Raw genomic sequence first — 122,213 nt, 5'->3', positions numbered from 1 at the left:
GCTGACCCCCCAGTAGGGGCCTCAGCCGGGCCTGGACCCTCGAGGGGAGATCACAACCGGGCCCGGGCCCTCGGGGAGGCCTCATCCAGGCCCAGCCCCTCAAGGCGGGGGGACCCCAACTAAGCCCAGCCCCTCAGTGGGGACCACAGCTGGGCCCCCCAACTCCCAGGGGCTCACTCCCACCGGGGACCCCTCACAACCGGGACAACGTCCTGTGCCGCCACCGAGGCCTCAGCACCCCCAGACCTGGAGCTGAGGTGCCCCGGGGATGGCAGCGCGCCGGGCGGGGTGTCACGGGGATGGGGCACAGGCTGGGGACAGAGCGAGCCCTCGGGGTGTCCCCACATACGGACACGCTTTGGGGTGAGCACAGCCAGGCAGCGCCTGGCATGGTACGGGGGTTTGGGAGCTCTGGGAGTTGGCGGAGGTGCCAGGGGACGACGTCCTGGCAGCCATGTGCCGTCCAGGCTCGCTGCTGTGGGCTCTCCTGCAGCGGGAAGGCGATAACGAGCTGAGGAGCCCCGAGATGCCTCCTGTCAAAATCACAGCCCCTTCAGAGAAATCCCTGCCTAGCGCTTCCCTTACAGCATCTTCTGTCTCTCTGTTCCCTCGTTTGCTGTTCCAGGACATTTCCATAGAAACAAGATCCCGGCTCCTTCGCAGTCCCGTTTCCCATAACTACAAACTGCATTAGCGCGAGGGCAGCGGCGCCCGGCCACGCTGCGTGACGGCACGCGGACGCTGGCCACCCAGGCGGCCCCGGCTGGCCCTCGCTGCCGTCGCTTGGGAAGGGACTCACTCCCGGCACAGGGAGCAGGGAAGTTCCCATCCTGTTACGAATTCCCAGCCCCTGCAGCCCCGGGACCGGCTCCTCTGCCGTACCGGGAGCTGGGCTGCATCCCCTGTGTTGGAGCGGCTGCCTTTTGCTCCGGGCTGGCGCTCGGTGGCCCTAAAACCAGCAGGAACCATCCATCCCAATGGCTCCCCTCTGCCACCCGTGCTGGACATTCGCCTGGCAGGATGCGGCTCTGCCAGCAGGACGGGAGGAGCTCTGGACTCAGGATTCATCCGAATTTGGCCCCCTCTGCACTTTACCGCAGGCACAGGGGCCAGGAGAATACCTGTGGCACAACCGTTGCAGAGAAAACCCATTTCCTTGTGTGCTATTTGCTTTTCACTGTTTATTTGCTTGCTAAATGCCCTGTTAACAGAGGTGGTGGCAGCGCAAATGTTACTGAACTGCAGCAACGGGGCCGGCTTGCTTGGAGGCATGTGATTGCTGAGGCAGAGGGATCCCAGAAAGGTTTCGGGGGTCCGCAGGAATCCAGCCTGAGCAGCTCCTGTGCCTCTGCCGGGACGGGTCCCAGCTCCCATCTGCAGTCGCCGAGTGTTGGCTGGTCCCTCGGGATGCCGATCTCAGCCCGGGGAGTCACCGCTGGCCTCAGGGTGGGCCCCCTGCGAGCGGCACAGGAGTTGGCATGCCATTTTGGGGGTCTGGCGCCTGGTTTGTCCATACGGCTGCAGCTCTGCGCCCCACAACCGCTGGCTGCACACCCCCGAGGTGGCACCGTTGCATCTCTTCTGCTCCGCAGCCTGCGCCGGCACGCTGGCCGTGCAGAGCGCTGCAGATGGGTCTCCTTCCCCCAAAAGCGGCATGGGAGGAGAAGGACCGACGGTGCTAAGAGGCAGGAGCCCAGGGTTTTTCCCACCTGACCAGAGACCCGCACAGCGGGCTGGGAGCCGGGCTGCAGCACGCTCCTGCGCTCACAGCCCACGCCGCTCCTGCCGAGCTCTGCTGCTCTGCAACCCCGCCTGTCATTTACTGATGATGGAGGATCCTGCCGTCTTGAACGGGCAATTTAGACGGGCTAATAAACAGTCATAATGAAGGCATCGCGGCCTCATAAAACACCACGTAGGAGCACCATCAGAATCAAATTACCAAGCGCAGAGACGGCCTCCTCGCTCCCCTGGCCCCGAGCTGCGGCGGAGGCAGCGTGGAGCCGTGGCTCTGCGTACACGTAGGTGCTGACACAGGAAAGGTGCCGGGTCCCAAGGAGCACAGCGCAGACTTGTCACACGCGGCACCCTGCGCGGCTCTGGTCTCTGCAGAGCTTCTCCAGCCCTGTCTGACTCAAACCCGCAGCGTCTGCTGGCCAGGCGAGCCGGGGCTGCCTGACGAAGCTGTGAACCTGGCCTCGGACGGCAGGCGGGTTTCTGCTGCCTGTTTCTCCCTTTTGCTGTTGTGAAAATGGTGTTGGAGGCGTTGATCTGCCTCTTGACTGGCGGAAGAATGGGGACAGCAGGAATTGTTCGGTTTAGCACCAGAATCAGGAAAACGGGTCTGTCAAGCCGAGCCAAAACAACTCGTTTAGGGCCTTTCCCAAAAAAACCAAACAAACCCCACTTATTTTACAGGCGAAGATGAGCCCAAGCAACTTTTACTGCACCCAGAACACCCTGGCAGCTCTGCCGTAGCGTTTGTGCTCTGCCGAGCGCTGCCAGGTTCCCCCTGCACCCGTGCTGGCAGGATGTGGGACACGCCAAACGGACCCAGAGACGTTCAGGTGGTTGGTGCTGCCGGCACTTCTGTGGGACCGTGTACCAAAAAAATGCAATGCTGTGGCCATTTGAGGGGGACAAAAAGTGATTTTTCCTGTCTTCTTTCGCCCCAGGAACAACGGTGCTGTACGGGGTGGGAGCTATCACGAATTTGTTGCCTTCCTTTGGGGAGAAATTGGCTGAAACAAGCACAGGGAGAAGCTCTCCGTAAGTCTTGCTGGTTCCTTTTCCTTGGAAAGTTCTGCTTCTCCCTGGATTAAAGATGGGTGGGAGACGATTGGCCCCTGTTTTCTGAAGTCTGGAGAGCTTAAATGAGAGCACGTTGATCTATATTTAATGTGATTAAGTTACATCTCTGAGTATCACGCTAATTAAATTAAACTTCCCACTGCTGCCTCTGCGGCTTAAACAGGATGGTTGTTTTAAGACCAATTCGCTTTTCTGCATTTCATTGCATGGATAAGCAGGTAGGATAAAAGCAATCTGCTAATCAAATAATCGTCCTGTTTAGAAACAACCTCTAACTCGATGGAAATTCAAATTTAAGGCTGATTTGATCTAGATTTAAACTCTGCATTTTAAATCTGAAGTGATTTGTGCTTTGAGTAAAGGAAAAAAAAAAAAAGGAAAAAGCAAAAATAAACCGATGGAGGGAGCACACATAGTACGCCTGGCCGCGGTGCTGCGGGAATTTAGGCAGTGTGACAGCTGATGCGCAGGGACCAGGCAGCCTTTGGCGCGTGAGCTGCAGTAAATGACGGGCAGAGACCCTGTCGTAGCCACCTGCCCGCTGCCCCCTCCTCGTCACGGGCCAGGGTGAGTGCTCGGCTCCAGCACCCCGACTTCAGCTGGGTGTTATTCCATAGCCTCTTGCAAATTTGCAAAATAACATTTTACCCAGAAAACTCGCCCATCTGGTGTATCCCTGGTGAGCACGCCGATGGGCCAGGCTGGAGGAACGCACACAGCTCCTTACACAGGGGCTGCAAAGCTGTGACCAAAATAAACAAAACTCTGGGGAAAACTTATTGCTCCAGCGGGTCGCAGAGCCAGGATCCCGCTGGGAGCTCGGCGCTCACCCCAAAACACCGGGGCTGAGTCTGGGGAGCACAACTCCTTGCAATGACAGCCGTCTCCCAGAGAGACCTCCCGTCTCCAGCAGCCTGGAGAACCTGCAGTGGTTTTTCCAGCTTGTAGCTTCTAAAAAAATATTGAGATTTCAAGGCTCTCGCCTCATTGACTTGACAGCGGCAGCCTTGACCCGACGCTGAGGAAGAGGCAGGCGCTTTAGCGGGCAACGGCACGGGTGGGCGCGCGGGCGCCCCGGGAGAAGGTGGGAGCTGGGGGAGCGGGACGGGAACGCTGGGTGCATTGGCGGCTCGAGCTGGGGGAGCGGGACGGGAACGCTGGGTGCATTGGCGGCTCGTTCACCAGCGCGGACCCTGGGGGATCTCTCAGGGATGGAGGCTGCTGGATCGGCAGCGTCGGCGTCGAACCGACGGGGCGGCACATCGGCTCGGCTGGAGCGGAGCAGCACCAGCGTGCTGGGAAAGCGATACTGGTCGGTGGTACCTCAGTGTAGGGAGATTTCAGATGGCAGCATGCAGGCTGCACGTCCCCGAGTAACAAAACCACCGTGCATCTCTGACTTGGAGCCGCTGCGGGAACAGCTGTAGCCGTGCCGGGCCAGTGCCGTCCTGCACCCAGCTCTGCCCGAGGCGTGAGCACAGAGCCCACCTCAGGCCCCACCGTCTGTAATTTAAAAGATCAACATGGAGAAAACAACAGGCTCTTCAGGAGAGGAAGTGGCTTCATTTTAAAACGATGTCCGTGTTTGGAGAGCTGCTGCTTCACATCCGGGCAGCGGCCTCAGCCTGGCACCCCGCGCTCAGGGATGCTGTGGGGGGACCTGCTCCCCACAGACCCCCGCAGACCACCCCTCAGCCTCCTCCGGTCGGGGCTGGCAGCGGCTCTGAGCCCGTCCGCTGAGCCCTCCTGAGCAGGGAGCGGGACCTGGGCACAGGAGGGTCCCCTCACCCCACACACCCAGCCGTCACATCTAACCTACCCGGAGAAAAGAAGGGTCAGCTACGGAAAAAGAGCTATTATTTTTTTTTTTTAACAGTTGCTATGGCACCAGCTGTCTGTGTTCCGTAATTTATGCCCTTAAAACAGTCCTCAGTCGGGGGGATTAAGCCTTGCTCCCCCCGGCACCCTCCTCAGACAGATGACGCCGGCAGCGGGGATTCCTCACCTTCATCCCTAAGCGAGGGACAACTGCAGCTCCCCGCCAGCCCCCCGCCAGGCCCCGCAGCCCCGGCCCCTGCGTACAGCCCTGCCTTTAACATCCGACGGCTGCGCCCACGCCCGCGTTACGAGGGCTGCAGCTGAAATTCGCGGCTTTGCAAAGTCCCAGGAGTGACACAAATCCCACATAAACCCGCAGGAGATTAATTGTCCCTCACCTGCGTGCTGAGCACCGGCAAAGCCGCGGGGCCACGTGTGTGCGGGGTCACGGAGCGGGGTTCTGCCTGGCCACAGCGGGACCCCCCCAAACCTCCCCTCGCTTCCCACGCGGCGCAGGCACCAGCGCGTGGGATCAGCCTGATACCCTCCACCCAAACCCCTTCGCTGGGACAAAATCCCGCGCAGAGAGCTGCTACCGGTCACTCCTCCAGCTCAGGGCTGGGCACCCCAGTTTGGCTGTCCACCGCTGAGGTCCTCACGCCGGCTCGGGGAACGCGGCGAGGTGGGGGGCAGCCAAATCGCGCGTGTTTTTAGCTGGACGTTTCCAAGGGGTCTGAAGGATTAACAGTGTCCAGAGGTTTCCCGTGCCGGGCAGATGCCGAACGGCTGCGTCACGTTGTCACAGCAACTCGCTAACCGTGGCCCTAAGAACTGCAGCTCCCGTTTCATCTCTGCTGTCCTTTCTTTTAATTACAGATGAGGGTGCCTGCCAAAGCCGGTGCTGGAGCACCCCAGAGCCTTCAGGGCACCCGGTGACCCTGGACGAGGGCTCGCGTGGCACCGGCCCCCGTTTTGTGCCGAGGGCTGGGCTGCAGGGACTCGCCCTGCACGGACGCGTTTGCCTTGCAATGAAATTTGCAGCTAAACTGTCAAACCGAGGAACGCGATGGCTTTCGGTACCCTGCCACCCCCTCCCTGGTCACTGCGAAAGTTATCTTGCTTTCAAGTGGCTTCTCTGCAACATCTCACACCCCTGTGCCGCAGAAAGTCCCAGCAAGCCTGTGAGGACAGCCGGGGCGATGCGGGATGGCTCCACAGAGATGCCCCCAGCCCGCGGGGTCCAGTGGGCTCACGGCGCCGGCCGAGCTCGTGCCCAGCGCCTGCCTCCCGGCTGGGGACCGTTTCCAGGCCCCCTCGCCCTGCAGCTGCGAAAATGAGCGGTCGCCTTCTTCGCTGGGTCTGGTGTCATCAGTGGCAGAGCGGCAATTGCAAAACACGCCGAGGAGAAAGCAAGAACCGCTTATCAGGAGGAAGGAGCGGCACCTCTGTGTGCAGATACGCTTCCCTTTCACCAAGCCCAGCCCCAAAATGCACCCACGGGGTGCAGACCCGGGGAGCAGAGGGGATGGAAAGCCCCACACCTCAGCCCCGTGCTGGGAAAGCTGCTCTGCCCCTCCTGCCTTTGATCAGGGGATGGGTTTCTGCGCCGGCTGCGCTGGGCGCCGTGGGTTTGCAGCGGGAGGTGGGGAAGCGCAGTCAGCCTGACCCTCCCCTCCTCGGATCTGTCATCAGCGACAGCAAAATCCTTCCCCGGCCCCAAGTTACTCAGCCTGAATCCTGCAGGATTTGCCGGGGCGGCAGGATGGCAGAGCAGCTCTGCCTGGTGCCCCCCGCCAGCCCTCCCCGGCAGGGCTCGGCCCCTCGCCCGGGTCCCACCGCCGGCCCCGCGCCCCCGGGGGCACAGACCCACCCCAGGGACAAGTGGAGCAAAAAAATGGATTTCCTGCTCTCGGTCATCGGCTTCGCCGTCGATCTGGGCAACGTCTGGCGGTTCCCTTACATCTGCTACCAAAACGGAGGGGGTAAGGACGCTGCTGGGGTTACTTAGGTCTTCTTTGGGGTGAAAGAAATCTGTTTTTCGTCTTTCTGGTGCTGAAAAACTCACTGTGTCTTTTCGTTCTTTGTCTCTAGCCGCTCCTCTCCGGAGAGGGCGGTTCAGAGAGCGACCCAACTTCTCCTGACAGCTGTCTTTTTGCTGTTTTGTGTCTTTTTTCATTCAACATCCCCTTCCATTCACTCCTTCCCTGTGTTACTCGCTCCTTCCCCAGCACGGTCAGAGATCCGTTAGCAGCCCTGGGATCACAAAGAGAAAACTAGCGCGGTCCAAACTGCCTGAAAGGATTCAGAATCGGCAAATTTGGGGTGGGAGGGTCGTGCACTTTATGATCTCTTGACTTTGTGAAAGCGACCCTTTCTGACAGCTTCTGTTTTAAAACAATCCTGACCAGCATCCCAGTCGCCTGCCACCCATCCCGGCCGTGCAGCCAGCAGTGCCGGACCTCGCGGAGCAGTGCTGGCTCCCCGGGATGCACGGGATGCACAGCCCCGCGCCGCGCCGGGCTCCAGGTGTCCATCCTGCGAGCCGTCACCAGAAAGTTAAGATACAAAAGCCCCATGAAGGGAAAAATCTTGAGTAAATGACGTCTAAATAAATTGCTTTAACTAGAGCAGGGTAGGAAACCCCCTTGCCTGGAAATTAAAAATGGGAATGAAAATTTTGTGCTGTTCCCAAAGCACAGTGGATTTAATTGCCGAAGTTGGTGTTCGGGCAATGTCCTCTACCGCTCCGGAAAACTAGGAGGAGATCGTTAGTACCACACTCAAGGCTAAGATGTGGCTCCCGGGAGCCCGCGCCGCAGCGCAGTTATTTGAGATTTAGTCCCGCTGGACCAGGAGCGAACTTTGGCCGCTCCTCAGCGCCGTGGTTCAGGCAGACGCTTTCCTCGCCCCGCCACGCACGCAGGAGGCGAGGAGATCAAAGAGCCGGTTTGGAAGGATGGCCACGGCCCAGGCGGAGCAGGAGCGCGGATCCGGGCTGGCGCTGGGCTCACCGGCGGCTGGAGACTTTCCGGGAGGAGAAACCCTGGAGGGGCTGAGGGTGGAGAGATGGGGGGCTCTCGGAGAGAGGAGCCGTGGGGGTTAAATTAACTGATCCCAATGGGGCTGTGCTGGCAGAGAGCAGCTCCAGGTCCAAAGCCTCCGTGGGGGACTAGCGCAGCCCTGCACAGATGCACTGCTGTGAATAATGCGGGCTACAGCCCTCACCGCTGTGTCTTGGGGTGAGCGTGCCTATCTAGAGGGACCTTCTCCAAAACTCCTCTGGCCCTGCCAGGTGCTTGCTGCCCCATCCCCTGCACCCCGACGGTTTCTGTTGCTCTTTGTACCGTCCCGCCAAACGATCCCTCCCCGGCGAAGGCTGGGATGCCATCGGGGACGGACACAGCAGCCCGGGATGCTTGGGCACCAAGCGGGGTCCTCACGTCCGTGAGCCCCTTTGAACAGATGGTTTGCAAAGGATCTCTGGAAAGAGGCATCCAAACCCCTCATCCACGCTGCTCCGTGACACATCCCTGCAGCGCTGGGGGAGACCCGGCTCGGCCAACGCGGGGCCGCAGTGGTCACCAGCGCTCTGCTCCTCGCCCCGCAGGAGCCTTTCTCATCCCGTACACGCTGATGGCTGTTTTCGGAGGGGTGCCCCTCTTCTACATGGAGCTGGCCCTGGGGCAGTTCCACAGGACTGGCGCCATCCCCATCTGGAAGCGCATCTGCCCCATCTTTAAAGGTAAGGGATCCCCAGCCCCGGGCCGTGCAGCGTTGGCGAGCGGGGTGGTGCGGGTCCCCGCGGCCGCATCCCGGGGCACAGCGAGGGCTGGACGGATGCGGGCTGCTGAGCCTGCCCCTGCTCCCTCCCCAGGCGTCGGCTTTGCCATTTGCATCATCGGCCTCTACGTCTCCTTCTACTACAACACCATCATCGCCTGGGCCCTCTACTACTTCTACTCCTCCTTCTCGGGCACCCTGCCCTGGGCGAGCTGCGACAACCCCTGGAACACCCCCCACTGCACCAACTACTTCGGGAGGAGCAACGTCACCTGGACCAATGTCTCCAGGTCCCCGGCCGAAGAGTTTTATACGTAAGTGTGCGGACGTGGGCGATGCGTTTGAGCTGGGGCAGGTCCCCGCGGGGGCGGGCGGATCTGCTGCGCGGGGTGCAGGAGCGGGGTGCCTGGGAGCAGGCTCTCACGGGGGGATGCTCTTGGGGGGCTCCTGGTCCCCGTTCTTGGTGCACCGCAGGGAGATGAACGTGGGCAGAGCCAGCAGCACTGCGCTGGTCTGAGCCCCCCTCCGTGCCCGCAGGAGGAAGGTCCTGGAGATCCAGAAGTCCGGGGGTCTGTATGACGTGGGGGGGATCCGCTGGCAGCTGCTCCTCTGCCTCTTCCTCATCTTCACCATCGTCTACTTCAGCCTGTGGAAAGGGGTGAAAACCTCTGGGAAGGTAAGAAAGGGCTCCAGTGCCAGTCCTGGCTGGGCACGGACGTGCCGGAGTCCCGGGCACACTGGGGCTCACAGCATCCCCTCCACAGCCAGGGCTGGGCAGGAGGGACGGAGCAGAGCACATGCCCCGCAGCTGGTGGGGTCTTCCTGGCTGCTTGCACGCGGGATGTTGCCTGCTCCCCACACCCCTACCCCTCGGCCAGCGCCGGCAGCCACCAGCGAGCCGGCCGTGCCCGACACGGGCGCTTTGGGTGCTCTGGGGAGCAGCTCTGCCAGGGGCTGACGGGTGCCTCTCCAGGTGGTATGGGTGACGGCCACGCTGCCCTACGTCGTCCTCCTCATTCTGCTGGTCCGGGGGGCCACCCTGCCCGGCGCCTGGAGAGGGGTCGTCTTCTACCTGCGCCCGGACTGGGGCAAGCTCCTGAGCACGGCGGTGAGTGTGCGGTGGGACACGCTGCCCCGGCTCCGGCCGCCCCCCGCCTGGGGGTGGCAGCGCCCAGACCCCCTCCCCGGGACCCGCACCCACCCCTACCCGGGGGTCTGGCCCCCCTGCTCGCTGCAGGGCGACGGGGCCCTTGTTCCTGCAGAAACAAGATGCCCTGGACAGGCTCTTGGAAATGTAAATCTATAATTGAATCACGCATCTCATTGCCGCCGGGTTGTTTGTGTTCTCGCCCGGCCTGACAATAGCCTTCCTGGGGTAATTACCAGGCAGCCCTGAGAATCCTCATTAAAGGTAATCAGGGCCACACTTCCAGCGCTGAACCTGCCCGGACGGGAGCGGGCATGGGGGTCCCGGGGCTCCCCTCCGCTTTGTCCCCGCTCCAGGCACGGGGAGCACAGACACCGTTGACGTTGGAAATGGGCTCCTTCCGTCCCGCGGCAGCTCCCCTGTTCCCAAAACGTCTCAGGGGGGGATGGGGCAGGCAAGAGGGGAGGTTTGGCAGCGTGTACCAACAAGGACCCCATCCCCAGGCCACGGGGTGGGCACGCTATGAGGTGGGCACGCTGCGGGGCACCTCCCAGACGCGGGGACCCCCTGCCCATTCTCCAGCCTGCCTGTCGCTTCTCCTGCCAGGTTTGGGTTGATGCTGCCGCGCAGATTTTCTTCTCCCTGGGCCCCGGATTCGGTGTCCTCCTTGCTCTGGCCAGTTACAACCATTTCCACAACAACTGCTACCGGTGAGCTCCGGCCACGGGCCACAGCCAGGGGTCCCTCGGGGCATGGGGGCTGTGCCAGGCATCCCCACAGCCCCCGCAGCCCACGGCCACAGGCCGAGCATCTGTCCCCATTTTACTGGTGGTTTTGGTACTCGGGGCTGGGAGAGAGAACTGGTGGGGGTGCAGGCGACCAGGGCACCTGAACTGGGGCGAGAGCTGAACCGGGGAGTGGTTTCTGCCGCGGGACACGTCTCCTTGCTTTCTTCCCTCCAGGGACGCGCTCGTCACCAGCGCGGTGAACTGCCTCACCAGCTTCCTCTCGGGCTTCGTCATCTTCACCGTGCTGGGCTACATGGCCGAGATGAGGGACGTGGAGGTGGAGGACGTGGCGAGAGACAAAGGTTCGCCCCGCTCCAGCGCCACCGCCCCGTCCGGGCCCTGCGGTGCCTGGCTGCCCCGGGGCTCTGTGCGGCTGAGGGGGGCCGGGGTGACGGCCGGCCCTGGGGGCTGCTGGGGCGCAGGGGCTTGAGCCCAGGAGCGGGGGGCAGTGAGGTGTCCAGCTCCTGTCCCTCAAACAGGGCTAGGCACAGCCGCTCTGGCTTCGGGGTGTCACCGTCACGCGTGTTCCCACCGCTGCCCGTGCCCAGGGCTGTGCCAGAGCAGCTGGGAACAGCAAACCAGAGCCGTGTCCCCTCCTAGGGCCCAGCCTCCTTTTTATCACCTACCCCGAAGCCATCGCCAACATGGTGGGATCCACCTTCTTCGCCGTCATATTCTTCCTGATGATGATAACGCTGGGGCTGGACAGCACGGTAGGGAACGCCGCCGAGCGCGGGAGCCCTGCAGCCCGGAGCCACGTTCCCAGCGGGAATTGGGGAAGGCTGTGTCCCACGGGGAACGGCGCGGTGACAAGGGGAGCATGGGGATGGGGGAAGCACCGTGCCGTCACCTCCAGTGGGTCTGAGCTGGCCTCCCCCAAAGCCCATCGGAGGGGACGGTTGCCCAAGGAAGGGGACAGGGAGGGATGTCCCCACTCTACTCACGTGCAGAGTGGGCCATGGGGGAGCAGGTTTTCTCGGGGAGCAGGGCTGTCCCCACATCTCATTTCTCCACCTCCGCAGTTTGGGGGCTTGGAGGCCGTCATCACAGCCGTGATGGACGAGTACCCCCAGGTGCTGGCCGGGCGACGGGAGCTCTTCGTCCTCGGCCTCATCACAGTCTGCTTCCTGGGCTCCCTGAGCACCCTCACCTACGTGAGTACCGGGCACCCCCCGCTCTGTCCTCACCGCACGCCTGCCCAGGTGCGGGACCTTGCCAAAGCCAGCTCCGCGTCCCGGCGGGGCCTGCAGCCGCCCTCCCCTCCCTCTGCTCTCCCAGGGGGGAGCCTACGTGGTGAAGCTGCTGGAGGAATTCGGTGCCGGCTGCTCCATCCTGGCAGTGGTGCTGCTGGAAACCATAGCCGTCTCCTGGTTTTATGGTGAGAAACTGCCTCTGTTGTGAGAAATCTCCTGCGGGCACCGACACGGGGGTTGAACCTGCTGCATCTGAGTACACGGCAGGGGGTCTGGGGTGCTCCTGGCAGGGCCAGGATGGGGCACGGAGAGCGTCGCGCCCGCATCCCTGCACCCACGCCCTCCGCGGGTCTCTCTCGGCAGGGATACAGAGGTTCTCCCACGACGTGAAAGCCATGCTGGGCTTCGCCCCGGGGATGTTCTGGAAGGTGTGCTGGGTCGCCGTCAGCCCCGCCTTGTTAGCGGTGAGTGCCTGGGTCCCGAATTAAAGATGGGGTTGTCAGCCGCGCTCCGAACACCCCTCATCGGCTCTGCTGCTGCGCAGCTCCCCAGCTCCCCTCTCACCCGCGCGGGGCGAACAAGCTGCCGCAGGGTGGACGAGGGTCCTGCCCAGGGCTGCAGCAGCTCGTGCCAGCCCTCCCTGCCAGCTCTGCACGCTGCTGCTCCGACCAGGGGCGAGGACAACCCCTGGGACAGTGGGTTTCACCAGGAAAGGGAGCTGGAAGTGCGCGTTCCAGCTCTGGGGCAAGGCTGGGAGCAGGCAGCGGGGTACTCACGCAGGTGCACGTGCAGCCCTGTTTCATCCTCCCGGCCCGCGGCGTCCCACGCTCGCGCTGGGCGCGGGTGCGTCTCTGGCTGCACTGCGGTGCTGTGCGCCGGGCCGGATCCGTCCCCTTTGAAATGCCAGCTCCCCTGGCACTTCAAAGGCTGCCGGCTGCAGAGGGGTCTAATCTCCACGGATCTGCAGCGGGAGAGGCCTTGGGAGGATTAATTACAGCTCTAAGTGCTTTGCCCGGGTTATTAAAAGAGAAGTATTACAATCAAAGCAGACAGCAAATGACTTCATTTCAGCACGGGGACGTGCAGCCCTCGCAGGCCACCGTCTGCGGGCTTCGTCAGACGAACACCTCCCAGCCCACACCTCGCGAGGGGTGGCGGTCTGGGAAATGTCACTGCCACGTCCAGCCCGGCCTTTCGCGGCTAGGAAGGCAGCGGCGGGACGCAGGTGGCGTTAACCTCTGGGATGAGCCCGGAGCATCCTTCCCTAACGACCTCGTTTCCCCCGTCACAGTTCATAGTCGTCAGCTCCCTCCTGGACCCGCCGCCTCTGACGCTCTTCGACTACCAGTACCCCGCGTGGAGCACCTCCGTGGGGTACCTCATAGGGGCATCGTCCTTCGTCTGCATCCCCTGCTACATGGTGTACAAGCTCGTCTGGACGCCGGGGTCCCTCAAGCAGGTCAGGAGCGGGGCGGATGGTCCCGCAAGAGATCCCATGGGTGATCCCACGGCCCCTGCGTGGGCTGGGGGTGGGCAGGGACCCCCGCTTGGGTCAGTTCGAGACCAGGGCCGGGGAGCTCGGCAGCGGTCGATGCCTCCTCGCATCCTTGTTCATGTGGCAATTCAATCGCGCCTGGAGAGCCGCGTGGAGAAGGGCCCAGGGCAGCGCGGCTCGACGGCCTGATCGTTTTAAGTCATGTTTCTGAAGCTGTGACTTTGGCTGGGCCAGGAGGCAGCGGGGCTACCTCGGCACGGCCCCGGAGGGAAGAGACCATCCCCAGCTGCACCCCTCTGCTCCGCCCATTTTTGGGATGCCTCCTGCCCGCTGCGATGGAAACTCAGTGCTTTTTTCTCTCTCTTACACCCTCCAGCGCCTCGCTGTCTGCGTTCGGCCGGAGAAAAGAGACCCCCAGGCAGAGGCGATGCGCATGTCACCTGTCCTGTAGCCCGGCGGCACGTGGGGACGCAGAGACTGCTTCGCCTTCCCGCTCCTGCCCCGACAAAGCACGGGGGCAGGCAGAAGAGAAGCTGCCGTCACCTTACTCACAGCAACCGGCCCCCCGCGCCTCCGCCAGCGGCTGCACGCACTGGCGGCAGCTCCCCAGCCGCCGGCTCTCGTCGCATCCGAGCATCTCGGCGGAAGCGGCGCTGCCAGAGCCCGTTCTCGCTGCGGGCAGGAAAACCTCTGATCCACAGCAGGGAGAACGTGTCCCCTGGAAGCGAAGGGGCCAAGTTCCTCCAGTTGGAGGTGGAACCCCAACGACTCCCTGTGAAGCCGGAGGCACAGCTGCGAGTGCCGCTGCAGAGGGATCGCCGTCCGACAGCGCAGGCCATCCACACGCCTTGCTGAGAGACGCCCGCGACCTTGCTGTGCAAACCTGCTCGGCGCGAGCAGCGCATGCCTTTAGCCGTGCCGTGAGTGACGTGGAAAATAAAGCCGATACCGATTATTAGGAGATCAGACGAGGGAAGGGAGCCGGAGCTCGCCGTGCCGCATTCACAAAGTGCCGTGGCGCGGCTGAGAGCACGGGGCTGGGCTGGGAGGTGCAGGAGGGGAGCTGCCGCTGTCCTGACACACAAATACCTTGATCCTGCAAAGAGCAAAAGTCCAGTAAGGAAACTGTGTGGCCCCTCGGGTCGCTCCCGGGAGGATGCTGCTGCAGCCAGACCCCCTCAGCCAGCGGGGCAGGTCAGGCCCCACTGCTGCCCCGGCCCGGCTGTGCCCCCGCGGTGCTGCAGCGCTGCTGAGCCGGGGCATCGGCTGCGAGAGGAGCGGCGGCCTCCGCCACTTGAAGAAGAAAAGATCTTAATATATCCCGTTTTAAAACTAAATATTGGGGCCGGAATGAAGCAGCCAGGCACTGGTGTGGACCAGCCACCCGCCGTCTGTCGTGGCTTCCCACCCATGTCACGTCGTTCCGGCTGCAGCCTCACCATTTCTCAGCAGTTACTGGTCCCATTAAACACTTCCCAGCGCCCACGCTCACCTCGGCGGGGGCGAAGCAGCAGCTCCATGACCTGGTCCATGGCAGTGACCTCTCACCGTCCCCTCATCACCCCCTCACCGTCCCCTCACCCTTCCCTCCCGCTGTCCTTCAGGGGGGTGCAGAACGGAACAGGGGAGCACAGCCGAGAGTTGGGGGGCGGGCTGGAGGGGGACACGGGGCTGGGGGCCACACGGGGCTGGGGGCCACACGGGGCTGAGGGGCGGAAACGGGGCTGGAGGAGGGAGAACACACGGGCGCACGCCCCCTCCCGCGGCTCCCCGCACGCTCCCGCCCGGCGCTACCGGTGGGGCGGGTCCTGCCCGGGGCGGGGCAGGAAGAGGAAGGGCGGGGCAGGGCGGGCTGCCGCTCGGTCCGCGGGTCTGGGGGTCGGTCCGAGGGCCGGTCCGTGGGTCCGTGTGTCCGTGGGTCCGAGGGCCAGGCGGGCGATGTCGCTGCGGGCGGCGCGGGGCTGGGCGCTGGCCCTGCTGGCCCCGCTGGAGCGCGGCCGGCCCTACGCCGTGCTGCAGAAGCAGAACCTGGGTAAGGAGCGGCCTCCTGCTCGGCTTTCTTTCTTTCTTTCTTTCTTTCTTTCTTTCTTTCTTTCTTTTTTATTATTTAAAGCGAATTCGGGGAAATGCCTCGCGGGGCGGGCGGCGTTCGCATCCTGACCTGTCGCGCTCCCTCCCGCAGTGCTGCTGGGCAGCATCCTCAGCGCCCTGCTCCTCGCCATCGTCCTCATGGCCGTCTGCGTCTACAAGCCGGTCCGGCGGCGGTAGCGGGGCCGGGGGGTCCCTCCCGCCCGCCCCCGGGATGCCCTGACGAGGGGTGCTCGGCCTTTCGCCCACGCAGCATCGCCTGGTTCCCCACGAGGGTCACAGCTCGGCCCCCGTCCCGTCCCCGTCCACCGCAGACCCGGCTGGCTGAGAGCAGGGTCTGCAGAAGGCACCTTCCTCCCAAAACGCAGCGAGACAGCCAGCCTGATCAGAAGCCACATGCTCCAGAGCGTCCCAGCACACGCATGCGACTGGCCACGATGCCTGCTCCCATCGACGCCGCTGAACCATCCGGGGCTGGCATGAGAACGCAGCCAGACTACGGACATCGCTGAGCAGGCCCCCGCGCGCGATCACACCGCATCTGGTTTTGCTTTCTGATTAACTCGGTTCTTGGCTTGAATGCCGAGTCTGGAGGGTTTGGAGCGTGGCCTTCAGAAACGGTCCGAAGGCAAAAGCTGAGCACCCTCCCGCAGCGGCAGCTGCTCCCCCTGAGCAGAGACACCGAAGCGTGAGCAGCCTTCGGTGTAGCTGCTCAGGGACAGGCTCGTCATTCCTGACCGTTAATTTGCTTTAACTCTTAGCTAAACCAGCCAGAAGCTGCCTTGCGCCAAAACAGCCACGCTGAACCCGTTAGAAACTGGGGTGTGGGCGAGGGGTTCCTGCTTGTGCCGAGCGCCGTCTCCTTGCGGATGGGTCGTGCTCCCGAGCAGGTCGCTGTCCTCTGGAAGCAGGAGCCTCCAGCAGGCTGCAAGCCAGGCTGATGCGCAGGGCCGCTGGGCTGGGGCTCCCTGGCAGCGGTGCAGTTAAGCTCCGGACGGACCCGCTCTGTACCTGTTCAGTGATACATTCGAGTGTTTACACTGAAATCACGCTGCCGTGTGAACGCTGCTATTTTGTTTTGCACTGCCAGCAGTAGTAACTGGATTTTGTTTATGAAGTATTACTTTGGTATTTAACATAGGGGTGTTTTGGTTAGTAATTTATTTAGTGTTTTAAAACTTAACTTCCAGAACAATTGCGTTTGCCTGTTCTCTGAAACTTTGTGCTGCATCTGACGTTTTCTGTTCCGTTTCACATAAAGGACGCTGACCGCTCTCGTTGCAACGGGGTATTTTCTCTGCTGGTGCTCTGTTAGTAAAGCGACAGTAGGAGGCTGGCCTAGAACAGATCTAGTTACTAATAAAGTGAAACATGAGTGAGGAAGCAAGGTAACGCTGTTCTGTGCTTTCTAATCTTTTTGGGTTTTTGATCAGAGTCCTGTCTCACTGATTTTCTTGGTCCTTCATCTGGTGTAAAACTTGGCCCGTAGCTGTGTGCTGTTGGGAGGCGGTGGGGCGCGTAGCTTGCAGCTACAGCTCTGAGTTCCCGGGAGCAGCATTCTTGTTTGCGTTCCTTCTTCGCGCCCTGCTCTGTCTCTCTGTATGAATAAAAAGCTAAGTAAACACTTTGGAACTCGTATTTATTCCTGGATGTGTGTGTGTTACTCACTCAGTTGTGGCTGTAGGAAAGGGCGAGGCAGCCCCCTTCCCACCTCTGGGAATTTTGCTGTTCTCGCTGCCTCTTCGGTGGTGAGGGAAGAGGGGCAGGACAGCGGTGCCTGAAGCCCCTGTTTTCACGGCTGTTTGTTAACAAGAATCTGTTTACAGTAAAGTGAAAGGAAAACTCATCCTGCAAGCGCAGTGCAGTTACCAGCAGACGTTAAGAGGTGAAGTTCAGTAACCTTGGTTATGAACCTGAGCTGTTTTGAGTCAAGTCAGCCAAAGCAGCGTGAGAAAGATTTCCAAGTTAAGCACACCATGAATTACTACTGTACGTAGCCTACCTACTTGGCACAAGGGTCCCAAAGCACAAGAAGGCACAGACTCGGTCTCCCTTTCAGGATCAGATACAGACACTACACACGAGTTCATTTTTTTCTAACGTGGTAACGTTGTGCAGTATCTCTGCTTTTTCTTCCAGCACACTCAGAGGATAAATTTACCTGACCAGTGTAAGATGCAAGCTAGGGATTAAGAAAAGCAGCACGTGTTTCAGGGAAGCAGGGCCTTCCCGTTTAGATGGCATGATGCAGAAGTTGGAGAAAGCAAAAAAACCCACACACCTCCCCCACCTTTTTTAGTAGTCCCAGACTAAGAGACAGGAGCATAACAAAACTTGAACTGAAACTGCTCCCTATTCTGTAGTTTAAAATAAAAAAACAGAACAAGCCAGCTTCAAAAAAGATAATCTCTCTTCCCCACCTCCCCCACCTTTGAAATGCTTAATAGAAAAAAAAAAAAAAAAAAAAAAAAAGCAGCGTTAGACAGATGGTTTTATAAAGGTAACAGCACTCTTTATTTCCGCTGGAGGAAAAACCACAGTTTCATCTCCTACCTCGCAACTTTGTCAAGAGCTCAATGCAAGGCTTATTCCCTTTCTTGTTTTTCCTGTGAAGTCACAGTAATCCCCTTCTCAAAGAAAGATGCAATTCCAACACAGGCCACTGCCACCGTGCAAGAAACTCACCATTCCTGCAGACACCAGGGAAGCTATTTAGGGATGCAAGCCGTGTCCTTAAACAGAAATGGTGCAGCTATGCCAGTTCTACTGTGCACTGAAGGAATTTTAATCATTTGCTACGGAAAACAACGGATTATTGGTTTAAAATAGGGTTCCAAGTTACCAACCGTCTCACTGGTTATGATCAAGTCCATTTTCTAGTGATTTTATACTGGTTAATAGTTGGTCACGCAAAACCGCCCTGTTTCGCCCAAGGAACAAGCGCAGGATTAGGTAGCAAGCTCAGACCGTATGTACCATAGGCTCTAACGCTCCCGCCAGCCAGAACACAGGAATATTGCTCACGTTTAACGGCTGTAAGGCTTTCCTGCGGACGTACGTTGTGTACGTGTGGAGTGCACTTGTGAGTCACAGTGTAAGGACTGTAAACGCTGACAGAAGTGCGGATAAAACAGCTACGAGCGTATCGTATGACGAGAGACCTGAGGAAAGCTGGTGAAAATGTACTTGCGAATTGTTACAACACCCTTTTTATGAGCGTAGTCATATCGGCTTGTTTTAAAATCAATAAAAATAGTCAGATAAAAAAATATATGTATTCACATGAAGGATGAGCATTTGAATTTTAAAAAGCAACACACTTTTCCCTTTCGGGTGACAGAATTAAAACTTATCTTCCAATAAGTCTACATTAAAATTTCACCTGATTTTTTTTTCTATTTGAATTTAGCACCCACACACAGGCACGCACTCAGGCACACACCGAGTGATCGCAAAGAAGCACCTGTATCTATCGCTTATTTTCTTGCTGCCCTCTGACTACGGGAACTAGCTGGTTTTGAATCACTGCAGAAAGTGCGGCTTTACTAGACAGACGGTCCCATTTCAGCATCTAAAATTTTACTGGCTACTTGTTTTGTCCTTTTTCAGAAAGCACTAGTTTAATCTTGAGCTTGGATTAGCTGGTCAAGTATAAAGTTATCCCTCTGAAGCAGGAGCACATGATAAAATCTCAGTAACTGGAAAAGAGAGAATGACATATAAACAAAACCAACAGGAAACATCTGTCAGCAGGGAGAGCTACCTATGTGTGTATATGTATATAGATACTCTTCCGTGTAACACCTGGAAGAAACAGACAATGGCTTTGTATTATTCAGAAATTACTAAGCAGATAAGTATTTCTTTGGTAAGTAATGAAGTTTCCCTCCTGAACTCCCCCATAAATCAGGTTTTCAAGCTTTACTGCAATCCTATATCCTGATGCTAAGCAAAATTTCCATCTGCTCTTCCATAAACAGGTTTAGATAAAAAAATTTCCTTCAAAGCTAAGACTGCATGGTTGGGGACTCAAATGCGGAGTCTGTGATCTGAAACTCCCTCAAACAAAAATAAATCATCTTTTTGTAGCTGATGATGCCAACTTAGAAGGCAGGAGAAATGTTTACTTAAAGCAATCCAGGAGTAGTCTTCAGACTGGTAGCTCTGAAGGCCTTCAGTTTTACGCAGATTTGGTCATCCTTAATTCAGAAAATTGCTAGAGTTATTTTTCCACAAGAGAAAGCTGTAAAACTTGCTGAAGCTCTGCATCTTCCTTTTCACGACGCTGCTTCTCTCGTTCCTCCTGCTCTCGGACAGACAACTCCATGGCAAGCTGCAAGTCTTTTTCAAAACTGGAAGGTTCACGGGGGGTGCTGCAGTGTGAGTTACCCGAGCTCGTTAGATAGCTCTCCTGCAGCGCCCTGAAGGAGAAAAAGAACTTTGAGAAGTAAGAGAGACAGAGCCTATTTCACGTTTCCTGCAGTGATCCTTCCTAGCAACTGTTTTCTAACTACAAAGCTGAAAAATCTCTCCCCGAAGGGCAGAAAGCAGTTTTCAGGGTAAGGGAGCAGTTGTTCTAACATCTGTAAAATTCCCAACGTAACACCTCTTCTTTGAAGGTTCCTCATAATCTTTCATGCATACTAGCAGTTACACTTTCAATGGGCTTCTTAAAATCATTCTCACCTAGTTTAAAGGTAACGTGATTTTCCACATACAAAAGAACCAAGAGGATGCACTTCTTTGAGTGCACAAAGATTTCTTTGCACTTAACTGCAGGAAGACCCCAGATACCAGAGCATATTCTCAAGGGTCCATTAAATATATGTTGCTAAATTTATAAGGATTACATAAAAGGATTTTGAAAAGAAAGAAGAGCTACCCTGAAGCGTGCAGCATCTGATAAGCAAACATTCAACCCAGAGGGACCAAATTCACTGTTTTTAGAGCAGAACAGGAGGACTGTTTATTTGTCGGGTGAGGAATCTGTTACGTGTGCAGACCGCTCCCACAGCTGAGCTAAAGCGCTATACTACACAAACCAGCGAGACCCAGTTTAGAGTCCTTGCTTCTTGGAAAACTAAAAGCACGAGAAAACAGACCTTGAGTTCTATGCATCTGCTACCTACATACACAAAGAAGTTGTAAGATTGCTTCATGCTACTGGTGGGAGTATTTTGCTCTGTCACTACATGGCTTGAAGTGAAAAAAAAAAAAAACTAGTTACCTCTGATACTGTATATTGAAGTCCTGTGAATATGCAACCGCTCCATTGGAGTGCACCCCCGCTTCCTAGACGTGGGGAAAGAGAGACAATTCCACAGCAGTTAACACATCTGCAGTGCAACTCACTGACAGGCAACTCTTTAATCACTCTTACTTCTTCTTTGAAATACTTTACTATATTTTTCTCTTCTGAGTTTCTCAAAAAAATAGTTCCTACATTGGTTTAATTCAGAGATGCAGCTATGGCTGCCTCGTCCTTGCCAAAACTGTCAGATCTGCACAGCACAGACTACAGCACACTTACCTTATTTCCACCGGATTCCAACAAGCTCTGCTGAATAGCAAACTGCATGATCTCGTTATCTTCATCCTGAACATGTATGCTCCTGCCGTCATCTTGGACATGGTAAGATTTGGGGATCTCAAACACTGACTGGTCAACCTCAAAATTAGCACCTACAGAAGCCAAATATCATTAGAAACATGGCATAGTATATTTTCACAGGTTGTGACTTTAAAAATTCTGATAAATGTTTATGCATGATTAAGTTAACTCCAAAAATTCAGAAAAACCACCTGGCTAAATATACCAACAGGCTCTGAAGGACCTCTGTGGCAAACAACCACAAAGACAGAATGCAAGGTCTTTTTTTACGATGCTGGGAAGTTACACAAATCAAACCAGCATGCAGCAGGGCGCTAAGGTAGCCGAACTCTGACAAAACTAGATATGGAAGAAAAAAAGATTGCAAAAGAAGCACCACAGTGGCTTTTCTGAGGTTATTCCCAATGAATGGGCTTGCAACAGCTCACAGGACAGAGTATCACTGGATACACACAGTCATTAGCATCCTACTCAAACATAATCCCCTCTTTTCTGAAAGAGCATGCAGACTGAGCTGTCACTTACAGCAATTTTGTATTCTGCTTCCCATAGCAATAGCCTGTACCAGAATTTAGACCTCAAAACATTTGGGAAAGCTTGCTACGGCTCAGTTTAGTCAGTCTGGCCAGCATGGGAGCGGCAGAATAAGTCAATGTGATCGGTTTCACATACTCCAGATCAGCTGTAATGCACTGCAGCTCCCTCTCACCTGTGAACGTTGCATTCTCTGGAGTTAACCCATGTCTCTCTTCTGTGCATTCCACCGACAGACGCGTAAAAAGATGTGATCACTGCATCTTTTCCACTCCTTACCTGAATCACACTGTGCACCTCCAGCCACCTGTGATGTTTTGTCAGCCGTCCTGCAGCCATTGACATTCTCAAATGTAATTCGTGCATTCAGCACATGAAATAGGGGAATTTCTGTAACAAAGAGTATGAGATTTCTGTCAAAAAGAGAACTCGCTCATCCACGTCCACACCTACAGCCACATCAAACCCTCACACCTTTATTGAATATACTCTACAAGCAGCATCAAGTATATAGTGACTCACTTCACCAAGAAGTTGCCCTTAGTCATTCTCACTGTCTCTCTAAATCTCTTATTTTATAATAAGATTTGCCAACTCGAAGGCAGCAAAGCTAAGAGGAAAGGGCTAGCTCATTCTTACTGAAATGGTACGGCCCTTAGAATCGTACTTCTGTGCTGGCCATTCAGAATTTGCATTCAACGAGCCCAGATGTACAAGACAATGTAGGTCTGGGTTTACAAAACACATTAACACGTGTTTTGTAAATGTATGCTGCAAAGCCCCTAGAAAGAATGGAAATTAAGAAGATGCTATAATAAAAATTGCTAAATATTACCAATTTTGACAGGAAATCCTGGGGGAAATTCCAGAGTGATGAAATCCCTAAGCCTGGCAAAATGAGCACTAGTTCTGGCCATCAGGTCGATGATTGGAGTGACTTGCTCCATAAGTGACAAGGGAAACTCTTCGCTCATCCACAAGGTTGCTTTAAATCTTAAAGAGAAAGTTGCATAAAAGCATCTTAAGTTTACAGTTTAGGAAGAGATGCAAAGCAAAATACATAGCATGCATGTCACCTGCTTCACACATCTCAAAGAGTCAGAACAGTTACTGCTCTGAGAAACCGAACCACATTCCTGGTCAGACCAGAGGCAAAGCACGGGAGGTTACGAACAAGTTACAGCAATACTCCAAATCTTTTCTTTGACTTAGTGGAAGAAGAATTAGACTATAGCCAAATACTTCAAGATCTCTCTTTTGATTGATTTTGAAAGCTTAGGGAAAACCACAATGGATATTTGTAAAAATGGTTTCCAGAGATTAGATTACTAGGAAGAGACAACCTAGAAATAGTTAAAATCTTATTTCTCACTTCTGCGTTCGAATGGTGACTTCTTTTGGTCTTCCTATGTCTCTACCTTTCAAATCAAATTCTGGGTCAAAGTATTCCTCCAGAGTAATAGCAGTAGGATTGTTACTTGCAGCATACTCTGTTGTCTTGGTCGTGCTCTATAAGGAGAGAGAGAAAAAACAAAACAAAACACAAAAGTACAGAACAAATAGACAGTGGCTGCTATAAGAAACTTTTAAGTTACCTCTTGTGAAATAATTCATTCTCTACTTTGGATACCAGTGACACATAGTCACAAACAGAAGCATACACATTTGGACTGCTTCCCATTGAGGTTAAAAATCACCAAGCATTTTAGAGACAGGAAAATCTACTTAAACACTTCAAAGCTAGAAACCAACCAGAGATGCGCACACAAGCTACAGCACTTCTAGGCTCCAAATCCTTTATTAAAGAGAAACTTTGATGTGGTATTTTAAAGAAAAATATCAAGATCCGTGAAAGACCTGTAATGCCACCTTGACACACACCCAGCATTTGGGAAATCTATTATCTACCTGTACATACTTAAGTAAGATGCACAGGAGTTTTTAAACCAAATTGAAACATTTCAGAACAGTAGAGGACAGATTGCTCTTCAGCAGCTTGGAGGAAAGCTGTGTGCTAACACATCAATTCATTCTCTCATTGTATCTTTGTCTGTGATCACCATGCTAGCAGGATCGCCCACCTGAGCCTCCTGCAGGTCTGTGAACATGTCTTCCCAGATTACTGGTGGGTTGCCACCAAGATCTGCGCTTGCTCAGATTTACTGCCACTGCTCACACCCCAGCGCTTGCTGTACGAATGGATTCTATCTCTTTTTCATAAGCATTAAGAAGGAGGTGCGTGCTAATCATACAGAACATTTGAGGACTTCAAACAAAAGGAAAAAAACAAAACAAAAAACTCCCACCTTCAGGGAAAATTTAAACCTCATTGTCAAAATTGTGACCAAACTAAGGAAACAGGAAGCAACTCCACACACATACAACTCCTACCAGCAGAGATCTCTGCGCTGCAATGACCTCTTACCACGTCAAAGACACTCACCTGAGCACCATACTCATGCTCCACTGTACCCAGAAATGATTCCAGGGGGTTCCTGTCAGCTTCAGACAACAGGAGGGAAAAACAAACAAACAAAACTTATTACTATTAATTAGCAGTATAAAACGGGTACAATACACAGAACAGAGGCTAAGATTTTCACTGGTCTCTGCCATTAGCAGAGAGCTTTATTATTCACAGCACCTCTCCTCCCGGGCCCCAAGGCAGGCAAATGAAGGACAGTGTTTCCATATGAGGTTACTGACTGGTCACCCTTTACTTTAGTTTAAATACTAGAAGAAATTAGTGGACCAAAACAAAAAGTCAAAGCAAACAAAGCCTACATGAATCTTGTAATAATGGCCAAAGCAAAGCAGAGGCACGAATACATTCCAGAACAGGAAAAAGCATGGAAAAGTGCAGCCTTTCAAAACTTTCAATAAACTTTCAACAGTTTTGAAGGGCTCTTCTTTTGTCTAAATACAGCTAGGATAAGTACTAGTTTATTTGTATGTTAGGAGTCAAGTAAAGCAGGACAAAGCCAGCAAGAAAAGTATTTCCCTTGCCTATCTGTCCAGTTCTGCAGTCACACAGAGAAGGTATCAGAGATCCAAAAGGTTCTACTTATTTCCAGTTATTATTATGAAAATTACCTTTATATCTTTTCTTCTCCTCTTCTGTTAAATGTTCCGTTCGGATTCTTGTGACCACATTCACATTGTTTGCAATGTATACCTTAAAAAAAGTACAAGGTCAAAAACCAAAAAGACAAAAGCATCACAGGTTAAAAAAGGAGAGTTCTCTCTAGTAAAACACCACGTACACAAATCTAAAGAGTAAAGCAACGTGGGTCTGCCTCATTGACAAAGATCTCAATCTTTAACACACCAGTGGTAAAACAGGAAATGTGGCGTTTTGATTTTTCTATTCACTTTGGTATAACGTAAATCCTACACAACACATTCTTGATAGAGTTACGCTAAGGCTGAAACTCCATGCCACCTGCTGGGCAAGTTGAGAAAATAAAAACCCTGCAAATCATTTGCTGTAGTATCTCCAGACAGCACTAATCTTGCAAGCATCCTGTGCCGAAAGAATGACAGAAGTTTGATGGCAGCACAAGTCAGCCTTTCAACCAAGTTCCTGGAAAGCACATTTACACACTTTGTAATACGCTTTCGTAACAAAATAAGCCAACCTCAAAGCTAGACAGGCATTTCCAAACTTGCTGGAAAGAATCCCCACCTGGACAGCAATTTTGAGAGAACAGGAAGGAAAGTCAGATAACGCTATTTCCAAACAGCAGTCACTGTTTAGATGAACATGAAATTTGGCGATAGCTTAATTCTGCAGGAACTCTAATGAACCCCATGTCCAACTGAATAGTCCTGCAGTCCTACCAGAAAGAACTTCATATAAGCATACAAAGCTATTCAGCATTTATTCTTCCGTTAAATGAAATCACAAAATATTATTTATTGTGCAAATTCCAAAACCCAGAGTAAACACAGACTTATGAATCAGGAAAGTTAATTCTTGTGATTCTTAACTTAAATTCCGAACACAGTAAGGCTGTAAAGCCATTTTCAGAAGTATTTCACTGAAGTCAAACGGAAGACAAAAACCAGTGTCACACAGAACAAATCTAAGCAACTGTATGACTCATGAGCACAGTCTGGGTCTTTAATTTACCAACAGTCTTTTATTACTCTAATTCACGATGCAACTCATGGCAGCAGGAGGCTGTTATTTCCTCGCAATACTCTTACTAGAGAGTGCTCAAGGCACTTCCCCAACAGGTTTCTCGACTTTTAAATGGTGAAAGAATGACAATATCCAAAAATGAGTTAAATCCCAGTTTTTGGATGGAAGAGAGTTCTACCAGTTACACTGAATCATTTGCCCCTCTTCTCCTGAGACACTTTGATCCTCCCTCCCCACTAAAGCCCCTGCTGACGTTCCTGCATGCAGGCACCAACCCTCCCACAGGCTTGGCAGCCTTGAAGTTCCCCACTCCTGCCTAGCTCTGCCGGCAACGCAATAAAATACTCGATAGGAAGTTTAAGACTTGAAATACTCGGGAAATAAAGGCAAAACACCATCACACTTCAGTTAGCTGTAAGACGTCTTAATAGAAGAGAACGGGCTTTACCTTTGCTTCATAACCATTTACAGCTTCTGCTTTTTCTGTCCTCCATACCCAGAATCCAGAGGTGGTTCTGACAAAAAATGAACACCATAAGCATCCATGTAGTTGCACTTTTACATAATCCCCAGCCCATTTTTCTAAAATTGATTTTAAACAACATTTGACAGGTTATTTGATTATTAACCCCCAAGAAAAGCACAGGTCAACCTGTCCTCACACACACATATTACGAGAAGGCCGAGGAAGTCACGCTGTTTCCGTTCTTATTCAGTCCATGGCCACAGCCCAGAGGCTCAGAGATTTTACACTGAGATGTGGATACCTGAGCCACAGAAGAGGATGACAGCCCAAAAACTTACCAAATTATTTTGTCTGACAGCCCGAGCATGGCAGCTTTTAACACACGGTTTAATTTCAAAAGTATGCTGTCACTGCAATTTGGGGAACCAGTTTGTAAGAATAAGTCTGTCTAAGAAATCTTAGCTTGGGGATGCGTAGATGCTGCAGTTACTAAGGTTCAGGGAACGTCACCGGGACTAATTCTGGGCAGCTTTGAAAGGGTACTAAATATTCAGAAGATGCTGGAGTTACACAACTCCCTTTGAAAACACTTGTTTTGTACGATCATGATGGGTACTGCATCACAGAGCACTTCAAGAGGAGCTTCCTAACAAGGACTGTTTGAACTAAGCTGACAGATACCTGGATAAACATGTGTAGTAAACAAGGAAGACAAATGTGCGTCTGTGAACAGACACACTATACATGTATTTTTATTTGAAGTACTCATGCCGGATTTGATTGACTTAGCTACAAGACGCAAGTCCTTGCCCATTAGTTTCAGCACGATACCTATGGATTTGGGTGAAACGCAAACTTATTGAGACGTTAACACTGATCTTACTAAGAAGATAAACCGGAAGCGTTCTGCAAATCAGTTCTTTCAACTGGAAACTTTGTGCCAAACAGCAGTGGCAAGTTGACCAAGCCAAATCTCTTTACCTAATGGGATATGAAGTTTAAAGTAATTTCAGATCTAGCCTTAGAAGTTTTTATTACCAGGGCTTTAGAGAGTTTGTCTTTAAAGCTTCATTGCAAGTATGAACATCTATAACCTTGAAGTGTTTATTTGTTACGAGAAACTTTGTACCTTACCTTTCAAAAGCAATATTTTTTGTATCAAGGCACGTATTAATGATTGGAGATGTAAGGCGTCTTTCCACATCTTTTCTTTTTGGTGTCATAGATCCCAGTGTCAAACGCTTCATGTGCTGGGAAATCTCAAAGCGCTCCGTTGTTACAAACTTATCATCATGATTGATCTCAATCAGTTCTGCCCAGCCTCCAGTATCTGTCGGAAATGGTACATCTCAATCTAAAAAACTTGGCAACAGTGTTCCAGAATAAAAAAGTGAGACTATACTGTACATCAAATCAGAGTGGGCGCTAATTCACTGTATTTTGCACTCAGCTGAGATTAAATGTGGAGCTGTATCTAAAATTATTTTCTATTTGGGGGGCAGAAGAACAGAATGGGGAAAACTAAGTAAAAGACTGAAGTAAAATTTTAGCCCTATCACCAAATTTTGACCTCAGATTTACTCTAAGGAAAGAAATTAAGCTGTTACATTAAACCGCAAAACAGTATCTCTACGAGACACTCACAGAATACACGTATAAAAAACGTTTATAAAATTCAGTACTCAGACTCAACCGGTCTTTCTGTGCGAAACTGGGATTTCTTATTGTGGCTCACATAGTACTTGGGGATCAATGGTGCAGACATGCTAAAATATTTACCTTCTCCCTTGAAAATTAAACTACGCCTTCCTCTCTCCCAGCTCATGTTTTCAAAGCCCAGTAAAGTGATATCAACACGCAGCTTGGCACCACTTTTCCAGATGCGGCAGACATCACTTGGACAAACTCTAGAAACCAGTGGGACTGTAAAAGAAAAATGAGAAAAATGTAAATAGAAAATATTCAAGAGACGAAGCGCACAGGAAGTCTGAACTCGGGCAGAAGCTGTATCTCTGATACAGGATTGCTCAGTACTATGCTCATTATTCCAACCACAACAGCGTCTATATACGAGTCCTTACCCCAGCTAGTGAACTCCCATTTCATTTCCACGTAAAAGTCCGGAGTCTGGAGGAGAAAAATACTTTATGAATACTTCATGAAATAGTTTAGATCTAACACGCAGTACAGCATTTCTCGTGAACATTTTAGCTAAAGAAAAACAAAATAAGAACACAACTCGAGACACAATAAATGAATGTCAAAAAAATGAAATTGAAACTAACAAACGTCAAAGACATTGGCCTACCACTGCTGCTTTCTGATGAGCTATTTTTCCTTATTTTGCTATAGGAGCAGTGACACCTTCAAGATTCAGCCTCCAATGCTGGAGTTCGTGACTAAGGATTTCAAAGCAGAGTAACGGAAAAACGTCTCCATCTCCCACTGCACTATGGAACATGCAAGTTGAAATGAATCGCACAATTGCCCCCCTGATTTCAGTTTACTTAACTGAACTACCTGAATGAGAATTGCAGTCTGGAGTAAGAGGTTTAAACTAAGTAATCACCTCATTAATCTTTTGGAGTAATTCAGGAACTCCTCCAAGCGTCATGGAGGTCTGTTGGTAGTCCCGATGCTGCAGAATCATTTGTACCATCTCCGGATCTCCTGTACTGACAGCCTCGTGTAAAACTGAAAGGAATCCACACACAAGCTAGTTTCAGTTTGCTTTGTGAGCAAAATACACAATGTAAGAGCAGTCAAAATACAACATCTGCCACTGAAAAGCATTAACACATTACTTCTGTTTTCCAAGCTATCCTTACCTGTCCATCCCTGTGCGTTCTCTTTAGTTACGTCTGCCTTGTGCTGGAGGAGGACTTTGGCAGATTCTAGATAACCCAAGGAAACAGCAAGGTGCAACAAGGTCCGGCCTCGCGGATCACGTTGATCAACATCCTGTTGAGCAGCGGAGAGAGAAATAATGCTGAAGCTGTCCCATCAAACGCAACTAATCAGAGCACACTGAGAAGAGTTTATACAAACAAAGCTTGGCGGTAGTAATCCAGGAGTCAATATTCCCCAGCTATTCCCACATGTGAGTCTGTGGTGCAGAGCCGTTTTCAAACACTACTGTACTGCCCTTCTGCACTCTGTTCAGCGCAATCTTACTTCCCCACCGAAATAAAAAGAGAAGCAGAACAGGGCCTGTAAAACTGACATGGTAAGAACCGGTATCACTGCAAGACACGACTGAGTTCTTGTTGATGCTTCTCATTTCTTTTCCTGTAATTATTTCCCCTTCTGTCTCCCTTCAGAAGGGGTCTCTTTCAGGAGAAGACAGGAGTTCTAGTCTGCGTGCGTTGCACCATGGACAGTCAACAGCCCGAGAGACCAATACAGGGTTTAACATTATACAACGTAACAGAGAGGAGCAAAAAAACCAAAGTCACAGGGCATACACCACCAATTTTGTATAGCAGTTTTTGAAAGTATAGAAGCAAATGGTATTTTACAAAGCATCCATTTAACTGACACACACAGCACAATGAAGAGTGAGTGCATTTTGTACAAGTCACTAAAAAAAAAAACAAAAGAAAAGAAAAGAAAAAAATACACTACTACACAGGCATAAATATCCAAAACATGCAAGCACAACATACTCATACCTTACATATTTTTCATTATTAGCTTAGAGATTTGAAACAGAAGAGCATCTATAACTAAAGGAAAAGGGGAAAGTCAATAGCAGAATAAGAAGGAAAGTTATTATGCAAGTTAACACGGTTATTTGACAGCATTAAGTTGGAAAGATCACACACAGAGTAGGGAAAGTTTCATTTTAAAGCATTCTCTTTTCACTTCTGTGGTAGAATACTAAGTAATTTGCTTCCCCACTTCCTACAGCTCCAATGCCTACTGCACCGGCAGGTAAAGGGCTCTAAGGCGTCCCTCCCCATTGTGTGTGCTGCTGCTAACCGGCAACCACGCCTCCTGTCCCTCATCTGCCACACCAAGTGCTGCTGGCAAGTGTCCTTTGATTCCCACACGCACCCCTCCGACAGCAAGAAGCTTATCCCAAGGAAGCAGGAGGAAACATATCTTTGGAATACTTAAAAAGAAGTTATTTACAAGCAGATAAAGGAAGTAAGAGACATATATTCCATCTTAACACGTTGCTCATTTCCTCGCAGTATAAAGTGTTTGAGGCAGGAAGCATCACTTCGCCGGTGCGGGTGCTAACCCAACTGCAGTCTCAGACTAACAAGCAGCAGAACGATCCTTACTTAATTACAAACTTTCACAGGCAAGAACATTACTGAAACAGAAATAAAGACACAGAAGCAACGTGCCAGTAAGGTTAAAGATTCTTTTAAGGAATAAGATCACGTGAATTGCATAAAAAGTAACTGCATTCCAAAGATTCTCCTAAAAATAGGACAGCGGCATGCTCCAAGCAAGCATTAGTAAGTTGTGGTGTACTGTTAGAATTGCAGATGATAGCTGCTAGTCGGGAGGCAGCACAGCAGATCTTTGGCTCATATACTTGTGGTGTCAGGTATAATGTAATTAATATGCTCTGCTTCTGCAAACTCTACTCCACACTAGCGAATGTCAGGGCTTTTACACAGCATCTCGGCAAGAACGTCTGCTGCTCCAGCTCTGCCGCAGCTTTTCAGACCACTTCCTTACGTCATCACCGTTTCTCGCTTAGCCGACCCAGAGAGGGAACAGCTTTGTATTTTTCTACTCTACAGCATGAAACAATGATCCATTTTTTTACCAGAGATGCTAAAACATGCCAGTCAGTATAAAAACGCTGCCCCCACAGTCTTGGGCAGCAATGATGCCGTAAGAATAGCTAGAGGCTAGTTTAATCTGCATGGTCCTGTTAAGGTAAGCGGTATTTATTGCTTTTCTGGCACAGAAAAAAAAAAAAAATAATGTCCATCATATCTGCTCTTCCTGATCTGTTTCAATGACTCCTAATACTTTCTAAAGAACTATTCTGCAACCCACACTCAAATGCTCTGAGCACAGCTTTACAGATAACATGTCAACATTTAACATCCTGCAAAACAAAAAGTATATTCCTATGCGTTCTTACATCACTCCCGCAACCACAAATAAATAGATAAAGAGAAAGAAGCGTAGCAATCCCACAAGCCCAGCAAACAGACCTGGCAGTGCCATCAGGGTTACTTCTCCCCAGGAAGGCAGCAAGTGAGGGGCCCCAAGCCCTGTACCATAGCACAAGCTCTTTCGGGGCCACATCGGCCCTTCTATCACCCGGTCGGGCATCCCGGTTACCTTGTCCTGCAGCTCCTCGTCCAGCCGCCTGTAGTCATTATTCCAGACCAGGACGTGCAGGGGAAACGCGCTGCTGGCCCTGCCAGGGGAACTCATCATGCCACACACCTGCAGGAGCGGGGGAAGCAGGGTGCCTACCCTCACTGTTCCCCCTTCTCTTTATTTTGGAGACCCCAGACTACTCAACCCCCGATCCCTTCAGCTTCTCCTCTCTCCTAGCACCCACCTGCTCCAGGTGGTGGCGGGAAACACTGCGCCGCAACCCCCTACGAACCCTTCACCCCGCTCCGAGGGGCGCCCCATGAAAAAATCCCACTCGTGGGGGTCTCCTCCTCCCGTGCACCCCCCCAGCCCCACACTGCAGAGGGCCTCCCCTCCTCCCGCTGCCTCTCAGCCCCACGCGCCCGGGGGTCCCCTGCTCCTGGGCCCACTCACCCACGGGCCCACACTCCTGGGGGTCCCTTGCTCCTGGGCCCACCCGCCTCCAGCCCCACACTCCCGGAACCCTCCCACTCCCCCCGGCCCCCCACTCCTGAGGGTCTCCCCTGCTCCTGCCACCCCCAGCCGCAAACCCCCGCGTTCCTCCTTCCCGTCTTTCCAGGGCAGCGGCCGGGACGGACCACAGCGTAGCCGGTGCGGGGGGGACTCCCCCTCGGTTCCCCTCAGCGGCCGCCACCGGCGAACCCACAGCAGCAGGAAGTTTGCCGCTCCCCGCCTACCTTCCCCCCCGCGCCGGAGAGCAGAGGGAACGTCCCGCCCGCGAGCTGCCCCATTGCCCTCCGCGCGGGGGACGCCGGCGCGGCGTTGAGCCGGACGTGGCGCTCAGCGCTGGCTGCTTTCCCCCCGCCTCCACCGAGAGTTGGTTTCGCCCGCCCGCCCTGCCGTGGAGCGGGGCGGGAGCGCCCTCCCTGCCGCCGCCATGGCGAGTGAGGGCAGGGCTTGATGGAGCAGCCTCTTCCGCCAGCCTTCCGAATCCTCGTTTATCCCAGCCCCGGCTCTGCCGCAGTCGCGAGGGGATAACGAGCTGGTCGGCGTAGCCGCTTGCGGGAGGTCTCTGTGTTTTCCCGCAGAAGCACAACGTTTCTCTGAAGCAGAGTGCAGCCTGAAGCGGGCGGCTGCCAGGGACAAACGTGGCCGGCGCCTCGCCCCGGCTGACTGCCGCCCTCTTGCCAGGAACGAACATGGCGGCTGGGGGCCCCGTCGTCCTCCCGCGGAACGCAGCTCGGCGCTGGCGCACGCAGCTTGGTGAATAGCGCCGGCGGCGGAGCGGGCGGCGTTGCCGTGCGCCTGCGCGCTGCCGCCTCGGCTGGGCCGCCTGGCGGGGGCTGGCGGCGGGGACCCGTTAGCGCGGCAGGAAGCGGCCGGTCCCGCCGCCGCCCACCACCACCACCACCATGTCGAAGCGCCTGAGGAGCAGCGAGGTCTGCGCCGACTGCAGCGCCCAGGGTAGGCACCGCCGGCGGCCGGGGGCGCGGCGAAGGCAGACGGGCGAGCCCATCCCCCTCTCCTCAGACCGGGCAGCGGCGCTGCCCCCCCCGCCCCCGACGGGGCGCGGGCAGGTGGCGGCCGTGAGGGGCGGGAAGCGCAGGGGCTCTGCCGGGACGGAGGGGGGGGTCCTGCCAGGGGAAGGCGGCGATCCCGGCGGTGTCACCGCCTTGTAGCGGCCCCTCGTCGGCGGAGAGCCGGGTTTGACGCGTTTTCAGCGGTTCCGCCGGTATCGGCCCCTTTCTGAAGGAGCCGTTCTTCTGCCGAGCCGACGGTGCGCTCAAGCCTCTCCGCAGTTGGCTTTAATTTCAGTTTTAAAGCACACAGGTCGCCCTGGTAGCCCGGCTGTTCCCGCCGTCTCGCCGCCCTGCCCTCTCGGGTCAGCCCGGGGGCCTGTGGACAGCCACCGCCCTGATGGCGAGGGGTCTGGAACCTCGCAGCTTCGAGAGGAGGAAGGCTTGCTTGAAGAGGTCTTCCAGTCACGGAGCTGGAAGATGGGGGTAGAGGTGTGGGCTGGAAACGTGCCGCTGAGTGGGACAGTGGCCGTTTCGGGGGACTCGTGAGGATGAGAGACGTGCCTTGTTCTGAGGGGCAGGGGAAAGTAAAATTTCCAGTTGTTAAGTGCATGACTTGCCCCACGGCCTGGGTTGAGTGTGAGTATCCCAAACTTTCAAAGAAAAGGTGTTCTGAAAGATCCAGACCCTGCAGGTGAGTTTGGGACGTTGTTGAAACAAATCTTGTTTTTAGAAAGGAGTTGCATCTCCTTTTCTGACCATCTGTAGTTTTGCTGTTCTTACAATTAACAGCGTACAGTTTACTTTTTTTTTAGCAGTTGTGTGTATTTGTTGTCTTTCCTTCTCAGAGTTACCTGTTTTTTGTTGTTTGTACTCTGTGCTGGTTCTTACAATATAATTACTTATGTACATACTGAAATGGATTAAAACACTGTAATGTAGATAACACTTGAATGGCCAGAAGGTGCGAGAGGGAATAACAACTTTGGTAAAATGGTACTTCTGTTTAAAAAATAAAATAATAAAAATCCCAGATTAACTCCCAGGGAGTTACTTTTGTCTTCACAGAATTTTGTTTTCCCAATAAACAGAGCTTGGGTGTGTTACGGAGGCAGGTGTCCCTATCTCATAGGAGGTGGCATATCTGTGCGTTTAAACATGGGTGGTGTTACGACTCTGAGGTAAAGCTGTGCTACTGTGTTTGTGTTCGTTAAGCTCGTCAGGAGCATGCGGTGTATCAGAATCGCTGTTAGGGTAACCTTGTAAGCTGGCCTTTTATTTTGTTGTGTTGTGACATTATAACACTGTCAGATATTTACTTCATCTGGATGAAGAAATTTGCTGGCTTATCCGTATATATAAAAAGAACCTTAACTCGACCCTTTCTTAAATTTAAAAATAAAAATCAAACCCTTCTTTCAGTTAAATCGGAGAGAATTTGTCAGAAGGGTGTTTGGGAGCTGCTACGCATGCAGCTGTGTCAGGAGACCTGGGGGAGCTGCAGCCTTTCCACCCTCATCAGGTGCGGCAAGTGCAGAATGCCCGGCTGCTGTAATCATCAGTGCTTGCCCCTTGAACTTGATACTTTTTGGTTTTTTCCCCTGTGGCATAGTATGAGTAGTTTCCCTTTACATGAGGTGATTTTATGTGTACTTTTCTGGTACACTTCCTATTTTCAGGCAGGAGTTCGATTTCAAACTGACAGGCTTCATCGCACACTTCCTGTTTTGAATCACTCTGCCGTGTTCCTGAAAACAGATCTGACCTATCTTTCTAGCGTCTCCCCTGTTGTGTTTTGGTATCAGCTTAAGCATGTTTTGATTTGGTCCTTCATTTGATCTCTTGAAAACGATCAAATAAATTCCAGCACAGACACTTCGTTAAATTAAATTTAGACCTGAAATATCAGTTTTCCCATAAAGTGACAGCTCGCTCTGTTTCTTCAGACTGTCTAACGCTGTTCCTTCTCCCTCTCCCATCCCCATCTGTTACTTGGGAACAAGTAAATGGTAGTCTGCCAGGTATGAATTAAATTGAGGGGCTAGAAATGGTTGTGCAGTTTCATTTTAAAACTTTCAGTTAAACCAGCGTGACTCAGAAGTCAGGTTGCAGTGCTTAACTTCCCACTGCTTTTTGATCAGTCCACTCTCTGCCGCGCACACTGTCAAATCCGCTCTCTTCCGTATCATTTAGGCTCCTAAACTGGGCCCTGAGCTGCTGTCCGTCCTCTCTCTGGCCACCCCAGCACTTGGTAGGAGCAGAGACTGTTCTCTTTGGCTGTTGTGCTGAACTTTCCAGTTCTCTTGCTGAATCCATCTGTTGTCTTTCCTTTTGTTTTTCCTTTATTGTAGGTTGTTTTTTTTTTTCAGTTTTTGACGGATTTTGCATGGACTCTTTCATCAGTGTGGTTCATTTTAAGTAGAATGTACAAGCTGAAATTACAAGCAAGGCCTTAGCTTCTTTCTTCACGAGAGTTTTAAAGCCCTGTTTCTGCTATGAAATGACCAAAGAAACAGCAGGTGACTTTGTCCCAGCTAAATGGCTGTTGTTTGGAGCCAGTTAAGTGAGATATTGAGGTGGGTGTAGAGGAGAAAACCTGATGATGACTATTAGTCAAAACAGACTGAGGTTCACAGGCAGCTGTAACTAATGACTGAAACTAGAAACACAGTGGCTGTCAGAAGAACCCCGTTAGTTTATGAATGAGAGTGTGCTGAGGTTGTCTGTAATGGGAAGGGACTAGGCTCGTTAATCTGGAAGGCTGCCTCCAGTCTGGGGTTGTTAGGTTAGCACTAATGCATCTCATTTCATTGTTATTTTTTTCCTTCTTAGAAGTGAAAGTTGTTAAAATAATGGAATGATTTAATAAGGAGGTTACATGCTTGTTATTAATTTGTTTTTTAAATTGGGTTAGGTTTTTTTCCAAAACATATGCTTTAATTTGGCTCTGGACTGTGATAGTTATCTGTGAATAGATGTTCCCGTCCCTCACGGCCCGTAGTTCGAACAGGTTTGCCTGCATTGCCTTCAGCACACACACAACATCAACTCTGCTTAAACACCACATCTGTGATCAGATCTCATGTTTCAGGGATTCCGTAAATTTATTGCATGGGTCAGAGAAGGCTTTCTTGTGATGTGCAGTTGCTTAGATGTGTTCTGACAGGATGCGGATCTCTCATCAGATACCACGCTTTTGTTGTACTCGCTTATTTAGCCTCAAACTTATCTCTGGATTTGAAATGAAGAATTTTCCAAAATAGAAGAGATCTGAAGGTCTGTCTTGCTGCTCAGTTGCCTGTTACTGCAGGGGTCTTGACACGTTGGCTTTCATGTGTCACTGACAGAAAACTGGAGTTTCTTCAGAAGACTGAGCCAAGAGCAGCAGAGGGACCTCAGTTCAGTGTCCTGTTGGGCATGTATTCAGTTTCAGTCTGATTCCTATTCAGTTTTGTACTTTTTGGTGTTTGAAGCTACATAATAGCTAGCTTATATTATTAATTGCTTCACCTTCTATCAGTTGTCTTTCTGATTTGCTTATAAGATGGCTTCAATTTGGATCTGTTCAGTTGAAGCTAATTTTCTTATCCACTTTTAATTTTACTGAGCATTTAATTTGATACATATGTGCTTTGCTCTTTTTTTTTTTTTACTGTGACACTCTTGAGTGTTTTTATTCCTCAATGTGGAAAGTAAAAAACGTTGTAATAACACAGAACTGAAGATTTAGCAGTACGTGAAAAAGCGTGACTACTATTACCACTTTTTATTTATAGACTTCAGGGTTTTTTAAAAGAGCGGGTAGGTACTGCTGTTAGAAGTATTTTTGTAGGACTTCACTAAATGACAAGTAAGCACTTCAAGAAGGTAATAAATTCAGTGTCGCGTTATGCTTTTACAAAGGAAAGTATTTTCGTAGGAAGAACTGGAAATAGTGGGGCTTTTTTCATCGTTTCCACAGCAGATCTCCTTGCTGTCCTAGGACTCCTCCATCCCCAGTAGGTGCAGGGGCTGTTACTCCCGCAGCATGCAGAGGCCCGGCAAGGTTGTAACGTTACAAGCTCAAGCAATGCCTAAGCAGTAAAGCTAGGGTTAGAAGGCAGGGCTCCTCGTTTTAGACTCTGTGCTTGAAATACAAGGTCCTGTTGCCTTCTGTATTGTAATTAATGTGTTCTTTTTCAGATCCTTGTTGGGCGTCTATAAACAGGGGGATTCTGATCTGTGACGAGTGCTGTAGTGTTCATCGAAGTTTGGGGCGTCACATCTCTCAAGTGAGACATCTCAAGCATACGCCATGGCCGCCAACACTGCTGCAGGTAAAAAGTAAAACTATGTCTTCCTTCATTAAAACTAGATATATTAATTAAAAAAAAAAAATTAATGGGATTTAAATCACTAAGCTTTTGTTTGAGAGGGACTGGTCCTTTTAAGCTTTCTTTTTCTAAGTTAATTCCCTTTTATTTCTCTTCTTTTGCTGTGATGGACTACTAAAATCAGAATTATCTGTGGCTTTTTAGCCATTATGGATACTTTTGTTTTGGAAGGTCACCTTCAACTTTTCTTTCAGACTTGTGCAAGGCATCTGCTTCAACCTAAGTTTTCAATAGACAGCAAGCCTCTTTTCCTAATAGAGCTGCTGTTGGGAAGAGGAGAGAATTTTAAGGGGGTTCTTACTATGTTCCACATGATAATCTCCTAGGCGTGTGCCCGGTTCTGATATCCCGGCAGGTTATGGGTGCTGGCACGCAGAATGTGAAACTCTGTTGGCTTGCTGTTTACTTGAGAATAATTACAGACACTTGACCAGTCAGTCTGTACAGCTAGCAGCAACTTTGCTTTACTGCCTGTTTGTATACGTTTTGGATTTCAGATGGTTGAAACACTGTATAATAACGGTGCTAACTCCATATGGGAACATTCGTTGCTGGACCCTGCCTCTGTTATGAGTGGAAGACGCAAAGCTAGCCCACAGGATAAAGTGCAGTAAGTGGAAAATTACAGCATTTTTATTTTTGTAGAAGTGTGATTTTGTTTGGCAGTGAGAGAGACAGTAAGGTGTATATTTTTTTTTGCTGAAAGAGAACAAGAGTAAACTATTTATTTGTTATTTTTTTTTAATTTCCAGTGATTAATTTTTTAAAATTTATTGCAAAAATGTAAATGCATTCCTTGAATTCTCTGAAGTATTGATTCCTAACCTTTGGCTTTGAATAGTGAGGACCTTTATTTGTACTTGAATCAAAAGACTTAATTCTTATGGCACATGCTTCAGTTAACTGGAGGCTACTAAAGAGGTTGAGTTTGATGAATTAAAAAAATTGAGAGAGGATTTCTGTCACTGAATACGGTCCTTCGTTTTAAAATGTAAATAACTGCATATAGTAAGTACAGATCTTAACTTGACGTAATTGTAAATTCCGTGTTTGCTTCTAAGGAATATACGCCACATCCTAAAGTCTGCAGATACTTTAATGTTTGTAACAAAAGTATGCTCTCTATACTTAGACAATCTGCACTGGGTTGGTTTTTTATGAAAATATTTTTCTGTGTCTAACTTTGCTACTAGGAGCATGCAAAGATCTAATGCAACCCTGACTTGTGAATTTTCCTTTTTCTAGAGCATCTGTATTATTGTGAAAGCACTAATATTTCTTTTTCTTTCCTATTTCTCTTTACAGTCCAAATAAAGCAGAATTCATTAGAGCTAAGTATCAAATGTTAGCATTTGTTCATCGCTTGCCATGCCGTGAAGATGACAGCGTCACTGCCAAAGATCTTAGTAAGGTTAGTATGTTTTTTTCTGGCAGTCTGCAGAAGCTACAACTTCTGTGTAGCAGAACAGTGAAGTCTGACTGAGTTAAATTAGTTGGTTTTGACTTGAGATAACTATTGCTGCTCTTTGGCACTGTTACGTAAACAAATACAGCTTGACTTCAACTTGAAGCTGCTTTTTTGGGTAATATATATGGATATTGGAGATGTGGATGGTTGAGAGGCATCAATTTCGGTTAACTTGGAGAAAAACGTTTACACAAAACAGCTGTTCCTAAAAGCATGGCTGAAAAAAACAAATGCTGAATCACAGTTATTGCCGCTGTATTAAGTACAATCCTGCTTCTTTTTCAGCAACTCCATTCCAGCGTAAGGACAGGGAATCTGGAGACATGTTTGCGATTGCTCTCCTTAGGAGCTCAAGCCAACTTCTTTCATCCCGTATGAACACTTTTTTCATTATTTTGATATACAATCAATTCTTACTGTTTGTAATATTTATGCTGATTTCAGCTGATAGACATTATATTTTAATTTTCTACTCAGACCTGTTGATTAAATAGATATTTTTCTTAAAAACTTGTAGGAAAAAGGCAACACCCCGCTCCACGTTGCTGCTAAGGCAGGACAGACTTTGCAGGCGGAATTATTAGCAGTTTATGGTGCTGATCCTGGCACGCAAGATTCCAATGGAAAAACTCCAGTTGACTATGCAAGGTAGAAGGCTCTTATATATTAACTGATGTTCATAAATTATATTATAAACTTGCTTAGATGTGTTTCTGTCCTTAAAATAATTTGACTGTTAGATGCTAATAAGTACCTTTTCTGGAAAGAGTGAATGTGTAAAGAGCATAAATAGTGTTTTTGTCGTTTTGTAGCCTCTATTGTCCTGGATGCTTGAGACAACGGTTGTGATCCCAAAGAATAGACTGTGCCAATCTATCAGCTCGCAGAAAAGTAATCTGAGAAGAGTTTATGCAAGTTCAGGAAGCTGATTCGACTCCAGGAGTGCGGATTAACTAGGGAATTGCAGTAGGAAAGGGCTGGACTGCATGAATGGGTCAGGGAGCAGCGTGTGAAACCAGGCTTTTTAGTGGCAGTGAACTGTTAGGTGCATCCAGTGGCAGAACTGCACCCTCAGGAAAGGCTACAGGCTCCCCAAGGGCAGACAACATTCCTGTCGAGAAAGATTAAACATGAATGTCTCTGCTGATCGCTTGGCCAGTAGTGAGGCATTGCAAGACTTGCAGCACAGCACTGAAGATTTTTATGTGTTTCTATGCAAAATTGGACACTACTGATCAAGTAGAAGCTGCACATTTGTGTAAATAAAATATCCTTATTGCTCTGATTGCTTTTGAATTGAGGCCATACATGGAACACTGAATAAGTTCACTATTTGCCAGAACCAGAACGCTTGGTTGCAGAGCACAGAATGCCAGAATATTTCTGTTTCTCAGTGCTTTCAATCAAATGTGAATTTGAGTGAGTTTGCTGCATGAGCTCAGGAACTATCTAGGAAATTGTAAATAAAGTATTCAAAATAGCCTATACAATCTATTTTTTTCACAACAGCAAAGCAGTAGGTAAAGCTTTTCAGAATTTTCACTGACTCATTTTGAGGAGTTCATAAAGGTTTATCTAATTTTTTGCCCAATGGAACATACTGTGTAAAACGCTGCTGTGAGTCTGTGCTCTGATACACTCAAACATGTACACTGTTGAACAGTGTCTGGTACTGAATGTCTTTCTCTGACCATTTTTTAGTTTTTGCATGTCTCAGAATGAATAACTGATGTAACTTCTGTGTGTGTGTGTAAACCAGACAAGGTGGGCATCACGAACTGGCAGAGCGCCTGGTGGAAATTCAGTATGAACTCACCGACAGGCTAGCTTTCTATCTCTGTGGCCGGAAACCAGGTAAGCAGAAAAACCTATGCTCCGAGATATTTTGGTGGGAATTATAGGACAGTTCAAACTATGGTATATAACACTTGTGTCAGTGTTAGTACACTTTTTATATGCGTTCCGCATATTCCAACATTATATAAATTATACATGAAGAACTAAAAGTGTAAAATGTAAGATTAGAGATAATGCATTTAAAATTCAGATAAAACTGTAAGATTTTAAGTATACCTAAATTAAAAATTAAGTTCCTTTCTGTTTTTCTACAAATACTTGTTCTATAAATGGAATACCCCTGAAAGTGTTGAGAAACTTACGTGCAAGATCAGATGAGTACTGTTTAACTTCAAGGAGTGAACCGCAGGGAAAATAGAAATTCTGTGAATGCTGAATAGTCTGCAGGAGATATTGTGGAAATTATTCTAAGTAATTTCTTCTCATTGAAATGACACACTTAAAAATTTTTATCCGTTAGGTGCCATAAAGGCACTTATATTAGAACTTAATTTTTTGTGTGTGGAATTTTAGTACAGTTGATAAGCCTTAACTGAAATCTTTGATAACACCAGCAAATTGTGGTAGAAACTTTCTTTTAAGCCTTGCTAGCTTCCTATAATTGGAAATCGAGCAATTACAGGCAAGATAAATTATTCTGCAGTTGCCTGTTGCACATATTCCTGGGTTTCTCATTACTGTGTTTTTTAGTAAAACTGAGCACCACCTGTATATCCTGACAACATTGAAAACTATGGTCCAGTCACAGCCTATTAAAGTGTGATTTGTTTTAAATTCTAGAGCATAAAAATGGACAGCACTTTGTTATACCTCAGATGGCAGACAGGTAAGTTGCTGGTTCTGTGGCATGTCTGAAAACATCAAAAGAAAAAAACCTAATAATTAAGTTTCCTTTCCTTTCTGAAACAACTTCTAAGCTTGTTGTCATTCTAACTTTTTAATGAATGCCTTTATCAATCTTGGAAGTGCTTTTTTTTTTTTGTTTAGAAAGAGTATTATCATTTAGACAAAATCAGAAAATTATAGAAGTTTACTGTATTTGTTAAAATGCAGGGGGAAGGTTACATTAAGAGAACGCATGGGGATTTTGGGAAACAGATTTTGTGAATAATGTAAGGACCAATTGAGCTAGCTTCCTGCTACAGTGTTTTGAAACTAATACTTGCAAGAAAGCTGTGTTTTTGTCTGAAAATATTTGTACTTTTGATCATCCGAGTACTTTTAACTTTTGGTTACGATCAATGAAATCCTATTTGTGTAAAACATACCAAGTATTAATCGTAAGCCCCTATTTTTCTTTTATTGCTATGCAATTGGAAATAAGACGGCTGTAAGTAAACTACTGTTCAACCTGTTGCTTGCAAAATTTCTATGAGAAACTAATAAAATAAAAATTACAGAAACTATGTAATAGTTGGTAAAATACTTGGTGTTAACATCTGTGATTTTTTTAGGTATTTAGCTATTGGATAAAGTACTGTGTGTCTTAAATTGAAAGTATTTTGCAGAGCAGAGTGAGTATCACTTGCCCCATTACACAGAGAAGGAAGTTGACATGCAGAGAAAATGACTTGTTCAAAGATGCTGTCCAGATTGCAGAGCATGCCATACAACCTGGCTGTCTTTCCTCTGCCTGATGACCTCTGCTGGTCTTTCTTTTCCTTGTCTGAGTGACTGCCTACACCAACTCCCTGTGACGTCAGATAATCGTACTGAGGTTTTATTTGAGCCTTCCCATCCTTGTAGGTCAGGGGAGTCTTCCCTTGGGTGATATAAATATGGACTCAAAATTTGTCAGCTTCCTGATCTGTGGCTTTTAGAATAAATTCTGTTGAACTGCACAGTTTTCATCTTGTGCCTCGTGTACAAGGCTGGAAACTAGTGGAAGAGATAATTTACTAATTGGTACAGAATAATTTGAAGCATAGCCCTATTGTTGTAGCCATTTGCCAGCCTGGTGAGCACCTACCTCAGAGTCCAGCGGAACAAACCCGTGCGTTTTCTGTGGACTCCAGTTTTGGTTGGAATGATCATTTTGTTTAGATTCCTTACAGAAAGCATTTTGTTGCACTACGACTTGATTGCTTCTTGAGCTATGCAAATGTGGGTATTCATATTCCAAAGGATTTGGGGGATTCTTTTGTTTTAAATTTAAGATTGTAGTTTATAAAAGCTTATGAATATATTAATTGGTATATTAGCAATATTAGTAAGATCAGTCTGTTAAAAACGTTAGTAAAAATACTGAAAGATTAGGGTGTTTCAAATAAAAGTGGCATTTTAATCCCTGAATTATTGAAATCTTGAATTTGTGTTTAAGCAAGCTATTAAATGCTGTAGATGTGATGATCACTTTTCATTTTCATAGCAGTCTAGATTTATCAGAACTTGCGAAAGCAGCCAAGAAGAAGCTCCAGTCTGTAAGTAAAACTTCCAGTGTGCTGTGTTTCCTCCCAGCTTCATGCCTACCCTGAGCCTGAGTGCTGCTGAGTGGTGGGCTGGGCAGAGTGGGAGGAAAAAAGAGAATGCCTTGATGTTGTGCAAGCACTGTTCAGCAGTAGCCAAAACAAGGTGGTGCTCTCAACACTGTTTTAGCCACAAATGCAAAACACAACAAGCTTCATGCAGGTTACTGTGGAGAAAGCTAATTCCATCCCAGCCAAACCCAGTACGCAGGTAAACATACTGGCTTTGTCTGGGTTGAAGAATGATGGCAGTTGTTCTTTGGTTAAGAATTTAGGACTCAGACTCTGGAAAAGGTGGGACTGATTTTCCTGTAAATAAAGCTAAACCTCAGAAAATGTTAGGTTTTTTAATACAGCTTGTCCCGGAGAAGGAAGCTCAGCCGCCAGTTCCGGCTTGCTTACGCTGTCGGTTACTTGCCAGGTCTGGTACCCATTGCTGATGTTAATGCACTGCGTGTTGGTAGGTGAAACATCCACAAAGGCCTGTGACACCTTAATTTCGTGTCTGATCTTCTGTCAGCTGATTTCATAACACAAGTATCTCTCTTGAACCATCCACTGTAGGAGGACAGTTTGGAACACGCAAGCGTTTTGTGAGTCGTCACTGTTCTGTTAAACCCACATCTACAGTGGCGTTTGGATCCCCAGTTCCCACAGTGGGTCTGCTTCACCCCAAATACACAAGGCCTTTTTGTAATCAGATAGGAGAGAAAAAAAGAAAATCCATTAACAGTAAGGGAAAAGTGTAGAGCAGTATTGTTGTCTGTATCTAGCAATTTGGTGGTTGTATATGTCTACTTAACGGGTTACTTCGCTATGCAGGCTGAGAAACAAACAATTATAGAGGCTGAAAAGCAGCCAAGCAAGAGGAGAGTTGTGCTCTTGTGTTTTCTGTGTTATAGAGGTCTTATTAGGTTTTACTTATTTTCAAGCTGTGTTTATTCTCCTCTACCCTTAGCTGAGCAACCACTTATTTGAAGAACTTGCCATGGATGTGTATGATGAAGTTGACAGAAGGGAAACAGATGCGGGTGAGGCTTTCTGGAATATTTATAAAATAAATTTGAGTTGTTACATTACACACAAGATGCTAGTGCAAGCATATGTTCTGTTTAAAGTACTTTAGTATTCAGTAATTGCTGATAATGGTCGTTTTTTTGTCTTGCATTATCTGTAGGTGACATTAATTGAAAAAATTTTGTGTTTTTTACAAAGTAGAGAGCCTTCTGGGGAAAAAAGCTTTGCTTTAAATTGATTGTGTTTGTTTGAAATGGTGGTCTGTTATTCTTTGACAAGAAACACTGTCAAATAGTGCAGGAAGGTTATTCCCTCTTTTTTTTTTCTTTTTTTTTTTCTCTCTTGCTGGAGCAGTTTGGCTTGCTACTCAGAATCATAGTACACTTGTGACAGAGACAACAGTGGTCCCTTTTCTTCCCGTAAATCCAGAGTATTCCTCAACCAGGAATCAGGTATGCAATCTTCTTTATACTGGAAAACTGTTTTTATTTAATAGGCCAGGTATTCTAATTACTAGTGCTTTACTGCACTTCGTTACTGTAGAAGAGTTGCATCTACTTGTAAAGAGGTTAAAACAGTTTCACATTTCCCCTGCCCTGGAGTGTGCAGCTGGATAATTTAAATCACATTTTTTGCAATAAACCTAACTGAACAAACAACTCGCTGAAAGTGTTCAGTCTTAGTTTTACCTGGGAACTCTGCTGTTCATCTAATACTCAATATACCTTTTGTCCTGAATTGTTCTGTAATTTAGGGAAGACAGAAACTGGCTCGATTTAATGCCCATGAATTTGCTACGCTAGTTATAGATATTTTAAGTGATGCCAAACGAAGACAGCAGGGGAATCCTCTCAGTGGTTCAAAAGGTGAGTATAGTTTTGGTTGTTGGCTCTTCTATGTGCAGTCCTTCAGTGGTTTAATCAATGCCATGGCCTCATTCAGAATGAAGAAAGAGATTTATAATGTTCTTATAAATTGTAAGAACTAAATCATGTAGACAGCAGGCTATTGACAACATGCATTAGACCACCAAAATAATGCCTGAGTACAGGAGAGCTCTCTATTAAGGTCAGTATTTATAGTACAGTTAAATCAAGTGGGATATGTGCAGTTCAGGAAGATCTTTTTAAGATGGCTGTGATTTTTGTGATAACTTACTAAGATTTTCCAAAACACTGCTGTACGCTTTTAGAGTGATACTTCTTTTGATTGACAGCTAGGATATTGTCAGTGTTTTAGATTCTGGCTTTCCTGACTGCTCTGTACATGCAGGACTTTGCTGTAATTTAGATGCTCTAGAACTTGCTGCTAATTTGCCTAAAAATGTTTACTTTCTGTATTTCCTGAGCATGATGGATATGAAAGAATACAAATACCTGTGCCAACAGCCAGACAGAGCCATAGTTGTAGCCATGACAGTATGAAACAATATCTGAACACTAGTTCTCCCTCTGGAGAGAAAGTACAAAAAATCTTTTCTAACTTTTAATTTTTGCCTGTATTTTTCATTTGAATGTTGACAACCATTTGTCCAGTGTAGTCTATTTTGGTGGTTTTTTTCTTTTCTTCTTATGTGAATTTTCTTAAGCTGCTAAAGCATGATTCTCACTCCTTGCTTTAACTTGTCTAAACACTTACAAGGAATGAAAAGACAAAACCATAAAACTGACATTTTGGACAGTAAAGATCCATACCTATTAGGTGGATTAATTTTTTTGAACTGGGCTACTCAAGTGATACTTTAGTATGCCATGTCTTCTATTGTCTCTCTGGTTGAAGATCTTTTCTGATTTTATTTTTTTTTAAAGTTACTTTAAAGTATGTGCTTTCATTTTCTTCTCCAAACTTACTAGTATATCTTTAAATGGTGTATGTTGGTCTACAGAAAATGTGGAACTGATACTCAAATCAATCAGCAATCAACATAGTAGTGAAAGTCAGGATAATGACCAGCCTGATTATGACAGCGTTGCTTCAGATGAAGATACAGATCTGGAAACAAACGCAGCTAAATCAAGGCAAAAGGTAGGCTTGAAATATTTATACACACACTGAATTATGTTCATAAAGATAGTCTGCAGTAAATCTTTCCTTTTGTGAGGGGACTTAACAAGGATAAATGATCAGAAAATGAGTATTTTAATTCATTTTCAAGTTAATTTCAAAATCATGCCTCACTCTATGAACTTTAACAAAACTAAGTGTTGTGACTTAAGGAATTTTTATTGTAAGTCAAGTGCTCACCTAGAAAAGTAGTGTGTGCTACTGTGCATGTCTGGAGTCAAGATATAGATCTCATTGCACAGATTAAATAATTGGATCTACTGAAGCACTCTTAATCAGTGATTCCATGGTATTTCACAAACACTTACCGCTTCCTACTGAAGAAATATTTACAGCAGACCAATAGTGACCAAGTTTTTTAAAACATTTGTGAAAACAACGCAGCATGGTTTAAAAGGGGCAGTAAAGCTGGCAGTTCTAGTTTAATCTTTCCTGGTAACATGCACACTGGGTATCTAGTAATCTGTCTTTTATGACTTTCCAGTTAAAAAAAAAAAAAAAAATCCTTACAAAAGAATATTGTGTCACTGAAATGCTGAGAGAAATGTTTTTGTGCATAGAGGAGCTAAGAGTTGGTTGGCATCAAATTTCTTTTATATTGGACTAAAATTATTTTATTGAATGGATCTTACTAATTTGAACTTAATTTGAACCATTATTCCTTTAAAGTGAGCACATGAAAAGCTGTCAAAATCTCATTGTCTTGTTTTCTTTTGGTAGTCTTTCTCAATGGTCTAATATTGTTCTCTTACTGTGACAGAGCCTGGATTCAGACTTGTCAGATGGACCAGTGACAGCCCAAGAATACATGCAAGTGAAAAATGCGTTGGTGGCTTCTGAGGTAAAGATTCAGCAGTTAATGAAAGTGAACATCAACTTGAGCGATGAGCTGAGAATCATGCAGAAAAAGGTAACAGGCACAGGTGTAATGCCTTCATTTCTTGGTGTATTTAAAGCTGACCAGAATAAAACTGCTGGAACTGAAGATGCAATAACCCACTATTAGGGTGGTGAGAAAACTTACTTTAAGATAGAGCTGCGTTGGAATCAGATGGGACTGTAAATGTATATGTGCAGCACATGGTTTGGTTTTTTTTTTTTGTGGAGGTGGTGATGATCTCCTTCGTTCACTCTGACGTAAGTTTTCTGAGTGATAAGACAATTGTTGCAAGTCTTGTGTAGCTTTGCTGTCTTGCTTCAAGATAAGCAGTTTTCAACAATGAGGAAGTAAGCGCTAGCACACATCTTACGTGCATGTATCTGTATAATGTCCATAAATATGTTGGATTTTTTCCCATTAATAAGCTAGCTGGAATGAAGGGAAATTAAAATCCCAATCCAGTTTGACAATACAATGTAAAGTTTTTGTATACTAGGCCAACATTTGTTTGTTTGCGATTGAATCCATGGGAAATAGCACATAAAGGATATAGTGGTAAACTCAATTACTGCTTTAAACCTTCAGTGTGGATTTTGTCTAGATGAGGATAACGTAGAAGTATCTCATTTACAGTGAGATATTTACTATGAATAGATAGCCTTACACAAACAGAAAATTGAGCATTTTTCTCTAAAATCCTGAATTTAAAGCTCCAAAACCCCAGTTTGTAAGCCAGACCTTCTCATTCCTTATATAAATAAATCCATTTTTTTAATGTTTCGCCCGTGTTCTGGTAAATAAAGATTTTTGTGGGGTAAAGGAGAATTTATCTGTATTGAGTTCACTATCCTATCAGTCATGCTAGCCTAGAAAGGGCTGGTTGTTTCCTCAAATTAATTCTTTGTCTGGTGTTAAAACTCCTGCTTTCCCGATAATTACAATACTGCAAGACTTCGTATGTGCTGCAGAAAGCTCTCTCCCTGTAGAGAAAGTCGTTCAAGCTGTGCTCCTGCAGAGCTGAACCTGTGCGAAGAGCTTGCTTCTCCGTTGTTTTGGGGCAAAGAGGCTGATGCTTTGGAGAGTGATGGGAACTCTTGAGCTCTTAGCATCTGAGGCCAAGCGAATTCAGCAGATTCAAATATCTTTGTTGCATCCTTCTGTTACAATTGTGTTCAGCCTTTCAGATCTATTGGAATGGTGAATACTGAGAGGAACCTAAGAGATCTTGGGGTGTGTCCTGGGTCTTTTACAGCTTGTACTGGTTAAGCATTTCTCTGCATCAACTGAATTATTTTTTCACTTATATTGAGTTTCTTTAAACAGATATACTCTATTTAGGTTCAAAAAAAATAGGGCCTATGAATTGATGAGACTTTAGTGTAGTTATGTGGTGTAGCAGAAGAGAGATCATTGCTGTGCTGCCGTTGAACTTGTTTTGAAAGATGGCGTAGCCAGGGCTCAGTCACCTTGAAGACGAGTTGCGCTAGTTCTATGTCCTGATGATATATCTGGCTACGGGGCTTCTTTAACATCGTGCTCAGTGGCTCCACGTTGGCGAGGAATTGACATAGCCCTGCGCCGATGCAGGGGAGAAGGGAGCGGGGGAACAACTGTCTTAGCTCTCAGCTGCTGGGAACTTCAGTACAGTATGGGAATTCTCTGCTGGGCTATTTGTGACAAGACACCAATTTTTTTTCCCCCTTAAGCAAGGGCTTAGAAGGTCATAAACTAAAAGAATCTATCCACTTTATGTATCACCTTATTAGCCAACTGTGTATCTAATCTTTTACATGGCTATTACTAAGCAAAAGATGCTAATTAAAGAAGAGGCAAAGCTGCATTAGATGAATGACACTTTAGGGTAGATTCTTTCTAAATAAAAATGAGAATAGTTCCGTTACTTTAATGGGCATTTTAATGGAAAAAGTTTGGGATTTTTTTTTTTATGCCTGTGGATGTTTTTAGATGCTTATAGGTGGTTAAGAGTTTGGTCTGAGTTTACTTTGGCTGTTGGCTAAAACTGCACCAAAAGCACGTTTATGAATTGTAGAAGTTTGGAAGAAGGAGGCTATAAAGTTGACCTCTTTAATTGCATCTAACGTCAAGCTTTAAAGAGGTCAAACTTTAAAGCTCCTGGCTGATCTTCAAATCTTAAAACTTGATGCATCTTACTACAGAGCACACTAAGTGGGGAGAAAAAGCATAAACTATCCTGGTAGAAGTCTGCACATTTGATTTAGAGTTCTGGGAAGTGCTCTAAGCAAAACAGGATTTTTTTTTTATAATGTTCTTGAAGGCTCATACGATGCAAAGTAAATGCAGGTAGTAAATATGCAATTTCCTGTTGAGAAGGCCATCGGCTCTTTGAAATACTGTACTCAATTATTGGCGGACAATTGCTGATCCTGAGTTTTTACATCTTTTCTTCATGATGTGTTAATATAGCAAACTTACACTGAGTAGCTCCACAAAAAAATCAGAATTGTTGTATTTTTACTATCCATCAAATACGTAATAATAAAAAGCTTTAAAATTATTTCTTATTGGCTTCTTATAAAGCAGTAGCTGATACTTAATTTTCATAAGCTAAACTCTCTTCTTGCTTTGCAGAGCAAGCTCTAGTTTTCTTTGCGCTGCCTCTGGTGTCTGTGCTGTAGTTCTGGCATTTTCAGATTTCATAGGCCTTATGTCCTCTTTTAGGTTCTTGTGTTGACTGCTGAAATGGATCGCTTTGCTTGTTTTGTTGGCAGTCCTTCCCCTCACAACCTCATTATGTTACACAATTCATGTGCCAGTACAGCCAGGCTGGAAGAAATGGATTATGTCTTTTTAACTACAACAGCCAATTTTAAGATCTAATTTAGCTTGCATCCCAGCAAAAAGTGCTGGAAATCAGCACATAAATATTTCTAGATCTGGAACATAAATGTTTCTGTGCTTATACTAAGCAAGTCAAGTAGAGTTTGAAAAAGAATTCAGACCCCAGCTGCTAGTAAAGCTGACAAGCGTGTATTGTATAGTCAGTTTGCTTTTGACACTTGCTGTTAGAAAAACCAAGTCCCACTGCTAAACGTTTCTTTCAGCTTCAAACGCTACAGAGTGAAAATACCAACCTCAGAAGACAGGCCACAACCAATATGTATCAGGTCCAAACTGGTTCTGAATACACAGACCCTACCAACAATTCTTCCTTAAAGCGGCGACCGTCTGCACGGGGTAGCAGGCCCATGTCCATGTATGAGACGGGATCAGGTCAGAAACCCTACCTCCCCATGGGAGAGGTCACATACCCAGAAGAAAGCATAACGAGACTGCAGCCTTTCCCTCCACATGTAAGTAAAACTGCTGATGCTTCTGCATTTCTTCTTATGTTCAGCTTTTCTGTCTGTTCCAACTATGCTCATTTATCAAAGCTGCTCAACGATCTGCTTCGGAGAGATTTTGAACTGTAAGAATTGTTTAATGTTTGCTGTATTAACATGTCTGTAGGAGCCTGAAAAGTAAAAGCTGTAATAATTCTGGAATATATAAGCTGGAGCTCTTGGCTTCTGCTTAGCTGTTTCTTTAAGTACAATACGTATGCCAAGTATCAATGTGTGGCTGTTTGAAAACCAGGAGGGGAAAAAAAATAGTGTTCCAAGAAGGTAGGTACAGTTTGTGGATTTCTTGTGTAGATATATAGGCATGTGCCAATTTGTGGAACTTCAGAACCACCTTTCAAAAATAAAATAAAATTGAAGCGAACTTCTTCATTAGGCCACCAATTTGTTACTCTGAGTTTGAAACTGGAGGCTGAAGATGCTTTAGATCTGTTGAACAAATTCTTCTAGTTTAGTATTTTCCTGTGTGATGCGCCAGTAGTGGCGAGGGAGTTCTGTGTTAGTCACGAGCATTCCGCACTGGTGCGGTCACCCTTTAGACAAGTGACCCGACACACACTAGTGCTTACTAAAGTTAAAGATTTTTTTACATCTCTTTAGGTTGCCCTGTGGGCAGGAATATGGGATAATATTTTTTAAACAGGTATTTAACATTTGTGGATTTGTTTCAATGCGTTGCCCTGTTGGTAGCACAATCTAATATTTCCTTCCAGATAAACAATTAAGCGCTTTAAAACGTATTTGGAAGTTAACAGATTTTTCTGCCTGGCATGAGGGAGGGCGAATGTTCCGTGCACATTGCAGACAAGAGAGTTGAGTCTACCATACCAGGGAATCAATGCAGAAACTTATATGTTGGGTTTTTTCCCCCCATTTCAATTAATTTAATAAGAAATTAAAGCCATGAAATCTGGATCATTTTAAATTGTATTGGCGTGTTGATAGAAAGACAGTTCTGGCAGCAAGAAATGTCAGAATTATTTTGTATGTGGCAGTGTTTGCAAAACATGACGGTGTTTTGTATAGGTCCTTTGGTTGTTTGGTTGGAAATTTGGGTAGAAGTAGCGGTTCTGAAGCATTAATTTGTTATATGGAGTTAGTTAATTTGGTATTATTGTGAACGTATTCTATTATCTCTGGAATTTAGCACCTCTGGAATATCAATATTAGAATTAACATGAAGCCAATTGTATTTTGAAAGAATTAAGTCCACTCAGGATTAGCCAAATTCTCAAAATCATTCTTGCTTTATGTCATCTCCATGGTTTTAAGAATGTTCCTTTTATTTCAGTTAAGAATTTATTTGTGTTTTGGTTTTGGTTTTCCCGAGTGTTTTTCTTTTTCCCATTTTCAGATCGGGAGGAGTGCGTTTGTGACCTCCTCTTCATCTCTACCTTCCTTCCCCTCCACGCTTTCCTGGTCAAGGGATGAAAGCACACGAAGGGTTAAGTACCTTCCCAATTGGGCTTTTACCTGGAGGAGGTGGCAGTCTCCCTAGAAGCCATCCTGCCTCTCTCTTCTCCCCTTTTATGCTGACTAGCCTTCATGCTTGCATGAAGCAGAATTTCATCACTTTCCGTTTCTTCTGCCACGTGCTGTGGATCCTTGTCTCTCTAACTTCACAACAGCTCGAATCTTTAGCATTTAACACCATGCACAGTTACTCCAGATCACTTGTTCGATTGTTTAACACTGAAAACAGCCAGAGACAAGTTGGTTGCTGCTTGGAAAGGAGTTTGGCAGGCACTCACTGGTGCTTCATTAGCCAATATTTAACTCTTCCTCCTGACTAAAATGCCCTGCATGAGGTGTATGAAGCTTACTGGGTCCTAGCTTTAAAGCCTGCTTCCTTTGGGGGCTGTCAGCTTGCACCAATCCACGTTGGTACTGATCGACTGTTTATCTTACAGGTGTTCATTAGTTTGTTTGCAGTGAGTTCTTTCAGCATCCAGAGAGATAGCTGTTCGTACTGCCCACCAGTACGTTTGGTGTCAGCTAAACTGCTTTCTGCTGGCCTGGACAGACGAAAGACTGGGCGTTTCGGTCATTTCAGCAAGACTCCTTTTGGGGCAAGATTAAAGTGTATAAAGAAAGCTTATATTGGTGTTCCATCAGGATCTAGAAAACTCTGTTCTTAGGGTTTTGTTAGCTACAGTACTGACTCTAGGACAAAAATCACAGTGTTACCGAGAAACATTAAATGCGTTCTGTAAGCTTATGTTATTCCAAAGACACTGTCTTTGCTGTGGCCTCATGTGTGACCTGTTAGTTATTTGAAGAAGCCTTGTCCTTCTTTAAGCTTAAATTTTTAAAAAATACTGTTCTTTTTTTTGTAGTGGGACACTTAAATCTGGTCTTATTCAAATTCATGTGCTGGAAGTGAGCGTAAAATGCCACCTTGCAAAAGGATACATTTAGCAAGACAAGCAGTTGGATGGACTAGTCTGTCCATGACAGCTTGTTTTTAGACTGTGTTTTATTTGGGATTCTTGAACTAATTGCAAGTTACATCTCCAAAATAAGGGAAAAGCCCATTGCATTTGCAGCTCTAGAATAACGTCTGGTTTTGGTTGTGAAGGGGCTGTGGCTGAAGTAGGGGACCCTGAACAGGTACATCCTAACGTGTCACAAACTAATGAATGCTGAAGATGAACAACCCATCGCTTTTACGCTGCTGTTTGACCAGCCTGAACTGCCACTCCATTTCTTGGGCAAGCATTGCAGAGTCTCAAATCAAATGTTACTATATAATAATAAATTCAAAAAAAAAAAAAGAGAGAGTTTGTGGGTTTAGATGTTGAATGGTCATACTCTGGCCCCTTCTTACCAAGATAAAGGACTTGATTCGTAAATTCTTCTGTCTCCGTTTCATTTTGACTGTACAGTGTTTGGACCTGTCAGCTGAGATTCGCAAGTAGGGCTAGATGATAAAACTCAACAAGGGAATATCCTGCTTAGTCAAACGCAAATCTAGGTTTGGCTGCAGCTGATATCAGTACTGTGTAGTACTAGAAACTGGCAGAGATTTTTTTTTTTGGTGTTTATTCTGTACTATATTACTGATTCCATAATATCCTATTCCTGTATTTCGTTGTGTCGTTTGTATTTCTGACCATAGCGTGGAGCTTTGCCACTAATGGTGGTGTTCTCCTCTGTACAGCTGGGAAAGGGGAAGGGCCAGACCCTACATATAATAGTTTTGTATCTTCAAAATATGTGTCGCTTTTACCATTGATCTTTACTTGCTGTCCTGAGAGGTGAGCATTGAAAAAAACGCTTTTTTTTTTTTTTTCTTTCTGCGCAAAGTAACTTTAAAATGGATGGGAAGCATTCATGTCCCAAGTGTTTCAGAGTTAAGAATTGTTTGTTTTAACATTAAATGAGCACTTACAAATGCACTGGGTCCTAACCAGTGCAAACCAATTCCTAGTCCTATTTTTGGTCTGTCCTCGAGGCAGAAGTAGTATTTCCGAAGTGTATGAATCAGAACTACAAATTGAAGGCGTCCCTTACAGTCTAACACTTGAGATTCTCTCATCTTGACTTCAGAGCTTCTTTAAAGCTCCCAGGCTGGTTCTTTGACAGGGATTGTGAGGGACTCTGCGTGAGCAGCGTCTGTGACTAAGGCAGGAGCTGATGCAGGGGCTGATCTGTACGTAGAGTGACGCTGATGTGGCGTAGTTGCAAATGAACAAGCTGTAGTAGGCACTTCGGATGAGCTTTGTGATTTTTAAGAGCAGAGTAGGTGGATGTGTGGTGATCTTGAGGCCTGGCTGAGGATGGGAGCGTGCCTCAGAGGCTTCAGACTGCAAATTCATGTGAACTGCAGAGATCAGCCTGACAGTAGGCATTCATAGCGTAAACCTCTAGGATGTTGTGCTGCCCGGGCATAAACTATCCAAGAAGGCTAAATGAGGTCAGGGAGGGGAGCTTAGGTCTCTATCTGAAAGTCTCTTTGAATCTCTTGCTGACTGAGGGGCCTGTATGTTAGGATCTGCAGGGACAGCACTCTTGAGCTGTCATGGTGCAAATATGCTTACTTGTGCTAGCAGGGTAAAAAAAATAAAATGTTGAAAAGATGTTCAGGAAAAAAAAAATTAGCATCATCCTTGCCCATGGATGGGATGCTGTACTGTGAGGTGTAGAACCGGTCTGTGTGGGATTAGGGGGTGGTGAGTGTTCTACCATCGCACCTGGGAGGAAGCACGTGTGCTCAGAGGCAGGGAACGGGCAGCACTCTGGTTCCCGGTCTGGACACAGTTACTGTGCCTCTCCTCAGGGAACACCACCTGAAGAGGAGAGCAGGAAAACAGTAGGCCTCTGAGTGTTTATGGCCTCCACCCTCTGGAGCAACACTGCAAATGAGTCTTCCTGTGCTTGGTCTGGCCTCCGCTCTGCAGCGCGCCTCCCATGCTTGGTTCAGCCTCCACCTCTGTCTTTGACCATCCCTCTGCTGTGGTCCTCCCAGTCTAGGTTTGACTTTGCTTGTGTGCCTCCCAGCCTAGGTTTGGCCTCCTGCTCTCTGGTGGGGCTCCGTTCTGGGATCAGAGCCACAGCCTCCGTTAACCCTCCGCTCCACTGTGTGCCTCCCGTTCTCAGTTCAGACTCCCACTCAGCTGCGGCCTTCGCTCTGGGTTCAGCCTCCGCTGGGGATTTGGCCTACAAGCCCACTTTGGTGTCCCGCTCTTCATTCACCCTTCGCTCTGGGTTCAGACTCCCAGTTAGATCAGCCTCACCTTTCAGTGAGCCTCCCACGCCCAGCCCAGCCTCCACTGTGTGTGTCCCTACAGCGCTTGGTTCCGGCCTCCACTTCCTTCTGTGTCTACAGTGCTCGCTTTGGCCTTTGTTTCCTCGTGTGCCTCCAGACCTCATTTCGGCCTCTGCTTTGGACTTGGCCTGCCCCCCTCCTTTTGACGTCTGTTATTCAGTGGCCATCTACTCTTTATGGTTAGGCCTCCTGCCTTCATTTCATCCTTTCCTCTGCTGTGGGCTACAACTCTCACTGATGTCGTCTCCCAGCCTTCTTTCAGCTTCCAGTCTGCAATGGGCCTCAACTCTCCCCGTTTTGGCCTCCCACCTCCGTTTTGGCCTGCAATTTGCAGTAGGCTCCAAGTGTCATCGGTTCAGCTTTCTATGTCCCCTTTCGTATTCCACCCGTAGTTGGGCCTCCGCTCTGCAGTGGGTCTCCCCCATCATTTCAGTCTCCTGACTTTATTTCAGTTTTCCCATTGCAACAGTCCTCAACCCTTGTTTTCATCTCCCGTTCGGCGGTGGGCTGTCTGGGGTCAGCCTCTGCTTTGTGGTCAGACCCCCACGCCTCATTTGGCCTCGACTCCCTCACTTGGTTTGCTCTCCCACCTTGTGTTGGGCCTCAATTCTCATTTCATCCTCCCGTGCTTGGTTTGGTTTCCACTCTGTGTTCAGCCTCCCACGCTGCGTCTGGCCTCCAGTCTGCCGTGGGCCTCTTGCTCTTGGTCTGGCCTCTTTCTCCCTGGTGGGGCTGCCCTCTCCGTTTGGCCTCCCTCTCCATCCCGCGTGGCAGTTTTAGTGGCAGGGGAAGGACACCATGCTGTGCTTGCCTGTTCCTCCCTGCAGCCCTGCTGAGTTGCTGGGCTCTCACTCAGGGGCTGGTGGGGCCGTGCTGTGCCGGCAGCGCCCAGGGCCTCGGGTACAAGCTGACAGCACGGGGTGGAGGGGCACGCTGCGCTCCAGGGTAGCGGCTGGTGCAGGGGCTGTTGTGCTGAAGAGAGAGCCTGCGTACACAGGATGTGGTGGTGACCCAGCTCGGGACTCTTTCCTGCGCAGCGCTGAAATACGTCTGTATTCGTTGCAGGCTTCAAAGCTGGAGAAGCAGAGCAGCGTGTCCGAGAGTGACTACGATAACCCCACCGCCCCTCTGGAGCTGGAGGAGACGGGGTAGGTGCCGTGACACAGAGCTGACGCCACGGCTCCGTGCTGTCGGAGGACGGGGAGCTGTGTGAACAGGCAGTTCTGTGCCGCAGGGCTGACCTCTGCTTTGTTCCTTCGCAGGCCAGGCAGGAAGGGCCGGCAGAGGAGCGTCATTTGGCAGGGGGAGGGATCCATCCCTGAAGACGCTGACACAGCCCCTAGCTCCAGTTTGCCCAGTACAGAAGATGTGATTCGGAAAACTGAGCAGATCACGAAGAACATTCAGGAGCTGCTACGAGCAGCACAAGAGAACAAACATGACAGGTAAGGCATGAGTGCCAGAAAAGCTCTGGAATTTGTGAGAAAATGAAGACAATTCAAGTGTTTGCAGAAGTACAAGCACCACCATGTGCATTAATGCTGGAGATGCTGATTTCACACCTACAAAACCATAGGTCTGTTGTGTTTCCTAGTGCCACAGGGTGAGTGGGGACAAGCGACCAGCACAGGCAGTGGGAACACGCGCTCCTGTCCAAACAGCCAGCACAGCCCCCGCGAGTGGGTTCTGGCTGCAGCACTGCCTGCCCTGCCCACAGCTGGCACCGGGACAGGGAGCTCTGGGGAGCAAAGCGCTTGAGAACTCCTGCTGCAGATGAGTGTGGGTTTAGGTGTACATCAAGCGTGTTGCAGAGAACTTGGCGTAAGTTTCTCTTGGATCTTCAGACCTCCATGTCCTTAGGTAAGGACACCCCGCGGAAATGTGACAGTAACACCAAGTCTTGTTACAGGAAAAAATTGTGAAGGCAAGGAGAATTTGCCTGGTACAGATAATGCACTAGCAAAAGCTAGTTTGATCTGTTGAGTTTAGAAACAAAGCTGAGTAAGCAGCAGACTGTTCATCAGCACATCGGGCGGCATGCAGCTTCACCTCCCTCGGGGAATTCTGGCCCAACTGAACAATTAATTTTCAGAATAGCCGTGCGCGAGTAAAGGTGATGCTGCCCTTGACTGATCATCAGGTGGTGCTCCCACATGGCTCTTTTAGAAAGCTGTAAATAAGAGTTACATCTTCCCAGGTATGGACGTGTTTTAGGTCTGGAACAGCTTTTGTCTCCAGAAAATCTGAACTTGCAGACCGGCAGGTTTTACATTCTGCCTCTCAAGTTCTGTGCCCGTTGCTTGTGAGAAGCAGCTGGCCGTTTATGTGAAGCCCTTGCTTCCTGCCTTGCTGAGAGAAGCGCACAACAATGGGGCCACTTTTGTTCTGTGTTTTTTCCTTCTTGTACTTTTCTATTTTTAGAAAGGACAGCACGCAGCCTCTCCTCCTCACGCTGGATGGCGAGTTCTAACATGTTTGTGCTGAGCTCGTTGCCCTTGTCCGTAACCTTTTCCACTGCAGTCCCTTGTTGCTTGTTTCTCACAAGCTTTATATGAGTTTGGTTTTTATGTATATCACAGTTTGCAGTACTTTAATTATATTTTATAAAAAATCTTTGGGAGAAACAATGCAGCGTCCCAAGCTTTCTGTTAAATTGAATACAGTTTTAAACAACCAGTTACGGTTTTTTTGTTTTCTCTTCTGTACCATGCGTGGAGCAGCATGTTTGCCAGTACTTAAATGAGTATAGCCTTGCAAAACACTGAACTGTGGAGCTGCTGTTCTTTGTTTTCCTGTTCTCTGGCTTTGCCTCAGTGGGCAGAGAACTGCACAGCCTGAGGCACGTGGGAGATAGAGTCGGCTTGTTCCGCCATTCTCTTCTTGCAGTAGGGGAATGCTTCCTTCACAAAATGAGAGATTCGGGGATGTAAAGTAATACAGCTTCCAGCTAGTGCTGAGAACGTTGTAGATAAATATCACGTGCTGCATAGATAATCAGTAATAAAATGATGTAAGAATATAATCTATTAATGAAACATCTTCTTCCTTTTTTTCCCTCGCTTTCTTCTGTTCCTCTTCCTGTGCTCAACTGGCCGAGTAGACCATTGGGGCGTGCGGGCACGCTCAAGCTCAGACATAGCCTCGGCTGCTTTGGCACGCCAGCTCCCTGGGCTGAGAAAGCTCCCCTGCAGCCTCTGACCGTCCGGCAGCCCGGTCCTGCCTCCTGGTACTCTGGCCTCTGTCCCTGCCTCCCAGGCACAGTGTCCTTTCTCTTTCTCTGCGCTGCCTCTTTCCCTCACACACCATCTGCACAGGGGTCGTTGAAGGCTATGCATGAAATGCTCTGGATGACAAACTGCAGGTTGCTCATACGGAGAGTTCTGAACCTGTGATTTACCTGTTCAAAGCTCCTGGTGGGGAACAGGATCCCAGCCTGAACTGGAACTGTCTCTAGTGTAAAATACTGTCCTTTCTCTGTTCTGTTTATTGTCCGTCAGGATAAATTAAATGATGGCAGCTAACAGCACAACATGTGCTTGCTGCTTCTGTGCACTGTTGCAAAAGGAGCAGAAGTTTCAGGGTTCCCATCGTGCAGCATTCACACCTGACAGCTTATGCCCTCACCTGTTTATACAGCTGGTGTATCAAACGAGATCATTTCTATCTTGAATCAATGAAAAGAGATGTGTGTTTATGTAGAGTCTTCCAACTTGACCAAAATATTGTTTATTCATGCCTAAAATTTAAAAGCGAGATGTTCTTTAAGCAGAACTTCCCAAGCTCTAACCCCAGCTGTTACTGCCAGTGACAAACAGCAGGACTGGAGGAAGAGGTTACCACAAGTTACTGCTGACGATGGATTCTTTTTTCCCAAGCTGTCACTACTTGAATATCTCCCCGATGTCTTACTGGAACGTGTGTAAACTCAACAAATGTGTCAGCTTATTTCAGGAGCTTACAGTGAGTGTTTAGACGATAAAATAAAGCCATTCCTCCAAGACACGCTGGAAACTTTGCAGCTGACCTAGAGAACATGCTATGAAATTTGTGTGGTTAATCTTGGTCGCTTTCATTCAAGTTATTCTTAGGGCTTTCTCTGCCTTGTTAGTGAAGGTTTAAACAGCAAACTGGCTTTTTAATGAGGTAAGGGCTGTTCAGTGTGGCTTGCAGGGAGTAAATTAATTGTTAACTCAATAGCAGAATGGGAATTGCAGCGAACTTGAAAGACTTCTCTCCACTTTTAGTGTATTTGGAAGAACTCATGGTTTGCGACGTATGGGAAATGCTCCTTTTTAAAGCCATTTTCCTGCATTGCCAAAATGACCCCAGTGTGTTGCTTCTTTCTCAGTGCATTTGCAAGTGACCTGTTTTTGCACCTTTGGTGTTGCGAGATGACTGGATAAATAATAACAGAGTGGGTTGGTTTGGCTTGTTTCTGTGGGTTGTTTTTGGTTTTTTTTGTTGTTGTTTTATTTTGGTTTTTTTTGCTTGAAAGGGCAGTGATCTACTGTAATGTACAGATGCTGAATATTTTTCTTGAATGCTGCTGCTTTGTGATTTTTGAGATTCTCTTGCTTAAGATTGAATCATGTTAACTAACTTACGCTAAAATTGAGTCTTTGAAGCATAAAAACAAGTCTTTCGAAATTAACTTTTGACAGACCACACTAACACAGCACTTCTCAGCAGCTTATGGTAAATAGTTTTAAGATGTATTTTGAACTGACCAATTTTCATTTGGTATATAAATCAGAAGTGAAATCTGTGAAAACTAGTGGAATCTGCCTTTGTTTTATTATCTAACTCAACGGAATTACTGAATATTAAGTCAAAAACACACACTGAAAGTAGTTGGTGGTTTGAAGATGTATATATCTGTAAGCTGCTGTACGAGAATTGTGCATTGACTCTTTACTGTGTATAAATTAGTCTGAGAGGACATCTTGGTGTTCTAAAGTTACCTTCACGTGATGTTTCCCCTCTAGTTAAACTTTACCAAAAAAGCAAAGTGTGAATTCTGTACTGGAAGTTTGGCATGGCCCATTCTCAGTAGGTGTCTGGGGTTCCCGTTTGTGAAATGAGAAAGGGGAAATACGTGCACGGTACTGCGTTCCTGGCATCAATTGATAATGAACTGGTACAAGGATGGGAATAAATCTCCTTGGAATCGAGGTGTGTCCTCAGCATGCACCTCTGCAACAAACTAAAGCTTCCAGCCCAGCTGCTGACCCAGAGGTGCGCGTGTTTCTTACAGAGATCGCTCTGACTTCAGCTGAGAACCGATAGGTTAAAAGCTTATGGAGGTCAGACTTTAGGTCTCGCTGCCAAGCGTTTTGGCAAACCCCACTTTTTGAGGTTTATAGTATTTTGGTAACTTAGGTAACAAAGTGTTTTTTTTGAAAGGCTTCTACTTTGTAACTCACACATGGAAAAGAAGTGCAGGAAAACTGCGTTGCTTCAGAGGCATAGACAAGACAGTCCTATAAGTATCAGCACTTGACTCTTAAATTGTTTTTAAGAGTTTGGATGGCCAAAATTCAGCTCTTCAGAGATTATTGGATATTTTTAGCTGCGTAGATGCTTAGCAGTTTTAATACTTTTCTTTCAGTAGACTGGTTTTACAAACTCTTTTCTTATGCAGAAAGAGCTCTTTCAAAACAAATGGATAGAGATTTCCCTAAAATGGCAGCAAACTAAACTTACATCCCATGTACAAAGTAGGTTGTTTTTTTTTTTTTAATCCACTTTTGGTTGTCAACACTGCAGTGAGGAAAAAAAGTTTCTTTTTTTCCAAAACACCTCTGTGTCACCAGATTTCGTTTAAATATTTTCAAACTGCAGAATCTTACTTTACTTTGTGGCTGACTTACACAAACCGGTCTGCTTGGGCATGCTTTCCCACATGTAGCACTATGTTGATTGTGCATACGCCAAACAGAACAGGCTGAGCGATTTTCTGTACCATTTGGAGATGAATTCTAGCATGTGAGTAGTTGCGGGTTGGGGGGGTTGTTAGGAAATGCGAGCGTCTGAGTTAATGTCCAGTTAACACTCATAGACACATTTCCATAATTGCATACAAATTAAGGCATTTTCTGACGAATGTTTGTATAATAGCCGTGGATAGTTATTCCTTCAAACGAAGCTTGATCAAAGAATAATGAGAAGTTAAGAAATAATTTTGTACTATTGCTTAAACTCTTGACAAACTTGTGCTGCAGTGTGCTGGGGAATGCTGAGGGACACCAAGAGTGCAAGTGTGTTGCACTACCTACTTCAGTTGCCTTCAGTGCAGCCTACAAAGATATTTTTAGAATATATCTGGGGGTTTTGTCACTGTTGTTTTTAGAATAATAGCCACTGAGTAGTGAAATTGAAGAGGAAAGGAGTCTGTACGTAATGAATAATGCATTGCATCCTTTTGCAGCTACATACCGTGCTCCGAGAGAATACATGTGGCAGTAACAGAAATGGCAGCCTTGTTCCCAAAAGTAAGTACCTTCCGGCATTAAAATGTTTTTGGCTTAATTCCTCATTAGTAGATTCCCCTTCAGTAAATGAAAACCAAAAGTCGAAGGTAGGGAGAGATGACTGGGTGTTTTTGTCACATCCTGCATCTTTGTGTTTATTCACACGGCATTTGGGAAGGGATAATGTGTGAATCCAGGCCTTCAATTTTACTCTTGAACTTAAAACTCTAAGAATTGCACGCAGTTCCTGCAGAACTGCAGGCTACTTGCATCCAGCTTGAGGAGTCACGTGGCTATACATAGAAATTTGCTAGAATCATCACCCCCAGGTTTCCGTTTGTGTGCTGTTGCCTGGATTTCGTACTTGCAGGTGTGTTTAGATCTGTTCTCCATCTACCAAAGTGATCTGTTTCTTCACAGCAAATTTAGGGAGTGAAATCTCTGTGATTAAGTTTTTGTAAAGTCTTATCTACTTCTAAAACTGCAAGGAAGATCTAATGCTGCTGTGCGTATGAGAACAGATTGTCTTGTACACCCTGTACCCTGATGTTGGCCAGGGCATGGGCTGGGTAGCCGTAAATGGGCACCAGAAAATTGGGATGAGTAACTTCCAAAATGAGAGTTTGGAGCAGTATTGCCTGCGTGCTGCCTGGCAGCAGTTTGAAATGTCCCTGAGATGAGAGAGGAGAAATTCCAGGAACTCGTTTCATCTGCCCCTACTCCATACTCCATGTCTCTGCAGCGATGTCTTACGTCACCTACAGCACCAAGAAGTCTGTGCAGAACGCAGGGCCTTAGCAGCAGAAGTTTAGGAACTCTTGTGAACCACTACCGGCCAATTACAAGCGATCCTAAAATGCTTTGTTATTCTGTCAAGTTCAACCTCTCCTTTCCTTTCCCAGAAACCCAAATCTGAACTGGTAAGGACTTCCTTGCGTCTGCTGACATCTAGTGCCTACAGACTCCAATCCGAGTGCAAAAAAACCCTTCCAGTGGAGACGTGCCCTACGACAGACATCCAGCTGGTCACCCAGCAGGTTATCCAGTGCGCCTACGACATCGCCAAGGCTGCTAAGCAGCTGGTGACCATCACAACCAAAGAGAACAACAACTGAGTCACCCTTGGCTTTTTAGTCCTGTTTTTTAAAGGTTGAATTTCAAATACAGGTGTGGAACTATTCAAATTTTTATGAGGAAAAACTAAAGGGGCAAGAAACTCTTTTTTTAAAACTCAGTATTATTTTTGCATGTTTTCTAACAATTTTATGATTAATTTAACCCACTGCCTTATTTTGTGCCTGTGTTGCCAGTTTAGTTACAGATACTACCATATTGCGAATAGCTGTTGGGCCAATATCACGCACCAGCGTTGTATCAAGCGCTTGCTAGATGTTTCCTTGGGGCCACGTCCAGCTTTCAGATATTGCTTGCAAAACTCCCACTGAAGTTGGCTGCACCTATGGGACGGTGGAATCCCGCCTCCGCTTTGTCCGTCCTGCAGCCTCGCGTGCCGCGATGCCGCTGGCTGAGCGACCCGCAGCGAAATGGGCTCTGAAGGCTCCAGGACCGTAACCTGGCAGGAGGAAGGTTGTAGTCCCAGTAACAGAGTACAAGCCGAATATTATCTGTTCCCATATCAACTGTCGTGCAATAATACTATGTTTTTAGTCTGCCAAAACAATAGTAGTTGTGGGCATCCAAGCTTATTACATGTAACTGTACAAGGTCTTTGTCACTTTGTCTGTTTTGGAAGGAATTTGAAACTTAATAGTTACTTCTTTTAGTTGTCACTATGCCATTAATATATATGTTTGATGTTACTTTAGGGCATTAGTGGTTAAAATGTTATCCTTTGTTTCTGATTTAATAACTAATTCTTAAGTTTCCTACAGAATTTTACTGTCATCCTCAAGGCACCGTCTTATTTCCAGCAGCATTGACTCAAGATGCAATTTCACTAAAGATTTCTGTGATAATTAAAAACACAAAAAAGGAAGTTAAGAGTGCCAGTGCACAAGCAGCCGTGTCTGCCATAGCATATAACCTCTGTACCTCAGCATATCCAAATGTGAAGAGTTCTGATGTTTAGGAAGGTTTATGCAAATCTTTCAAAATTTTACAAGCCACATACGGAGTGACCCACGCTAGGCTGCCTGTCAGAAAGGTAGGTGGGTAACAGATGTCTGTGTGTTTCAGGATTTTTCATTCCTAACTGTTCAGAAAACTTCCAAAAATGTGTCAGTCCGTAATTTCAAAAATGAGTCTGTTTTGAGAGTCTAAATTCCACAAGGTGGGGAAAAAGTCACTGATTTTCCCCTCTGCCTGGTCCCAAGTGGAAGCGTGTTGTCATTTTCAAGGAGCCGGCCGCAGCGGTTCAGCTGGCAGCCACTTCAAGCGGCCTTGTAGTTAAAAGCGAAGTGAGGGAATGGCCGCGGCTGTCACATGGCAGCAGCTGATGAGAACAGTGATAGTTCTCACAGAAACCTCCGAGTCAGAAGCTGCTATCTGCTGTTCCAGAAACAGGTCTGCAGCATGCGGTCTGCCAAAAGCGCGAGCTTTTCAAGGCTTTCTGGTGAAAAGCTGCCATATTTAGGTGGACAAGCAAACTCAAGTTCAGTGATTGGTTCCCTTTCAAATCATAGTGTGTTTGTATATATATATATATAAACACGAAGTGCCGTCATGCTGTTGGACTCTTGTACGTTGTAATTATCTCCCTTTTTAAAGCAGTGCAAGTTTGAGGGAGGGAAGGAATGGAGGGAGTAGATGACAACCCGGTAAATTTATGTTCTTCACTGTGGGGTTTTTTTTATTTCCTTTCTGCACTTCGGAATTCCAGAACTCGCCCAGGAAGAAACGCATGGGAATGCAGACAGGCTGGGATTAGAACTGCAAAAGACATTTGTAAAGCCTACTTCAGGATTATGCTACTGGCAATTAAATACATGGATAACCTTCTAGGAACTTTTCCTTAAATTAGCATCGTTGAAAGGCAGCAGGTAGTATTTTTAAATATCTCAGGGCACCACTGTGTGCTTTTCTTTTACATATCTTACGTGATTTCCAAAGCAGGGTGACACTGAGTTCTGTTGTTAAGTTATCAGTTGTTTAAACTTGCCTCTGTTTAAACAGGCACTTCGATAACTGCACTTCCTTGCTCCAGCTACCCTAGCTCCAGATTTTCTAGGATCAACCATTTTGCTTATTGGAGGGCCTAGCTATAAAATCATGGCCAACCTGTAACTGATTTCCCATTCTGTCACGTAAACAGCGTTTCTGTTCCCCCATTGCCGAACAAACTTTTGTTCTATGTTGGTTATGGTCACACTATGCCAGGAGCATGCTGACTGTCATCCAAGACCAGCAATTTTCTGACGTTCTCAGTGAAACAGGAGTGGCCGAAGCACATGCTGATGTGCTGCCACAGCTCCTCTCCCAGACAGGCGGAGCGCTTCAAACCAGCAGTGGAACTAAAGAGCAGTACGTAGATCAGCCCTTGAATCGCACAGCACTGCAGGTCAGAAGACTTACAATACCTGAAATAACAATGGTGGTTGTCTTCTTTTATTACTAGATCCCCTCTTTTCCCCCCCAGTAAGCAAATTTGCTCTTCTTTTACAAAATGCTGCATAGGAAAGTAATTTTTTTTTCCTTTTTTCCAAAACTTGTATTTATCAGTGTCCTTCTCTGTACAATATTTTGACTTAATCTTTTGTTTACTGTATTCCTATAAAATGTTTAAAACCCTTTCAATGCGCAAAATTATTTGGGGTATTGGACTGCTGGTTCTGTAAAGAAAAGGTTCCTATAGTTGAGTAAAGCCTTTGTAACAGCTCCTTGCACACTGTGACAGGATCTCAGCATCCCACAGCAGCTGCCGTGCATGGACTGATTTTAAGCTGCACTTGCTGACAATTATTGCACTGGAGTCCTTGCTGTTATCGACTAAAACTCCCCTTCTGTGGTTGCAGCAGTTTGGTTTGCTCATGTAAAGAAACAAACGGTTGTTCAGGTTGCAGTTACTCATTATTTATGAAACAAGTGAAAAAAAAATTAAGTCTTCAGCACCTTCTGGAGAGGCACTGGGCAGGATAATTCCTGCCACAGCACACCTTATCAGTCTTACTGATTTGCAATACATGATGGATTAACTCCTGACAGGCCGCTGGGCCTCTGAGTGTGTCCGGCTTCTCAGAGGTGGGAGTCTGACACTGAAACAGCAAACGCAGCCTGTAGTGGTTACAGTTCCCGTTCCAGGGCAGGCACAGATCCTGTCACAGTTTAGATCCAAAGGGCCTGTTCATTTGCTGTGTTGCCCCAGTGTAGCATGTACCAAAGCGCATCAGCACGCCTCCTGGACACGGAGTAAGTGAAGCCATTCGGGACTGAGTCCTCCAAGGCTGCTCTCACCTCCGCCTTCTTGAAGCCAGTAGAAATTTGCCCTTGTGTTCAGCTGGGCCAGAGCTAAATATTGTCAGAAATCTACCGAGTTGAGTCTCAGCATTGCTGTAGGCTATCCCAAAGCCACCATTATTTTAGGAGTTCCTTGATTCTTCAAAGTGTTCTTTCTGCAGGCTGCAACTGCATTTAGTGCTCGTTCCTCAGGTGCAAAGGCCGAGAATCTTCAGGTCCATGCTGCTTTGGGGTAACTGTAGAGCTAATGGGGTCAAACAAAGATGGTAACTACTTTATTTCTGGAGCCCTTACTCTTCTGCACACGCGCTATTCAGCATGCAAAGGTGGTACTTTGGGGAGTACAGAATCTCTTCCAAGAAAAGGCATCAGTAACGTTTAAGAGTTGGTACTTTAAGGCTGTAACACCTCCTTCCAGCTTTCTCTGACTGCTGTAGCTACTGCCTAATAAATGACAGAGGTGACTGCACAGTAGCTCATAATTTAATATGAAAAATATCTGCTGGGCATGAGCTTTAGGTAGGGTTACTCAAATTCAGCTTTGTTTTTAGAGCTAGGCAAAGTATGACAGAAGACAGACACTGAGCAGCTGAGATGTGCTGTACCAACAGCGTTAATGCAGCAGATAACGCTGAAAATAATTAAAGTAACATCTGAGGCAGTAGTGACAAGTCTGCCTCAAGAATTATTTTAAAATTGGGACCTAAAGTATCAATATCAGCAAAAGAAAAGTAATATATAAGGGAGAACTATAGACCTCTGCTAGAAGCAGCACCAGGGAACTCGGATGCAGATCAGAAACAAGAAATGAGTGATGCTGTCACTCTGGGCTCGCAGGTCAGGCTCACCAGCGTGTGCAAGCTTCCACTTAGTGCTGCTACCTACCCTGCTGCGATACCCTCGCTCAGCCATGCGCTCGGCCTCCTGCCGCACTAACTCCTCATCGCGCTGCCTGGCCAATCTCGCCTCTTCCTCCTCCTCCCTCTGGCGCTGCTGCTCCTCCTGTTCTTGCAAGCGGTGCTCTGTCAGCTGGGCACAGAGGAGAAAGGGCCGTTACAGGAGATCGGACACAGACTGGGCGCATATCCGGACAGCGTGCTCTACCTGCGCCTCCAGCTCCTGCCTGCGGGCCCTCTTCAGCTCCTTTTCCTGCTCCTTCTCTCGCCTAGTCAGTTCTTTGGCCTCTTCAAGTTCTTTAATCAGCTGCTCTCGATACTTTATAGACTCTGCTTGGGCTCGTCTGTTTAACTCCATCTTCTCTTGGATCTGGCGCTGCCTGCCTGCAAGGACCTTTGTGAAGTGAGAGGATTAAGGGAGAAGAGAAGTCAAGAAAGGGGCCAGACTTGCAACTGGGGAAATAATCAGCACAGACGGTTAAACCGTTTTCAGGAAATGTATCAGATGATAAGCAGAAAAACTCTGCCCTGGGTGCTGAAGGCTGAAACCCTCTAGAGGGTGGAGGGTTACAGCTGCAATGATGGCTTCATTCAACCGAGGGATCATCACCTCATTCATCAGGCGATCTCTGGCCTTCTTCTCTCTTTCCCACTCTTCTTCCCTCTTCTCCCACACTTTTTTAGCTTCTTCTCTAAAGAAGAGAGGAAGAATTATCTCTAAGGTTACTACTTACCGTTAAAAACAAAAAAAAAACCCTATATACTCTACAGGCTTAGATGTCTTTGGAGAGGCACTCAGGTCTCTCTTCACCTTTGTTCCCAGGCAGCCAGTGTGTCTGCCCCACCTGTGCCTACTTCACAGAACCACTCTGATCTCCCCGTTACTGAGCAGGAGGAGGCAACACACCGACGGGAGCACTGGCTTGTAGCAAGGCTTCTTGGACGTGCCCATCTGCCGCAGGCACAGAAGGACCTTGGGAGGAAGCCTCCCTCTTAACAAGGACACTACTTTACACAGTGGCGTGGGCTGGAAAAGCTGAAGGTTTTGCAAGTCTTCCCTCTGCAACAAAACCTTTAACTAAAACTTGATGGGAGAATACACGTCCTGTCACCAGTGAAGATGCTCTCTGCATTGGGGAGAGCGAAAGTTGAACCTGAACGAGGAACCTGAGGCAGGTTTTATCTACGAGCTCTGAGATACAAAAGGAAACAATATGCAGGTTTTGGAGTCGCGTAGATTAAACCCCTGCACATCAGTAATGCAGAATCATTGAAAGTTGGTTACAAAGTACTCACAACTAGAAGGCAATTCTTGCTGTCTCTGCATCACTGCCTTTTTTGTTGTTATTAAACCTGTTGCATTAGAGCTAATGTAACAGAAATTACGGACTAGGTCTTGGGCTCAAGTAATTGGAAATCAGCCGCAGGCTTTGACTCTGTCCTGGCAGAAAAGCTTTGTGTCTGTCCTGGCACACTGACCGCCTAGCACGGTACTCGGCACACGGAATGACGGGGCAGAGCTCACTTGTACTGCAGAGCTTCTAGACCTGCAAGGCCGCCAGACACCGCTTCCTAACGTCCGCTTCCAAAGCCTCTTCAACAAACGCGAATGGGGCTCTGCCAGCCAGGCAGGAACATTCAGCACAGATGGCCTCTTTAGATGATGCTAGAGGTGGGATGACTCACCTAAAAATAGTCTGCAGCTCTGCCTCCCTTTCCTTTTCTAACTGGAGCTGTTCCTCAATGACACGTTTCATCCAGGCAACATCTGCAACAGCGCGTTCTCGTCGCGCGGACTGGCGGCGCTGGTCCTCATCTTCTTTCTCGAGGAGAGCCAATAAGATTTGCCTGTCTGTCTCCTTGAGAAAAACCACAAGATTAACAACTATCCAACGGGGTTCCAGCCTGTGTGCAGGGCTACTCTCTACATCACGGGTGACGTAGTGCCAAGGGCGTGCTCAGGAAGACACTCAGTCTGCTGGCTTCCCCACGGTCTTTTTGCTCCAGCCCTGTTCACAAGCCAGAAGAGGCTTCCTAGCTAATTATCTGTAGGCATCAGACGCAGACACATAAAGGAAAAAAAAGAACAAGTTTCTCCTACACACAGCATCTATAATATATAAATCAAGGGGTATTTTCTCTTACCAGCTCCTCTTGTATCTGCTGGGCTCGTCTCTTTAACTGGGCATTACACTGATGCCTCAAAAAGCAACTGGAGGAGAAAAAAAAAAAAAAGAAAACATTCAAACTGACCCTAAAGCCCTATGTTATTATACACCTGCACTCAAGAGGGTACATCACGACAACGTAACTCAGAGGCAAGAGAGGTACCTGCTACCACTAACATGAGCAAAAAGAAGTAACGGCACCAATGCATTTGCTCATCGGTTGTTCTAGGCACGTCCATCAAAACCCAAATATTTACAACCCACCGCTATCTGAAATACCTCCTCGTGCCGCCAGACAAAGGAACGGATTCTACCCGAGCCCTGCTGAAACAAGCTACACTCAATCTCGTACCCAAGCTCTTTCTTCTTCCGGTGCTCTTCCATTTGTCTCCTTTCTTCTTCCAAGTTCTCCAGCTCCCACTGCTGCTTTAATAAATTATCTTGTTCTTTTTTCAGCTTTGTTGCCTAAAAGAAAAAAACGACCACCAAGAAAGAGTGCGTCAGAGAGCTAGGACAGCCCAGAGAGAGCGTTTGTACCCCGTTCTGCTCCTCTGCAAGCAAAATCCACATTGCAGTAAATATTCCACGTAAATTTCATTGGGTCTCAGTGGCTCACACTGTGAGGAGCTCCTGCTGACAAAGCCTTTGACCTGAGCCTGTCACACTTCGAAATTTCTACAAATCTTTTTCTCATCTTGTGCAGCACAAAAAGGTGCTCGCAGTTCAAGAGGAGCGAACAAAAGCTCCCAGAATTCAGTAAATTGCCAGTGTTCAGGGGAGAGGTCTACACTGCTAACAGAAATTACGTCACAGGTAACTTTGTTCCAGATTTAATCTAGCGGAAACCTGGAGGGAAGAGGTCAGGTCAGCGTTGCTGTATTTCTGAGTGAAACAATGGATTTCCTTCTCAAATGAGGAGAAACCAAAATTACCTCTGTCTCCTGTAACTTCAGTTCTTCTATTTGTTGAAGCAACATCTCCGCTTGCTTCTTCTCTTCCAGCCGACGCTTCTCTTCGTCTTGTTTCATTCTTGCCAGAGCTTCCCTTCGTGCAATTTCATATTTGTTTTCATGGCGTTTTTTGTCTTTGAGTTCAGCTGCTTCTTGCTTTCCAAGATAAAGGAAACATGGCATTTAAAGTTAGGCTAACACAAAGAAACAGCCTCTGCCTCAGGAAATCTACAAATCAAACTCCTACAAGCTGACGCGTACTGGGAAAATATGGAACAAAACGCGCAAGGAAGGAACACGAAGACAAAGCAAAACTATCTGCTGACCACTGCCAGAAAATGGTCGTCAGGCTATACACGTCGTTCGCAGGACCCTGCACAGCTCTGATGCTAAGCACGGCTGGTCTCACAAGTACACTCAGGTTTTCCTGTTACATCCTGGATTATTGTTTTAGTTAACTCTGAAATCTGTCTTTGAAGGCCTTTATTATTCTTTGATGTCAAAATCACTCTATTCCCGTATCCACTATGTGCGTACTCAAATTCTGAGCTCTCGCAGCTTTGCACTGGCTCTGCACCGCAGTTTGCTGTTGGATGAGCACTCAGTGCCACGCTTAATCCTGCCACAGATCCATTCAGCAGTCAGCACTGGATTTTCTAGAAGATGGACAGCGTGTACTTGCTAGACAGGAATGACATCTCTTGGTAAAAGCATCCTTCCTGTTAGCAGCTCCTGCAGGTCTGGGGATACCAGGACCCCCTGTCACTACAGGAACGAGCACGATGACCTCAGTCGTTATTCAGTTCAAGATCGGTGTGAGAAAACAAACAAACCACTGCCTCCTATTCCTTCATCAGAGCCGTGTCCATACAGGAAGGCAAGCTGTACAGCCGCCGGGTCAAAAGGCACAGAGTGTCCCACCTCCACCTGCCTGTGCACTTCAGGAGCCTGCCCTAGTGACCAGTCACACCAGGGCCCCCCAGCATACCTTGGCTTTTTCCGTTAGCTGATCCCCCCAAGCCTCTACCACGTGCTTCCTGTGCAGCTCCGACTCCACCTGCAGACACAACAGATGCCATTAGTGCCAGAGGCCCTCCTGTCCCCTGGGATCGACTGGACCCTCTGGAGCTCCTCCCGGCCCAGCCGTAGCCCTGAGGCCCCAGCAGGATCTGCCTCGGCAGAGGGGGGCTCGTTTGGGTGGCCTCGGTGCCCACCAGGTCCCAAGCTGAGCGTCAACGTCGTGTGCCAGCTCTGGGAAAGACTACGGTGACTCCGAAACCAGAGCTGTGGTGGCCAGAGCAGCAGGTTGGCGGAATAAGGGATAGGGAAGCGCCACAGACACAGCTTTAAAAAGTACTGGAGATACTTACATCATGGGCACTGAGAATCTGCTCCGAGTCAGAACAGATTGCTGGCTGTTCTTGAAAAATACCACCTTTGAGGGGAGTTCTTACACAGTTAAGCCATTTTACTTCTTCGCCTTTTGCTTATGAGCACTCTGGACAATTGCTGTCATTCCAGATGAATGACAGCAGTAGATACATGATGACTTTAGAGTTAAAAACTGGTTTAAGAAACACAAGGTGGCGGGGACTGAAAACGAAGGCACATCACCTGCCGGAGCTCAGCGTTGCTTCTCTTCCAGCGCTCATACAGCAGCTGCTCAGCAACCTGGAAGCCGGAGCGTTGGATTTTGTCAGAACACAGAAGAATTCGAGATACCAGACCCTGCCGAGGCAGCCGAGCGCACCGGGTGCCGCGAAAGGCGGCGCGGGGCCCTGCTGTCCAGCCCCCGCCCAGTCCGGTTTGCGGATCGAAAGCCCGGGAGGGGCCGCACGAGCGCCCGTTCACCGGCAGGTACGGGTCCCGGGCTGCGCGGCCGCTCCCCTCACCTTCCTCCCCCGCTCCTCCCGGCTGGCTCGCAGCTCCTCGCTCCGCTGCCTCATCCCGGCGGGCTCCCCGCCGCCGCTCCGCCGCAGCTCCGCCGCCAACGCCTCCCGTTCCTCGCCCAGCAGCCGCCGCAGCCGCTCCCGCCGCTGCTCCAGCCTCGCCGCCGCCTCCTCCGCCTCCCGCCGCACCGTCGCCGGGCTGCGACACACACCCGCCGTGTCGGGGGTGGGGGGGGGCCGGCCTAGGGGCCCGGCCTCCCCGGGACCCGGCCCGTACCTGGGCGGCAGGGCGCGGGGCGCGCTCCACTGCGCCTGCTTAGCGCAGCAAATGGCGGCCTGGGCGAAGGAGCGGCTGGCCTGCTCCCACTGCTGCCGGCTCCGCGCCTCCAGCTCCCGCCGCCGCTCCGCGGCCCAGCGCTCCGGGACCCGGCCCCGCGCCGCCCACCACAGCGCCATCGCCCGCTACCAACGGTCACCGCCCCGTCGCCATAGCAACGCTCCCGGTCGCTACGGGAGCCGCCGAGGGACAGGCCGCGACGGAGCTTCGCGGGACGAGAGGGGCGGCCGCTCCCCGCGGCCTCGCCCCGAGCCGGCCCGCGGGCCCGCAGAACCGGTTGGGTGTGGGAGGGCGGCCGGGCTGGCGCCGGTCGTGCCGGGTTAACGCTCCCTGGCAGTTTTTACGGCGCTGTAAATGTCTCCGGGGGGGTTAAAGGTTTCCGGCTCTGCCGGCCTCGGCGGCCACGCCAGCCCGCGGAAGCTCGTCCGGTGCCAAACCCCAACCGGGCCGGCCCCTGCCCTGCCCGAGCACCGGCTGCGGCCTCGCGCCAGCACTGCGAGCCCTACGCCCAGTTTTTCCAGAATAACCGGTAAAAACACCGGATTTGGGGCCGGTAACCCCCGCCCCCGACGCTGCTGAGCCTCCCCCCCCCGGCCCCCCCGTTCCCCCTCCCGCTGCCCGGGCCCGGCTCGGTGTCGCTTTTCCACCCCCCAGACCCGGGGTGAGCTGTTTTAACAATGACTCGCTCCCGCGCTCGGGTGTAGACCGGGTCGTTTTCCCCGCGCTAACCGAGCCACCTGCTCCCTATTAAAAATTTATCCCCCCCTAAATAATTAACGGCCGCCGGCTCCCGGCCGGGGCAGGAACGGCCGCTGCGGGGCCCATGAGGCGCCAAAGCTCCGATTGCCGCCCTGCGCTGCCGGGGTGAGGCCCGGGTCGGGCCGGGGCAAGGGGAGGCCGGGTACGGCCCCCCCGCCCCGGGCACCCAAACCGGTTCCCCGTCCCGCAACCCCGGGGCTGCGGGGGCTCTGAGGGAGTCACGGCCCCGCCCCTCAGCGCCGGTCCCGCCCACACCCCGAGGTCCGCGCCTTCGATTGGCTGACGGGAGGGTAGGCGGTGCGCGACCATTGGCCCGGAGCGGCGGGGGCGGGGCGGAGGTTGGCAGCAGGCTGCCGGGTCAGGCGGCGAGGCCGGTGCCGGTGCCGTTACCGGTACCCGGAGCGGAGCGGGCCGGGCCATGGCGCTGCTGCTGGAACACGAGTTCAAGCCGCTGCCGGCCGACAAGCAGATCGAGACGCTGCCCTTCCTGGAGGCCGTGGCGCACCTACCGCCCTTCTTCGGTGAGCACGGGCCGGCCCGCCGCGGGGGCGGGAGCTGCGGCGGGGCCCTGGTACCGGGGCCGTCTGCGGGCACCGGGCCCTCGGGCCCCGCCGAGGGTTGTCCCTCCGCGGTCCCGGGTGCTCGCTCCTGGGGCCCCCCCGGTTCTGGGTCTCTAGGTCCCCGGTGGGTGCTCGCCGGGGGCCCGGCTGCTCCTCGGCCCCGGGGAAGGAGCCTGACGGAGCCGGGGTTGCATCACGATCCCGACAAACCCGCCGAGCAGCTCCGTTGGGAAACCTCCCGGGATCCCACGCCCCGACGCGGCGGCGAGGCCCGGCCGCCTTCCCCCCGGTTTGCCCCGGCCAGAGGCATCGCTCAGGGCAGGGGGCTCCCGGCTGCCCCCCGGGATCCCACCCGCGGCCGCTCGCCCCGTGCCGGGGTCGGGGCAGGTGCTGCCGCGGCCACGAGAGCGTGTTGGCACGGCCGCCTTCGTGCCCCGATGGCCCGCGCTGTCCCGCCGCCCTCCGCCATGTCGGCCGTTGCACGACAGCTCTGTGGCCGGGCTCAACGTGGGGCTGGCAGAGGGTCCTGGACCCCATCCTGCTGCTCCGGACCGTGGTGTCGGGGCCGCGTCCCGGAGATGGGGGGGTCACGAGGCAGGGGTGGGAGGCCGGCAGCCACTCACCATGGCTGCGTGGGAGCCCGAAGAGCCGTTCCCGGTGAAACCTGTTGGTTGCGACGCGGGGCTTTGCGGTGTCTCATCGTCCTCCCTCCGTATTTCCGCAGATTGCCTGGGCACTCCCATCGTCTACTCGCCGGTCAAAGCAGACCTGACTGGAAATATCAAGGTAGGAAAGGGCGCTGGAGAGGAGATTTTCCTCCCGTGGGGGCTCTCGGGCGCAGCGGCGCCTCGTCTCGGCGTGTTTATTAACGGGGCTCCCCGCTGAAAGCGCCGTTCGGCAGCCGCGGCGCTCGCTGCAGGCGCCGCGTTTCCCCGGCTCCCCGGGAGCCAACCCCCCCCCTTTCTCTGCTCTCTCAGAAAATCCGAGCGGTTTACGAATCCAACCCCGCCAAGTTCAAAACGCTGCAGAACATCCTGGAAGCAGAAAAGGAGATGCACGGCTCGGCCTGGCCCAAGACGGGCGCGACGCTGGCACTGATGTGGTTGAAAAGGTGACTGACGGCGTTGGGGGCTGCTCCGAGCCGTGTCCCGGCACACGGAGAGCCTGCGCAGTGCCGGCGGGAGGCCGCTGCGGAGAGCATGGGTGGGAGGGGCAGGGTTTTACGGGGCTTGGATGCTCCGGGCTCAGGGTTTGCCTTGCTGGAATTTGGGAATGAGCATCCCCTTCCCCACCCCGACGTCTCCACTCGTCTCCCAGGGGCTTGAAGTTCATGCTGGTGTTGCTGCAGAGCATCTGCGACGGCGAGCGGGACGAGGAGCATCCCAACCTCATCCGGGTGAACGCCATGAAGGCTTACGAGATCGCGCTGAAGAAATACCACGGCTGGATGCTGCAGAAGCTCTTCATGGTGAGTGCTGACGTTTTTTTCTTTGAGCTCAGTCGCTCCTCGGGGCGACGTCTTTTAAGGGGAATAAGGGCTTGGAAATACGGGAAGCTGCTGATGTATTTCCAGCTGCACATCTCAGCTTCTCCGAGCATCCAGCCACCATCCCCAAGGTTGTTCCCGCGCGCCTCCGAGCGTCCGGAGACCCCGCGGCGTCCCGTTCGGGATGCCGCGGGGTCTCCGGACGCTCGGAGGCGCGCGGGAACAACCCAAACCGGTGTCCTGCCCTGTGGGATGGGGAGAACTTTGCGTTTTTGGGAGCCTTACAGCCTCTTCCCCTGTTTCGTAGGGCTCGGTCTACGCTCTTCCCTACAAATCGGATTTGCTGAAGGCGTTAGAGAAGGGCAAAGAAGTCAAAGAAGAGGAAAGCATAGAGAAAATTCGTCAGTTCCTCTCCAGGGTCACCCCCATCCTGGATGCAATTTATGAGATGTACACGAAGATGAACGCCGAGCTGAGCTACAAAGCCTAAAGCTGGCACGGGGGACTGGCGGGGCTTAATTAAGGTGTGATGGGTGCTACCTGCGTCTTAATCACTGAGGCAGCTGGGGCGGCTCCCGGCTGTCAGGCAGCTTTGATTCTCCTCTGGATCTGCAGTGGATAACCTGTTTTTTTTTTTTTCTAAAAAAAAAAAATAATAATAATATATAATTAATTTTCTATTGAGAATATGGCAATAAAACAATTGTACCGCGCGTCATCGTAGGATTTCACAAGCTTTTTTACTAAAGAGGAAAAACAAGTGTTTCTGGTCCTGACTGCTGGGCTCACCTCTGCCACGGAACGGGGAATGACGCGTGGCTGGCGGCAGCGTCCCGCCGATGCCGCCTCGGCTCTGCCCTGCCTCTGGGACTGCACCGCCGTGCCCGCTACCCGCCGTATGCCCACCGGCACCCGACGCTGCTCGCCCGGGTGAGGAACGTCCCGAATGACGCCGGCGGTGCCCGCGGCGGAGGAGCCGATGACTTTCCCGGGTGACCCCAACTCCTCCAGCGCCTGCGTGGGAGCGAGCCCTCGCCGCCGGGACGCCGAGGCTGGGGAATCGTCCCGGCGCGGTGTTTGTGGAAGCACGCGTTGCCTTATTAACCGACTGCCTTACGGCGCTGCCGAGCCCCGCGCCCACAGCGCGAGGAAGTGAAATTTAATAAAACCTCACGGTAACCTTGGCCTGGGCGGCTGTCCTGGGGTTTGTTCCTGGGGGGCTGTTTTAGGGAGGGTGTTCTGGGGAAGGTGTTTTGGGGGGCTGTTCTGGGTGGGCTGTTTTGGGGAGGGTGTTCTGGGGGGCTGTTCTGGGGAGGGTGTTCTGGGGGGCTGTTTTGGGGAGGGTGTTTCGGGGTTGTTCCTTGGGCGGGCTGTTTCAGAGAGTGTGTGTTAGGGGGGTGTGCCCGAGGGGGCTGTTTTGCGGAGGGTGTTCTGGGAGGGGCTATTTTCAGGCTGTTCCTGGGGGGCCTGTTTTGGAGTTGTTTCTTGGACGGACTGTTTAAGAAAGGGTGTTTTAGGGGGCTATTTTGAGGAGGGTGTTTCAGGGGGCTGCTCTTAGGGGGTGGCTGTTTCAGAGAGGGTGTTTTGAGTGGGCTGTGCCCGGGGGGGGCTGTTTTGGGGAGAGTTTTGGGGGCTGCTTCAGGTGGTTGTTTTGGGGGGCTCTTTCGGGGAGGGGCCTGTTTGAGGGAGGGAAATTTGGGGGGCTTTTCCTGGGGAAATGGGGCTGTTTTGGGGAGAGTTTTGGGGGCTGTTTCAGGGAGGTTGTTCTGGGGGGCTCGTTTTGGGGACGGTGCTTTATGGGGCTGTTTCAGGTGGGTGTTTTGGAGGGCTGTTCCGGGGGGGCTGTCCCCGGGTGCCGGGAGCGGAGGGGGCGGGCGGGGGCCGCTCCTACGGGCGGGTCCCGGTGCCGCCCGCCCCCGCGGCGGGGCGGGGAGGGGCCACTCTCCGGGACGGGCCCCGCGGCGACTCGGCGGCACCGGAGCCTGCGGGACCCTCGGCGGGACGAGCAGCGGTAGGGGGGGCAGCGGGCACTGGGGAAAACGGGGGGCGGCCGAGGCTGGGGGGGTGGCTGGGCTGGGACGTGGGGATCGGAACGGACACGGGGACGAGGGCAGGATGGAGCCCCCGGGGCAGAACATGGGGACCAGGGCAGGATATGGGGACAGGGGAAGGATGGAGCCCCCAGGGCAGCGGATGGAGCCCCTGGGGCAGAGGAAGAAGCCCCCTGAGCAGGACTTGGGGACCAGGGCAGGAAGACACGGGGACCGGGGCAGGACATGGGGACTGGGGCAGGATGGAGCCCCTGGGGCAGAGGCTGGAGCAGGATGGAGTCCCTAGAGCAGGACACAGGGACCAGGGCAGGATGGACCCCCCAGAGGAGGACACGGGGACCGGGGCAGGACATGGGGACAGGGGCAGGATGGAGTCCCTGGAGCAGGACACAAGGACCAGGGCAGGATGGATCCCCCAGAGGAGGACATGGGGACAGGGGCAGGATGGAGTCCCTGGAGCAGGACACAAGGACCAGGGCAGGATGGATCCCCCAGAGGAGGACATGGGGACAGGGGCAGGATGGAGTCCCTGGAGCAGGACACAAGGACCAGGGCAGGATGGATCCCCCAGAGGAGGACATGGGGACCAGGGCAGGACACAGCCCCCGGGGTGAGGACAGGGCTGTGGGATGTGCTGTGCAGAGCCCAGTCCTGTGGCCTCCCCAGGCACCGCGGGGTCCTGACCTCTCTGGCCAATTTGGGGGCTCACCACTCCAAGGGTGAGGTGCCAGGTGCGTTCCCATGGGGTAGCTTTGGGGAAGGGGTTGCTGACGGCTTTGAAGCTCATCCATTGGAGCACGCCAAGTTCACGGCTCTCGCCCAGGTGAGCACGGCCCCAGCGGTGCGGTTTATTCTGGAAGGCGGCTCCCTCCGGGTGAGCGTTTCTGCCAGGGCTGAACCTGGCCACGATGCGGTTTCGGTGATTCACTCCCCCCCGGGCCATCCGTCCCTCGGTTTGAGAACTTTTTCATGCGGCAAAGTCCGCACCACCCACTGACCGGGCATGTCCCTGCACTCCCCAGCATCGGTGCCTCTGTGACGGGCTGGAGTGGGGGATGAACTGGGGGTACTGGTCTTGCTGGGAGGTAACTGGCTGGAAAGCTGGGGAGAGGCGGGAGCGCACGTGGGGGAGCGGGCGGGAGGGTTTGTGTTGGACGCGAGAGCCAGGGCTGTGCCGGCGAGGCTCGGCACACGGTGAGCTGCGCCTTGACTCATTTATTCCGTGGGGTGAGGAAGTCTGAAAAATAAAAACCCAAATAACCAACGAGCCAAATAAAACCCCACTGACAGCACCTTTCCTGGCAGCACCTGTGCCCAAGGGAGTGCCCAGGCTGACGGCAGCGGCCGTGAGCCCGTTATTTCCGACGTGAGCTTCCTGCCCTGGCCCTTTCCGCTTGTACCCTTGCTCCTGTCCCGCGTCTCCCCAGGCTCCATGAGCATCCCTGGGGCCGCCTTCCGCCTGCCCAAGTCTCTGGGCCAGTGTCCCCAGCCGCTTCCAACGGGGAATGCTTGCTCCTTGGGCAGGCTGGCAGGGACACGGCACACGTTCTGCGCCAGTGTGACAGCCTGCGCCGCATTTGGGCTTTTCCCTAGAGCTGTGCTTGTCCCAGGGCTGGGATTCCCAACACAGCTGAGGAGCTGGGCGCTCCATCCCCGTGCGCGGCCCGTGAGGTCGGCGTGCTCGGTGATCCGCTCTTCCCCATTGTCCGAGGACAAATCGGCCGCCCGAGGGCCTGTGTTTGCCCGGGGTCAGGGTGTGGGACCTGCGAGCTTTGGCAGGTGCCTGTGGAATTTCTTGCAGAGAGGGCGATGGCAGGAACAGTCAGCAAGAAGGAGAAACTGTCGGCTCTGCCGCTCGCCCCGCGTCCCCCCGGGCTGCCCCGTCCCTGCTGGGTGCCACCCGGGGCGCCGGGCACCGCTGCCCGCTGCGGGATTTTGGGGGCTGTCTGCAGCCCTCGTCCCCCGTGTCTGTGGGAGCACGGCGTGCCCCTGCCGTGGGGCTGCCACAGGCGGCTGTGGGACACGCTGCCTAATTAGAAGCGCGTTAGAAATCCCTGCCCGTCCCAGGACGGCCCAGCCTGCCATTATGGCTTGTCGTACAAAGCTGCAGCCCAGCAGAAAATGATAGGTTTCCCGGCTGCTTTTTCTGTCCCGGGACCCGCGGGGAGGGCTGGGCTCCCGGGAGGCCGGAGCTGGGCTGAGCCTTAGCGCTGCTGTGTTTTGTGAGTGCATTTGGGTGTGGGGGCTGAGGAGAGCCCGGGGTCGCTCACTGGAGGGGCCTGGCAGGCCGGGCACAGCGAGGCTCGCGGGATGGCTCGGCGCTTTGCTGGTAGCGGGCCTCTCCTGCCGCCCCGTTTCCCTCTGGGCAACCCAAACGGGTAATTTTCTTGTCCTGACTGCTGCTCCTGCCCTCCCGAGGGGCTGCAGCCCCTCTGTGCCTCCTCCATTCCCGTCCCGGTGCCCAGAGCCGGGTCCCACCGAGCCCCCCAAAGCAGTGGGGCGCTGGGGACCAGCCCTGGCCCCACTCCCAACCCCTCTGCCTCTGGATGCTCCCCGGGCGCGGGGTGTATCCCAGGAATGTTTTCTTTCCTCAGGCAGCAGCTCGCAGCGCACAGGGTCTGCTCTGTGCCCCGTCCTGGGCTGCACCCAAGCTGACCGCAGCGGGGAGAGGCAACGGGGCCGGGCCGGCCCTCGCCCACTGCGGCTGCGCTTTGAAGCCACCAGCACCGCAGCCGGTGGGGCCTCCGCAGGCGTGAGGGGTCCCCGCAGCCGGGTAGGTGGGCGCCGAGAGACTGGTCTGCGAGGGGTCCCGCCGGCCACAGCCACTGCCAGGGTTGGTGTGGGACCTGCTCCCACCACGGGGCTGGGCAGCGCGGGGGGTGCGGTGGGAGAGGACAGGGCTGTTTGGGAGTGACGCTGGGCTCTCCTCTGCCAGGTCTCCTGCTTTCGGGGAAGGAGCTGGAGGTCTCAGCTGTCCAGGCAGGCCGCTCACACCCATCCCTCGGCCACAGAGCATGGCAGACGCCGAAGACCCCCTGCGCATGGCTGGCGGCGATGCCGGGGACGGCCCGGGGGATGACGGGTCCCTCCAGAACGACTCCTTCCCGCTTTCCTCCTTGGCCAACCTGTTTGAGAGCGAGGACACCCCGTCCCCCGCCGAGGCAGCCCGCGGACCCCCGGGCACGGGGGACGGAAAGCAAAACCTCCGCATGAAATTCCACGGGGCTTTCCGGAAAGGCGCCCCGAAGCCCATGGAGCTGCTGGAGGCCACCATCTACGAGTCGGCCGTGGTCCCTGCACCCAAAAAAGCCCCCATGGACTCCCTGTTCGACTATGGCACCTACCGCCACCACCCCAGCGAGAACAAGCGCTGGCGCAGGAGGGTCGCGGAGTGAGTACGGCGACAGCGTACCCCGGTGCCAGCGAGGCGCAATGGGGGGCGGTGGTGGGGGGCACGGGGGTGCGGGGATACCCGGCAGCTGGAGATGGGGACAGACCCCCTCGGCTCGCCGGGTGGCACTTCGGGGCGCTGGGTCGTGCCGTGCCGTGATGTGGCGAGCGTCCGCGGCTCCCCTTCCCCCGTGCCGGTGCCGTGAAAGGGGCTCTGTGCGCGGCCGCTCCCCTGGCCGGTGCGGCCGTCTGGCTCTCTGGCATGAAAGGGCTTTTCAGCAGGGCCTCCGCCCTCCCCGCGCCAGGAAACCGGGGCCGGGGGGGCCGCCCGCCGCCGCACGCACAATGCCCCTCTGTGCCGGGCACCTGGGGCGGCCGCCGGGGCCCCAGCCGCTGTCCCCACCCGGGGGTTGGGGGGGGGGCAGCCGGGGTCGGGGGCGGTGGGGTGCCCCTGTGCCCCCGTGCGAGCTCGGCGCCCTGGGTGGGCGGCGGGGATGTGGGTGTGTGGAGGGCGCCGGGGTGCCCCCCATGCCCCCAGCCCCGGAGATCCCTGGCTGGGGCAGGCGCCGTCCCTCCTCCCCCCTCGTTCCGGCTGGCCGGGGCCGGCCGCTTGTCCCCAGCCCGTCCCGCTGCCGCCAACTGATCCAACCGGTCTGGTTTCGCCCGGAGCGTGGCCGAACTCGCAGCCCGTCCCTGCTGGGGGCACGGCTGGGGGGCCGAAACGCTACAGCGCCAGCCCCTGTGGGCGATACTGGGAGCACTGGTCTGCCGTGGCTGGGGGTGCCCCCGGGGTTCCCACGCCCTTCGCTGTTGGCTGAGAAGCCCCAAACTCATTGCACGGGTGGGAAACCGAGGCAGCGGCTCCGGTCCCCAGCGCCGGTGCTTCTCCCGCAGGAAGCAGGCGCCGGGTGTGAAGGGGCCGGCTCCCAGCCCGCCCCCCGTCCTCAAGGTCTTCAACAGACCCATCCTCTTCGACATCGTGTCCCGGGGGTCCCCGGCCGGCCTGGACGGGCTCCTCTCCTTCCTCCTCACCCACAAGAAGCGCCTGACAGACGAGGAGTTTCGAGGTGAGCGCCTGGGGCTGGCCCTGTCCTGGGACCCCCGCGGCGCTGGGGCTGTGCCAGGCCACCGGTGGTCCCCACGTCCCCGCGGGGATGGTGATGTGCAGCCCCAGCATGGGGGGGCTGTGGGATGCGGTACCCATGAGGAGCTGAGAATTTGGCCAGGGAGTGCAAGGGTTGGGCGTCCCCATAGTCTGGGGGGCTCTCCGCGGCCCCCCCTCAGCCCCCTCCGCTCCCAGAGCCCTCCACGGGGAAGACCTGCCTGCCCAAGGCGCTGCTCAACCTCAGCGGGGGCAGGAACGACACCATCCCCCTCCTCCTCGACATCGCCGAGAAGACGGGCAACATGCGGGAGTTCATCAACTCGCCCTTCAGGGACGTCTACTACCGAGGTGGGGCAGCGCACAGCCGCCACCGGCCCTGCCTGGGCGTGGGGGACCCCGGGGAGGTTGGGGACCAGAGCAGCGGGGACCCTGAGGAGGATGGAGGATGCTGGGGAGGAGGATGATGGATGTCCTGGTTCCGGCGAGGAGAGGGTTGATTCTGAGGGAGCTGGGAGGGGAGCTGGAGCCCTGGCACCTGTGGCTGGGACCCAGCTGGGACAGGTTGCCCAGATCAGCCCCAGGGCTGCTCCTGCTCAGGGGATAAAGTGGGGCCGGGGCTGGGGGCCAGGTTTGGCTGCTGGGAGGGAGCTGGGTGTTGGATCCCCCCTGAGCTGCTGTGCTGCGAGTTACTGCTGAGGTGGGGGCTGGGGCTGGTTTCTGTCTCTGTTTTCTCTTCCTCTGATGTTCTTTCAAAGTGTTTTTATCCCAACCCACCAGTTTTGCCTTCTTTGCTTTCCTGATTCTCCTCCCCATCCCACTGGGAGGGGAGGGCAGTGAATGGGGAGTGAGCGAGCGACTGTGTGGTGCTTTAGCTGCTGAGTGGGGCTAAACCCCGACAGGACGTTGGGTACCGCAGCAGCGGGGACCCTGGGAAAGCTGGGGACCCGGGGGATGTCGTGGGGTGAGGCGGGGGCTAACCGGTGCGGGCGGCACAGGTCAGACAGCCCTGCACATCGCCATCGAGCGCCGCTGCAAGCACTACGTGGAGCTGCTGGTGGAGAAGGGAGCGGACGTGCACGCCCAGGCCCGCGGCCGCTTCTTCCAGCCCAAGGACGAGGGCGGCTACTTCTACTTCGGTGAGCAAGGCGGGAGCCGGCGCGTCGGCCGGGGGGACCGGCCGCTCCCCGCGGGTACCCCCACGGCGGGGCGGGGGCGACGGGTGCCCCCACGGCTGTGCTGTCCCCGCAGGCGAGCTGCCCCTCTCGCTGGCCGCCTGCACCAACCAGCCCCACATCGTGCACTACCTGACGGAGAACGGGCACAAGCAGGCGGACCTGCGGCGCCAGGACTCGCGCGGCAACACGGTGCTGCACGCCCTGGTCGCCATCGCCGATAACACCCGCGAGAACACCAAGTTCGTCACCAAGATGTACGACCTGCTCCTCGTCAAGTGCGCCAAGCTCTTCCCCGACACCAACCTGGAGGCGCTGCTCAACAACGACGGCCTCTCCCCGCTCATGATGGCCGCCAAGACCGGCAAGATCGGGGTACGCTGGCCCACCTTGGGCCGGGAGCATTTTGTCCCTTCCCTAATTAACCCCAGGCCCTGGGCACATCCCATCCTTTCCCTTCTCCTCCGGTGCTGCGGGCAGAGGGACATTAAAAATGCGGAAGCTGCGGCGTCCCGGGGGGCTGCGATGGTGTCCCCGCGCCCCAGGAGCACCCCGACCCCCTCCCTGGTGTGCGGGGGGTGGGTTGAGGTGGGCGGTGGCGGGAGGGGAGCCATGTCGGTGGGATGGGAGGAGAGCGGTCCTCCCTCCGGCAGATCTTCCAGCACATCATCCGGCGGGAGATCGTGGACGAGGATGCCCGGCACCTCTCGCGGAAGTTCAAGGACTGGGCGTATGGCCCCGTCTACTCCTCGCTCTACGACCTCTCCTCGCTGGACACCTGCGGGGAGGAGGTGTCTGTGCTGGAGATCCTGGTCTACAACAGCAAGATTGAGGTGCGTGGGGGGCCTGGTGGGGCTGGGGGGACGCCGGGGCCGGGACCCCGCTGACCCATGGGACCCCCTGTGTCCCACCAGAACCGCCACGAGATGCTGGCTGTGGAGCCCATCAACGAGCTGCTGCGTGACAAGTGGCGCAAGTTTGGGGCTGTGTCCTTCTACATCAGCGTGGTCTCCTACCTCTGCGCCATGGTCATCTTCACCCTTGTTGCCTACTACCGCCCCATGGAAGGCCCCGTGAGTCCCATGGGGTGGGGGGAACCTAGAGGGGGTTTCTGGGTCTGCCCCAAGCAGCCCTGCCAGCGCTGGGCTGGTGGAGCAGCTCGGCTCTGTCCTTCCCCCGCAGCCCCCCTACCCGTACACCACCACCGTCGACTACCTGCGCCTGGCCGGGGAGATCATCACCCTGCTCACCGGCATCCTCTTCTTCTTCACAAACGTCAGTGCGGCGGGGTGGGGCGTTCCTCCTGTGGTCTCCATGCAAGGAGCGATGCGAGGAGGCACCAGCCCCTGCCACGATGTCACCCCGCACACTGGGATGCTGCCGTGCGGGGGCTGGCTCCCCAGGCCGCCCCCCACAACCGCTGCCTTTCTCCTCCAGATCAAAGATCTGTTCATGAAGAAATGCCCAGGCGTGAACTCCTTCTTCATAGATGGCTCCTTCCAGCTGCTCTAGTACGTGGGGAGCCCCCGGCGCCTCCCCGAGCCGCGGTGGCCGTCGGCGCGGGCTCTGACCCCGGCTCTCCTCCAGCTTCATCTACTCGGTGCTGGTGATCGTCACGGCGGGGCTGTACCTGGGGGGCGTGGAGGCGTACCTGGCCGTCATGGTCTTCGCACTGGTCCTGGGCTGGATGAACGCGCTGTACTTCACCCGGGGGCTCAAACTGACAGGGACCTACAGCATCATGATCCAGAAGGTCCGGTGGGGTCAGGCCATCTTCTCCTTCCACAGGCCTGGTCCTCCTAGGGTTGCGTGGCCGAAAAGGAGGGTCCTCCGTGCTTTCTTCAGGGTTTCTGGTGGCTCGCCAATGCCCTGCGCTCAGCCCAGCTGTCCCTGCAGCATGGCTCGCTGGTGGTGCCCCAGCATGCAGCTGGGCGCCGCAGTCCAGCACCTCTCACCCGCCTCTCCATCACTTGCAGATCCTCTTCAAAGACCTTTTCCGCTTCCTCCTGGTCTACTTACTCTTCATGATCGGCTATGCCTCAGGTAGGCGCCCGGCCGGCGAGCCAGGGCTCGGGGGAAGGATGAACCCTGCGGCACGGCACGGCACAGCCGGGCAGGGGGCTGCGGAGCCCCCGCTGCGTCCCACCCGCCTGTAGGATCAGCCTTTGTCTTCTCCTGTGGTGGCTGCGTGGGGACCTGTTGTGGACGCCATCCTCGCTGCCGCCCCCGCGGACTCGCCGCCCCTGTCCCTTCTCGCCCAGCTCTGGTGTCCCTGCTCAACCCATGTCCCAGCAGTGAGTCCTGCGGCGAGGAGCCGTCCAACTGCACGGTGCCCACCTACCCCTCCTGCCGGGACAGCCAGACCTTCAGCACCTTCCTGCTCGACCTCTTCAAGCTCACCATCGGCATGGGTGACCTGGAGATGCTCGAGAGCGCCAAGTACCCCGGCGTCTTCATCATCCTCCTCGTCACCTACATCATCCTCACCTTCGTGCTCCTCCTCAACATGCTCATCGCTCTCATGGGCGAGACCGTGGGCCAAGTCTCCAAGGAGAGCAAGCACATCTGGAAGCTGCAGGTACCACCCCAAGCTCCGTCGTGGTGTCATCCAGGCGAGAGACCCCCGTGCCTCCATCCCCGGGTGGCTGAGGGGTCCGTGCTGTCCCCGGCAGTGGGCCACCACCATCCTGGACATCGAGCGCTCCTTTCCGGTGTTCCTGCGGAGAGCCTTCCGCTCGGGGGAGATGGTCACTGTGGGGAAGGGCACCGATGGGACGCCCGACCGCCGCTGGTGCTTCAGGTAAAGGCAGGAGCCCTGCAGAGCCGGGGACCGGGACCACCAGAGCCCTCCCGCTGCAGCCAGCAGCGTTTTGGGGTGCCGGCGCCGTGCGTTCATTTGCGGGGCGGTTTGTACTGGAGCCGGGTGGCGTTGCCGGTGGTGGGATGGCGCAGGGATGCAGGAGCTGCTGCCCTGGCTCCCGGTCTGACCCTTCCCCACAGGGTGGACGAGGTGAACTGGTCCCACTGGAACCAGAACCTGGGCATCATCAGCGAGGACCCGGGCAAGAGCGACACGTACCAGTACTACGGCTTCTCCCACACCGTGGGCCGGCTGCGGAGAGGTGAGCGCGGTGCCGCGGGCTGGGAGCGTCCCTGGGGACGCTGCCTGCAGCCTCCGCTGAGCCCCAGGAGCAGATTTGCTTTGGGGACCGGGTGGCACGGGGCTGACTGGCAAGAGGGGAGCCACCACAGAAAGTCCCGCCGTCTCCGCAGATCGCTGGTCGACGGTGGTGCCGCGCGTCGTGGAGCTCAACAAGAGCTGCCAGCCGGAGGAGGTGGTGGTGCCGCTGGGGACCGCGGGGACGGCGGAGACGCGGGAGCGGCGGCACGGCCAGGCCTCGAGCTCCCCGCTCTAGCGCAGCAGCGCTGGGAGCCAACGGACTCCACCCGGGCCCCCGGCGCAGCCGGCGGAATCGCGGATTGGGCTGGATGGTGCTTGTCTGCTCCTCAGGGATTCGTGCAGCCGCTGTCCCAGCGAGTGGTCCAGCCCGGTCAGAGGGTCCTGGCCCTGGGCGTCTCCGGCTTGCACGGACAAGATGCAGCGCCGCCGCTTCGCTTTGCCACACCGGGGCCTTCGTTGGCGCCATGCCGGGAGCCTCTGCCACAGCTGGGTGTGGGGAGCGCGGCCCCCTCCACCCAGCGGGGCCAACGGTTTTCGCCAGACGTTTTTGCACAAGATTTATACGATTATTTATTCAGTAATAAAGACTGACCTGCCACCGCCGCCTCCTCTTGGCGCTGACCGATTCCGGCTGGGAGAGCACCGCTGCAGGCAGGTCTCCGGGAGGGAGGCAGGCGTCCGCTGCTCCCCGTGCCGTGCCGTGCCGTGCCAGTGGCGCATGGCCACGCAACACGCTGAGCTCGCGCTCCGCTGCAGACAGACCCTGCCGTGGTGCCCTGTGCCCAGCCTGGCAGGGCACTGCGACGGTGCGGAGCGGGCAGAAGCCTGCGGGGTGTGGAGCAGAGCACCCCGTGCCTGCCGCGACCGGGCGCTGAGCCGTGGGTCGAGGTGGTGGCTGGCGGCAGCACCCAGCGCTGTCTCCCAGCCTCGGCCGCTCTTCCTGGGACATCCCGGCCCCGGCAGCCCCGCGCTTGTCCCGTGGCTGCTGGTGCACGGCTGTGGTGCACGGCTGCAGTGTGCAAGTTTAGTGCATGGTTGCGGTGCATGGTGATGGTGCACAGCTGCAGTACACCTCTGTGGTGCATGGCTGTGGTGCACAGCTGCAGCGTACGAGTGCAGCACATGGCTGCGGTGCTGGTGCACGCGGCTGAGATGTGTGATTACCGTGCACTAGTGTGGTGCATGGCTGCAGTGCTTGGGTGCGGTGCAGGTTTGCGCTGCATGGCCGCAGTGTCTGGGTGCAGCAGACAGCTGTGGTGCATGGCGATGGTGCATGACTATGGTGCACAGCTGCAATGCACGGCTGTGGTGTGTGACTGTGGTGCACAGCTGTGGTGCATGGCTGCGGTGTCCGGGTGCAGCAGACAGTTGCGGTGCGTGGCCGTGGTGCACGGTTGCGGTGCACGGTTGCGGTGCGTGGCCGTGGTGCATGGTTGCGGTGCAGGGCTGCGATGCGTGGCCGTGGTGCACGGGTGCAGCGCAGGGCTGCGGTGCGTGGCCGTGGTGCACGGGTGCGGTGCGTGGCCGTGGCGCACGGTTGCGGCGCAGGGCCGGGGCTGCGGTTCCGCTGGAGGGCACCACACCCCGCGCCATGCGGGATCTGCCCGCACCGGGCTCCTGCCCCACGCGGGGCGGGCTGGGGGCAGCCGGACCCGGGACAAAGCGGGGGTCTGGGGCCTGGCCGAGCCGAGCCCCCGCGCCCCCTGTGCCGGCACGGGGTGGGGGCCGGCGTGCGGGCGGGGGCTGCGGGATGAGGCCGGCCCCGCTGTCGGGCAGGGGAGGGGGCTGAGGTTTTGGGGCCTGGGAGCTGCCTCGGCGGGATGCTCCCCGTCCCAACGCCCCCCTTTCCCCGAGATGCTCCCTGTCCCACCCCATCACCCGCTTTCCCTGGGATGCTCCCCATCCACCCCATCGCCCATATTTCCCTGGGAGCTCCCCATCCCCTCCCCTCACCCCTCTTCCCCCGGGATGCTCCCTGTCCCACCCCATCGCCCCTCTTCCCCTGGGATGCTCCCCATCCCACCCGATCACCCCCCTTTCCCTGTGATGCTCCTTTTCGGCTCATCTCCCTTCCCAACCACAATAACGTGGTCTCCTCTTGCAACTGGGCGTTTTGGACGGGTTTGGGTGGGCACTGGTGGCACCGTGACGCGGTGGCAGAGACCCCGGGCAGGGGGCTGGGGGCAGCCCAGCTCAGGAAGCAAAGGAGAGAGCAGGAAAGGGGACGCTTCATCTTCAACCTCGATTACGCGCCGTCGGCTGTAGCTGCGCCGCCTCGGTTCAGATGTGATTTACATCGTCCCGCAGCGGGGCCCGGGTGTTTCCCCGGGGGAGGGAATGAACAAGTTTCATTATCACCACTTAGGCGAGGCTGGGGTTTCGGCTCACGCTCCGTAATCGAGTGAGGAGCTGCGCCGGCGCCCGCTTTCACGCCGCCTGTTATTGGAAGATGATGAACTTTGCTTTCGCCCGGCCGGGCCCCACCAGACCCGGGGGAGCTCTGGGATGCGGGATTGTTCCAGTGTAACTGGAAATAAACCCATTTCCCCCCTTTCCCCACACAAATTCTGATGTCCCGAAGCCGAGGGGCCACGGGTGAGCGGGGTGTGCAGCGGCTGGGCTGCAGGAGGGATGGACGTCACGGCGCCCACGTGCCATCGCGACGGACCCTGCGGGGGCTTGGGGACGCCGCGGCCATGACGGTGACATCCTGGAGACGAAGGACATTTGGCCCTTTCACGGGCTGCCCGGCAAAGCCCCGGGCTGCGGCACCCTCTGCCTTTGGGCGCGGAGGCGGGGGGCAGCCGGGGGCCGGTGCGGTGGGATGGGGGGGCTCGGGCTCGGCCCCCTCCTGTGCCGCCCTGCCAGCGGTGACAAAGCCAACAAAGGGAAGAGAAAAGCACTTGTCAGCCAGAATGCGGAGCGCGGAAGCGAATTTATTTTTAGATAAATCTAAAGCTTAATTTGTGAAGCTAATATCAATCAAAATGAGAGATGGGGTTTTTTTAAGTCCTTTTGCAGCCGTGCAATTTATACCGCCTGTCTCCTCTCCTCACTCTCAGATGGCAAAGGCGGCCGCTAAGTTTAACATCAGCCTCACGCGCGCCTGCCTTAGGAATGGTTATTATTGTCATTATTTTAACAGGAAGATATTCGCAGGCCAGAAACGGCATCGTTTCCCCCGGCGCGGAACGTGGGGTGCTGCGCCCCGCCGGGATGAGGGGACTGTGGGTGGTGGTGGCTTCGCCCTGGGGGCCGTGGATGCATCTTGGGGGGTCCCTGCTCCATCTCCCTGGTGCTTGCACACAATTCGGGTGCCCACAGACCCACCTGCCCGCACGGAAGCTGCGTCCTGGCTGGAGGCAGGCGCCCGCCAAGGAAGCACCCATTAATTTTGCGTTAGGCGTGCGTGGCAAAATTCTCCTCCAAGAGGGAGCTGTCTGAGGGGAGAATTAACCTGCTAAATAATACAAACCCTGCGCACCTCCTAATGAAACGTAATGACTTGGAGACCGGCAAGATGGATCGCGCCGTCGCTGCCGGCCGCTCGCCCTGATTGATGGCGACGTGGGAAAGATGATGGAGGCAGCGCCAATGCATCCCCCACGCCGAGGGGCATAGGTAACAGAGCAAAGTTTCTCCTGGGGCCCCCGGAGAGGCTCCTGACACCGGGCAGCCCCCTCCTTTGGCAGCCCCCAAAGCCCGGGAGGACCCCCTCCATCCCCATGTTCAGCCCCGCCGTGCCGCAGCCTCGCCTTTCTTTTGATGTGGCGTCTTTTCAACGACAAAGATCTAAGCGAATATTTTCCTCCAGCCAGTCACTTTAACGCGCAGGCAGGCAGTGGCATCCCCGCACCCACCTCCCAGTAACATTAACCTCTGAAAATTTCCTTTTGTCCCAATTTCTCTTTGTTCCCTGGATCAGCTGTCACGCTGCTCGCCGCCGGTGACGGAGCGATCCCCTCCCGGCACGCCATCAATATCGGCGGAGCCGCACACGCCACGGTTACGGCGAGAGAGCGAAGGAGACAAATGGAGCCGTGCTCCGCTCCGGGCACGTGGCTGCGTGGCCTCGTCCCCGGCCTTGTCCCCATCCTCATCCCTGTCCCCATGCCTGGGAGGAGCAGCGCAGGGGCCCAAAATAGGAAGAATACAGCTTTTTTTCCCCAGCAAAGCAGCCCTCTGCCTCCCGTTAGCGGCTCCCGGTCTGCGTCCATGGCCGTGCTGCGTTTTGGCTTCAGTCCGGCGGCTCCAGCGTGGGTTGTGGCCGCTCCGTGCTGCCGGCTGCCCGGCCGCAGCGTGACTCCTGCAACCCCGCCATGGGTCCCCACTGGGACCGGTCCCCCAGCCAACGATGGCCACGGGCGAGTAGTGACTTAAAACTGATCCCAGTTCTGCAGGTGGGTAAGTGGGACACACAGCAACCCCCTGCCCGTGCCCTCGCAGCCGTGCCGGGGTCGCAGCCGAGCCCCCGGCGCCCTCAGCCCCTCGCCGGCCGGGATAACGGCAGGGCCAGATGTCACCGCTGCGGGACGCGGGGACACGCGCCCTCCGCCCAGCGCTATTTGGGATTTAATACCATTATCCTAATGCCACCAGCTCGTTGTTCGGGCTGGGAAGCTGCTGCTGGGGCAGAGTTGGGGGGAGGGGGGTCTGGGTTAGGTGGGAGCAGCCCCCCGGCTGGAATGGGGCCACCGGAGAGCCCACATCCTGCGCCGGCACAGGGAACTCTCCCACCCGAGGGGAAACTCAACGGCAGGGGAGGTGCCGCCACTGCATCGGCAGTGGCCACCAGTCCCGGGATGGGGATGCGGTACCCGACCCCCTCGGCGCCCATCACCCGGCCCTCGGGGCTGCGAGGGGCCGGCGTCCCGCGGGTGCACGTGGGGCCGCAGCCCTAATCCCCGGGGATTTGGCCCACGTGCGCCTGCCTCGCCGGCCACCCTTTGGGTGCGAGGCAGAGGCTGGCGCCCAGGCCGGATTAATGGCTCAGCGCCGTTATTTATAGGTGCTCCTCCGTGCCCTAAAAACCTGCGGGGAGAGGTGGGGAGCGCGGGGGTCCCGGCTCCCGGGGGGGCCCAGGGGAGGCCACAGCAAAGCAAAGAGACTCCAGAGCACACGTCCAGCGATATCCTGGTTTTACTTTGGGAAAAACACCATCCGGACACACGGCTTGCGGGTTTTGTGTTTGGTTTTTTTTTTTTCTTTTTTTTCCATTTGTTTTTCTCTCATTTTTAAAACAATATAGTGCAGCCAGCACTTCTCACAGTAGAATATAATGGTCAATTTTAGTATAAAAAAAAAAAAAAACAAACAACATTCTCAGAGATTTGTAAATGCACTTAGTGCTTGAACAGGCCTTTCAGGGATACAGTACCTCTTTTCCGAGCACAATCACCTTGGGATTCGTCAGGGTATTTTTCTTTTTTTAACCTTTAAACATTGAAACACTTTGTATTTTGTGGTGTGGAGCCTTTTTTAAATGAATAAATCTATTAAAGACGTAATTACACATTGTGAGTAATGGACCACAGCGAGTGTTTTGGAACTGTTTCTTTTTTTTTTTTTTTAAAAAAAAAAAAAAAAGGAGAAAAAAGGAGGTATGTGAGCATCCCCGGTACCACGGTCGCCTCTAACCCAGAACCAAGGTAGGACTGACAGTCAGGGAGGGGGAAAAAAAAAAAACAAAAAAACACCAGCCTGGAAGTGTGAGACCCAGGTGGGCTCCTGGGGTGCCGTGGGGCGGGAGAGGGGCCGGGGGGTCCCAACCTCCTGGCTCAGTGGGAAGAGGAGCCGGTGGAGGAGGAGGAGGAGGAGGAAGAGGGGCGGGAGGAGACTCTGTAGCAGCCAACACGTAGATGTACAGCCTAGTCAACTAAAAAAAAAAAAAAAAAAATTAAAAAAAAAAAATCTGTTCAAGTTTTCAAGTGTTTTTCTTAAATAGCCTCCAGACTGTCCCGAGTTATTAGCTTTAATCAAAGCAGTGCAAGTTACGGACTTCAGCTACAGGTCAGGCGCCAGCTCCCTGCGGCTGCCGCGCCGGTGAGGCACCGCGTGCCGGCGAGCCTCCTGGCCGGCCGCGGCACGGGGCTCTGCCCCGCACGGATCCGGCCGGGCGCCCGCAGGCGCGCGGAGCCGAGCCTCCTCTCCCTGGATAGCAGCAACTCGTAGCGATTCCCTGTTCACATTCGTGGAGATAAAATGATTTCTGAGCTATACAGACAAGCGGTCCTTCGTCCTCGGCTTCCAGCGGGTCGCGGGCGCGTCCAGTCCGGGGACCCCGGTGAAATGCCAGCGTCCCGGGAGCCCTTTGGGCAGCCGACCCCGTGTCCCCCTCCCCGTTCCCCCCGCCCCGGCTGCCGCCGTCCGGTGCCCGCGCGGCGCCGGAGGGGAGCACGGCTCGTGCCAAAGTCCTGGCCCTGGGTTTGGGAAAAGCAGCATCGGTCCCTTATCTGTAGACGGGCAGGCGGATGTGGGCGTGCTGGTGGTCCAAGAGCCTTGGCACAGAGACGGTCTCGTAGCCCTTGCCCAGCATCTGCTCCTTGATGCAGGGCGGGTGGATGTCGTTGATGAGATATTCCAGGGACTGGAGGCTGCTGCTGAGGATGGAGGTATTGCAGAGCGTCTTGCTGGGCAGCCCCTCGCCCGCGGGCACCCCCAGCTCGCGCGGCGCGGCCCCCAGCTCCGGCGGGTTGTAACAGTCGCTGTTGGGGGTCACCAGGACGCTGTTCCAGGGCGGGGCGAAGTACTGCCCCACCGAGAAGTTGCCGTGCATGCAGTTCAAAGGGGACGAGCTCACCTTCTCGGCTGCCCCGCCCAGGGTGTAGGGGCGCGAGGCGCCCGCGCACGTTTCGGGGGACTTGCTGAGGGCCCCCCCGCCGCCGCTGCCCGTGCTGTACATTCGCAGGTGCTGCTGCTGCTGCTTCTGCTGCCAGACCAGGTAGTCCATGCCCTCGGGGTAGACGCCCGCCTTGGGTCCCAGGGCCGCGGCCGGGTTGGAGCCCAGCGCCAGCTCGGCGCCCTTGCGGCACTCCGGCAGGACGGCGCCGGCGTACGCGGCAGCGGCGGCGAAGGCGCCGTGCTTGGCCGGGCTGGGGTTGGCGGCCACGACGGCCGGGCAGCCCGGCTGGGCGCCCTGCGCCTGGCACTGCTGATTGATCTGGTAGATGATGCTCTGGATGGAGGGCAGGTTGGACGGCGGCAGGGCCAGGCTCCGGCCCGCCAGCGGCAGCACCGAAGCCGCCACCGTCACGTTGGGGGGCACGGGACCCTCCAGCTGCTTCTGGCCGCTATGGTAGCTCAGCTGCCCAGCGCAGGAGGGACCTTGAGCTAAAGTGCTTGACGCGGGGTAGGGAGCGACGCCGACCTGGGCGGGCGAGAGCTTAGTCCGCTTCCCCTCCGAGTTCTTCACCACGCTTTTGCCGGAGGCTTTGACGATGGCCAAGAGCCCCTGGTAGCCGCCGGCGTGCAGGGGGTAGGGGCTGTAGCGTTGCCCCGTGGTGTCGTAGCCGTTGACCGTCCGGTTAAGGTGCTTGTGCTGGGGGACCCTGATGTTGGTGGGGAAGATCTTGATGGTCAGCGGGCTGTTGGCCACCTTCTGTGCATAGGCGTCCAGCTCGGCGGGGCTGGGGTAGCGCGGGGAATGCATGGGTGCCGCCGTCTCGCCTGCGGGAGCAAAGCGTAGGGTGAATCCGACGGCAGCGGGAGGAGGGGACCCCGGCACCCGCCGTCCTCCCCGGCTCCCACCCGCTGCCGGCGGAAAGGGGGTCGGGGCGCCGACCTGCCCCCTTCCGCTGACGGAGCCACTTCTGAGCGGCCTAAAATAAACTCGGTGTGGAGAATGGAAATGTCACTTTACCCAACGGGGGAATCTTTCTCCGAGATTGGATTTAAACTACATTATACAAGCAATTTCATGGGTGCTTTGCGCTGCTACGAGAACCTCACCAAAAATGGAAAAGCATCGCATTTACCAGCCATAAATCAGCAGTTCCTATAATGAGCACAAAAATGTCACTTTTATGCAATTTTACAGATGAACAAAACTGGTGAAATTAACTGTGGTAACCTACTGGAGTCAGCAAAAGCCACTGCAGAAAAAAAAAATTATATATGTATATATTTTTGTGCCTTTCAAACTCTTTCTCGAGCAAGTTTCTGCCATTCTGGTGTGAAAACTCATTTGTCGTACCCATTATACTTTCATTTGGAGTTTATCTTGAGTATCCAATGAGCCACCAACTGTGAAAATGATTAAATCTACAAAATCTATCTAATAGATGGAATAAATTAGGTGGTTAAAAATCTCCACACACACGCCAGCTCCCGGGCTGGGCCCCAAAGCAGGGGACGCCCGCAGCACCGCGGGGACTGCCCGGAGCCAGGTTTGGCGAGGGAGAGACGGTCACACCGGGGAGGGGGTTTGGGGCTGGTACCCCCCCTCAAGGACCGATTTCGGAGGCTTCCTGGCAGCGCAGCCGCACGGTGCCGGGGGCAGGGGGGGCAGGCACCCAGCATCTCTGCGAGGATGCCGGGGAGCGCTTTGCTCCGGGTGCCACCAGCGATTCCTGATGCCACCACGTGCCGGGCGGCAAAGTCCCCGCGGAAGAGCTGCGCCACCCGGCGCGGTCGCCTAATGAAGTTGTTAAATCGGTCCGCGACGCCTGTCTCAGTCCTGCTCGGAGGGACGCTCCGGCACGGTGCCGGCAGCTGCGGCACCCCACAGGACCCCGCGTCACCCCGCGAGGAAGCAGCGCGACGCTCGGGGAGACGCGGCAGCGAGGCCATGGCCTCTCTCTGTGCTCTCCATCAGATTGCGCAGCGGCAATTTAACGGGCAGAGCGGCGGAGCGCTCGCCGCCATCCCTCCCGTTAAGCTGATGTTATGGGCTCTTTACAGGTGTCTTAAATAGACACTGTTATTAACGAGTGTATTAAGCCAATTAAAACCAGGGCCTCTGAGCAGGATTTAATGCAGCTGCTGGGAGACAGGAGGCACGGCGTCAGCAGCGCCCTACGGTGGGACACGTGCGGGCGCGCGGCGTCCCACGCCGTGCCACCAGCCTTGCCGGGTGCACCCTGCGCATCGACCCCCCCGCAGCCCCCGTACGGCTCCCGAGCCCGGGCGGCAGCTGCAGAGCAGCCGGCGAGCTGCACGGGCACACGCGTGTGCACGCCGGGCACTGCCGGGCACGGGCACCCCGCAGCGGGACCTCGCCTGCCCAGCGGCACGGCACGGCACGGCGCGGCACGGCACCACCGGCATCGCGAGCCATGCGCATCTGCATTCCCCTTCATGCCGGCACTGCTGTCCTTGGAGGTGGCAGCATCGTGAATACTCAATTAACATGACACTAATTAGCTGGTGACACTTGCAGAATCCCTAATGAGCCCATTCCATGGAAATGCTCTTTTCCAAGCAAAAAAAAAAAAACCAAAGAAAGCGGCCATTGCTGGAGGAGCGAGGCAGCAGCGGGCACCGTGGCTCCGGGTGCAAGTCGCCGGAACCGCGTCCCCCAGCACCGGGGCTGCGGGTGACGCTTTCGGGACGGCCCGGTGCAGCCCCGCCGGAGCTGCCCGCTGCTGCGGGACGGGCAGAGCTGCCGGCCTGGGCGAGCCCAGCTCAGCCACCGGCATCCCACCGTGAGCCCCGGTGCCGGCGCGTGGCCGCGGAGCGCCGTGGCCGCCCGCGAGCTGGCCGGAGGGGAGCCGGCTCTGTCGCCTCTTCGTGCCAGCTGGGTTGGATGTGACAAGCCAGCGATTCGGTGTGTTGTCATATATCAGGGTGACGCACCGAAAGCCCGCAGGGAAAATTACAGAGCGACCGATTTCCCGGCGCGCTGGCGGCTGCGCGGCTCCGCTGCTCCCCCTCTCCGCAGTAATTACTGCTTTCTAACGGGCTGTAATTACTGCGAGATGCAAACTCTCCGAACCGCTGCCGGCACCCGTCAGGCGCGGGCAGCCCTGACACCAGCCGCTCGCCGCCGGCCGTGCCCCCTCCTCTTGCACCGGAACCGTCGCAGCCGCCACGCCGGGGCTGGCGGGGACGCGCCGCGGACGCGGGGCCGGCGTGGTTCACCTCTCAGCTCTCACCAAAACCAAACCCGGCCGCCGGCAGCGCGTCCATCAGCAGCCGCTTCGCCCAGAAGACGTTTCACCAGCTCCCTCCCTGGCCGGCGTTCCCACGGGATGCGGCCGGCACAGCCCCAGCTCCGCGCTCCCCCTCCCTGCCTGACCTGCTCTATTTTTCCAGCCTGCACTCAATAACAGCTAAATAATTGAATCTGCTCAGCAGCCAAAGATTTGTTTTGAATTTTATTGGAATTTTAAATTGTTTTGTTTCTTCAGTATTTTATTACTGTAAATGGAAAATGCATCGCCGGCAGTAATAATCCGATGGCTTTTTATATTACTCCCAGCTTCTGCTCAAAGCATTATTGGAAACCAGGCAGAAAGGAGAAGCCATTATAACGGCAGCACAGGCTTATAAGATTACGCCTCCGGCTAAACAACTTTTTACTTTAGCAAATTGGCCACCAAACCCGGCTGGAGACACAGATGTAAATCCCAGACCCCACTGCTGTCGCGACCTGGAATAAATCTCGGTTTATGGGTCGGGGCGCTCTGGCCCCGCCGTGCCCGGAGCGGCCGGGTTTGAGCAAAATGTCCGACGGCGACGGGGAGGCGGCAGGATGAGGGGCGGGCAGGGGATGGTGGTGCTCTGAGAAACCCCCCAAAAGCCTCCCCTGGGACGCGCACTCATTGCTGGCATCCTCAGCATCCCCCAGTCCCCCGCATCTCCAGCATCCCCCGCATCCCTGGCATCACCTGCATCCCCCAAATCCCCCGCATCTCCAGCATCCCCCGCATCCCTGGCATCACCTGCAGCCCCCACACCCCCAGCATCCCCCGCATGCCCGGGGTCCCCCACCCCAAGCCTGGCTGCAGCCACAGCCCGCAAGAGCCGGGGAAGAAGGGAAGATGGGGAGAAGCGAGGGGAGGGAAGCTCACCAAAGCCATCCTTGCAGCAGGAGAGACCAAGACTAACCGGAGGCTGACGTTCCGGGGCTTGTGCCGTGCGGGACTCGGCCACACAAACCCACAACGGCTCCCAATTACCCCTGGCCCTGGCTCTGCTGGGACACAATGGGCGCCAGCGAGGCCCAGCTGCCGGGCCCCTAATTAACCCTGATTTTAACTGCAGACTTTTAAAGGCACTAAAGCAGTTACAAAGTGGAGAACAAGGCCGGGTTAATAGCGCAGACCTAAATTGCAGGCCCGCGGGGCCCGGGCCCCATAGAAATAATAGACCTGTCTGGGCTGCTCAGCTGTCAGTCAGGCGAACAATTCGGCACCCGAGGAGCTCGGTGACGGCGCGGGAGCACAGCGACGCAGCATCGGGGCTGGGGCAATCAGTGTCTGCTCGGCTAAAGCAGCTGTGAGAGCAAAACGGTGCCAGGAAAGACACTCGGCCCCAGGAAGGGTGCTCAGCGCCGGGGAGGATGCTCATCATCAGGAAGGAGGCTGGATAATGGGAAGGATGCTCGGTACTGGGAAGGATGTTCATGACCAGGAAGGATGCTTGAGACTAGGAAGGACGCTTGGCACTGGGAAGGACGGTCAGTTCCAGGAAGGAAGCTCTGTATGGGAAAGGATGCTCAGCACTGCAAAGGATGCTCAGCACTGCAAAGGATGCTCAGCACCAGAAAGGATGCTCGGCACCAGAAAGGATGCTCAGCACTGCAAAGGATGCTCGGCACCAGAAAGGATGCTCAGCACCAGAAAGGATGCTCGGCACTGGGAAGGATGCTTGGTACCAAGAAGGATGCTCAGGGCCCAGAGAGAAAGGAAGGATGCTCAGCACCAGGAAGGATGCTCCACGCTGCCCCCGCAGCCCAGCCGCCCCCGGTGTCCCCCGGCACGGTGCTGGCAGCAGCATCCCCGGCTGGACCCTCTTTTCCCCGGAGAAGGGAAAGCTCACGCACCGGCAATTTATGGCTTTAATTCCCAGGCCATGACGCTGCAGGAGACGCTGCGGTTGCCCCGCTCTGGAAGGGGACAGCGAGCGGGATGTCGGGGTGCATGGGGCGGTATGTCCCGGGGATCAGGGCTGGCAGCACCGCAGCCCCGAGCGAGGAAGCAGCAGGGACATGCCGAGCAAGGATGCAGTGGGGACATGCCGAGCAAGGATGCAGCGGGGATGCAGCGGGGACACGCTGAGCGAGGATGCAGCGGGGACATGCCGAGCGAGGATGCAGCGGGGACGCAGCGGGGACACGCTGAGCGAGGATGCAGCGGGGATGCAGCGGGGACACGCCGAGCGAGGATGCAGTGGGGACATGCCGAGCGAGGATGCAGCGGGGACATGCCAAGCGAGGATGCAGTGGGGACATGCCAAGCGAGGATGCAGTGGGGACATGCCGAGCGAGGATGCAGCGGGGACATGCCGAGCGAGGATGCAGCGGGGACATGCCAAGCGAGGATGCAGCGGGGACATGCCGAGCGAGGATGCAGCGGGGATGCAGCGGGGACATGCCGAGCGAGGATGCAGCGGGGACATGCCAAGCGAGGATGCAGCGGGGACATGCCGAGCGAGGATGCAGCGGGGATGCAGCGGGGACATGCCGAGCGAGGATGCAGCGGGGACATGCCAAGCGAGGATGCAGCGGGGATGCAGCGGGGACACGCCAAGCGAGGATGCGGCGGCCGCGTGTGGCACCCAACCGGTTAACAGCCGGCACGAAAGACATGCGCTGCCTGCCACAGACAGGCAAGAGGAGCTCCCTCCCTCTCCTCCATTCCCCGGCTCCTCTGCCAGATCAGATGGGACAAACCTTATTTTTACACATCGAAAGCACTAAAACATTTTGCAACAAATGGAAGAAGAGACCCCGGCAGTAAATCTTTACCACGCTGCCGAAGGCGAAGCCGTGGCTGGAGGCTGCCTGGTGCCTCGCTGGGGCCACGCGGCCCCAAAAGCAAAGCCTTTCACCCATTTTTCAGACAGGACCCCAGATACCAGAGCTGCTGCGCTCCTCCCGCCACAGCACAGCTCTGGATGCGTTTTTTCTGCCCCAAAATGCGACGTGAAGCTCTGGCTGCTCTGCTCACCCTGGCTTCACCTGCTCCCCACGCTCACCCCCTGGGAAGGGGCAATTCCCAGGGGTCGCCTCGCCCTGCCCCGAGCATCCCGCCAGACGTCCTGCCCTGCCCCTCTCACTGGAAATTGCTGGGCTTTCCAGCGCTGAGCTGGTGTTTCGCTCCTGCTCTGCCTCCCCGGGCCGGCGGGGCAAAAGGGCAGCAATTAGGCAGGGTTTGTAATTTGTGCAGAGGCAGGAGGGGGTGGGAAGGGCAGCGATGCTGAGAACGCCGGGCAGAGGCAGGGACTTGAGACGTCGCTCAGCGACCGGCGTGCCGACGGCTCCGATTAAGAAATAACAGCGCTGCAGCCTCCAAACGAACTGAACCCTGCAAGAGCCCAGAGCGTCTCCCCCGGCTTTGGGACCAGGCTCCCTGATCCCCTTGCAGCAAGGAGATCCCAACGTCTTCAAAGCCTCAAAAAGTGTGGAAAAAATCCTCTTTTTCTCTGCATGCGACACTGAGAGCAGATTTCAGAAGAGCTTAACCCTAAATATTTGCAAAACACCTGGGGAAAACCTAAATATTTGCAAAACACTTGGAAAAAAACCTAAATATTTGGAAAACACTTGGAAGAAACCTAAATATTTATAAAACACTTGGAAGAAACATAAATATTTGCAAAACACTTGGAAGAAAACAAACAAAACCTGGTGCATTTACCAAATCGATAAAGCCCTTGAAGTTTGAGTCCCAGCCCCAGGTGGCAAAGCTCCCTGGGCAGGAACGGGTGCCCGGAGCCTGCCTGGCTGGCTGGGAAGTGGGGTGCCGGAGCAGGCGACCCCCTGCCAGGAGCGGGGTGAATCGCAGGGGGTCCCAGGTGGAGCTGGGGGGGTCCCTGGGGGATGCTGCCCTGCCCCAAGAGCAGCCGCGGGCACCAGGCGTCCCCAGAGCTGTTTTCGGGGTGCAGCGGGGCAGAGGGGGCCGCCGGCAGTGCCGCCCCGCACCGCTCGCTCCGTGCCAGGCAGGTTGGGCTGCTGTCACATCACACCGGCTTTCCCATCCTGTGAAGTGCCGTGGTTTCTATGGTGACGGTGTCCCCAGGATGGGTGGCACGGAGGCCACCGCGCAGCGGCGGATGCGGCTGGGGGGGTCCGTGCACCGTCGCGGTCCCCGGACCCCCAGCAGCACAGGGACGGCAGCCACCCATGACCGGCACCCTTGGCAGCACCGCAGCCGCCCCCAAAACCACTGCGTCCCCGCTGCAGAACCCCCTCTGCTGCAGAACCCCCCCATACCCCAGACCCCGGCGCAGAGCCAGGACAAAAGCGTCCTCCAGCAGAGCATCCTCGGTGCGAGGAGTGGAGAGAAATGCACCCCAGCTTCGGGGGCTTAAACAAAAACCAACTGCAGAAATAACAGCGGCAGAGATCCGTCTGAACAAACGTAGGTGGCAAACCCCGCGCAGCAGCCGTAATCTGCAAAGACAACAAAATTCATGACAAAGCACAAAGGGAAGCGCCGGGCTTCGCCGTCCCCAGATATTCATCCGTTAACACGTTCCCTTTTTAGGCTGACATGTCATTTCAGACGGGCCTTTCTTCCTCCCCTTTCTTCTCCCCCTCGACGGCGCGCGGCTCTGCCGAGGCGGCTGCTGAATTGGATCACCCCAGGGCGAGCACTTTATTATCTGCAGTCAAAGCGTCACCGCAAATACCCGTCTACACACACACGTGTCACTTCCCATTTGTCTCCTCCACGAGGTATTAGCGCCGCCGCGCATCGCCGCGCACCCCACCGCCGCGTCCACCGGTGCGGCAACGGCAAACGGGAGGCGCGCCGGGAGGGCGGCACCGTGGCCGTGGTGATGCCCCGCTGCCACCCCGCTGCCAACCCTGATGCCACCCGAAGGCCATCCCAATACTGTCCCAATGCCTCCCCAGTGCCAACCTGATGCCACCCCAATGCCACCCAATGCTGCCCCAACACCGCCCTGACACCCCCCGACGCCACCCCACCACGCAGCCGCCGAGGGGACGGCTGCCAGCGCCCACAGCACCCCGTCCCTGCCACGAGGAGCAGGGTGGACGCCCCCGGGTGGGGCTGCGGGGATTGGGCACCCCATCCCCGGGTCTGCAGCCCCTCCGGTGCCCGGGAACCTGCTCCACGGCCGATGGACCGCTGCGGTCCTGGCAAGTTTGGCCACAAAGCAAAGCCCCTCGTGTGCCGGGGCATTAGAGCGAAGCCCACCCAAAGATTGCAGGGGTCCCGTGGGGAGGCTGCCCTGGCGCCCCCCGCCCATCCATCTCCCACCGCACACGTGACCGATCGAAACGTGTTTTTGCAGCGTTTCCTGGCAGGGAAAAGTGCAAGTCAACAGCACATTTCGGGCACGGCCGTTAATTGAACTCCTTTTTATGGCACGTATATAAATACACAGAACCGTCATTAACCGATCCCTTCCAGAAACTGGAAATGAAAGAATTAATCTTATTTCACTCATGTGTAACCCCTCATGAAATTAAAATGATATTTTATGGGTGTGTACAAAAGCAGAGCCTTGCCGCAGCTCCCTTAATGAAAATGCCCTTGGAGTAAGTAGAATTGGGTAACGAGAAGCCATTAAACGGGGCTTTATCCCACACGCAATTAACCGGTTTTATCACTGACGAGCGTCCCCACGGGCGGTGGGAGAGGCGTGGGTGACCCTGGAGCCGGGTCCTGGCGCTCTGCTGCTCTCTGAGCTCCGGCCACCGCCTCTCATCAGCGTTTTTTGTTTTTTTTTTCACTGCTCACATGGCAAAACACAGTGTTAGGATGGATGGAGCTTGGCAAGCCCCCCAAAACTCCTGGCTCCATAGCGATCCCACCCCCTTACGGGAGCACGCGTCCCGCGTCCTGCGCCCCGCAGCCAGGCGCCTAGCCCAGGACGACGGCAGACACGGAGAAAGCAACATTTAATTAAATATAAGCCACCGCTACATTACTGCAGAGAGCAAGAGCAGCAAAGAGTTTGGCCAAGCCGAGAGCGGTATTATTTGATTTATAATTTAAATAAAGCTCAGGATTCCTGTAATGCACACAGAATAAAATCAAAAGGGACCAGGCTGCTGGAGTTAATTGGACGTGATATTTTCCTGAGATGCTGCTTCTCCGCAGGCTCCTGCTCCCCGGCTGGAGGCGGGCAGGCGCTGGCAGGGCTCCGGGCACCCTCCCGCTGCCTCCTCCATCCTCTCCGAGAACGCAACGCCGCCATGCCGGCCCGGCGCCCGCCGCGCCACCCCGGGATCACCGGCAAGGGAAACCGGCCGCTGCCGTGAGCCGGTAACGGCGAGGACCGCGGCGAAGTCACCGATGGCGTTGGATGGGATGGGTTTCGTGGGATGCACCGAGTGACGCAGCCGTGCCGGTGCGTGGGGCACCGGGATGAGGGGACGGTAATTAGCAGGAGAGCCAAGGGGTAGAACTGGGGGCGAAGGCACTGGGGCCGCCAGCTCCCAGCACGGGCAGGAAAATCAGTCAGCTCACCTTTTACGTGAAATTAATACAAAAATTAATCAGTGGCGCGGGCAGGGTAATAGGATTTCACAGTGGTGCCAGGCCAGACGGCCAACGTGCCGAGAGCCAGACTCATTTAATATCGACAGAAACAATGCCAGAGGACAGAAATAAGACCCATAAAGATAATTACTGAGATACTCAGGAGCAAATTAAGTAATCAGAGGCACTTCTAAATTGCGCCTCGTTTTAAGAGAACGCTATCTTTGTCGATTACCTACGCAGGCGTTTAGGAGGCGGCAGGAGGCTCGGCCCCGCGCGCCGGCTCCCCGGCCCCTCTGCGCCGCGCTTACCGCAGGTGCCATAAATAAAGAAGGGAAAATCATATTCCGAACCAGCTGCGTGGCCCTGGATGTCACCTGCAATTTAATTTGCACTAGCAGGAGGCAGCGAGCAGCGAGACGTGCCGGGTTTGCCCGTAATGAGCGGAAACATACGGGCAGCTACACTTTGATTAAGGTGACCCGGCCGGCCGCAGCCGGCGGCGAGCGCGGCACGGGGGTCCGGCCGGGGAGCACAGCCACCATCACACGTGCCAGCTCCCGTGCCCCAAAACCTCCTTATTTTAGCATTGTTTCTGGTGGGGAACGCTGGAGACCCCCAGCCCCTGGGAGGTGGGTGCTCCAGAGCCCCGTCCCTGGGGTCCCGCTCCCGAGCATCCCCTTGGCTGGGAGCCACAGCTAGGTCTCCAGAAAACCCTGCCAGGCTCAGAGCGTGCCCGCGGCTGAGCTAATTAGCCCGCAGCAACGAGGAGCGCCGGGAGCCGGACCCTCGCACCAGCCCTGCGCCGCCGCACGCCGCTCAGGCGTGACGGATTAGGAATAATTTTACAAGAGCAACATCCGTTTTCCTTCCAGACACTAATAGCAAGGGAGACCCCAGCGGCACCGCGAGCCCCGATGCAGCGCAAGCGCGCGGGGGTCCACGCACGCACCCACCCGCTTTGCCGACCCGCGAGACCCCCGTGAGCTGACGCCCCGATGGGTGCTGGGGTGCAAACAGCTCGGGGGGCACAAATGATGTACACACAAATGCTCCCCCACCTGCAACGCTGGGACGCGTGGGTGCCCGTCACTCTACCTCTGGCCTGGGGGACCCACTCCCCGCAGTGACGCTACACTGGAGCTTGGGGGGGCTTCACCCCCCAAAAAATAACCCTCCTGGCTGCCAGGGTGAGCCAAGCCCCGGCGCAGCCACGCTGGGCGTCCCCGGGGCGGCCGAGCATCGCCCAAAACTCGCTCGGCTGCGTCGGGGTGCCCAGGTAGAGGGGAAAAAACCCACGTTTCCGGGAAAATCCAGATCATTAAACAAGCGCCCAGGGGCTGTCACAGACTAACAAGCGGAGCTTTAGCAGCTGATTTGTCTTCAGCCGGCAATGTTTAAAAATCCGACTGAGACCAGCAGAAAAATATCCACTCCCCTCTTTAAAACACACATTCATCACTTGAGAATCTTAATGCGTCTTTCCCAGCCGGGGAGGTCAAACACGCCTGCCTAAAGCAGGCTCATTAAATATACATTTAATCATGGTTTGGATGGAGAGACAAAGGCTGCGAGAGACAGGTGCTTTGCCGGAGTGACCTTTCGGATCCCATTTTAATGTAACTAGTTTACAGCTTATCTGAAAGGCCAGCTCCTGGGGAAGGCGAGCCGCTGCAAAACGGGGAAAAGTAATTAGGGGGGGAAGGGCCGAGGAGGTTTGGGGGGCCGCGGAGCCGGCGACGGCAGCGTCCTCTGCCAGCGCGCTCCCAGGCAGCTCCGCAGCGTTTTCCGAAGTTGGACTTATCAAACCAGAGCAACCCAATTCAATTTGCTTATCTCGTCTCCTTCCTCCCCGCTTCTCCTGCTCTTTTTAATTATCGGTTAAATAAACGTCTTTCTCCATAAGGGCGGCGGCATCAAAGCGGGCGCGCGCATCCCACCCCCCGCCCCGGGGGCACTTACACTTGCGCGGCTCCAGCGCTTTGCTGGGGCAGGCGAGGTGCTGGGCTGGGGGGTTCTGGGTCCTCTGCAGACAGGCCAGCATGGTCCGGGTCTCCTGGCGGGCAGCGCCGCCCGCCCGCGTCCTGCCGAGAGAAGAGACACGCCGGTCAGGAGAGGGGACCTGCCCGTCCCGCTGCCCGCCGCCCTCCCGCCCACCCAGCCGCTCCCCGGGCGGCACCGACCACGGGCGCGCACGCCGCTGCCAGCCCTTTGCGCTGTTGGAGAGAAATAAATAACTCCAAAAGCCTTAAATAAATATCAACGCATATAAAATACATATGAAGGTCTCCGTGCGAAGTGTTCCGCCCTCCCCATCAGGAACGGGGCAGAGCCAGGGCATCTCGCCGTCCCCGCGCTCCCGGCAGTTGCAGCGGCACGGTGCCAGGCCGCGTCACCCGGCGTGCCGTCCGGCACCTCCCGGCACAGAGCCGCCCCGCCGGCTCCGGCCCAAGGCTGGGAAAAGACGGCGTTAAAATCCCACTCGGGGTCCTGGGATCTGTCGCCGGCTCCCAGCTGGCATCGAAATGTGCTCGACAAAAGCTGGAGGGGTCAGGCCAAAGTCATCGCTGCCACCGCTCTGCTAATTGTACATCCTTCACGAGCCGCCGCGGAGGGCGTGAATTATAACCAGTTGCTGCTGACGCCCTCCCACCGCTCCGGCTGGCGCAGGGAGCAACATTCCCACTCGGAGAGGGCAGGGAGATGTGGGCAGGAGCAGTGGAAAAGCAGGCAGCGGTGCCCATCCTCCAGCGTCGCGGCTTCTGAGCCATCGCTCTCCTGGCTGAGGGTCGGGGGGTCCTGGCTGGGCGGCAGGGCCGGGTGGCACGGCTGGCACATCACTGCGTCGCGGGGAATCCATCTCCTGCAGCCGTCTGGCAGACGTAGCGTTTCCCGCGCGCCCCGGCGCTGCTGAGCGGTGCGGTGGCCGCAGGCACGCGCTGGCAGAGCCCGTGGCCGTTACCCACCAGGCAGATGCTGGCTCCCGCTCCGTGCCCCCCATCGCCGGGCAGGGGGGTCCCACGTTTTGGGTTTGTCCCCGGGCTGGACGGCCGGCGGCGGCAGCGGGACCCGCGTGGCGGGGTCAGTGCCGTGGCCGGGCTCTGCCCCGGCGGGCTGGGGGTCTCACCCCGACCCCCCGCCGCCACCACCGCGCTGCAAACTGGGAGCAAGGGAGAGACTGGTGAGCAAAAGGTGTGAGGAGTACGAGGGGAGGAGGAAGTCATCTAACACCAAGCAGGTGTCTGGAGAACCCAAATTGTGCTGTTTTCTCCTAATAATGAAGTATTCATGAGTAAAAGCCTTTTTCACTACTTTCTTAAGATACTAATTTCACAACAAGCGCCTTGTTACCATGCAATTATTCCAATCGTGCATTTCTCCCAGATTCCATCTGTCCTCGTGCTCTCTAAATGAAAGACAATCATGTAACCACCTTTCATTATTCACTATTTTACTTTCAGCAAAGGTACCCTGAAAGAAATGATTTCCTCTGAAAGGGACTTTTATTCAGTTTCAAAACCAATTTTCTCCTATTACTGTCTTAAAAAAAAAAAGGGAGGGGGGCAGGGAGGTGTTTTTATTTCATGCATTACATATCCTTTGTTAACGCAGCTCGCAGTAAAAGCAGCCGTATCCATTTTCTGGCTTCGATTTCTGGTAATTTTAAAATATGCCATTACAATCAGGCAGAAATTATACAGTTTGAAAAGAGAATGAAGTGCTTCTTATTCAGAAGCCGAGCGCACTTGACTGCCAGCGAGCTCGCCTCTCCCCGCCGGGACTCGGGGTTCATTACGCAGCCCCGCTCCCCTCGGCTCCCCCGGCACGCGCCCACCGGCTTCGGTGGCGGCTGCGCCCGTGCCGACCCCGTCCCCGCGGGCACCGGCTCCCGCCGTACCTGAGCCTCACCTACGCGGCGACCTCGCGGCCGGCGTCCCACCCGCTGTCACCATCTGGCCGATTAGCGGGTGGACGTCACCTCCTCCACCTGCTCCTCGCCGGGACGCTGCCCTGCGTCCCAAGCAGCACCCACGGGGCAGGACGCAGCCGCCGGCGGGGCACCAAATCCGGGTGCCGATGAGGATGCAGCCCCCCGGTCCAGGGCTGAGCCCCCGGGGAAGGGGGGATGCCGGGGACCGGTCACCGGAGCTGTGGGCACCCTCAACCCCAGGGACGCCCCCACGATGGCACGGGTGCCCTCCCCACCGCTGCTCTCTGGACCCCACCACGCACCCACCACAGCCGGAGCATCACCGGCATCAGCTGGGAGAGAGCGGGAGCCGCATGCCAAACTAAATAAAGCCGCCGATTAATTCAGACCCCAGTTTTGTCCCCGTTTCCTAGCGTCACCCGGTGGAGACGATTTTTCTGACAGCTACGCCGTGCTTCACCCCACCTTCACGGGACGGTTCATAACCGTGAGGGCCCTGCTGCCACACCACCGTCCCTCCGTCCCGGCACCCTGCCCGCCACCCCCCCAGGCCCCTAAAGCGCCCGTAGGCGAGAGGGTGGGCGTCCCGGCACAATGGGCATCTGTGCCGGCGCTGGCATTTCGTTAATGCCGCTCAGAAAAGCCCCTGAATCAGCTGATGGGAATTGGGTGCTGGGCCGTCTGAACGCTTAGCGCCGGCTTAGTTAGCTCCATCTGCAATTGAACTAATTCCAATCAGCAGGATCCGATTTAGTTCAAGCTGCTCTGGCTCTTTCAGCGGCAGGAAAGGCAACACTCAGCAGTTTTGCCCAACCGCCTCGAGTTTGCACGGCCCCTGCCCGGCCTGCGCCGACAGCCTCGCTGCCACCCAGCACCGCGGCACACGGGGAGAGCGTCCCGCCCTTGGGGATGCCAGGAGCGGGGTTCCCCAGGACCCCCAGCCCCGCATCCCACGGCACCACTCCCCAGCCCCAGCATCATCCCCCTCCATCCTACCCTAGCCCCACTCCAGCCACTCCTTCCCACCCCAAATCCCGGGCCGGCTCATTTCGAAGCCCTGTCTCTACATCACACTATTTATAAGCTCAAGGTCTTCGTGACTTTAACAAAAATTTAAAAAAACCCACCTTCCACGCCTAAAGCCCCCATGACGGAGGGTTTGGCACCTCCTCTGACACCAGTGGCTGATAAGTCGGGCTTATCTCCTCCGAGAGCCCCGCGAAGGTCCCTCCAGCGAGATAAGGCCGGCGCAGCTGTCGATAGAGGCTTTCGCAGGCGAGGATTTAGATAAAATAAAATGTGATGGGGGGGGCAGGAAAAAAGGGAACTTTTCAAATCTCGGCCCGAACCGGGTCTGTGCCGCTGGCCGGGCAGGAGCAGCCCTCTCCCCGGGAAAAGCCAGGGCCAAGGTCTCGGTCACCGTCCAGGCTCCGGCGCAACGTCTGCGCATCCCTCCCCAGGCATCATTGGAGCTGCCTGGGGTGCAAGCCCATAAAAAAGGAGTTTTGGGGGCTGGGAGAGGAAGGGGGACAGGAACGGGGACGCTGTAAAGCCGTTTGAGTCACACGGCTGCGTCTCCCCCGGCTATTAAAAGACAGGGCTGGGTTCGGCACAAGGACAGCAGGTGACCGGGCCACCCCGGCTCGGAGAGGCGCGAGAGGCTCCCGACAGACGGACGGGACGGACAGGCAGCGTGGGAGCAAGGCCAAGGCTGGCAGCAACCCTCACGAGCCGACGGCACCAGTAAATCCAGCAAAACCCTCGCCGGCCCCTGGCATGCCGAGTACAACAACCCCCCTGCTGCGACTGCGGACAGCCCTGTCCCTCGTCCCTCCGCGCTGGGATGGAGGAGAGAGACCCACTGCCCCGCCGGGGACACCGGGCACGGCCGCTGCCACCGTCCCCGGTCCCTACAGACACTGGCATCCCTCCTGCGAGGGTGAGGAGGTGTTGGAGGAGGAAGGCTTCTCCTCTGCACACAGAGGGCGCCCACCCTACCGTGGGGTGAGCAGGATTTCGGCTGGCACCGCTGCCCGGCACGGCGGTGGTGCAGGCTGCTGCCGTGCCAGCCCGTGCCCATCTCCCACCCGGCAGATTTACGGTCCCCGGCCGAGGCGGTGCAAGGGACACGGCGCTCGGTCCTGCAACGGGTGAGCGCGAGAAAGGTCACCCCGCCGTAAATCAGGGGGAGCACCAGATAAAATAAAGCAGAAAGTTCGACGCCGCCGTGCCAAGGGCTGCAATAAAGCACGGCGCGGTGCCGCCAGCTGTGCCGCGACCTTCCCCTCGCCCGGCCGCAGCTCCGTCCCAGCCGGCTAATCCGCTCCCTTCCGCGTGCTCCAGCCCCAGGCCTTTCAGGGGGCCCTGTTAATAATTAAATGTTAATCTAAAAAGCAATTTTAGCTGCAGCGCTGCAGATCTGGTTAGAGATTACATTAGCATGTAAGAGTCAAGGGTAATTTTCTCTAACCCCTCTTGTGATCTTTAAAACCCGCAGATCTTAAAGCAACACCAGCTCCTCTGATTAAAATTGGAAGCTGGGGTTTGCAACGGATAACGACGCTGGAAGTGATTATTTTGCTGCTGGGGATCTCACTGGGGCGGCGGGGAAGCGGGGGGCCGGGGGAGCGACCCACGCCAGCTGAGCGGCTTCTCCCAGCCCGTGCCCTGCGGAGCCGTGGGGACGGTGCCCTGGGTGAGGAGCGGAGCTGCACCCTCAGCCTGAGGGTCCGACCCAGCGCCCGGACCCCGCTCAGCCGCGCACCCTCGCCCCACAACTTCTCCATCATCCCCCAGCCCGGGAGATGGAGCCCGCGGGGGGAACGCCAGGGAGGAGGGGACGCGCATGCCAACGGGGACGCGGGTGCGGAAGCCTGTCCCGAGCACGGGGATGTGACGGGACTGTGTGGGACGGGGTCTTTTTGGGGCTGCCACGACGCTGGCGAGCTCACCTGCCACGGCACAGCGCCAGGGACGGAGCAGCAGCGGCGCAGGCGGCGAGGGCTGCGAGCCCACGCCGGCACCCGGCCAGAGCATCCCCTCGCTGCTGGAACCTTAGGGCAGCAACGAGGAAAGGTCCGTCCCACCCTACGCAGCGCCGAGGTTTCTGCTCCGGGGGTGCCTCCGAGGAGAAATCCCAGACCGTGAAGAACATCAACATAAAAAAAGAACAACAACCCGAAATATCCTTTTTCTCACAAGCTTGGGGGGGCTGGGACGGGGGCACAGAGCAGAGGACACGAGCAAATCACCTTCCAGACCCGATGGAAGAAATAAGGGATCAGATGTGTCCGGAACGGTGGGATTATAAAAAACAATTCGAGTGCTGTTGAGCGTTTGCAGACATCCTCGCGCAGGGCTCGGGCGGCCTGGTTAAATTTATGTGTCAGCTTTAAGGAGGCCTCTCATCAAACGAGCTATTTTGGGCAGAGATTAAAGATCTATTTTAGCTGCGAGCAGGAACAGCTCTCGAACAGGTTAATAATGATTCTGGAAACGCAAGCATCTCCAGCACCCCGGGGCAGGGCAGCACCGGTGGGTCCCCGAGGCTGCAGGGTGGGTGACCCCGGTGTAACGTGCCCCCCGACCCGCGGCTGTCCCGCGAGGGAGGAAGAACCCCCCGCGCTGCCTCCGGGCGAGGAGAGGCCGCGGCGCTGGGCAGGCGTGGGTAATTGGAAGTGGCAGACGCTGGCACGCCGCTGCCGAGAAGGTCATTACGTGGGACCGGGAAGGGAACGCCAGGAGCCAGGCGGGGGGAGCGGCCCCATTAGCAAAGGTCAGGGCCCCGCTCGGGTGCCTTCGGTGTTTTTGGCAGAGCCCGATGCTGGTTGCACGCACCGAGGTCCTGGCAGGGATACGTCCGTATCCCCGCTAACGCGGTACCTGGCAGTGGGAGCGGGGGGCTTTTGCCCAGCCCCTCGAAGCAAAACCTCATCCACGCGACACGGTGACGCCCTGCCTCCATCCTCCCGCAGCCACAGCCGGATGCTCGGCTTGCTCACGGGCTCTTGGTCCCAGCCCCAGCGGAGATGTCGGATCAAACTGGCAAAAAAGCAAAGCAGCTCCAGGGAGGCCTCCAGAGCAGCAATGAGAAGCACTCCAGACCCCCATGAGCCGGGAGCCCAGCCCGGCACGGGCGTCCACCCCATGGGTGCGTGCAGCACCCCCGTCCCCAGCTGAGACCCAGCCGACTCGACACAGCAGAGACCAAAGCTCCCCAGCACCTGTCCCGTCCCGGGGGCTCGCCAGCCCCCCGCAGCGACCGCGGGCTCCCGTGGTTTTTGCGGCAGCACCGCGGTGCCCGGGCCGGTCAAGCGCCCGTCCAGCTGCACCGTGCACGGCAGCCAGGCGCGCGCCGCGCGGTAATTACAGCCCCGAGCGCCTGAGCTGTGAAAGAATCTGACGAAGGAATCCAGGGTAGATCGCGCTGCTGAAATTACTATAATCAAAGGCTTTCACAAAGGCTTCAAATGCAACCAATTACCCTGAAAGGCGAGGCAAGAAAGAAAACAAATTAACGTGTTTGCACAGAGCCTCCGCGGCAGCGCACACATCGCCCCACGCTGCCCCCAACGCCGGCCGGCCGCTGCTCTTCATCCTTGAGTCCTGCTGCCCATCCCCACATCCCTGGGTACCCGCTCCCCATCCCCGCATCCCGCTGTCCATCCCCGCATCCTGCTCCGTCGCCGCTGCCCCTGCTCGCCTCGGGGTGCACCTGCACACAAAGGGGCTCTGTGCCCGTCCCTCGCCCCGCGGCCGCCGGCCGCTGCCCCGCCAGCAAACAAAAGCCCTGGTTCTGCTGGAGGCCGCGGCCGGCGCAGGCTCGGGGGTTTGCCAGGGCGGCCCGGGGAAGCCTCCCTCCCTCCCTCCTCCCCCCGGCGCTGGCTGGGGTCCCTGGGCGAGGGGTGCTCAAAGGCACCCATTGAGCGCAGCCCTGGGTTACCCCACCGACAGACGGGGACGCCCTTCACGGTGGGGCATACCTCCAGCCCCCCCGCCCTCACCTCCTTACGTTACACCTCGTCTGCACCACCAGTTCGGGGAAAAAGAGGGGAAAAAAGGGCAAGAGAAAAAAAAACCCAACTTCTTTCTTTTAATATTTAACAAGAGTCCATCACCCTAAGTCTATTTTGTGATACAAAGCTCTGGAGATTTAAACCCTTCTCACCCGGAGAGATGGAAATGAATGGTGCTCTTTAATGAGCTGGTTCAGCAGAAAAGATAGATTTCGAAGATTACTGCGGGAATTCTTATAATTGATGTGTACTTTTGTAACGAGGATTATGCCACCATCCGGTCCAGGAACTGAGGCTCTTCCCCCTGCTTCTCCCGAGCTCGCCCTGCTTTTGGGGAGGGCCCAGCCTGTGTCCCATGGGGAGAAAGCAACACGAGGGGTGGGGGGGAAGAAGAAAAAGCCAAATAAAAATTAAACAGGCTTTTCCTGAGCTGTAGAGAACCTAACGCAGCCACCCGATGGGGAAAATACGGCATCTCTCCAGATGTAGATATTTGTTTTACAAAGCCCTGCTTTCCCCCGCCGCTCGGAGGCCGGGTGAGCCGCTGAACGCCGAGCAATTAAAAGGAGCAGAGAACAATGCCCGCGCCCGCCGAAGACCGCGGAGTTTCCCTGGGATGTTTATAGCGATTGTAGGAAAATGTACAAGCCGGGACAGCGAGAGCTGACAGCCGCGCCGGAGCAGCCGTGATTGCGAGCTGGCTGCCTCCCCCGGCTGATTGGCATTAATTGCGCGCGTTTGCAAAGCAGAACGGAAAGTCTGACATTAGCTGCGAGCCAACATTTCTTTCTAATAGTCTTAATGATTACGACGAGAGCTGATGATCATTGTGGAGCGTTAATAGTCCGGAGAGCGGCTCTGCGGCTTCTCCCGGCGCTCAGCGGGGATGAGAGCCCCAGCCCTGTCCCCATCAGCCCCGTGCAAGGGGAGGTGCTCCCCAGGGGGGGCTGGGGGTGCGGCGGGACGGACTCGAGGGGTCCCACGCTGCTGAACCCCTCCAAGGGGGAAGGTGCCCATCAACCTGCAAAACTCTCAGGTGAGGGGACGGGGGAGCAGCCCCCTGCCCTGTCCCCTGGCTCTGCCCCATGGGAGGGGGGTGGCTGGGGTGGGGGGCACCAGGAGGGACAATGTCCCCCTTGGTGTCCCCAGGGTGCCCCAACACCGGGGGAAGCACTAGGTCAGCCTGCTGCCATGGGTGCCCCAAATGCAGCTGGGTCCCCACCAGCTCCCACGTCCTCGCGTGGCATCGCAGGAGGGGCTGGGGGTGCCACCCTGGGGAGCAAGGAGGAGAGAGCAGCCTGCAAAACCCACGTTAACAGCAGAGCCCCGTATTAAACGCTGATTAATCAAACCTGAGTTCTCCAGACTTTTTACAAGGCCAGTTTTTTGGATGTTCTTGAGTTCCGCTGCTGCAGGGAGAGCAGCACGGGATGCTCCGACGGCGGAGAGCCGGAGCCAGACACGCATGGAAAGCCTCCGCAGCCCCGACCCGTCCAGGTTTACAGGAGAGGAAAAATCAATGGCCATCGATCCACAATACATCGCAGGAACGTGGCGCTGGCAGACAGCGGGCAGCTGGCATCCGACCGGTGCCGGGCAGGGGTTCACCCCGCGGGGGGACACGGCGGGGCTCGGGGCACAGCGGCGCTGCCGGCAGTGCCGACGGCCGCCCCGGGCAGCGAGCCGCGCCGCCAGCCCACGTGCCGCAAACCCTCACAGCAGCAGGCAGGACACATCCGCGGTGCGTGGGTGGCCCTCGCCCGTGTCCTTGCCGGGACACGGCCGGCAGCCACCCGGCCTCCCTCCGGGTCACCGCGCAGCCCGCCGGGACAGACGGCCCCAGTCCAGCTCCAGGCTCTTTCAGCTCTTAATTTATTTCCCACCCCCCTCACCCCCCTGATCTGTTCTGGCCAGCGTATCACTCGGCTTTGGGCTTTCTGAGCTCACTAATAATTGTTCTCAGATGAAAAGAAATAAAGACTCGGTCCCTCTTCCCCTTCCCCTCCCTCCCAAAAAAAAAAAAAAAAAAAAAAAAAAAGTCCATGAAGAAGAGCTATAAAAACGGCTTGTTATCGCACCTAGCGAGGCTCAGACTGTATGTTACTGCTAATTGGGTATAACATCCTTGTCTTGTTCTGCTCTCTGAAGCTAAATCAAGAAAGCACCACTGCTGCGAACTAATTATATCTCCGGACTGCAGACTCCAGCTTGTCTTCCCCTTTATTGAGTTAAAAAATGGTCACTAACCTTAATCTCTCACATCGCCAAGCATTAGGGCTGCTGGAACACCACCGCTTCCACCCGCACCCCGGTCTACGCTGAGAAGGATGGAGCACGTGGCCCGGCGAAGGCTGTGCGCTGCTCCGGGACGCGACCTGGCGTGAGAGCCCGGAGCTGCCTGCCCTTGCCGTGCCGGACCACCGAGACCACCGCAGACGCTGCTCGGGTCGCCGTACCACGGGGTCTTTATCATACGCAGCCGGGAGGCTTTCCGTGCCTCACACCCCCAGAGACTGGTCACCGCTGCTTTTCCACCTTTCCTTCTTACAGAGAAGTCTCAGCTTCCTACGTTATGATTTTTTAAAAAATCTGGACCCCGGGCAGCATTCCCACGGCCCACACTTGGCAGATGTGAGATGTGAGCATCTGGGCCACGCGCGCACAAAGCGAGGGGAGCGGGTGCTGCTCCAGTTCATCCGCATTGGCTCCCAGTCCCAGCCCAGGATGGAGCCTGGTGGTCCCACTAACACCAGTGCTCCCCTGAACGTTCCCCATGGGAGCAGGGACAACGCGGTGACCGGAATGGCACGGCTCTACACTATGGCGCTGCTGCCGTGGCACGGACCCCAGCGGCAGCAGGTCGTCACGGAAAGAGATAACTGGACCCCCAAAGGGCACCGGGACCTCGGCACCGCGGCCACGCAGGACAGCCCCATCCCGGCGCCTCCCTCGCACGCGGGGGGAGAAATGGAAGCAGAAATACAAGGCTGTAGGTTGGAAACCAAAGAGTGGTGCCACCGAGCCCGGCTCCGTCCCCCCTGCCCAGGGGACACGCGCAGACGGCGTTGCTTTCCAAAGGGAAAGCCAAGCTTCGCTTCTCCCCGCGAGCCAAGAGCATCCCTTAAAAAAATTGATACTTCCCTGACTATTAATTAACCTGAACCACTTAAAACCGCCTTCAATTTGTCAGGTTTAACTGCCAGCTCTTCTCGGTAAATCAAGCGTGGCACGCAGAGGGAGGCGGCGCGTGCAAGGCGGCAGCCAAGGGAGCGGGACACCCTGCGCCGCGCTCGCCATCCTGTCCCCCGACGGCACCGACGGCGACAGCTGTACCCGGGACGCGGCGTTAAACGCGACGGCCGGGCGGGCAGGGGGGCTGCGGAGCACCCACCCCACGCCACAGCGTTCCCAGCTCCCCCGCGCCGCCCTTGTCGTGCGACCGGGGCTGAATTTGAAAGCAATATGAATATTTATCTCCGGCAGAGCAATCTCCCCGCCGCAGGGTATTAAAGCGTTATTAGCATGCGGTTCCCAGCGACGCTAAGCCAGCCCTCGCTCCAGCCCGCAGCGGGGCAGGGGTGACCTAGAAGAGGCAGATGGCGAAAGCCTCGGCGAGCCCCACACCCCAGGACGGGCCTCCCCTCGCCGGTCCCACGCAGGGGGACAGGGAGAGGGGTGGGAGCTGGGATCCTCCCACCAGTACCCCACTGAAACCCCCATCCTCACCCAGGGCCAACCCCTCCAAAACACCTCCCCAGGCTGGGGCTGTGCCCCGGCCCCCGTCCCGCACGGCTCACCGTTTTGGGTTAAAACGCTGATGTATTCTCTTTTTAGCGAAAGGAGTCCCAGGGGCTATAAAAATTCCCAGCAGGCTGCTGTCAGTCTCAGGTCATTAACTTTCTTTCATTGGGAGTTTGTTTACAGCCAGCCATAAATAGCGGCGCCCGCCGCTCGCCAGCCGGGACGGACGGGGCGCTGCCCGCGCAGGAGGGCGCAGCACCCCGGGGCGCGGGGTCCGGCGCTCGCCCCCACCACATCGGCTTTTCCCGTTCCCTGCGTGTCCCACCGGCCCGGCACCCCGGCTGGCACGGCACGGCGCTGCCGTTTGCCACAAAACCACCTCAGCCCTGCGAATCGATGGGGTCACCTTGTGCACGGCCGGGGCGCGCGCTTGGGCACGCTGGTGGTTCAGGTGTGGTTTTTCCCCGAGGATGAGGAGGAAGGCAGCTGGCCCAGGCTGCTGGCACGGGCAACCGGCCCCGGGACCTGCCCTGCACCCTCACCCAGCCCAGCACCCACCGCAGAGGGAGCCGGGCCCCCGCGCCCGACCCACCTCGCGTCAGGACCTCCACGTGCCCGAGAGATGTCCCAGTCCTGGCGCACGAAGCCCCGGGAGGGACCCCAGCACCCCTCATCTCACCGCGACCTCCGTCTCAGACCTCCGCCCGTCCCCGGCAGCCCCTAAGGCACCGCGACGGTTTACCAGCGCGGGGGGCAGATAGCAGGAAAGCCGAGCGCACCGCCGGCACAGCACCGCGCCGCTTTGCACCACGGGGCTCCTCCACGCCCAAGCACAGCCGGGACAGTCTCAGGGTGCCCACGTCCCATCGCCTGCCCAAGAGACGCACCCATGGCACTGCCGACGCCCACAAGCCCAGGAACACGCCCTGAGCCGCGCTAACGCCTGAGCAGGATCTGGTGTGCCTCTCGTTTGGGGGCTCACCAGGTGCAGGTGCTGGGGGCTGGTGCCGGGACCACAGGGAACTGGGAGGTTTTTTTTTGCCATAAGCAAACACGGTGGTTCTGCCACGGCCGTGCGAAGCCACCAGCTGCAGCTCTAATAAAGATGCAGGATCACACGGCTCCCAAGAACCGGGACTCGGTGGGGCTCAGCCGGAGCACCAGTTAAATATTTACCTCCTGGTCCAGCGAAGCACCCGGCACGCTCTGCACGGGGGGCCGAGCGGGGAACCGCAGAGTCTAAATCTCCCCATGCCACCGGGTCACGGATGATGCTCAGCACCACCTGTCCTACGGATGCCGGAGCTGGGGCTCGATGGCCTCGCCGTGCCTCGTCCCGGGGCGGCGGAGGGCAGCTCCTGGGGGAAAACGGCCACGAGCAGCGCGGCTGGGACCGGCCTGCGGCGGCCAGGAGCTCACCTCTTGTTCAGTCTCACGGGACGGCCACGGCACGGGCCGAGCCCACGGATCCGGCAGCGCCCCGGGCTGCGCGGTGGGGCAAGAAATGAAACCCCCCAACTCACGCAGGGCGACTTCAGCTCTTCCATCCGTCCCCGGGGAGAGCAGGGACCGGCCAAAACCCCAGCCCGGCCGCTGGCGGTCCCCCACGTCTACGGCAATATCTACATTTCCCACCATCCGCTCGCCCAACCTGTAATCAGAGCAACACAAATAGCCCCTGCTTCCCATGTAAATTAAAAACACCCATTAGGCAGATTTCAAAAGATGTCAGTAGGCTTATAATTATACACGACATCCTTCCGAGATAAAAGCGATTACCGGGGATGCAAATCACTTAGCAACCAATCAGTGCCCCCAGAGTGCAAAGCACTGACCAGCCATCCATTTTCGCCTCGTCCTTTTATTCCCCGCATCGAGCAAATACAAACACAGATAAAGAGAGGCACAATAGCTCTTGACACGCAAATAGGTTAACATAATAAAGCCAGCTTTAGCCGGCTCACTCGAGGGAGAAAAGCAATTCTCAGGCAAGCAGGAGGTAATAAAACAGGGCTTTTGTGTTCCTGGCTCCCATTCTCACCCCTGCGCCAGCTTTGCTGCATTAGCTGATAGGCATCGCGGGTTGATTGAATTACCTTTCATGAATATTAGCTTTTGGGGGGAGGCGCAGGCAGGAGAGAAAGGAGAAATGTCTTATTTTTGCATGCGCGCCCCGCTGCAGCAGGACGGGGCGGCTGGGAGCTGGGGGGGGGGAGGCCGGGCAGGTGCAGCCCCCAGCCCACCCACCCCCAGCTGCAGCATCCCCGTCCCACCAGGCTCAGCCGCCACCCCCCGAGGGACCCCATCCAGCCCCACCCTGCTCCGTCCCCCAAGAAGGGGCGACGAGGGTCCCGCCACCGACCCCATCGGCCCAGCACCCACCAGGCTCAGGGGTGGGACCCACATCCCTGCCCGTGGTACCCCGAGAGCAGGGTGGGCTGGCTCCCACCAGATCTTGAGGGGCTCCCAGTGCCGCGGGTGGGCTGGGATCAGGCTGGAGCGGGGCTATCCGGCTTCGCCACAGAATTCCACCCCCCCCCCCCCGCACGAATTGGGATCACCCAGGAAACGCTCTTCAGGCAAAAAAAAACAAACAAAAAAAAAAAAACCCAAAAAACCAATACTCCGTCACCTGGCAGGGATGCAAACGCTCGGCGTCCATCCGGCACACGCGGTGGGGAGCGCGGAGCATCGCGCTTGGCGTGAGCCACCGTCACAGGGTCGTGGGAGCGGGAGACCCTCGGCCCTGGGAGCCGGAGCCCTTTCCCAGGCACGGCAATTAAAAACCAGCACCGGGAAGGAACCAGCCCCTTCACAGCCCCGCTCAGGGATGGACGCGTGGCTTGGGCTCAAGACAGAAAATCAAGGGGGCTTCAAAAATGAGGCGACGCGGCCTCCCCGGAGCACGGGACACGGCGCAGCAGCCACTCCATCTCCCTGCACGGGCTTCTCAGCTCCAGCCCGGGGATAAATATTCACATCAAGGTATTTCAACATTTTATGACACCAGGGTCAGCTGAAACGGGGCCCACCTCGCAGCTGGCACTGCTCCCGGCACGGAGAACGTGTCCCACCAGTACCGACCCGCTCGGTGGGCAGGAAAAGCGTTCCCAAAGCAAGGCAGGCTCCGCAGCTGGGAGCGGCTTTCCCTTCCCCTGCTCTACGCACAAGGTCAGACAGAGGAAGGCATCGCGGCGAGAGCTTCCCTCTCCTTCCGCCGCGCCTTTGAGGCGGCCGGACCACGGCACACGGCTCACGCCGCGCCCCGGCACCGCTGTCAGCACCCGAAAATCCGCTCCCGAAAGTTTTAAAGATCCTCAAGAAAAGTCCCTCCCAACGGCCTGGGATGCCGGGTGTCCTCTGCCAGGGACGTTTCCCACCTCAGCCCACAGCACCGGAACCCGCGCGCGAAGGCTTTGCCGGGGTCCCGCCGGAGCGGCACAGGCGCGCACGGGCACCTGGACCGGCGAGCAGCGGCACACCGGATGGCAAAACCCCACCGCAGGGGCACGGGAAGGTATAAAACCAACAAATCCCACAAAATCATCCCGAGCGAGACGCAGGACAGTCCTCAACCGAGAGAGGGGCCACACGGCTCTGCCCCAGCGCCCGTGCAGCCCCACGGCCACGCGCCCTTAGCACTCTGCCCTCCACGAAAGCGCGACGCCCGCCCGGGCGAGCCGCCCGCAGCCTCTGAACAGCAGCATCCCTACCAGGAGGAGGCACATATATACACACGTATATCCAAAAACTCCCTGCAGAGACATCTGTGCCCCGACAACCAGAGCCAGGCACGCCACCGCCACCCGACGCCGAGCAAATTCATCCCTCGGAAACCGCCGAGCACGGCCGTACAACTTTGCCGCTGCCTTTGCTCGGAAATCAACCCGGTACCGCGGTTTTTTTTCACCCGGTGCAGCGGTGCCCTGCAGCGAGCTGTGGTGAGTCGACGCCGGCTCTCCGCGTTCAGGCCCTGCCTCTCCAGCCGTTAAATTCCCACGATCTCCAGCTTCTCTCCCAGAGCCGGATGGAGATGCCGGTGCTGAACCATCTCCGCCGTCACCGGGAACGCCTCACGTCGGGGACCGAGCCGGAGAGGCAGCCCAAGCCCGCTCGGTCCCGCTCGCGGCCTCGATGGACGCCCAACCGTGCCGCCCACGAGGTCCGGCGGCCCACGACGCCCAGCGGATGGTATTCCCAACGGCGACGGTCCAGAAGATGCCGGAGGGACGGATGCTCCTTCCGCAGCGTCGCGAGGGATGCAGACCGCTCTGCTCCGGCACAGCCACCTGACGCGGCGGGAGGCAGCCACAGAGACGGGATTTTAAATCAAACATCGCAGGGTGGGTTCCTTTTTTTTTTTTTTTTTCCTCTTTTTCTCTCCTCTCCTTTGTGACCGGCGGTATCCGCACCAGCGTGGGGTCGGTCGCGGGTGTCCTGGCCCCGGCTCCGGCTTCCCCGCCGCCTCCCCTCCCCGGCTGGCTCCGGGCAGAGGAGAAAAAGCCCCTTTCTTTTTTTTTTTTTTCCTTTTTTTTTTTTTTCGGGTGGAAAAGGCAGCAGCTCACGGCCGGCTGACGCTGGAAGTGTCTCAGCTTTCCTCGTGGAGGCACCCGTGGATATTTTATTTCCACTCACGAGTCAGGCGACCCAAAAAGCCATTTAAAAAAAAAAAAAATTAAAAAAAAAAAAAAAAAGTTGTTCCCGTTCCTCTCCGGTAGCGACGGGCGAGCCGGTCCCCAGCCGGTAGCGGCGGCTCCGCTCCCGCCGCGCAGCCCGGAGAACCGGACCCCCCGCTCCCCCCCTCTCCGGTACCCCCCTCCCCCACAACCCGACCCCGCCGGCCCCCCGTTACCGTCAGAGCTGGATCCGGGCCGGCTCCGGCCGCTGCGGTGCGGGGCTCGCCGGGCCGCTCCCCCGGGGCCGCGCAGCAGCGGCGGCGGCGGCGGCTCCCGCTCGGCCCCGCGCCCCGCCGGCGGCCCGCCCCGCCCCGTGCGCGGCCAGCGTGCGGCGGCCCCCGGCGCTCTGCCCCCGGGGCGGGAAGGGGGACGGATGGAAGAAAAACACCCCCTCCTCCTCCTCAATAAAAAAAAAAAAAAAAAAAAAAAAAAATTAAAAAATTTAAAAAAATAAAAATTTAAAATAACATGAAGCAGGCGGGCTCAGGCGGCGCGGGGACTCCCGGGGGCATCACAGCGCGGGTCCCGCGGTCCCTTTGTGCGGCGGGGGCGGCGGCGGCCGCGGCTCAGCGCTCCATGGCGGCGGGGCCGGTCGGGGCGCGGCCCCCTCGGCGCTGCCTCCCGCCCGGCGCGCGGCTGCGGCGACACTGAAGGGCCTCGCGCGGGGCCCGCCGGCCGCACGCGGCTCGGCCCCGCCCCCTCCTCCCCTCCCCGCCGCGTTACCATGGGGACGGCGCCGCGCGTCCCGCGAAGGGGCGGGGCCTCACGGCGCACGCCGCCCCCTCTCTCCCTCACCCCCTCCCCTTCCGCGGGAAAATTCGAACCGGACTGCGATTCCCGGCGTGCCCGGAGAGCCGCCGCCGCGCCTCGCGCCCCGCCGGGCGCCGCGGGGCACCATGGGAGTCGTAGTTCGCGTCGCTCGGGGCCCTCGAGGGCGTGGGGACCGGTCCTCTGCGGCGGCCGCAGCAAACGGGGGGGTGACACCGGACAGCCAGGGCTCCCGGGCGAGCTGGTGGCTACTACAGCCATAGCCACAGCCACCACCGCGGCCTGCGTAGGCAGAGCGAGCGCTGCCATCGCTGAGCCTGCCCTCACTAGCGTGGGACCCACAGTCCTTCATTCCTCCCCCAAATCCAGCGTACCCCTGGCCGTAGGCTGGCGGGGTGTGAGCGTCCCTGGAGAGAGACCACTTTGAGAAGCAGCCCGTTCACTCTTGTCCCTAACGATGCTGAGGAGCACATGCACACACAGCTCCCCGCTGCAGAGCACCCCTGGCCGCAGCCCAGCGAGTGCCCCCGGGGCTCCCCACCTTCCCTCCTCCCCGGCTCCTGCCTCGCAGCGCTGAGCTCTGAGGAGTTTTGAGGTGATTCGGCTTCTTCCCGGGGCCTTTCCAGCTCCTCCGTCCAGCGCAGCCCCCGGCAGCGCCTCGGGTGCGCGGGAGGAGACCTGAACCCCAGCAGCCGCCGTTTTGGGAGACCGGGTTTCGCCGCGCGTGGGGAGATGCTCCAGTCACCGCTTGTGATCCAGTGAACGCCGAAGGCTGAGAAATTAAAATAATCGCTGGATGTGCTTTCAGGAGAGCGGCTCCTCTGTAATTATAATACGTATTATCCTCCCTACGAAAACACATTATATTGAATAAATTCCCTCCTCAAGCAGGGCTATTCATACCGCTCATTTGTTTCGGTTCAAACATTTTTAGCTCATCTATCTGGCAGGTTCTTGCGCAGCGCTGCGCGTTCTCTGCGGCTTATTTGTCTGCTTTCTGTGTTGCCGTACAGGCCGGCGATAAGAATAAAAACCATTATAGATTTGTGAACAGCACTTAGATTTTTCAAAGATAATTTAATCAAAGCTATTAGGAAGTCAGGAAGAAAGATCGCTTTTTACGCTGCACAAAAAAGAGGAAAAAAAAAAAAAAGGAGCCCTCATTCTTCTCAGAAAATGTTGTAAGCACCTGAAGTCGCTCACAAGGACTTGAAAGGGTGACGGCGTTTTTTTTTTCCTGGGGAAAAGATCCATCTTGGAACAGCGAACTTCAAACGGTGGGTGTTTCGGCACTGCCTTCAAGAAGACACCGTTAAGCAGCTCTGACCTCTCCATTTACATCCCTTTTTTTTTTTTTTTTTTTTTTTTTAGGACTTTACAGAGGAGAGACACTTTTGTGATTCAGTTCAGGGAAGCCGTGAATGCTTTGCCGGAACATAAATTTCACCCGGCGATGCTGGGAAGACAAGGAGAGCCTTAATCTGCTCATGAATGAGCTCTGCGAGTCAGACCCGCTCCGCTTCCACGTCCAGAGGGACTGAACTGCGGAAAGGAAGCGGGCAGCTCTTGCTGCCGGAGGAGAGACAGATGTTTAAAAGCCCTCCTGCTTTAGCTTACACCTTTACATTTGTAAAAATTTATTTTACAAATAAATAACGCGTCGGGCGGATCCGGGGTGGC

General features: G+C 54.2%; 8 protein-coding genes across 16 annotated transcripts; 5 read left to right on the top strand and 3 right to left on the bottom strand.

The window, feature by feature from the left end:
• The first annotated feature begins 6,391 nt into the window (after nt 1-6,391).
• On the top strand, nt 6,392-13,998 carry LOC104481629 (sodium-dependent serotonin transporter-like). The gene is made up of 13 exons (XM_086761282.1): nt 6,392-6,611; nt 8,237-8,371; nt 8,504-8,723; nt 8,947-9,085; nt 9,383-9,517; nt 10,163-10,266; nt 10,519-10,646; nt 10,945-11,057; nt 11,367-11,498; nt 11,623-11,722; nt 11,901-12,001; nt 12,829-12,996; nt 13,409-13,998. Exons 1-13 carry the CDS (start codon nt 6,392-6,394, stop codon nt 13,481-13,483), a joined length of 1,770 nt encoding a protein of 589 aa, XP_086617408.1. The 3' UTR covers nt 13,484-13,998.
• Nucleotides 13,999-14,885: 887 nt separating this feature from the next.
• On the top strand, nt 14,886-16,747 carry C17H12orf76 (chromosome 17 C12orf76 homolog). The gene is made up of 2 exons (XM_086761546.1): nt 14,886-15,064; nt 15,215-16,747. Exons 1-2 carry the CDS (start codon nt 14,971-14,973, stop codon nt 15,298-15,300), a joined length of 180 nt encoding a protein of 59 aa, XP_086617672.1. The 5' UTR covers nt 14,886-14,970; the 3' UTR covers nt 15,301-16,747.
• An 860-nt stretch (nt 16,748-17,607) lies between these two features.
• On the bottom strand, nt 17,608-31,926 carry ANKRD13A (ankyrin repeat domain 13A). Of its 4 annotated transcripts, none has more exons than XM_086761446.1 (16): nt 31,908-31,926; nt 31,189-31,296; nt 28,704-28,836; nt 28,445-28,569; nt 27,957-28,002; nt 27,655-27,798; nt 27,010-27,205; nt 25,858-25,924; nt 24,359-24,440; nt 23,709-23,767; nt 22,638-22,774; nt 22,101-22,258; nt 21,545-21,655; nt 20,651-20,802; nt 20,348-20,412; nt 17,608-19,541 (listed from the first exon to the last, which is right to left on the bottom strand). In XM_086761446.1, the coding sequence occupies exons 2-16, from the start codon at nt 31,285-31,287 to the stop codon at nt 19,343-19,345; spliced, it is 1,773 nt and encodes a 590-aa protein (XP_086617572.1). In that variant the 5' UTR covers nt 31,288-31,296; nt 31,908-31,926; the 3' UTR covers nt 17,608-19,342. The 4 variants fall into 4 exon arrangements, with proteins under 4 accessions (XP_086617572.1, XP_086617575.1, XP_086617573.1 ...); XM_086761449.1 differs by lacking the exon at nt 31,908-31,926 and adding an exon at nt 31,809-31,896 and having other exon boundaries at nt 31,189-31,267; XM_086761447.1 differs by lacking the exon at nt 31,908-31,926 and adding an exon at nt 31,809-31,880.
• Nucleotides 31,927-32,379: 453 nt separating this feature from the next.
• On the top strand, nt 32,380-65,178 carry GIT2 (GIT ArfGAP 2). 6 transcript variants are annotated; one of them, XM_086761440.1, is made up of 21 exons: nt 32,380-32,634; nt 36,870-37,003; nt 37,558-37,670; nt 38,366-38,471; nt 38,814-38,900; nt 39,046-39,176; nt 40,288-40,382; nt 41,166-41,211; nt 42,757-42,805; nt 43,809-43,881; nt 44,222-44,319; nt 44,622-44,733; nt 45,753-45,892; nt 46,692-46,841; nt 49,895-50,143; nt 51,546-51,635; nt 56,025-56,107; nt 56,222-56,404; nt 58,060-58,185; nt 61,387-61,450; nt 62,332-65,178. In XM_086761440.1, the coding sequence occupies exons 1-21, from the start codon at nt 32,583-32,585 to the stop codon at nt 62,542-62,544; spliced, it is 2,394 nt and encodes a 797-aa protein (XP_086617566.1). In that variant the 5' UTR covers nt 32,380-32,582; the 3' UTR covers nt 62,545-65,178. The 6 variants fall into 6 exon arrangements, with proteins under 6 accessions (XP_086617566.1, XP_086617565.1, XP_086617570.1 ...); XM_086761439.1 differs by having other exon boundaries at nt 42,754-42,805; XM_086761444.1 differs by lacking the exon at nt 58,060-58,185.
• A 264-nt stretch (nt 65,179-65,442) lies between these two features.
• TCHP (trichoplein keratin filament binding) lies at nt 65,443-72,201 on the bottom strand. Its single transcript, XM_086761450.1, has 12 exons — nt 72,023-72,201; nt 71,749-71,944; nt 71,471-71,527; nt 70,845-70,913; nt 69,839-70,012; nt 69,259-69,371; nt 68,884-68,950; nt 68,425-68,597; nt 67,349-67,430; nt 66,947-67,132; nt 66,728-66,871; nt 65,443-66,086 (listed from the first exon to the last, which is right to left on the bottom strand). The coding sequence occupies exons 1-12, from the start codon at nt 72,199-72,201 to the stop codon at nt 66,054-66,056; spliced, it is 1,473 nt and encodes a 490-aa protein (XP_086617576.1). The 3' UTR covers nt 65,443-66,053.
• Nucleotides 72,202-73,181: 980 nt separating this feature from the next.
• On the top strand, nt 73,182-76,071 carry GLTP (glycolipid transfer protein). The gene is made up of 5 exons (XM_086761451.1): nt 73,182-73,362; nt 74,126-74,187; nt 74,379-74,512; nt 74,719-74,869; nt 75,195-76,071. The coding sequence occupies exons 1-5, from the start codon at nt 73,260-73,262 to the stop codon at nt 75,375-75,377; spliced, it is 633 nt and encodes a 210-aa protein (XP_086617577.1). The 5' UTR covers nt 73,182-73,259; the 3' UTR covers nt 75,378-76,071.
• A 3,866-nt stretch (nt 76,072-79,937) lies between these two features.
• TRPV4 (transient receptor potential cation channel subfamily V member 4) lies at nt 79,938-86,021 on the top strand. The gene is made up of 15 exons (XM_086761255.1): nt 79,938-80,329; nt 81,223-81,395; nt 81,629-81,781; nt 82,429-82,569; nt 82,682-82,980; nt 83,259-83,438; nt 83,520-83,678; nt 83,788-83,880; nt 84,043-84,116; nt 84,193-84,358; nt 84,582-84,648; nt 84,867-85,183; nt 85,278-85,405; nt 85,606-85,727; nt 85,879-86,021. Exons 1-15 carry the CDS (start codon nt 79,953-79,955, stop codon nt 86,019-86,021), a joined length of 2,592 nt encoding a protein of 863 aa, XP_086617381.1. The 5' UTR covers nt 79,938-79,952.
• Nucleotides 86,022-90,907: 4,886 nt separating this feature from the next.
• Nucleotides 90,908-120,024, bottom strand: FAM222A (family with sequence similarity 222 member A). Its single transcript, XM_086761601.1, has 3 exons — nt 119,942-120,024; nt 104,365-104,486; nt 90,908-93,451 (listed from the first exon to the last, which is right to left on the bottom strand). The coding sequence occupies exons 2-3, from the start codon at nt 104,444-104,446 to the stop codon at nt 92,235-92,237; spliced, it is 1,299 nt and encodes a 432-aa protein (XP_086617727.1). The 5' UTR covers nt 104,447-104,486; nt 119,942-120,024; the 3' UTR covers nt 90,908-92,234.
• Nucleotides 120,025-122,213: the final 2,189 nt, after the last annotated feature.

Source organism: Chlamydotis macqueenii, chromosome 17 (genome assembly GCF_036417535.1).
Source record: "Chlamydotis macqueenii isolate bChlMac1 chromosome 17, bChlMac1.mat, whole genome shotgun sequence".
Classification (NCBI taxonomy): domain Eukaryota; kingdom Metazoa; phylum Chordata; class Aves; order Otidiformes; family Otididae; genus Chlamydotis; species Chlamydotis macqueenii.
This window is presented reverse-complemented; position numbering and strand designations above follow the sequence as displayed.

What these genes read in the sequence shown, in the direction of transcription:
- LOC104481629 (XM_086761282.1), top strand. Translation starts at nt 6,392, where the DNA reads ATGGCAGAGCAGCTCTGCCTGGTGCCCCCCGCCAGCCCTCCCCGGCAG. An exon ending in CCGGCCGAAGAGTTTTATAC is followed by an intron (nt 8,724 to 8,946) that starts GTAAGTGTGCGG and finishes CCGTGCCCGCAG; the next exon opens with GAGGAAGGTCCTGGAGATCC. An exon ending in TCAGCCCCGCCTTGTTAGCG is followed by an intron (nt 12,002 to 12,828) that starts GTGAGTGCCTGG and finishes CCCCCGTCACAG; the next exon opens with TTCATAGTCGTCAGCTCCCT.
- C17H12orf76 (XM_086761546.1), top strand. Translation starts at nt 14,971, where the DNA reads ATGTCGCTGCGGGCGGCGCGGGGCTGGGCGCTGGCCCTGCTGGCCCCG. An exon ending in GCTGCAGAAGCAGAACCTGG is followed by an intron (nt 15,065 to 15,214) that starts GTAAGGAGCGGC and finishes TCCCTCCCGCAG; the next exon opens with TGCTGCTGGGCAGCATCCTC.
- ANKRD13A (XM_086761446.1), bottom strand. Translation starts at nt 31,287, where the DNA reads ATGATGAGTTCCCCTGGCAGGGCCAGCAGCGCGTTTCCCCTGCACGTC. An exon ending in ACGAGGAGCTGCAGGACAAG is followed by an intron (nt 28,837 to 31,188) that starts GTAACCGGGATG and finishes GCTGCTCAACAG; the next exon opens with GATGTTGATCAACGTGATCC. An exon ending in TTCAATATACAGTATCAGAG is followed by an intron (nt 19,542 to 20,347) that starts GTAACTAGTTTT and finishes TTTCTCCTTCAG; the next exon opens with GGCGCTGCAGGAGAGCTATC.
- GIT2 (XM_086761439.1), top strand. Translation starts at nt 32,583, where the DNA reads ATGTCGAAGCGCCTGAGGAGCAGCGAGGTCTGCGCCGACTGCAGCGCC. An exon ending in TCTCTGTGGCCGGAAACCAG is followed by an intron (nt 40,383 to 41,165) that starts GTAAGCAGAAAA and finishes TTTAAATTCTAG; the next exon opens with AGCATAAAAATGGACAGCAC. An exon ending in TGGCAGCCTTGTTCCCAAAA is followed by an intron (nt 61,451 to 62,331) that starts GTAAGTACCTTC and finishes TTCCTTTCCCAG; the next exon opens with AAACCCAAATCTGAACTGGT.
- TCHP (XM_086761450.1), bottom strand. Translation starts at nt 72,201, where the DNA reads ATGGCGCTGTGGTGGGCGGCGCGGGGCCGGGTCCCGGAGCGCTGGGCC. An exon ending in GAGATCGCCTGATGAATGAG is followed by an intron (nt 67,133 to 67,348) that starts GTGATGATCCCT and finishes CACTTCACAAAG; the next exon opens with GTCCTTGCAGGCAGGCAGCG. An exon ending in AGCGAGGGTATCGCAGCAGG is followed by an intron (nt 66,087 to 66,727) that starts GTAGGTAGCAGC and finishes TGACCCCATTAG; the next exon opens with CTCTACAGTTACCCCAAAGC.
- GLTP (XM_086761451.1), top strand. Translation starts at nt 73,260, where the DNA reads ATGGCGCTGCTGCTGGAACACGAGTTCAAGCCGCTGCCGGCCGACAAG. An exon ending in GCACCTACCGCCCTTCTTCG is followed by an intron (nt 73,363 to 74,125) that starts GTGAGCACGGGC and finishes GTATTTCCGCAG; the next exon opens with ATTGCCTGGGCACTCCCATC. An exon ending in GCACTGATGTGGTTGAAAAG is followed by an intron (nt 74,513 to 74,718) that starts GTGACTGACGGC and finishes CTCGTCTCCCAG; the next exon opens with GGGCTTGAAGTTCATGCTGG.
- TRPV4 (XM_086761255.1), top strand. Translation starts at nt 79,953, where the DNA reads ATGGCAGACGCCGAAGACCCCCTGCGCATGGCTGGCGGCGATGCCGGG. An exon ending in ACCGCCCCATGGAAGGCCCC is followed by an intron (nt 83,679 to 83,787) that starts GTGAGTCCCATG and finishes CTTCCCCCGCAG; the next exon opens with CCCCCCTACCCGTACACCAC. An exon ending in GACCGCCGCTGGTGCTTCAG is followed by an intron (nt 85,406 to 85,605) that starts GTAAAGGCAGGA and finishes CCTTCCCCACAG; the next exon opens with GGTGGACGAGGTGAACTGGT.
- FAM222A (XM_086761601.1), bottom strand. Translation starts at nt 104,446, where the DNA reads ATGCTGGCCTGTCTGCAGAGGACCCAGAACCCCCCAGCCCAGCACCTC. An exon ending in AGCGCTGGAGCCGCGCAAGT is followed by an intron (nt 93,452 to 104,364) that starts GTAAGTGCCCCC and finishes TTGCTCCCGCAG; the next exon opens with GCGAGACGGCGGCACCCATG.